We start from the raw sequence: 104,920 nt of genomic DNA on the forward strand, positions 1-104,920 counted from the left end.
TCGGAAGAGGAATGGGAGGGAAGAAAGGAGAGGAGAGAGGGAAGAGAGTAGAGGAGGGGGAAGTAAGTAGGAAGGTTGGAGGGAAAGAGGAGAAGGGAGAAACGGGAGGGGAGTGGTGAGGGAAAGAGGAGAGGAGAGGAAGAGGAGGGAAGTAGGAAAGAAAGGAGAAAGGGAGAAAGTAGAGAAGAGGGAAGAGAGAGAAGGATGGATACAGTGAAAGGGGAAATGGACAAGCAGCACCCAGACTTACGTGTATGTATTTATGTATGGCGATATATTTGTTGACTTGCTTGTGGAAGAAATGGGAAAATAAAATTGAATGTATGTATGTAAACTGAAACAACAAAAAGGAAATTTGTCTTAATATTTCCTGATCACTTTGATAGTAACTAATTCTTAAAACACTGCATTCTGGTCATATTTTGTCCGACTCTTCAAATGGGGGTGAGTCCAATCTGAGTAACGAGGATAATCAGGTAATTGAATAAGAAAGCTAACATGATGAAATTATGCTAAAATTGGAAAGTCCCTCAGCTATGGAAACTGCCTGGGTAATTCTGATCTCTGTCAGTATAGCCTGTCTCCCAGGATAAATAGAGCCAGTTTGGTCTAGTGCAGGGGTGTCAAACTCAATTTCATTGAGGGCCGCATCAGCATTGCAGTTGCCCTCAGGGGTCCGGGTGGGTGTGGCCTACTGGGTGGGCGTGGCCAGAGTGCGTATGGCCTACTGGGTGGGCGTGGCCAGCTCTACATCATTCGCATCAAGGGTTCCTATCGGGGCCTGGGCAGGAGTGGGACAGATCTGAGGGTCTCTGGCAGAAGGAGGGTCTCTGGGCCAGGGCCAAGGCAGCGGGGGCTGTTCCCTCACTGTTTCCAGGATGGCTTCGCGGGCCACACGAAACCACTTCGCGGGCCGGATCCGGCCCCCGGGCCTTGTGTTTGACATGTCTGGTCTAGTGGTTAAGGCAGCAGGCTAGAAAGTGGGAGGTTATGAGTTCAAATACCATTGTAGTCATTAAAGCCAGCTGGATAACTTTAGGCCAGTTACTCTCAGTCCAATGCATCTCACAGGGGTGTAGTGGTAAAAATAGGAGGAAGATGAGGATGTGCTGAATATGTTTGCCAACTTGATATTTTTACTATAATAAATACTTATTTTTACAATAAAAGATATTTATTGTAAAAATAAAGGCAGAATATTTTCAATGAATGTTTCTTAAGAATAGTTTAATATTGGAATCAACAACAATTGATTTAAAGGGTGGTAACTGTCTATATGAATAATTAAATGTATTTATTTTTATTAATTTTTATGTCATCCATTTCACTATACAAAGTGACTCTAGGTGGCATATATCCATCTAGAGTTTATGAGTGTGATAAAGATTTCAAATGATGTTTATTACAGTAGCTAACATCTTAGCTGTCAGTGAGATATGTTAGTGGAATTAAACAGATAGAAGTTGGCTTGGCTCCACATCTCTTATAATGGAAATGCAAGTATTATTTCCTTCTTTTATGGTGCTTTCCTTCATCTCTGAAATAAAATGAAAGCCAGTATTATGTTAGAGCTTATCCCTCTATTAATTTTTTTAAAAAAATCATATTTTCATGAAACTAGGGTTTATCCTTATGCTCATGCATACTGAAATGAAATTGAAATACATACTACTGCATTTGCTGATATTTATCTTTTGATACCTTTTTCATCAGCTACTTAGAATATAGAATCTTTGAAGGAATATATTTCCTCCTTAATCTTAAATTTAACTCGACTGCACAAAATGAATCAATTTTAGATCACAGAAATGTGAATTATAAAGGCTAATTTACAGTATTTCTTCCCTCTCCTGTTTTCAGTGTCTCCCTTCTGAGACTGTTCTTTCCTCCAATGGAGGGAAATACATTATTTTTCGCCAATATGCAAAAAAGGAGATAGAGACAAAAAACCTCCATCCTTACTCTTGCAGTCAAAATACACATGGTGAATATGCTCTTACAGCACAAACTAAGTTACTTAAACATAGTTTACTAAATGAACTCTCCAGATTCACAAAATATGTTAATCCACAAAGCGTGATTTATAACACAAGTAGTCCTCACTTAACAACCACAATTGGGAATGGAGTCTTGGTTATTGAGTGAAGTGGTTGTTAAGCAAAAGGGCTCATGTGACTGCTTCACTCTGACCATGATCCAGCAATCTTCATTGTGGTCATTAAATGATCTCATGGGTTATTAAGTGAACAGAGACTATGGCTGTGGAGGGATTTAGGGCTTTGTCCATGCTTGAATTTCAGCTGCCAAGGTACAAGCAGGCATGGAGTTGAACATCCTTTCCATCTTTGCAGGAGTGAGAAAGAGGGATTATGATTGAATCCATGCATGACTGAATTTTGGTTGCTCTTTCATACAGCCCGCAAAGATGACAGGGAATCCTCTTGGTAGGCTTCAGCAGCTCACAAACGTCCCTGCCAGCTTCCCCATTGATTTTCTGGGGACGCCAGCAGGAAATATTGCAAGTGGCAATCACATGATGATGGGGCATTTAATAGTTTGATCGTGTGAACACAACCTATATAATACTGCTGCTGTAAGAGCAAATGACGATTATTTAAAATATGATAATGTGTAAGTAATATCTTACTCTGTGCACTATGTATATTATTAAGAACATTATTAAGAAAGCTACTTGATTCAATTATCAGAAATTTATCCCCACAGTATCAGAATATACCCAATCTCCATATTCATAGAACTGTTGCTTATATATTGCACACTTCATTATTTTTTTTAAATAGCATAGTAATGTATCTAAGTAGATTAAATTACCCAGGCCACAGAACAGGTTTGAGCAGACTAGTAAAGAACTCATTTTTAAAAACTTCCTGCTATTTAAGACTTAACCCTACCCTGAATAAAACAAGTTCCTATTAAAAGCTGCATTTATTCACCTTGGTTTTATGGGGGGGGGGAAGTTACTTTGCTTATAAATCCTGAAGGAAATACTTCTATAAAATCACAAATCATAATATTTTCATCTTTCTGTCAAAACAGAACGTAATGCTAAGCCTTCAATTTGATTTACTCCCACTTCATAATCCATGTATTCCCAACAGCCAATTTTTATATAAAAAGTTCACTGCCTATGTTATATGCCAATTGAAGTAAGAAGACAGGAATAAATTCATGCAATAGTAGTTTAACTTGGTCAACTTAGGAAACCAATGGCCATTTTAAATTTTTTTTATTTTTAATTATTTTATTGCAGGATTTTCAAGTACTCTCTTTGAAATAGGAGAAATAATGATATATAGAATTCCACATTGTTATTTCTTTTAGATTATGCTGGTTATTATGAAATCAACTTTTGTTTTTAAAAAAGTATATGGTTGAGTGTATTGATTCTGGTATCTTTACTAATTTGATACATCTTTTGATTTAATATCTTGGGCAAGTATAGGAAGACTTAAAGCCAATAGCTGGATGAAAATTACTGTTAAATTTTCTCCTACAAATTAACACTGAATGTAAACAAGTTTTTAGCATGTTCTACAATCCCAGCCTGTGATGTATTATCACCCCAGTTCAACAAAAGTCAGAAACTAAAGACACTACTTACCTATCTCTTTTCCTTCTGGAATCTCTCTCTCTTTCTCGACTTCTTTTCCGTCTGCCTGGACTTCGGCTGGAATTCCTCCTATGTCGAGAATAATCAATTTCTTTTGAACTTCCACAAGACTGTGTTGAATCAGCTGATGCAGATCTTCGTTCTTCTTTACTAAAGAAAATACAGTAATTAGGCCATAGCAGTGATCTTGGTCATTAATGTTGGGAGTGGAAATGAATGCTTATTTCTCTCAGTGAAGAATGCCATTGATGTCAAAACAATTAGCTGCACAGAAATCATGTGAGAGGGGACTGAACTTTAAAACATAGCCCTGAAATTATTGCATCCTCATTGTTGTCAGATCTCAGCTGCACCAGAATTAAGGGGAAATAGAGGGACTGTACTGTTTGCTCCATAGTTTCATTTGAATGTTATATTTCCATTTAAAGATGCCAGTGTTTAGGAAGGTAGACAGTGAACTAAGTTGTGTTTCTAATAAAATTTGAATTATGAACAATCTTTCTGTAAAATACTGCAAGTAGGAAGGCATTATTTTTAATGACTGTGATATTTGACCCTGCTTTCTGAATGCCATTGTGCTTTGCAAAGACAACCTGCTTTTGCCACTTGCCATGACACAATATTTAAACAAAGCTCTGCTTCTCACAAATGCATCCTTGACTTCTCTGATTATTTCACAATTGTCAAACGACAATTTATCTGTTGTCAATAACTGGCCAACAATCCAATTCTAAGCAACAAAGTCAGAAAGAATAGATGTTCTAAAACTTTTACAAAATATAAAATCAATAACATCACTAAAGGAGATAGGGACTGGAAAGACTGAAAGTAAACTAAACCAGATAGTGGATATAGCACGATACCATGATACGCAGTCCTAATCTGCAAGTCATTAATTACAGTTTCAATTCAATTAACAGAGAAACAAAAAGTACAATTTCTTAAGTTACTGCCAACTTAGAAAAGAGCAAAGATTTGGCAGTGAAAATTATACCTTCCTGAAGACTTTGCTGAAAAAGAGGATTTTTCATCTTCATGAACCTCAGTATTTCTGTTCTCCTCCTGCCAATGAGTGTTAAGTTCTTCCATGTGTACACCAATCACATCTCTGATTACCTGAGTAAAATCAGAAATACTGAAATTAGACAAAATATTAAGATATGCCAGAACATACTAAATAATACTCAGATGGGAAACCACCTTATGCATAATGTCGCTAACATGATGGTCTATGGCAGGGGTAGGCAACCTTGGTTCTTTTATGACTTGTGGACTTCAACTCCCAGAATTCCTGAGCCAGCATGGCTCAGCTTGGAAACCTCTCCCTTTCCCCTTAGCATGGCTGGCTCAAGAATTCTGGGAGTTGAAGTCCACGAGTCATAAAAGAGCCAAGGTTGCCTACCCCTGGTCTATGGGTAGTTTGCTTACATTCATTCCTTACAACCCATTGCTTTCCCCCCTCCCTCTCTTTTTGGTTACTAATGTTTTCCAATTGTTACAAGATTATGTAAAATAATTGGCCCAATGTAAAACATAAAGGAAAAAAGCATATGGCAAGGTAATGTAGCTTAATATTGTTAATGCATTAGAATCATCTTAAGCAATTAAAATACATAAATTGAAATGAAAGTAAACATCTGCGAATGAAGAGCTAAATATAACAACTAGCTTATAAAACAAGTGTTTGAGATAAGGTCACTAGGCCATTTATCCACCAAAATATTTTTCCTATTTTTTGCCATGTGCTAGTTATAGCTAAAGGGGACGCAGTGGCTCAGTGGGTTAGGACGCTGAGCTTGTCAATCAGAAGGTCAGCAGTTTGGCGGGTCGAATCCCAAGTGCCGCATAACAGAGTGAGCGCCTGTTACTCATCCCAGCTTCTGCCAACCTAGCAGTTTGAAAGCATGTAAAAATGCAAGTAGAAAAATAGGGACCACTACGGTGGGAAGGTAACAGTGTTCCATGCACCTTTGGCGTCTAGTCATGCCGGCCACATGACCATGGAGACATCCTCAGACAAGCGCTGGCCCTTCGGCTTTGAAACGGAGATGAGCACCGGCACCTAGAGTCGGAAACGACTTAGCACACATGTGTGGGGGAACCTTTACCTTTTACCTAGTTATAGCTAGCCATCCCAATGGACTGGCAATAGTACAAATATGAACTACAGTTAAATCTTCAATAACTGACACCAAGTATTCAAGGGTTGTAAACTTACTGCAATATATCAGTACAATGACAGAATGTACACACAGCCTCAACTCAACAGTATTTTTGGAAAACTGGTGAATTTAAATATTCCTACTTAAGGTATTTTACACATAGATGTTTTTAAATTAGAAGAAAATATTTTGAGATAAAATGACTCCCAAATCATATAAACCTCTGTGTAAGATTTCTTTGTTATGTGAACATTCTTTGCTCTGTACGATTGCCGCCGCCTTTTATAATCCCGCATCTCTGCAAGAATTTCAAGATGAGATTTTGGACCTTTCTGGCCATCATCTAAAAGTGAAAAAAGTATGCTGTGTTATAAACAATAATTCCAGTGGATTACTTAGTAATATAAGTACAAAAAAGAGGACTACACATGATAAATAACTTCAGCAAATGTCTGTAATCTAGACCATTTTTACTAGGTGTTTTTTCAAGATAACAAGTGAAGCAAATTAATGTCACTAATGTGACAGCAATCTGGAGTAAAGGGGCTAATCATCTGTTGCTGATGACAGGCAATAGCTACTGGGTGCAATTCAGGACAATCTGTGTCCCATTAATTTTAATTCAAGTTCATTAATCTAGGAATGCCAGTGTTACAGTATAAGAAAATGGGGTGGTGATTAACAGCCCACTTAAACAGAAAAAAGGACCCCTCAGCAAGAGACATTTTACATGTTTTGTAATTTTTAGATATACAAAGCATAGCTGTAAAATTTTCTTCCAGACCTTGGTTGACTTTTGCTGCCAAATCTACAAACAAATCACTGTCATTTTCTGTCAGTTGAGATCTTGACCTCTGGTTCTTTGTCTCTGCAAGGACGTAATCGTAAATTGCCAGGCGGTCAGCTTGGGTCAGATCACAGATGTAACGCTTGTGGTTTTGTGGAACTTCCACAGGTTGAGATGAATAAGTTCCTAAAATGTGAGAACAGGTTGAATCTATCAATCAAAACCAACACAAATAGCAATGTTCTGAAGTTTTATGTGGCAATTGGCCTGATGCAGACTGATAGCAATTTGTGGCGTTTCCACTGAAGCTACTGACTACATTTGACTAAAAATGTATTCTTGTGTTTTTAGTAAGCCTCCTTTTTCCAAAATTTGTATTTCAGCAGCAGTTTTTGGAGGACTGGGGACTACACCCAGTTTCTACGAAATATATGGGTATATGCATAATTCTGTATTTATTTATTTTTGTCATATTTATGTAGTAATATATCAGAGGTGGTGACCCTTTGGGAGCTGTATGCAATGAAAATTTATTTTAACACATGCCGATTAGTATACATTCAAAGTGACAATAAAGTTATTCTATTCTATTCTATTCTATTCTATTCTATTCTATTCTATTCTATTCTATTCTATTCTATTCTATTCTATTCTATTCTATTCTAAACATAGTTTTCTTGTCCTATTGTATATATAAAACTGGGCTTCTCACTGTTTTTATACTACATCTACTTGTCTCAGCAGGGCTAATATATTTGAAATCATAGTCCCCACTTTGCATTTGCCAATGAGAATGATTTCCCTGTTAGGAATTAGGCTGCATGTAGGCAAAACAGAACGACTGAGCCTCATAAAAACAAATGTTTTAGTAAGTTTAGTAAGGAGATATGCAATAAGAGGAACTGTTTATATCAGATCATTTATTCAGCATATGCAGCAAGGCAAGTAAATAAAAATCAAATTTGTGTACATAATCTCAGTCAGTACCAGAGTTCTATATCAAGTGGATGTTTGTGGGATCCCCAGTGAAGAAGCTTAGTTTTCACTTACCTGGGCAATAATTTCCACTCTCTTTGGCCGTGGCTTTTTTAATAATGTCAAACTGTAAATCTTTGTCTGCAGCAAAATAAGAGAACATAGGAATGTTAAAAATACTTTTGTAATCATTAAATGTAATACCTGAAAAATAGAGGCTACAGTTGTACGGTACTGAGCAATGTTAACAATATACTCAGACATTTGTAACATTGGAAATCATGTATTTCTTTTCCTATAGTCATTTCTAATATTCCAGACTCTTTGAATCTTATAAAATCAAGAGAAACAAAACTTACAGATTTTGAAAACACAAATCTTAGGGTAGACAAACTAACATGGTTCATATATTGTACTAAGCCACGGTGTTTTTATCTATCTATTGGGGTGTTGGTTTTCACTTATTATGATGCAGCTAATTGTAACTTATTTAACTACGGTACCATTGTTAAGCAAGCATTATAAAAAATAATTGTCTCTTTTACAATACAACTAGCTCCTCTGTAGATGGTGATTCCAAGCCTTGAAAATAAAAGCATTTTAAAAATGCAATTTGATATGACCACACCTGAGTTTAGGACCCTTTTTGTGGCAACAGTTAAGTGAATCACATTTATTAAACAAATGCTGCACTCATTAAGCAAATTCATTGCCTGCAATGGGTGATTTTTTTTTGCTAAAAACTGGAAGTAAACAACAATTTACAGCAAAACAAAAATGCAAATCATGGTCACATGCCTGTGGAATACTGCAAACAGCTATAAATGCAGGCCAGCCAAAACCACCACCTGTAGATACCTCTTAAACATATATCCATACTGATACTTTAGTATTTACATTTATTATAACATTCATACTCACCCATTTGAACTTTAGGAATTTTGCCTTTTTCATAGAAAAAAGTAGAATCATACATTTCAGCCTAGGAGGCAAAATACATGTCAAATAATAGTAGCAAATGGAAATGTAATTGATCAGCCACCTCTGAAATTAATAGAAAATTCAAAGAGATAAAATAACAGATAAACAAGCCCCGGTATTGGACTTCCCTGATGAAATATTCATTTTCCTAATTCAGTCTCATAAATCATCTTGCAGATCTTTAAAACTGACACCTAAGCTCCAAAACTGTAGTAGACTCATGTCCAGTTCGCATTCCCCTTATAATTTTTCACTGTATTGGTGTACAGTACAACTCTCCAGATCCAGGCAACCCTAAACCTACCATCTTACTTGGAGTTTGAGTTCAAACTTGTTCTTCCCAATCCAGACCCCACAGCTTCCAGGGCTGACCAGAGGTGGAAATAAACAGCTGAATGTTATCATATTGAAGATACCTCATATTGTACCAACACATGAACTCCACCCAGTGGCTTCATGCAGATGTTAAACATTAGTGGGGAGACAGTTGTAGCACCCCACACAAGAGGGGCTATGGGGCAGACCTCTATCTCCTACTGTAATCAACCCTGAAAGAAGAGAACCACCACAACACCATGCCCCCAACGTCTAACTTGCAGAGCCAGAAGAGTATCAAATTTGATGGTATTAAAAACCACTGAGGAATCAAGCAGAGCTAGAACAGTCACACTACCACCTTCTCAATCCTCCTTAAAATGAGAAGATTGGAAACAAGAAAAAAGGTGTCCAAAACAGATCTATGGATGGCTTTGCCAACGTGTGGTCTTTATGGAACCAAGAAATTCTTACCAGTAGACTGTGTTAGAAACTCCTTTTACTGATCTTTATTTAAAAAAACAAAACAGGTGATATCAGATCCATGGGCACTAAGATAGTATAATGGTATCCACAGAAATCACGGTGTTTCCCCCTTATCTAAGATTGCAATAACCTTATCAATAGAACTGTGGAAAGTATTTAAAGTAAAACTTTATCTTTAAAAAAAGTAACTGAAAACACTTGCTGAAACTAGCAGATGTGTTAGAATGAGGTAAAAGAACTGTGAGAGAGTAAATCAAAGGGAATGACAAAACAAAACACTGCCTATAATCCAGCCATGTATGTGTCTGGATGTAAAAAATTAAAACCTGGTTCATGGAAGCAAGTTTCTGGGACTACTGAAAGTCTTTTCTAAAACTTATCATTAGCAGCTATCAAACTCTCTCCCCCATCAGCTGGGCATTAGAAGATAGTGAACAGGGTGGGGAAGTCTCAAGGAGCTGTGGGGTAGAATAGCCTTCAAATTGCTTATCCATAGCTTTCATTTTAGTATCTGTGTTAATTTGCTAACGGAGATCTAACAGATATTTTGCAGTAATAAATTTAGAGAAAATAAATTGTCTTGTGTCCATCTAGATGGGTGTCCACCAGCCTTGTTTTCAAAAGAGAAAAGGTTTTCTTTCCATCTCCAAATACGAATAACTTTTTTAAAAGGGGGGAAAAAACAGCAAAGCATTACCTCTTCCTCTTTAGAATATTCGAGTTTCCTCAATCTACAGGATATCATATGTTTCTCCAAAGAAGATTTAGGCATTTGATGATTAGCATCATAGGGACAGGTCACTTTCTCACTCTACAGAAAAAGAGAATAGGTTGTAGCATGAAGCACAGTGACAAGTCTTTAGTAGACGCGTTTGACAAAACGTGATTTTCAATTTTTCATTTTCCCCATGCCTCATTTGATGAAGTTATTAAGGTGCTATGGGAAGAATCCAGAGAAAGAAATATTTTGGGGAATATTAAAAGGGCAGAATATACAGTTGTAAGAAAAAGTATGTGAACCCTTTGGGATTACGTGGAGTTTTGCATGAATTGGCCATAAAATGCGCTCTAAACGTAAGTCACAACAATAGAAAAACACAGTCTGCTTAAAATAATACTACACAAACATTAGCTGTTGTCATGTTTTAATTGAACATAACATGTAAACATTCACAGTGCAGGGTGGAAAAAGTATGTGAACCCCTAGCCTAATGACTTCTCCAAGAGCTAATTGGAGCCAGGAGTGAGCCAACCTTGACTCCATTTTATGGCCAATTCATGCAAAACTCCACGTAATCCCAAAGGGTTCACATACTTTTTCTTGCAACTGTATTTCCCCAAAGGAATAATGGGGAAGATCTTTAAAAAGGCAGAAACCAACCCCTCCCCCTAGTCTCTCTGCCCCAAACAGAAACCAGGTCTGCAGAAATGCAGATGTGATAATCTTGTCAGAAAGACTGGAGTCAGGAAGCTGGGATTAGAAAGAAAGATCCATAGAATCAACAATCCCTCACACCAAAAAAAATCCAACAGTCATCAGCCATAGCCCCCCAAAAAGAAGGATATGACCTTTGGGACATAATACGATTAACCCACCACCATCAGAATACCAGAAAGGCACACTCAGACTCAGGTCAAAGTTCATGCCACAGGACCAACTCCAAATAAAAGCCCAAGAAGGTATAAAAACCCACTCCTTACTACATGTGGTCAGTTTTTCTCAGAGCCATTTTTCTGTCTGGCTCTCCTCTTCAATAAACTGCAACCTTCTTTCTAAAGCAGTCTCCATTTTGTTCATTCCCAGCTTGGACTGGACCCTGATGAAGATTTTTCCTTCAACAGTACTGAACTAAAACCATGAGACTGCAAGCTCTAATTATCCTTTAGGGATGAAAGCTATGAGCCAATCATTCTCTTGGTCCAACTTGCTCTATGATGATGATAACTTTATTGTCACTTTGAATGTACACCAATCGGCATACATCAAAATGAAATTTCGTTGCATACAGCTCTCAAAGGGTCACCACCTCCGATATATACTTCTTGTTCGTGGCCCGCTCAAATTTCACATTGTCCATTTTAGTCTCTAGGGAGTGAACAATGGCACACAGGACAGATGGAAATGGGGCTCCATGTTGGTTAGCCCTCAAATTCGCTTGTATTCTGACAACCTTGCCTTCTTTCCTTTTTCTGATCCTGACTCTTCTACCTTTTCCTTAAAGAGGCCTTGCTTCTTTTCGCCCCTGGAGCACGCTGCTGCTGCCACCAACTCCTCCAAAAGCCCCACTCCCTTCCTCTGGGCCTGCCGACAGCCTCATCCAGTTCCTTCACTCCATAAGCTCCAGGTCCTCTCCTCCTCTGCCTCCTCTGGAAACAGCCCTGATTTGCAATAGAATCCATCACTGGCCCAGCAGTCAGATCTTGCTGCTGGTAGAACAAATTCAAACAGCGCCAACGACTTTTAACGGTCTCACCAACAGTTCCAAAACCACTAGAAACTCGCCAGGCCAGCAAAGATTGTCGGTCGTATGTCGAATGTTACCTTAGTTCCACCATGTTGCTCAAACACATTAAAATCTTCCTGATCATGTGGCCTATAGCCCTTACTATCCCTCCCAAAACTATTTGCCTTCAAGAGCCAATGCAGCCGCAGCCATTCCAGGCGCCGCTATAAGGCTGCTGTTGTGGGGCAAACAGGAGCTAAGAATATTATTAGACACAAAGACTATTGGGTGACTTTGGGCCAGTCACTCTCAGCACTAAGAAGAAAATGGCAAGCCACTTCCAAAATCTTCCCAAGATATCTGCAGGAACTAGTCTAGGCATTTGCCAGGAGTCAACAACAATTTGCAGGCACAATCTCCATACCCTAAAAATAAATATTAAAGCTAGCAGAAAAATTGTCTTCCAGAAAACAAAGAAAGCAAGTTCCAGCTCTGCTAAGCATCTCCTTGCTCTCAGCCTCTTTTCCTCTCACTCAGCCTTCACCCGAAATGTTTTAAAAAATTATTCAAGAAGAGATTAAACTTTCTTGAAGTACAGCATTGCAGAGAATAGATAACAAACACTAATAGATAAACGTTCCTCCAAGATGAGCTGAACTCCTGATGAAAACAGAGGTAGTTTTCTTGCCAGCAGTACATAAGTGGTTTGCCAGTCCTTAATTCCAGGAATGTTTGTCTGTCTTCCATGTTTACTTTATATATATGCCCTTATGATTCCTGGTGTTGTCCCATCTCAGTAGTTCTACCAACGCCCTATCCTTAGTTTTCAGATCATCATCCACTTCTGGTTACATGCTGCCCTCTGTTGTTTGTTGTGTGTGTGGAAAGGGGAAGGTATGCCATTACCTCCTTTCTAGGACTGAGAGTGTGACTGTCCCAAAATCACCCAGCTGGCTTTGTGCCAAAAGCAGGACTAGAACTCCTGGTTTCTAGCCTTGTGTCTTAACCACTATGCCAAACTGACTGTCTGTTGCATATACCAACCTTAATTATTGCAAAATCACACAAGTGGGCCCAATATAGTAGAACTGCCTTATCTGAGCTGCAAAAACCCAGCTGATGGCAACCGAAGGATGCAGCAAATCCTAACTGTCTCAAAGTGAACCAGTTTTTTCCCCCCAAAAAGAGTTTTGTTGCACGCAACTGAATAAAAGCTCTTGCTGAAATGTCCATTCTTCCTCGCCCCTGAGCAGAGGGTTAATCCAGCTCCCCTGTGGACCCTGATCTACCGCCGTTCGAAGGGAACCTTACCGGGGTCCCAAACCACAAGGAAAACGAAAGAAGACTCTTCTCCACCGGGCTGTCTGTCTCGGCAGCCATTTTGGAACAGGGCACTCTCGCTTCAATTTCGCTCGAATTCAGAGGCGACACCATCTTCACTTCTGGCGAGGTAACGTCCTACTTTGAACCTTGATTCGCTGGATCAAGAAAATCATTCTTAACGAAGTTGTCTAGGAGACCATCGACCCTTGATTTTTTTTTAAAAAAGGCACTATTAAACTGATGGCAGCTTCAACAACTAAGAAACCTCGATCAAAGCTTCGGGTTACCTGCTCTAAAAACATTCCGCGGTGGAATCTCGCGATATTTCTTAGCTACGCCCCACTGTGAGAAAAGCGGAAGGTTGCCCTTTTAAGAACGCCCTCTGTTGGAGGACTAAATTAGTGCAAGTGAGACAAGCAATTGGTCATTGGCAAGTCAAGCATTTCTTCATTTCTTTTCTTTCTGAGATATAAACAGGTTGAGTTCCATTAGTTACGTAATAACAAGGTTAATGCTTGGTTTCTGTTTTCGTGTGATATGTTTAACTGTTGAGAAACATGCTAAAAAAATATATAATTTTTCTCTAGACTCGAGAATGAATGCAACCATTTTTACTTAACCAATGTCCATTCTTAATACGTTTTTTGCATTTTTTTTCTTATTGGACTATAAATCAAAGTCAATGGTCAGAAACTGTATTTTCAAAAAGATAATTAATGCATGTTGTATTGCTTCTCTTTAAATCGTATTTCTCTGCATCATTTATACAAGCCTCTGTTTATGCTCGGTGCCTAGATTCCCCTCCCCCCTCGATTTATAGAGCCAATGAATGTTTAACACATCCTGTTAAAATGCAATTTAGTTGCAAATTATATTCACTGAATTCTAGAGCATAGTTGTGGGTTGTGTATGTGTGCAAGGAGAGAGACTCAAAAATAGTTGCACAGCACATTATCATGACAAACAAGATATGAATTAATATATTATCATACCAATGTATAATCTAATATTAAGAGAGTTAGCATTTAAAGCACCAGGTTAGAAACCAAGAGATATCTATAGTCACAGTGCCAACCTATCTGGAGTGCACCAGATGGAGAATTATATTATTTTGATTATAGTATTTTTGACATGGGCAATATACTTGTGCCCAATCATCATATTCTCAGCGCACGTAGTAATTAGAGATGAGGAAATTGCACTTCTGCACAAAAAACCTGAAGAAGCGTAATAAGAAAAGAAAATGTCTTTAGGAAGTAATGGAAGCTGATTCCCATTGTGAGCTGTGAATAACTAATACAATGTGAATAACTACTAATATGGATTATTAATGTTCTGATAATGAAATCAATGGGAACTAAGCATGAACCTTATATCAGGCACAAAATGAATTTGAAAAGAAAACAAGCCCCAAAAGTACAAATGAATGGAATATATGACATCTCCTGCTGAAATACCTTCTAATTATCTACAATATTTATTTATGTATTTTAAATGTTACACAATAGTCTCTTGGAGGATGGAAGTTGAAGTTCAGCTGAATGAATCAGGAAAAAAATCCCATGGGATACCTTATTAGTGCAGGGATGAACTTTTTTATTATCTTTAAATGTAAATATTAATTTATCATGTGATTTGTATTACCTAACAGCACCATGCACCATTCTTTGGCTCCCTCAAAGAGTGTGTTGTTATTAGTTTGGTCTTTAATTTTAGCTCTATTTTAGTCCCTTATTTTCACTGAGAATTTAATTGTCACGATTATTAAATTAGGACCATATACTTTAGCAGCATAACGTTACATCTTATTTTTAGAGCACAAAGACTTTCAAAAATAAATAACTCATATGCTAGAGTCATTCTTTAAATCAAGGAGTGTCTTTCTTTTCAATTACACAGGATTATTTTTTTTGCTGTACCCCAACCTCCATTAAACCAAAGAACTTCATAAGATTAAAAAATGCCGCGTTTTAGAAATATAATTAAACATCAAATTGAGATCTATAAATATTTCTTCCTAAAATTGTTAACTTACATATTAATCAAATTATATGTTGAAACATTTTTTTAACTTTGGCAACTTTAAGAAATGCAGACTTTAATTCCCAGAATTCCACACATCATAAAGTAGCTAAGATTGAGAAAATTAAAGCATCTTCATATTGCCAATGTCTAAAATCTGCTTTTCACCCATTTTGTTCATCTATTTTAGCACGCTTTTTGAGGGATATAATTGACCCAAAAGAATATTTCATTTTTAAATCATCTTATGTTTTTAATAAATGAATCAAATAATTTTCCAAAATTGGATATTTCATTTTTTCCTTTCACAGATCAAATATATAAATAAAATTAACTTTCATTTAACATTTTATAAAACTGGATTGCTGATTTTCATTCAAGTTCAGCATCTTTTAGAAAAGCTAAAATTGTAGGTACTTGGAGGCTGCCATGTTTCTACGTCATATGGTTTAGTTATTACTTGTTTCAATTGTGGTAAATTGTTAAGTAGATACTGAAGGCAAGTCAAACTACATAGGGAGTAATGATAGTCCTCATTTAGTAACCATTTGCAGTTATGACAGTGATGAAAAAGTAACTTTGTCACCAATCTTCATTTACAACTAATCAATTTTTGGTCACTGCTTTTCATAATATTGTTCAGCTCAAAAGGGAACTACATAACGGATAGGTATTTGCTTGTCTGTTTTATTCTGTTTTCAGAAGCTGTGCTAATAAAATGTTTAACAACCGGCTCCATTTCCACCATATGTCACAAGCTGCATAGTAGGCATCATGACTCAGCTCTGCTCTCAAGCAGCTCATGAAATTCCTGAAAAAATAACAATTGGCTTTCATAAGCCAGCTCCAGCATGCCACTGCTTCGGATCTAGTCCTGGGTATTTCATCTCAGGAGCAATAATTCCAGCCTTAATACTATTATTCTTATCCCAGGGATGATCATCCCAAGTCCTCTGTATTATTGGTCTCAACATCATTTCAGTCCATAATGAGATCATTTTAGTCCTGAACTATTTGCAACTCTAGCATCTTGGTCTAAAGTTTGTCTTTTATATGATTTATGTAGAATTGCCTTTTAAAAGCAAAGTTTTGCATTTCCAAATGAAATCTTTTAAGCCTGTTCAGAATTGTCTCTGAATCAATGTTATTTTTTACAGCATCGGCTGAGCCAATTTTTTGCTAGCTTGGCTAAGGCTCATTTGACATTGCAGTAAAACTGGGCGTGGGGAGTGGGGATTAGTTGAAATGATACAGCTCTGCAGAGCTTCTGAGCTTTTTTGACTTTGGAAATCTTCCCTCAGTGCAGTTCTTTCTGAACTGTTCTGTAGAGGTTTAGCTGCCATAGCATTATTCTGTCCTGTCAATGAAAGTGAAAATAATTGTGACTGGCTTCCAGCTAGTTTGAAGGATGAGGATGTGTAAATTCCCCTTGGTTGCCACAAAATTCTGCAACGTAGGATGACTGCCTTTTCTGAGAAAGTTTCTTCAATATTGTACACGCTACAGTACATTGATTTCTGTTTTATTTCTACAAACAATGCAGAGTTTCAAATGCTAAGTAGGTGTAGACCAACATTTACAGCAGTCTACCTTAATCCTCCTCAATTGTACTATCTAGTTAGATCCTTGACTAGAAGCTTGCTTTGTTTTTAATTTCTAGTGGAATTGTGATTTATTTTCAAATCCAATGTAATTAATTTCAATTGGTGAATATATAGATAGGTCTGACTGATGAATACTGTATCCCATCTATGAATGTTTAAGTGGGGATAATTAATTTGCATGCTGAAAGGCAATAGCATGTCAAAGAATTATATAAGTGGAAGAGAACTGAAGGGCGTGAATTCTAAATCCTATATAAGGAAATCTGCAGATTTACAATACAGTCTACACAAACATTAAAGTCTGCTGAGAATCATTTATTCAAACACATGAAATGCTACGTACACGTTCAAATAATGTTAATGCTTTTCATTATCTGAAAACTGGAAACAATTTGTAGTAAGAATAAAGCTAACTTTCTGCCTGGAAAGAAATTGTTAATTCTTTTTTCAGAACTAATTACTCATGAGGGTAATGTCAAGATCACGTCCTTCGTAGGATGAAAGCAGGAATGTCCAAGTAGGAACGTGTGACAAACAAAAGGCTTTATTCGGCTCAAAAGCACAAAAGCAAAGTCAGCGCTGGGATTGACCTGTTCCCAGTGCTTACATAGCCATCCGGAGATAGGACCCCGCCCCTAAGCTACAAACCAACATCCGCCCACAACCCTTTACAGTATAATCCTTCCGTCCCCTTTGCAATGTCATTTGCGAAACAGCTCACAATTCTCTGTACTGCCCACCACCCTCCGCGCATCCTACAAACCTTCCTCCACCGCTCAACAGTTCGCTGCAAGCCAGGTATGTAGTCCAGGCAAACACCACTCCAGACAAACCCCATCCCCAATTCGGAATGGGTGGCCTCTCTGCTGTCGGCTCCAGGGGGGAACGGTGCAGCTACAGCTGTCCCCAAACCTGCCATTGGCCCCCCCGAGGCAGTGGGGTAGGAGGCAGGGAGGGGGGGGTTGGCTCGGGACTCTTCCTCCCCCCACGCTGTATGTCGGGCCCATGGGGCTCGACAGGTAATTAATTTCTGTTTTTCTTTACTTGTTTTACAGTAGCCACTGAAAAATATATTAAAGATTCCCTGCTACTTCAGAATAATATTTATGCTTTTGTAATTTCCCAAATGGGGATGTAGCAGATGTAGCAAAACAGCTGATGATGAACAGAAATAGCCACATCTGGAAATGTTGCCCCCACATCTGTCAAGGGATTTGTTTTCTTAAAGCAAAACAGCAATCTGCATTGGAATTCCTCCTAGTAGCAATCCAAATGCAGATAAGTTCCAGACATTTAATAGATTGAATTAAAGAGGCTAAAGAGAACCCTGCAATTTGACCCACCTTAAGAAGTTCTCAAGATCTTCATTTAATAGAAGAGAACCAACAGCGATGACTTGAATCTTATGAAAAATACCAGTAATTATGTCATTATTGTTTTCCCAAAACCTGCTTTTGAAGGTTGGAGCTGCTTGAACCAATAAAATTTGTTTGATTTTCCTCCAAATAAAGATTGCCATGCTGTTGTTTAGACATCATAAATTCTTCCTAACTCCAGTGATTCTGAGATCAGATCTTTCTCATAATCATAATTGTAAAGTTGGAAGGGACCTTGGAGGTAATCTCGTCCAACTCCCTGCTCAGGCAGGAAACCCTATACGATTTCAGACAAATGCCTGTCCAGTCTCTTCCTAAAAACTTCCAGTGTTGGAGCATTTACAGCTTCTGGTGGCAGGTTGTTCCACTGGTTAATTGTTTTGTCAGGAAGTTTCTCCTTAGTTCTAGGTTGCTTCTCTCCTTGATTAGTTTCCATCCATTGCTTCTTGTCCTGCCTTCGGGCGCTTTGGAGAATAGCTTGACTCCCTCTTCTTTGTGGCAGCCCCTGAGATATTGGAACACTGCTATCATGTCACCCCTAGTCCTTCTCTTCATTAAACTAGAGCAGCAGCCGTTCCTTATATGTTTTAGCCTCCAGTCCCCTAATCATCTTACTTCTTTATTGGTCATGAAGGGGTAAAGTTGAGAAAAAAATAAAATAATTTATATAATGCAGCCTTCTAAGCCGAGCTTCATTTTAACAAACCCTGAAAGACTGGAAATCTGACTGGCAAAGCAATACATGCACCACTCTCAGGAAACCATAGGATTGTTATTTAATTAGTCTCAGAAGAAGAACAGTTCCCAAGAAATGAAATGAGAAAAGTAAATATTGACCCCAGTTTGATGTTATAACAAAATGTTTTACAGACAGAAATAAGAGAAACTGAAGTTTCTAATACAGTCAAAATAAATTACAAATTGAATATCAGCTCCCCTGGATTCCAAAGTGAAGCCCTCTAATGTTCCTTGGATTTGCTCTGGCTTTCCTGGGATAATTCCAAACATTTATCATAGTTGTTTGGGCGGGATGCAACTCCCAATTTCTTAATTCTGTGTTCCTGGACTTCCACTTTGTTTCTTTCAAGGACCCACATTTTATTTGTAGAAAAGAAGGAAGGACTGAGGAAGCCAGATGTGGGGGTAAGGGTTGGATGAGCGCATATTAAAGATTATATGTGAGAGAGATTGATCCACATGTTTGAACTGGCAGCTTGCAATTTGAAGGCATGTCAGACTAAACTGCAGCAGTGTATGTGGGAGTGTAAGCATGCATACTCACGCACTCTGAAGCCAAATCAAAGATCTACATTTCAACATAGATTTTGCGAAGCTGTGAATAGTTAGAACAGGGTGTAAAACTTCATTGAGGGCCACATCAGCATTGCGGTTGCCCTCAGGGGGCCGGATGGGTATGGCCAGGGTGGGCGTGGCCTACTGGGTGGGCGTGGCCAGCTCTACATCGTTCGCATCAAGGGTGCCTATGGGGGCCTGGGCAGGAGTGGGACAGATCTGAGGGTCTCTGGCAGAAGGAGGGTCTCTGGGCCAGGGCTAAGGCAGTGGGGGCCGTTCCCTCACTGTTTCCAGGATGGCTTCACGGGCCACATGAAACCACTTTGCGGGCCGGATCTGGCCTCCGGGCATTGTGTTTGACATGTCTGAGTTAGAATGATCATGCAATTCTTATTCAAGGAACAAAATAGTTTGCACAATCAATTGAATGTTGTCATTGACCTTAACAATTCTCCAATTGGGTTGCAATTCCGCTGGTTTTGTACTGCATTTACTGAGTTCACACAGCAAAGTTTTCAATGCATGATGTGATGGAGAGTCTGATACTGATTAGGGCTGATATGAAGTGATCGTCCCAAGGTCACCCAGCTTGATTTTGTCTCTAAGAGAAGAATAAAACCTAGGTCTCCCCATTTGTAGACCAGCCCAGGCCACTACACCATGCTGGCAATCTCACAATCTGTGGAATGCCTGGTATTTACTCTTAGAAGAAGTTTGCATGGGTTGGAAAAAGGATTACTATTAGTACAACAAAACTGCTTTGTGCATTGTGCCCTTATTTATTAAATCAATAGAGTGTAAGGGAATGTGCAGTTATTATATAAAATTTATATTCTGACCCTAATTAAAAAATATGGGTCTTTAGAAAAAAAAGCTGCCTATACTTAATTTAGAATAGGGGTATCAAACTTGCAACATGATGTGACGTGTCACGACGTAGTACAACTTTTTCTCCATTGCCAGTGGGGTGGTGGGGGTGGTGGTTTTGGCATGACACACCCAGCCCGTGGGCCAGCAGTTTGACACCCCTGATTTAGAATGATTTCCCCCACCCAGCCCTCTCCGCAGGGCTGTTATACTGAGAAGCAAATACAGCTTGTAGTCATCTGGGTGTTCATCAAATAAACATATTCTGCGGTAATTATTTTAATTGTTAGAAGTTGCCTTATTGCTGAGACTTTTTGAGGTATCAGATATCCTTGAAATTCTGCAGTAGTGTTGGAAGTTAAATCTGGTCCACATCTTATTCCAAGCCAGGAGAGAAATGCAGGGAAAAATAAGTTCGAGGCAGGCTACAGTTGGAAAGGAAGTTTCTGTTTATTGGCCCAGTAACAACAGTGACTGGGGGCAGCTGGCAAATTGGGGTTATGAGTTAGTGAGTTTTTATATGTTTCTGCTACTGGTGTGTTGGTATTTGTATGAAAAAGTGTTGCTTCTATCTTCTTTAGACTGGATACAGTATTTTAATTGTTGTTGCGAGATTTTCTATTGTGGCATGTGGGGTCATGACTGGCCTTAAGGGTAAAGGGCAAATGTAAATCCTTTTTGTTTTCCTGTTTTAATCTCGCTTGCATAGTCAGTTTCATATGGGCTAAAGTATTATATCTCTATTGTCAGCAGGAAACATTGCATGACTCTTAGATAAGAGTAAGCCTAGTAAATTGAGTCTATTCTTTCCTTATCTTACTCGGGGGGGGGGGGGAAACATTGGTACTTAGTATGACAGATTGCTGTTTAATATAATTTTATTAAAAGAACAATTTACACAAGATTTAAAAAAACCTACAGAAATACCGGTATAAAAGGAAAAGAAAAAATACTTAATATTTTTTTCTTTGCTCCCCTCCAGCTTATCTTTTTAATTTCCCAGAATGCCCAAATGTACTATTTATGTGGAGCATTGTGGGAAAGTAAAATGGCAGTTTCTGGCTATCTGGTTCTATTCTTGCTTGTCATCACGCTCAGAGAGGAGTTCCCTGCACCTTCTGATGGAAGAAAGGATCCATCGAGGAGCCTTTTGCCAGGAAGGCTTGTCTCACTTTATTAAACTTGTTGCCGGTCCTGCAAAGCGCTCTGACTCCTTGTAGCAACAAGGTGTTGGAGATATAGAAGCTTCCTTTTTATGGCAGTCTGCCTGGCTTATACGGTGTACCTGCCTGTCTTGCATACTTTAAGATTTAAACTAAGGCTTAAACGCTCAGCAATGACTTTTTCTTCTTTTTACCATCTCGATTTTAACAATCTGATACTAGAAATTCCCTCAAAACTCTTATCCTTCACTACAGGCCTGCTGTCCAATTATTTCCACCTCATTAAAAAATTCACATTTACATCTGAATTTTTTTACTTGATTTATGAGGGAGGGGAATATCACCTAATATCTCTGATATGAGTCTATTGAGAATCTAACATAGAAGACAACTCTTCTATGTTGTTGGACAAGAGCTTGCCATTAATTTTCTTCTCTTCTTCAGTTACAGCTCCAATATATCCTGTAATATGTTTTTCTGAACAGTATACAAATTCTCAAGAACAGATGTCACTAAAAATGCAAGGTTGAAACAAAGGAGGCAGAAAAATTAATTATTTTACTCACTAATTTAGCATCATTAAAAGACTCTCTGTATACCTAAAGTCTTACTTTGAACTCAATGGGAATTACTTGAGTAAATAAAGAATTGCACAGTGAAAGTGATCTATTACTTGAATATTTTATTATATATTTTATACAAGGGAATCTGATTTTTGAGAGCCATTTTGATGTAGTGGTTAAGGCATCAGCTAAAGCCTGGAGACTGTGAGTTCTAATAGCACAAAATCAGGTACCTTCTGCTAGTCACTCTCTCTCTGGGCCCTAAGAAGGAAGAAATGGCAAACCACTTCTGAAAAATCTACCAAAGAAAACTGCAGGGATTTGTCCAGGTAGCTGTGAGAAGTGGACACAGTTGAACAGAAGGAAGAAAAAAAACCATTTAGTCAATAAATGTAGTGGCAGACTTTAAAAAAAGACACATTTTACTTTAAAATCTTAAAAAAAAATATTAGAATGTGTGGGGCCTTTTTGATTAGGAAAACATGTAAATAACTAGAAAAGGTAAACATGGAATTGTCATGTTGATAGAAATAATTCTGTCAGTTAAAGATCTTTTGGGTTTCACCACGTGAAAATAAAGGACTACAAATCTAACAGCATAGTTGTAATTTTTAAATAATATATAGTAACTAAAACATGCTGCCTGAATAACCTGTATGTAAAGGTAAAGGTTCCCCACACATTCGTGCTAGTCGTTTCCAACTCTAGGGGCCGGTGCTCATCTCCGTTTCAAAGCCGAAGAGCCAGCGCTTGTCCAAGGACGTCTCCATGGTCATGTGGCCGGCATGACTAGACGCCAAAGGCGCATGGAACACTGTTACCTTCCCACCATAGTGGTCCCTATTTTTCTACTTGCATTTTTACGTGCTTTCGAACTGCTAGGTTGGCAGAAGCTGGGACAAGTAACAGGTGCTCACTCTGTTACGCGGCACTTGGGATTTGACCCGCCAGACTGCCAACCTTCTGATCGACAAGCTCAGCGTCCTAACCCACTGAGCCACCGCGTCCCTAACCTGTATATATATAATTTTAAATAAATAAATAAATAAATAAATAAATAAATAAATAAATAAATAAATAAATAAAGAATGGTTTCACAGCCCCATTTGCATACTATCAGATTTAGCTAGAACAAACTGCTTTGGATATATATATATATATATATATATATATGTAAAGGAATTTATAGAATTACATGGAACGAATAACTCTTCCATTCTGTTGGTGGACATGATTTGATTTACTTAAAGAAAAAATAGGAACAAGAAATTATCAAAACTCTTTAGCTAGGTAGTAATCTTTTTTGTGTGCCTTCGAGTTACTTATCACTCCTGGTAACAAGTCCAGGCAAACCTGCTGCATTCATGGATCATAAAATAATATTTTGGGAAATGTGATCATCCAACACACACACACACACACCGCCTACATTTAAAACTTTGTCAGCATCTGGATCTATGTTGCTTGGCAAGATGATTATTATATCTGCATTTATCTATAATTTCTCATAGTCTCCATGTTTAAAGGCCTTTTAATTAAAATCAGTACCAAAATATTAAATCCAAAATTTATTATTTTATGAACCCTTTACCAATTTTTAGAACAAATGTACTGGTCCAGCATAGCAAATATGTATTTGGAGTCAGTAAATGCATTTAAGGCTTAGGTTACAATTATCAATTTTCTGAATGTTAGTATTTACATGGCTATCTGTATTTACACATATATATTTCAGTGAACCCTCTGTTTGGCCACTGATCCTATTTATTAATTTATTTTGGGGATCAATTTACCTCCTCAAGCATTTTATACAATCCAATTACAGAGCAAAAACAACAGTGCTGCAAATATTAATTGATGCAATTTATGTAAACGCATTACTACACTGATGGTTCCATGCAGAATTAATCATCCAAAGCCCCCCTGGAAAAGCCAGGTTTTTCACAAGCTTCTGGAAATCCATGAGAATAGGAGCCACCCTCCTCACATAAGGCAAACTGTTTTGAAGTTGGAGAGTCTCTACAGAGAACACCCACCATTCAGACCTTAAGATTTTCAAGAAACAGGTAAGCAGGGAGAGGGCAGGACTCAAAATAGTGAGCAGGGTGTGGCTGGTTAACAGGCAGGGAACATGGGAGGCAACCATTGAGTTGTCAAGAGGGCCTGGCCAGCTGAACCAACAGTGGTGAACAGGAAGAGAAAGAAGGCTTAGGAGCAAGTAGGGCCAGTCTGCTAAATCTGAGAAGGTTGTTATTGACCCCTTAGTAGACGGCAGTTTGGCAATTGTTGGGCCGACATGTTGAATTTTAACCCAAATATTGATTTCCCCCCCACATTTCCTTTGAAATCAGTTATGATTATATCCCATTAAATATTTTCAAGGGGATACTTATTAAATGCCAATAACTGCCTGATCCAAGTTCAGCAGCTTCTTAAATAATAGTCATTAATATACAATATTGCTTTGTACATTAGTGGGAATTGTTTTGTCATTTCGGAGGAAGAGTAGAGAAAATAAGCATCTATGCCAGTTTGCAGGAAAAATCTACATACTGGATTATTGACAGACACTGTACTAAAGATAGATCATTCAAATGCAGCATGAGTAGAACAGATTACTGGAACCTAAAACTATAATCCTATTAAATAGCTGTGCTTGAAACAGCTATCTTGCAACAAAGCCATTTGTTCCTCTTAAGTTTTTAATCACAGGGTTGTCTTTCTGAAAAGTTGTATACACTTGTAGCTTCTTTATTGTTTTAATTTTTAAAAAATGCTACAAGGCACATGAATTCTATTCCAGCTTCTTTATCAGGCTTAATAAAGAATTAACCTTTCCATAATCAAAGCCATGGTTTAAACGCCTTTATTACTTCAGATGTGAATACATGTCACTTTCTGGGCAGAGTGATTGCTATTAGCAGGTGGATTTTCATTCCTTAGCTTCTTAAGGCACCTATTTTAAACATTAAAGTTGTATCCATAAATGTGCAGGCATTCGTATTTTGTCTCAGTTTAGCCATTTTCTCTGCAAGCTCCATGGGATCCTTTCAAAATTATTTTAAACAACTCGTTTAAACCTATTTTAAAACTTTCGTTGCTTGCTTTTATCACACTTGCTGTCCTGAGCGTGAGGCATTTCTAAGGACGGATGTAAAAGCCTGGGAATTGAAGGTGTTCTGAAGTCTTAAGACTGGCCTCTCGGTTACAATATTTTTTTACTTTCAGGCGTACAGTCTCAGTACTAATCTGGATTATCGTTGCAAAACTGTGCCTGATGTCAACATGCTAAACTCGAGTTTTCATCTTCTGCTAATCCGATTAGGAGTCAAAATTGCAGGACTTTTCTCAATGTGTCAGTCGCTCTGCCCTCCTTTGCACTCTTGTGCAATAGGATTCCCTAGTGCAACGTTGTGCAATAGGATGATAGATGGCTATATTGGTAATCGCTGCTTCTTTTTCACCCCCTTTATCGACCTTGAATGCCCAAAGGGGTTTACAAAACAATACAGGATTATTTGAAGGGAAGTGGCGGTATGGAAAAACTGCTCTCAGTTTTTGCGATCGCTTCAATAAAACTGTAATTCCAAGTAACTTTCTCTTGAGGATTGCTTCGGTAATACTTTATTCCCAGTGCCGCAAACCAGTCTTGTGTAGAAGAAACGCGAACCATTTGCAATTTCCTTCGGGCGGGAAAAACTTCTGCCTGCGAAGTGGTTGGTTGTTGTTGTTTTTTTTAAGTCGAGAGTGCCGAGAATTTATACAAGACATTATATGCATCCCTGGAATTCGGGGTTTGAAAGTGTATTGTTGTTATTTTGTTATAGATAGCATCTGTCGAGCTTCTGCCAATTCTCCACCCCCCCAAGTGAATAAGGATGGGAACGAGCAATTAAGCAAGCAAATAATTGCTGCCGCTGCTTGCCAGCAAATCACTTGCTTGGGTAGTTATTTTTTTTTTTAGCCTCTTTTCAAGAAACCGAGTCTGGAGTTTCCCCTGTTGGAAAAACTCTTGGCAGGCATCTCGTGACATCTTATTAACGTTGCCGAAAGCGTTAGCAGATAGGAAGCAGATGCAGCAAGCGTAACGCTTGAACGCTATCCGATGACTCGGACGAGAATCGGCTTCTCTCAAATTCTGGAAAGTCTTTAAGAGTTAAGACTGTGAGAAGAAATTCCCATTCCCGCTTTTTTACTTTTACAGAAGTTTAACTGCGAGGTCAGGGAAGGACTTGCATTTAAAGGACTTTTGCGTGGGGAAGACACTTCCGCGATCTACTGAGGGAGGACGGGTAGATTCCATCAGAATTTCCAGCCATCAAAGATTCCAGTAAAATGTACGGGGAAAAGTTTTCGGAAAATCATTGCGGCAGGACCGGGTCCTTTCTCCCCTCCCCCCGTTCCCATCGTTAAGATGGTTGTGCTGGGATGATACACGTGGTGGATTCTTCTCTCCCTTGAGCTGGGTTTTCTACTCCGTGTGTAAAGGAAAGGATCCTGTACACGGAAGGACCTACTTTTCTCCCAGGTCCAATTATTTACCGTGCGGTGAATTTAACATTGATCTGCTTCTCCTCACTCCGCCTTCTTTACGCACTTCTAGATAGGAGTTCCTCTTCCCCCCCCCCCCACCCCATAAGTGTGACTTGGCTGGGAATGGTCAGAGCTTATTCAGCTAAGCCTTAAGCTGCTGAGGTGCGAGGATGACTCTTACGTTGCCACCCAACCCTCATTCTTTCCTCCTGGACATTCCCGCTGGATCTCTTAACGTTTATTCGTAGAGATTTATGCAACTGGGCGGGAGGCGCGGGATTCTCCCGCGCGCCCTTTGACTTCGGGAGATAAACGCCACAAGGAGGCGAGAGCTAACGGGACCTCGCGCATCCCTTGGCGGGAAGCGACGATGGTGCTTCTCTCCGGGAGTAGGAAAGAGGGCCGAGAAAGCCGGAGCCTCAGCGCAGAGAAGCAGTTGCAAGGAGGGTCGCCCGGAGGGCCAGGAGCCGCGAAGGCGGAAAGGGGAGCGAGTCCCGGGGGTAGCGACGGCTCTAGCGTTGACCCAACCATCCCTGCAGAACGAGCGCGCAGAGAGGGCCAAGGCGAAAAGGAAGAGGAGGAGGACGAGGACGAGGAGTATGAAGACTTCTCGGATCTCCCGGACACGCGGAGCATCGCTTCAGACGACTCTTTCTACCCGCCCCAAGAGGCCGACGAGGACGAATCGGAACTTTCCGACAGCGAGCAGCAACTCAGTCTCTTCCGCGCCTGCGGTACCAACAACGCCGCCGTCGTGCGGGCGCTCATCCGGCAGGGCCCCCAGGAGGAGGACGTGAGGGAGACGGACCGCAACAAGCGGGTGAGGGCGCAGCCGGGCCTGGGCGAGGGAGGAAGAGGTGAAAATTGGGTGCGGTGCTCAGGACACCAGTTTCACTCCCATCCGTTGATCTCCTTATTGCCCTATAATCTTACTGTAATGTTCATTCCTTGTAAGCCTGTCTGAGTCTGTAAATTGGAGTCATCTGAGAAGAATTAGTTATTACTTTCTTCCCTCCTCCTCTTCATCCCTCTTTTCCTCCCTCTTCCCACCCCCCCTTTTTTTTTCCTCCCAGGGCAAGTGGTCCTAATACTGTGGCTACAATTAAAAACCATTACGCACTAGCAACTTTTTCCCCTAGAAATCCTTAACTCCCTGATCCCTCCCTGTAGTATATTTTTTAATTTTTTTTATTTTAATTCCATTTATATCCCGCCCTTCTCCGAAGACTCAGGGCGGCTTACAAGCTTAGCAGTAGCCTTCATTCTATGTATATGCCTGCTTGTTAGGGCTTTCACACACACCCCAAGAGGCATTATTACAAAGTCAGCTTAATTGCCCCAACAATCTGGGTCCTCATAAGTAGCCCTTGACTTACAACAGTTAATTTAGTGAGCATTCAAAGTTACAACAGCACTAAAAAATGACTTATGACCAGTTTTTCACACTTAATGACTGTTGCAGCATCCCTATGGGCACATGATAAAAATTCAGACACTTGGCAACTGGTTCATATTTATGACCTTTGCAGTGTCCAGGGTCACGTGGTCACCTTTGCGATCTTCTGACAAGCAAAGTCAATGAGGAAGCCAGATTCATTTAACAACCATTATTAACTGCAATAATTCACTTTGCAACTGGCAAGAATGGTCATAAAAAGGGGCAAAACTAACAACTCGGTTAGCAATGGAAATTTTGGGCTCAGTTGTGATCTTAAGTCAAGCACTACCTGTACAGCTCCCAAACTGCTTTTTCCAGAACATTTTTTTCATTGGTCCTCTTCTGAAATGCCTCTTTCATGTATTACAAGAACTGAAATGGATGAAATTGCAACCAATGGCCCATTCAACCCCCCATTTCCTGAATTGCATGCGGACAACTGCCTCTTCATATTTACAGATGAATATAGTATATGTAGAATTGCGAGTGAATTCATTCAGTTGGTGAGAAATAGATGAGTAATTCTGACTTGTGAAAACAGAGAACAGATGAAAAAGTAGTCCATCCAAAAGGAAGAAGGCCAAATTCTCCATTAAGTAGGGGAACACAAAAAATTAAAAGTGTGTTTGAACATTATAGTATAGATAAAAGTAGTCTATGTTTCATTGTACAATAGTTGCTGAAATTATTTTGGTGCTCTGTTTCAACTTTCTTCAATATAGGTAATCCTTGACTTACGAACACAATTGAGCCCAAAATTTATGCTATTAAACGAAACATTTGTTAAGTGAGTTTTGTCCCATTTTACGACCCTTCTTGCCACAATTGTTAAGTGAAGCATTGCAGTTGATAAGTTAGTAAACCAGTTAGTAAATCTGGCTTCCCCATTGACTTTGCTTGTCAGAAGGTCACAAAAGGGGATCACATGACCTTGGGACACAGCAGCGGTCATAAGTATGAACCAGTTGCCAAGCATCTGAATTTCGATCACATAACTGAAAAATGTTCATAAGTCACATTTTTTAATACAGTTGTAACTGAATGGTCACTAAATGAACTGTTGTATGTCGAGGACTATAGTAGTCTGTTTTTGGATTTTCTTACATGAGTTCATCTAAATCAGGAGTGTCAAACTGCTGGTCTGCGGGCCAGTTGCATCACACAGAGGCCATGCCCACCCCAGCTCCGGCAATGCAAAAAAAATCGTGATACGTTGTGACATGTCACATGACGCAGCGAGTTTGACACCTGTGATCTAAATGATTCATGTTCAGCCTCCAACAGAAGTCTTACAAAAATAGAAGTGAAGATATTCCTCTGTTTTCCTTAAGATATGGACATCCAAAGCAGGAACAACTTGTGATCCATCTCCTCTTAATGAAAACACCTATTTCTTTATTCCATCCTGTTCCATCCATTGACAACTTTTTAAGCACGCCCACTCATTCTCAGCATATTGGCAGAATAATACTCTTTATTCTCTAGTGCCTGTCAGTCAGAATAGCACAAGTTGATTGTTAGTGTTCTCCATGTTTCAAGTTAGACAAAAACAAACACTGATATTGTCCAGCTTTTTATTTTTTGTGAGGGACTTTAGATTTGGAACCCTACCATAATGTAATGTATTGGGCCTTTTACTTAAACTGTTTTCATGTGTGTTTGAATGCTGATTGAGATTGCTTAATTAGGGTGTCTGTGTAACGGTCGCTGGCTGCGCAGACATGCAGTCTCCAGGATGATCATTGGTTGGCTCTGGGGCGGGAATAGGTTCCTTCAAACCTATTGGCCACCACCTAGTGGCCAACCGTATAAGTAGCTGTGTGAAGCCTCTGTTCTCAGTTCTGTTCCTGTTACTATAATAAAGCAATGTTCCTGTTTGAACCCTCTCATCTCGCCTCCTGCTTCCAAGAAACCCACTACACAACCCTGGCAATGAGGGTGGGATCCTGCTTCTTCGGAAGAGCTGAAAGTCACTAGGGGGTAAGGCCAGCAAAGCACCTGGCAGGGAACGCGTTTCCCCCAATTCTCGGTCGGCCTAGCAAGCCACGCTAGCGACCACCTGCCCTGCGGACCAGTCCCAAGGCCTACAGAAGAAGCAGGACGAGGCAACGAGAGGCCCAAGCCGTGAAGACTTCCCGAAGATGGCGAAAGTCGTAAAGCTTGAAGAGTTTATTTTTATTTTATTTTTTTTAATTTTAATTCCATTTATATTCCGCCCTTCTCCGAAGACTCAGGGCGGCTTACAAGCTTAGCAGTAGCCTTCATTCTATGTATATGCCTGCTTATTAGGGCTTTCACACACACCCCCAAGCGGCATTATTACAAAGTCAGCTTAATTGCCCCCAACAATCTGGGTCCTCATTTTACCTACCTCGGAAGGATGGAAGGCTGAGTCAACCTTGAGCCTGGTGGGATGTGAACCTGCACTAATTGCAGGCAGCTGGTGTTACTTAGGGAGGCATTAGCCCACTGCGCCACCAAGGCCCAGAGAGTGAGTAACATCTCGAAGGTCAAAAACTACCTCCGTGCCAACCAAGTTGCCGAAGATGGCCTGAAGGCCGCAACACTCCTGTGGTCTGCAGGTCTGCAACCTTTGATATTGTGGAGAACTTGGTCGCACCGGCGCAGCTGGAGTCTGTTACTTACGTGGACCTGAAGAAACGGCTCGGCAACCATTTCCAGCCCAAAATGTCGGTGATAGCATGGAGGCATGCCTTTGAACAATTGAGTTCAACAACCCGGAGAGACGGCAACGGAATTCATCACGGCATTGAGACAAGCTTCACGCCTGTGCCAATTTTTGGACTTAGAAGAAAGGCTGCGAGACTGACTCGTCTGTGGACTTCGGAGCAGAGAGCTACAATAGAAACTCTTTACAAAAGAGACTCTTGCTCCAGGAAGCCTTAAAAGAAATCCTGGCGGATGAAGCCGCTGGCAGAGCCGTGAAGGCCATACGGCCCACCGAAAGCACTCAGCACAAGGAAGCCGTCCACCATGAGGATGCCGAACTTCCAGAAGATGTCGACTTCGACCATGAAGTTGACAAGATCCAGTCTTGTCAACTTCAGCTTTTCTTCTAAGTCCAAAAATTGGCACAAGGAACCGAAGACTCCTTACAAGGCAGTTCCTTTCCTGTCTGGGCTGTGGCAGCTGCCACCAATGAGTGGACTGCAGGTTCCAGACAGCCACGTGTCAGGCCTGCGGGAAGACTGGCCACATCGCATCAGTCTGTAGAGGTCGCCAGAAGTACCACCAATTGGACGTTCCAATCAGGAGAGGTACCGGGGCCCTGGGGCAGTATGGTGTAGGGTTTTGCTCCAGCCGTCAGAGCGTTTGCCGCACGGGAGCTCACCGCCCCCTTAAGCCCAAACTGCAACTTCAAGTGAAGCTGCAAGGCGTTCCTTGCAGGATGGAACTGGACACTGGTTCAGCTGTGTCCACCATTTCCCTCGAAACCTTCCGTTTCATCTGCAACCACAGCAAGAGGTGGGCCAAGCTTAGGCCATCTGACATCATCCTGACTGACTTCCAAAACTCCTGAGTTGCCGTCAAAGTCGAGGCCACCTTGGTCATCAAGTTCAAGGGGTCTGGGGGGCCTCTGGATGTGATTGTGGTGGAGGGCCAGAGAACAAGCTTAATAGGGCTTAATTGGTTTGATGCTCTGGGCATCCAAGTCACTGGAATCCATTGGACACAAGTGGCGAACATGGCGTCAGCATGCGAGGAGTTCGCAGACGTTTTTGACACTAGCCTGAGAGAGTAGAGTACAAGGGCCTTCCAATAGCCTTTAAACTTGATCGTGCCCTAATATCTATTAGGATCAAACCCCGCAGAGTGCCATTTGCACTTAAACATAAAATTGATGCAGAGCTGGACAAGCTAGTTAACCAGGGAGTACTACAGCCCGTAGATGGGGGTGAATGGGAAACCCCAATTGTCACGCCACTTAAGGCCAACAGGGAGGTCAGAATTTGTGCTGATTACAAGTGCATCATAAATAGGGCACTTAAGCAGTATGCGTACCCGGTGCCAGTCGTTAGCCACATCTTGGCATCGCTGCAAGGGGGTAATTTGCAAAATTCAATTTGGCACAGGCCTATCAGCAGTTGCCTGTGGACGAAAGCACAACAGCTGCACAAACCATTGTTACATGGGGGCTTTTAAAGCCAAACGTCTCCAATTCGGGGTTAGCGTAGCCCCTGGGATTTTTCAAGCAGTCATGGAGCGTACGCTCAAAGGCATTCCTATCAGCAGTTGCCTGTGGATGAGAGCACAACAGCTGCACAAACCATTGTTACATGGGGGCTTTTAAAGTCAAACGTCTCCAATTCGGGGTTAGCGTAGCCCCTGGGATTTTTCAAGCAGTCATGGAGCGTACGCTCAAAGGCATTCCGGGGTTTTCCCCTATTTTGATGATGTGCTCATCACCGGTGAGTCCACTGAGGTGCTTGCAAGGAGGCTCAAAGCTGTCCTTCAACGGTTCCATGAAGCAGGCCTTAAAAGAAATAAATGTAATATTGGGGTTCCTTCTACTGAGTTCGTGGGATTCCGTATTGATGCTGAAGGTATACACCCTTCAGAGTCCAAGCTGAAGGCCATTCAGCTGGCACCTAGCCCCAGGTCAAAAGGAGAGCTTCAGGCATTCCTGGGTTTCCTTAATTTTTACCATGCGTTCCTTCCTAACAAGGCCGCAGTGGCAGAGCCGTTACACCGGCTCTTAGACAAAAACACCCCATAGAAGTGGACCAAGGTTCACAAAAACAGCTTTAAGGCAGTAAAATCACTACTATCCTCCAATTCAGTGCTCACTCACTTTAAAGAGTCATTGCCTGTATGCATTGCGTGTGACGCATCCCCTTATGGGGTAGGGGCTGTCCTAAGCCATTCGTCAAGTGATGGGACTCAAGTCCCCATTGCCTATTATTCAAGGTCATTGTCCTCAGCTGAGCGCAATTACGCTCAGATTGACAAGGAGGCCTTGGCCATTGTGGCCGGGGTGAAGAAATTCCATGATTACTTGTATGGCAGGGAATTCACGGTCTTCACTGATCACAAGCCACTGTTGGGGTTATTTACTACTGATAGGCAGACGCCTCAAATTCTGTCCCCTAGGATGTTAAGATGGTCCATTTTTATGTCAGCCTACAGCTACAGGCTGATTCACAAACCTGGTGAAGACATGGGCCACGCAGACGGCCTTAGCAGGTTGCCATTGTCACAGATAGAGCCAGATCCGGCTCCAGCAGCTCGCATTTTGTCAATTCAGGATTTGCCTGAGTTTCCCCTCCATGCTGGGAATGTGGCTGCAGAAACTGCTGTATACAAGGTTTTAAGTAGAGTATTGTCTTGGATTCACACAGGGTGGCTTGAAAATAGTCCTGGACCTGAGTTCCAGAGCTACTTCACATGTAGACACGAGCTTTCAGCTCACAAGGGTTGTATTTTATGGGGGAGCAGGGTTATTGTCCCCAGTTCATTGAGGCACCGTGTACTTCAGTCTCTGCATGAGGGACATCCAGGCATAGTCCGAATGAAGGCATTGGCACGTAGCTACCTATGGTGGCCAGGGTTAGATAAGGCTATCGAGGCCCAGGTACACATGTGTTACATGTATCAACAGTCCAGACCAGAAGTGCCACATTCTCCTGTCCACAGATGGGAGGAAACTCACATGCCGTGGTCAAGAATTCACATTGACTTCGCGGGGCCCTTTCAGGGACAGCAATTTTTGATAGTGGTCGACAGCCACTCTAAATGGTTGGAAGTGATTCCTATTGCAAATATGACTACTGCTAGGACCATCCAGGTGCTTAGAAAGCTTTTCGCCACACACGGGCTACGGGACATCGTAGTCTCCGATAACGGGGCCCAGTTCACAGCAGCAGTTTCAAGCCGCCTTGAGGACTAACCTCATAAGGCATGCTACATTGGCTCCCTTTCACCCCTCAACTAACGGGCAGGCCGAACGTATGGTGGACACAACGAAGGAGTCACTCAAGCGCATAGTTACTGAAGATTGGCACTGGAGATTTATGTTCTGTTCCAGCCTACGACTGGCCCTGTTTGAATGTCAGGGACAACCCCTTTTTATAGTCAACAGGCTGGAAAAACTCAACCAAATTTATTTACAAAGAAATCAAAAGTTCAAACAAGAGTTAAACCAAAAGTTCAAACAAGAGTTAAACAGGAATAACAGACCAGGACTCTAGCAGATCTTCAAACGGTTGCCTTCTGCAACCAGCACCTCCCACACCTTCCCCTTTTATCAGCAGTCCCAAGGCGTGGCTTCTCATTGCCTTCTCTTCCTCTCACCGAGTTGCCTCATGGCCTTTCTCTGTTCTACTCTGCTGGAATGCCTCCTGCTCCTAGCATCCCTGAATAGATCCAGCTGTGAATCATCTACGTCCAATACCTCGTGCTCACACGGCTGACTGATGAGGAACATGATGGGAGGGGCCAGGCTGAGTGTCCTGCAGTGCATCAGAGCCTCCCTCTGACACCAAAGGCTCTCCAAACCCCTCCTCCTCCAGAATCATCAGACTCAGCTGCCGGTATCACAGGCTGACGCTGAATCACAACATTTGGCACCATAGGCTAGCTGATTTCTTGCTTTGCCAGCACTAGACCTTGCACAACAACAGGCAAGAGCCCAGTAGAGCTTCGCTGGGGAAGAAGGCTCATCACGAAACTGGACAGATTGCATCCAGACCGGGTGGCAGCAGACACCTCTTGCCCAAAGCCTCCAAGGGGGTTGCAAGTGGGTGATGGGGTGTGGGCCCGGTACTATGGGCATGGGTACTTGTGGGTGCCAGGTAAAATTGTCAAATCTCAGGCACTCTCTCGTATGAGGTAGCTCTGGATGGGGGGGTGAGTCGTTCACCGCCATATTGATCAGCTGTGGAAGCGGTTTGCAGAATGGCCACAAAGTGAGGACCTCATGACGAGTCCGCTCCTAGAGCCAGAAACTGGCAGCCAAGCAGGGCAGTTCACATGCTCTGAGGACTCCACTAGTCAGTACAACGGGGAGGTGGTCATAGATGGGCGAAGCCCGGGAGTGCAACATGGGTCCCCTGACAGGGAAAATCAACCTGATCAAGACAGCCGCTGTGCTATCTCTGCTTCTGCATTGGACTTTGGTCTGGGCCGACCTGGAATGGCCGGCCAAAGGGACTTGAGTCAATCCGACACTTGTGAACTCATGAGTCCTGGTCTACCCAGCCTGGCGGGCAAGCTGGTAGGCCAGGAGTTGCCTGGGTCCCCCAGGCGATCTGCAAGGTCGCACAGACCACCACCATATTTACAAGACTTTATTCTCAAATAATTTTAATAATGTTTCTACATTCTAGGAGGGAGGGGTGTAATGTATTGGGCCTTTTACTTAAATTGTTTTCACGTGTCTTTGAATGCTGCTTGAGATTGCTTAATTAGGGTGTCTGTGTAACGGTCGCTGGCTGCCCAGACATGCAGTCTCCAGGACGATCATTGGTTGGCTCTGGGCAGGAATAGGTTTCTTCAAACCTATTGGCCGCCGCCTAGTGGCCAACCATATATGTAGCTGTGTAGAAGCCTCTGTTCTCAGTTCTGTTCCTGTTACTACAATAAAGCAATGTTCCTGTTTGAACCCTCTCATCTCGCTGCCTGCTTCCAAGAAACCCACTACACATTAAACTCTTCTGTAGAAGAACCATGTATTTCATCTGCCCTCCAGTTCAGATTTCTCTTTGTTTCCCTGTTTACACTCCGTTTTTCTTCTTTGTCTTAGGGTTCTCTGTCTTTCCTGTACCTTCCCAATCTTTAGCTCTGTTCCATGTGGCTCTCCTTCTGATCTGATTGGTTGCACTTTTTTGCCTGTCTGCTGGAATGAAACCCATTCAGCTGCCTGAGCAAGTGAATTCTATTCTATCACATCAACTAAGCTAATCAATTTAAGAGGCTTTATTATAACAGCAATACAATATAAATACACAGGAAGCCTTGTGTAGTGATTTTTACTCTCATAATTTTCATGTATTCTGCTCATGCTGGTGAATTACCAGTTATCATCCAATGATGCTGTAACAGCTTCTGCTATGACAGTAATATATAGAGATGTTTTCCGATGTGTACATCCGCATCACAGAAGCCATCAATAAAATTGGTCGCTTTAAAGGCCTTTTTTTTTTACTAACTCTTCTTAGATTTTGAACAAATACTGCCTTCTCATTTTTGAAGGGTTGTATTGTGGGAGTCAATGCTTTAAATATATGAGAAGGCATCTTGTTCATTTAGAGGTATGCTTTTAAATGGAAAGGTGCTGAAGTTTATATTGCCTTCCTTTTTCTTGTATTTTGAAACCATGTCCTTTTTTTCCTTACAGCGAACTCTTTATAGCTTCTAATATATTAATACATTTTTAACGCTGATGTTAACATCCTTGCAATTTGGCAATGCTGTCTCCATTATGTGAAACATAACAGTCTGGCAGAACTAAGATATGATACAGAGGGTATTTCCCACATTTATTAATTGTTCAAAGTTACAGCTGATACCAAAAGCAAGTTAAGCCAGTCCCAAAATTACAGCTTCTACAGTGCCCCCCCCCATCATTCGCCCTTATGGCTGACCACAAATATACTACAGCGCCTGAAGTGGCTCACAAGGCAAGGACCACGTGGAGACAGCTGGCTCAGGTTGACATGTTTATTCAGAGGTACCGGACAGCTGACGGCGGTGGCTCCGCTCTTTTATACCCAGCCGGTGGCTGGCTGTCCAATCCGCGCGTTGTCTTCTTCCCGCCGGGAAGCTGGTCCAATCGGTGGCGGCTGGGTTTGACAGCTTGGAGTTCTCAGCTGCGGCTGCGCTTGCGCTGTAGGCGGCTGGGCTGACAGCTAAGAGCTGTCAGCTGCCGCGTGTGTGCAGTAGCCTGCGGCAGCTTTTGACAGCTGTCAAAACCCGCGTGTATTCCTGTCATCGGTTTTACCTCACAGATTATACATTTCTAACGTGTGTTTACCGAACATAACAGTATAACATTAATACATAACAGCGCCCCCTGCCTCTGTTTGCCCCAGGTTCCTGTAACCATTTCCTTCCCACATTGCTCCCTGATGGCCTTAGGCCTGGTTCCCACTCCACTAGGCCTCACACAGTCCTCATTTACCTCATTAAGGCAGCAAAATAGAGCAGTTTGTCTCACAGCAACCATTTTGCCACTGATCACAGATGAGTAGGGGCAAAATGGCAGCTGCTTTTGAGTTGCCACTGTGCAATCCTGGGACAAGCTGTTCCATTATGTTTAATAAGTGGAGAAATGCTGATGCAGATTAAGTTCCAAGTAGCAATCATTGCTTCTAGGATACATTGGAAATAAATCTTTTATCACACTAGGATCAATATTTCCATTCATATTTGAAAATATACAACTCTGTAATGACTTTAGTAACCCAAAAAATTAAAAACAAATTGGGCTTTAAGTAAATAGATGAGGTGCTTCATGCACATGTCTGGGATCATATATCAAATTGTTAAGTCTGGGCTCATATATTTAATTGTTGAAGTCATTTGTCTTGAGATTTTATTGTTTTTAAACTGGATTTTAGACTTCCTGACTGATAAGTAATAGAGAGAAGAAAATGTATAAAGAAATGTAGAAAACAAGCTACTATATTCCACTTTTTTTGGCAAGGATTCAGTCACAAAGAAGGCCACTATAATAGCTACCCAATCATTGCCATTGTATAGCAAATGGTTGGTGGGTGGGTGAGTGAGTGGATGGATGGAAATAGGGAAATAGGTCTGTTGCTACCCATGTTCTTTTATGTTACAGTTACAAAAGGATGGCAAGAAAATTTGATTATCTGTTTATTACGAATCTTTCCCAGAGGACCTGCTAAAACTGGTATCTTTCTGGTTAACAGTTAATCTCTTTAATTTTCTGTATCATTCAGACAGATTATTCTCTTCCTTCCTCAAGCAACTCCCTTTTCATTATTCTGCATTTTATTTGTGTTCTTCTGTATTAGCTTCTTGTATTAGTTTTTTACAGACCTGGCTGTACATTGCACATTTGTACAATGTTAATTATATATGTATTTCCTACAAAGTGTACCTTGCTGTATTTGATGCATAGGTATCTATAGGAAGACTCAAGGTGTAAATGATGAATATGTAAGCTACATGTGACTTGCATTTTTACAACAGGATGTAACTATAAAAAGGGGTTGCATTGTGACTTCATGAAGCATATTACATTTTTTTGCATCATTGCAGTTTATTTTGGATATCTTGGTTAATTTTCTCCAGGGTAACTACATACTGAATCATGGCAATTAATATTAATTCCCTTGTTAGTGGTAGAACAATGCATACTTCATGAGAGGTGATCCTGGAGAGTGATCCTGGCAAAAATGCAAATGTGACCATCCAGAAAAAAAAATGTGCCTGAGAGAGAAACACACATACGTACTGTGGAAGTATACGTATAGAGGCACGTTTGCCATTCTCCCACCAAAGTATTTAGTGCCAAATAATATTTTTAAATAAGATTAACCTAGTAAGAAATAAACCATTTCAACTCTTTGCAGTGCATATTGACTTAATAATATTTGGAGGAGATCATTTCCAATCAGCATATGTAAAATCAATAAATCTAGATTGTCTGAAGTCAATATTTAAATATTTTAAAGCTGTTTGTATTTCACAGGAAACTTAGTGCTAGAATACAGGTGCAATCCTTGCATATAGTTTTCATAAACACTTGTCTTTGATTGCAGCATTTTACTATAGTTTTATCAGTGAGAATAGAGTCTTATAAGAGCTGATCACTATAATGTTCTTTTTTCTTAATGTAGAAAGTTTCTTAAAGAAAAAAAGTGGTAAAACTGTTTCTCATCATGAAATATATTTTCATTTTCTCATTAATAACCCAAGGCTAAATGTAATCCTCTGAAGAATACACTAGAGAGGGAAACACAATGAAATCTCAGAGGTACAGATTGTTTTGCACTTTAGTAAGCAAACAAGAAATATAATTATAACCTGACGTTTTTACCAGTGGTGGAAAACTCAGTCTTTGAATCAAAATGCTGACAAAATAGGGTAGGATATTAAAATGGAATTAAAGTTATAAATTGGCTGTGTTGTACACAGACCTGACCAATTTCTATTTACAGATTTCTCTTCTCTTTTGAAGACTTAAATATTTTGTGTGTCTCAGCCACTGAATATCAGAAGCCCTAATAACATGGCATTCTGAAAGAACAAATAACACCAAAGTTTTCTTATTTTTTACTTACCCGTATTTTCCGGCATATAAGACGACTCGGCGTATAAGACGACCCCCCAACTTTTGAGGTGATTTTAAAGACTTTTCGTCTTATACGCCGGAAAATCGCAGGGCAGGCTGGCGGGAGCCGGCAGGGCAGTCCTGCGCACGCGCGCACTCCCCGGCTGCTCCTTAGCAGCTGGGGAGTGCGCGCGTGTGCAGGACTGCCCTGCCGGCTCCCGCCAGACGCCCTTCCCTCTTGAGGCAGCATCGCTCCCTGGCTCCTAAGGAGTCCTCGGGGATGCTGCCTCAAGAGGGAAAAGCGTCGGACAGTAGCCGGCAGGGAAGTCCTGCGAGGGTTTGCCAGACAACCAGCAGCTGCCGACCCGAATTATTTCCTGATGAAGACAGAACAAACCCCCGAAGCGGCAACAATGGGCGTTTCTCTTGAAACGACCATAATACAACGGCCAATACCAAGTATGCGCGGGGGGAGGAGAGGAGAGATAAAAAACGGAAGCCGAGCGTTTGTCTAGAGCTTAAAGCTTCTTAGGAAAAGAGGGGAGAGCCTCTCGCCGAGGACACGACGGCAGCGCCCTCTCACCTTCCAGCGTACAGGCATGACTCTTCGCCTGCCTGGAACTAGACGTGGACAGCGAAAACGTGCAAGTCTTCTAAGGGGAGAGAAAAGAAGGCGGTTGCGGTGGAAGCAGAGAAGGACACAACAACTGTAAACAGGCGTTTCCTTGACAAAAAGCCCCGCGGCCTACTTGGCTCCGGCCTTCGGGCGCCTGCGCGAGAAGTCACCAATCAGAGCCTGCACGCGCGTTTGCCTTCGACGCCCCTCTGACTCTTCCCTTTCCAACTGCCGGCGGGCTTACTTGACCAGGAGCGCTTTCTTTGCTAGCGGGGGAAGAGTAGTCGCGCGTCCGAGGGGAGAGGGAGGGAGGGGTTAATGTTGCTCTCTTCCCCCTTGGAGAGATCTCTATAATCGTTGTTGAATTCCTCCTTTGGGTGCTTGTAACTGCTGTAGGAATGTTAGAATTCTACTCACATTCAACCCCCCCCTGCCCCCACAATGGACTTCTTTGATCCATCTGGGGAGATGGTTCTGGGGAGATGGGCACAGCTCTTTCTCCCCACTCTTTCCTAAATTTTAGAGGCACACCACCCCCCCATGAAGGGAAAGGGAAAAAGCGCCTCTCCGCCGCGGCTCCGGGTCCGCGGGCGCGCAGAGGGCTCCGCTCCCTAGCCCCCGCCCCAGGCCAGGCTCCGGGAGAACCTTCAGCACAGGCACGCCCCTCTCGCCTTTGTCCGCCAGCCCGCCTCGCTCCCCGGCCTCTCCCAGCGCCTCTGCCGAGCCACCCGCGTGGGAAGCGCCGCTCGGCTTCATGCGGCCCACCCAGCAGTCCCTGGAGAGGCGCACACCACCACCACCCCATGAAGGGAAAGGGAAAAAGCGCCTCTCCGCCGCAGCTCCGGGTCCGCGGGCGTGCAGAGGGCGCCGCTCCCTAGCCCGCAAGTTACCTGCAAAGCTTCGCGTGGGGAGAGCCGCCCGAGACTCCCGCCCAGCCGTGTCCCGGAGCCGCGCCGGCTTTGCAAGAAAGTACGCTCGACTGATTTGTTTTTTTTCCCGGTGTATAAGACGACCCGGCGTATAAGACGACCCCCCAACTTTTGAGAAGATTTTCAGGGGTTCAAAAGTCATCTTATACGCCGGAAAATACGGTATTTGATAAACCAAGCCATTTAACATACATATTTTTGGTGTATACAAGAAGCATTAAATTCAGTATTGATGGCATCACTTTTAGCAATCAAAACCTTATAATTGGTGATAGTCTCTTGTGAAGCAATTTTGGCCCATTCCTCTAAGGAGTTCAAGGCAGTATACAGTACATACTACTTTATCTCCTACTTTAATGATCTGTAAAATAATTTAGACTAAGAGATAGTGATTGAATCAGAGTAATCCAGGTTTGAATAGCCAAGTGTGTACTTGAACTAAAATCTCTCAAGACTTAATTTAGGGCATTGTTCTACAACATTGTTTGATGATAGCTGGCAAAGATTTGTATTTACAGATTAAGCAGGCAAGATGACAATTGTATACTGTAGAATTTTTTTCATTGAATTCCATGTGATGTTTTTATTCAGAACCAGCAAAAAAGAACCAATACTATTATACATTAAGCACATCAACAAGCTGCTGTGATGTCTTTCTCTTTTGCTTCTTGGTATCTTGAACTATGTAATAACATCTCAGATACTTCATAGACAATCTCTTTTTCATCTTAAGAAGGGATTTTAGGAATTTTATTTTTCAGAATCCATGGCCCGGTTCTGCTATTTTATAGTGTTTCTGTTTTTACTTTGTTTTTTAAATGTATAGATACAGATTTCTTGACATAGAAGGTATTGATCTTTGAAAGCAAAGAGAATCTTATTGTTAAATATGAAATTTATTCATATTTAAAAGTCTGCATTGCACAACTGTAAGGAAATAGTTAATTATGCTAATTATTAAAGACATCTGGAAAAGGTTGAGCATTGCAATGTTTATTTTGTTTGTTGTCATGGGGAAGAACTCATGAAAAGTTCTGAGAAATTCAGATAAATACCAATTTTCTAAATATATGATTTGTTATTTCAATAAAACCACATATTTTGTATTGTTGTTGTTGTTAGTTGTGAAGTCGTGTCCGACCCATCGCGACCCTATGGACAATGTTCCTCCAGGCCTTCCTGTATTTTGTATAGGACAGCCAATAAATATTCTATAAATATTATATCTCCTGATACAAATACTTTTAAAGATTAATACCCAACTGAAATCAGAACTAGGAAAAAACTATGCAAGATTGTTCTTACACATGGTAACTGCAGCAAGATTACTATATGCACAAAGATGGAAAGATTCTAAAGTACTTAGAATGAAGGAATGCTTGGTGAAAATGACAGAATTTGCATAGATGGCAAAATAAACTTGCTTGAATAAGGAAAAGACTAACTATATTTTTGTGTCTGGATTTTATGGACTTTATAACTACTGTAAAGAAGATTGGAAGCCATTTTATATCTCGTTTTTCTTTCTTATTTATGAACATTATATCTCCTGGATAATTATATCCAATAATTAGGACTCTGGGATGATTGAGAAGCAGAAAGTTGTTGAATTTAGGAGAGTTGATTTTGATGTCTCTGTAAAAAGGGAAGAGGAATATGCAGCCCAGATGGTAATAGAACAGTGAATTAAGACAATTCCTGCCATCTCCTTTTTCTTCACAATGTAATTGTGTAAATTTGTGGAATCTTAACTGAATATAAACTCTAAATAAATTATGTAAATCTCTGGTTCCAAGGAAAATAATATGGAAAATAAAAAAACAGCTGCAGAAGGATTTATTTGGGAACTATAGAGTTGGCAGCAAACAAACAGTAGCACTCTATCTGGAGGTTGCTAAAGAGTGAAGAAGAAGAGGGATGTGAGGTCAAATGTCTTATGTGTAGCTGTGTATTACATCGTAGTATGAAGTGACACCAAGTGATGCTGTGGTTTGGGATATAAGGTTTCCAAATTCAAAATTGGAATAGGCCAGAGAGTCTCAGAGGCTTTCCTCCTGAGTAGACCAGTTTTTTTGAAGGAGCACTCTGACTTAATAAGAACCAAGGACTTACCGTAGTTCTTAAGAACTTTCAAGGACATGCTCCTATTAGTTGGTAATCTGTTCTAGTTTCTGTAAAGACAGTGTAGTAAATTCTCACTGTTCCTGATATTTTGATACCTTCCACACGGGAGTGCTTTAGGAGGCCAATTTTAGTGTTCTTGTAGTTCTGTTATGTTTAACTGGATCTTAGGAATGTTAACCGAGGTAATATTAATTTGGGTTCTGCCCTGGAAAAAATACAGCAATAACTGTATTGTAGTAGTTCTTTGGAACTGCAAGAGCAAGAATTCCTGCCTTGTTCTGCCACTCAGCTCTTGCAATTTCCCACTTTTTCTTGTAGTCAAACAGGGTAATATGCCAACATCTTTCTCATTCTTCTCTGTTGCTATGAAGAACAATTTGTAATTCCCCCAAATAGTATTTTATTTACCTTTCCATTAGGAGCATTGACTAACTTAGTGGGAGGATGCAGTTCAGCAGTAAGGACACTCACATAACAGTACATGTTTTGAGCAGTAAGATCTGTGACTGTGTAGAAGTGCCCTTTGTTTCATCTTTGGAGGGTAACACAATCATTGACGGACTGTAAATAGCACAAGGAAGAAGGGAAAAATGAAGCTAATTTGTTGTTGGGGAAGATGACAGCAGAGGCTGTAGGGTGAAGAATACAGGTGTTGTGGGACTTCCCTTATTATTATTATTTATCTAGAAAATACTTTTTATAAGCTTCCTGGCTTTTTACTGAAGATAAAATGTAGATTTTGGAGAATGGCAATTCAGATATCATAACTGGCTGCCTGTGCACATTGACACATGATCATATGCAGTGTTTCTTCCGTGCATGGTTATTGGTGCTTTTATGTTTTATGAAAAGTGGCACCTCTACATCAGGGTTGCTTCTTTATTAGTATCAGATCTTGTGAATCTCTCAGAGTCTTGTACTGGCCTGTATATTTTTCAGAGAATCTTTTCAGATGTGGTCTGTAGTATGAAAATTGCAACTAGATGTTTTATGTGTGCATAAAGTTAGAAAGGAATTTCTACATCCCTTCTGTTTGTTTTTTGAAGTAGTGATTTATAGTATTTATCTCTTTTCAGATTGGGCTCTTTTCTGTGCACAGGAGGGGAGAAGGTTGCTTTTTCTTGCCAAAGATTTCCGTGCAAAAGGGTGCCATCAACTTTACTTATTTATTCTTCTTATTTCCCAGTAAGGCTGAGAGAGCCCTGTTCAGAGCAAGGTTTCCTAATTTTTTTGCCATCACACCTCCCTTTAGTGTAATCTTAATAATAAAAAGGTAAAGGTTCCCCCGCACATGCGAGCTAGTCGTTTCCGACTCTAGGGGCCGGTGCTCATCTCTGTTTCAAAGCCGAAGAGCCAGCGCTTGTCCGAGGACGTCTCCGTGGTCATGTGGCTGGCATGACTAGACGCCAAAGGCACACGGAACGCTGTTACCTTAATAATACACCTCACCTAAACATACAGAACACTAAAGTGAACACAAATGAACAACGAAAACAGTACAGTGAAACTTTGGGGAAAGTGAATTGATTGTAACAGCGTACAATTAAAAGGTTCTTCACACTTCCCCTGCATTCCTACCTGCATCTTTCTGAGGTAGGGGCACTTCAGGGTTTGGGAAACTGTAGGTTAGAGGGAAAATTGCTAGGGTAAGACATGCAAGATAGTAATAATAATGCAATGGACCCTGTAGCACCCTCAAAGGCTGATAATTCAAAATACTGTACAACTTTGAACTGCCCAAACACTGCCTATTTCTCCTCTTGATAGACCAGGGATAGTTTTAACTAAGTTGTTCTCTTACTCTAGTTTGAGTGAAATGTACTGTTGGAATATATTGGGGGAGGGGAGGATCAAGAGACGAGATGCATGCTTCCATTCTCAAATGAAAAAAAGAAAAAGACCTCTTGTTTAGTATTGTATATTAAGTTTATATGAGGACAACTAAGACAGATATCTCCCTAATAGACATTTTATCTTTTCACAGCTATTACTCCATTAATGGAAAACAAAAACTTAAACTAACCACCAGGGGAAAAATCTACATTACATTAATATTATAACGTGAATGACATTTTGCTGTTCATGTACTGTTGCAGTTACAATTCCACGTTTTCTTATGCTTAGCAACTTGCTGGAGTTTTGATGAGAAGGGTAGATTTGAATTTATACTCCAGTACAAGTAATTGATGGCAGTGCTAGCTGTTGAGTGAATTAAGTATAATAGGCTAATCCCACAGGTTGATTATTAATGATGAATTGAGTCAAATTAATCTGTTTTACATATCAGAGAAAGTACTAACTGCAAACTTAATTTAAGTTTCGATACGCCTGAATCAAATGTATAAGTAAAAGCATTTGATCATATAGGGCAAATGAAACATAAATAATTTTTGGAAGGGCTAATTTGGCAGCTAATTTGGCGAAAAATAATATATGTTGTTTATCATCTGGGTACAACAGGAAGGGCCATAAATATAGAAAGTCAAGTTATAAATTCCTTCTGTTTATTAGATTTGGAAACTTCCAGAAAGGAATAGTATTGAAAGAAACTACACAGTATGGATGCTAGAATGATTACTTTCCTTCTGTGAATCTATTTCAAATAAGTAAATATTGGTAAAAATGTTTGATATATTTTTATGTTTTGAAAGAAAATATATTATCTGAGTTTTCTGAGAGGAAATCTAACTTTTCCACATGAATATCCATTGTATCTTTTGAAAAGTTTGGAAAATAAAATTTCTAAGCCTTTAACTAGAATTTTATTAAAGGGTTCATTTTGTGAATTTATTTATTTATTTATTTATTTATTTATTTATTTATTTATTTATTTATTTATTTATTTATTTATTATGGGACTTATATGCCGCCCTATCTCCCAGAGGACTCAGAGCGGCTAACAACAATAAAAAACCAACAGTACAAAAGTTAAGAAAAAATTAAATAACAGCCCCAAATATTAATTACACAGTTAAAAATTAAAACTTTTAAAAACCCATCATCAATCCAGGTCAGCCTGATGGAAAAGGAACGTTTTGAGGTCGCAGTGAAAGGACCGGAGGTCCGGGGCCATCCGAAGCTCAAGGGGGAGTTGATTCCAAAGGGCTGGCGCTCCCAAAGAGAAGGCCCTCCTCCTGGGGGTCGCCAGCTGACATTGTCTGGCTGACGGCACCCTGAGGAGGCCCTCTCTGTGTGAGCGCACTGGGCGATGGGAAGTCGTCCCCGGCAGCAGACGGTCCTGCAGATATCCCGGGCCTAAGCCATGTAGGGCTTTAAAGGTAAGTACCAGCACCTTAAATCTCGCCCGGAAGACAACCGGTAGCCAATGCAGCTCACGCAGGAGGGGTGTAATATGGGAGTATCGGGATGCTCCCGTCACTACCCGCGCGGCCGCATTCTGCACCAGCTGGAGCCTCCGGGTGGTCTTCAAGGGCAGCCCCATGTAGAGATCATTGCAGTAATCTATCCGAGAGGTAACGAGTGCATGAGTGACCGTACGTAGGGCATCTCGGTCCAGATAGGGTCGCAACTGGCACACCAGGCGAACCTGGGCGAATGCCCTCCTGGCCACGACTCCAATATGATCTTCAAAACTGAGTCATGAATCCAGGAGGACGCCTAAATTGCGCGCCCTATCAACGGGAGGCAACATTTAATTTAATTTAATTTAATAATATTTGTATACCGCCCTTCTCCCTGAGGACTCAGGGCGGTTCACAGGGCAGAATAAAATACTAAATACAAACGTTAAAAAGAGATTAAATAGTTGCCCATATTAAAACAGTTAAAATAGAATTCTAAAACACCAAGTTAAAAACTAAACCACCAAAAATAAAAAACCCCACCAATCCCCTTCAGGCTAGGCCGGCTTGTACAAACAGAAAGGTCTTGAGATCGCGACGAAAGGAGCGAAGATCGGGCGCCATCCGGAGCTCTACCGGTAGCTGGTTCCACAGCTCCGGAGCGCCCACAGAGAAGGATCTCCCCCTGGGGGCCACCAATCGACATTCTCTGATCGGTGGCACCGAGGAGGCCCTCTCTGTGGGAACGCACAGGGCGCAGGGAGCTTGATGCCGGCAGCAGATGTTCCCTAAGGTACTCCGGCCCCATGCCATGGAGTGCTTTGAACACCGTTACCAGTACCTTGAATCTCACCCGGAAGACAACTGGCAACCAATGCAGCTCACGGAGCAGCGGTGTAACGTGGGAGTATCGGGAGACTCCCAAGACAACTCTCGCGGCTGCATTCTGTACCAGTTGGAGCTTCCGGGTGGTCCTCAAGGGCAGCCCCATGTAGAGAGCGTTGCAGTAGTCCAGACGAGAGGACACGAGCGCATGAGTGACCGTGCACAAATCATCCCGGCTAAGATAGGGCCGCAACTGGCGCACCAGGCGAACCTGGGCGAAGGCCCCCCTAGTCACAGCTCCTACATGGTCTTCCAAGGTGAGCCGTGAATCTAGGAGGACTCCCAAGTTGCGAGCCCTATCTACGGGGGGTAATAGTTCACCCCCCATAGCCAGAGGTGGAATATCCGAATAAACCCGGGATGAAGGTATGCAAAGCCACTCAGTCTTGTCGGGGTTGAGTTGAAGTCTGTTCCTCCCCATCCAGACCCGAACCGCCTCCAGGCACCGGGACATCACGTTGAGGGCATCACTGGGGTGGTTTGGGGTCGAAAGGAAAAGTTGGGTATCATCAGCGTACTGATGATACCCAACTCCAAAGCCACGAATGATCTCACCCAGCGGTTTCATGTAGATGTTGAACAGGAGAGGCGAGAGGACCGACCCCTGAGGAACTCCACAAATGAGAGACCTCGCGGTCGACCTCTGCCCTCCTGCCAACACCGACTGCGAACGTCCCTGGAGATAGGAGGAGAACCACTGTAAAACTGTGCCTCCCACTCCCAGTCCCCTGAGACGCCGCAGCAAGATACCATGGTCGATGGTATCGAAAGCCGCCGAGAGGTCTAATAGGACTAGAACAGAGGAATATCCCCTGTCCCGAGCCCTCCAGAGATCATTCACCAGCGCGACCAATGCCGTCTCCGTGCTGTGCCCGGGCCTGAAACCCGATTGGTATGGGTCTAGATAATCCGCTTCATCCAGGACCAGAGGGAGCTGATGCGCCACCACACTCTCAACAACCTTCGCAAGAAAGCGAAGGTTGGAGACAGGACGAAAGTTGTTTAATACAGCTGGGTCCAAGGCAGGCTTCTTGAGGAGAGGCCTCACCACCGCCTCTTTCAAGACGGCGGGGAAGCTACCCTCACTCAGAGAAGCCGATATAACTGCCTGGAACCAGCTGCGTGTCCTCTCCCGGGCTGCATAGACCAGCCAGGAAGGGCACGGGTCCAATAAACATGTGGTGGTGCTCAGCCTCCCCATGATCCTGTCCACTTCCTCCAGAGTCACAGAATCAAACTCCTCCCAGGTGATATCGACAAGACCGCCCGTGTCCTGATCGTCAGACTCTGCCCAGTCAGAGTCCAGACCGGTCCGAATCCGAGCGATTTTGTCCGACAGATGTTGGACAAAACATCTCTCCCCCCATAACCAAAGATGGAACCTCTTGGACTAAACGAGATGCCGGTACGTAAAGCCACTCAGTCTTGGCCGGGTTGAGCTGGAGCCTGTTCTTCCCCATCCAAATCCGTACCACTTCCAGGCAATGGGACATCACATCGAGGGCATCATTGGCTTGGTTCGGGGTGGAGATAAAGAGCTGGGTATCATCGGCATATTGAAGATACCTCACCCCGAAACCACGGATGATCTCACCCAGCGGCTTCATATAGATGTTGAACAGGAGAGGCGAGAGTACCGACCCCTGAGGCACCCCACAACTAAGGGGCCTAGGGGCTGACCTCTGCCCTCCTGTCAACACCGTCTGCGAACGGCCCGAGGTAGGAGGAGAACCACCGTAAAATGGTGCCTCCCACTCCCAACCCCGCCAGACGTCACAGCAAGATACCATGGTCGATGGTATCAAAAGCCGCTGAGAGATCTAAAAGGACCAGGACAGAGGAATAACCCCTGTCTCGGGCCCGCCAGAGATCATCCACCAGTGCGACCAATGCTGTCTCCGTGCTGTACCCGGGCCTGAAACCCGATTGGTATGGATCCAGATACTCAGTTTCCTCCAGGACCAAAGGGAGCTGCCGTGCCACCACGCTCTCAACAATCTTCGCAAGAAAGCGAAGGTTGGAGAGAGGACGAAAGTTGTTTAGAATAGCTGGATCCAAGGCAGGTTTCTTGAGGAGGGGCCTCACCACCGCCTCCTTCAAGGCGGCAGGGAAGCACCCCTCACTCAAGGAAGCATTTATAACTGCCAGGAGCCAGCCTCGTGTAACCTCCCGGGCTGCATAAACCAGCCAGGAGGGACACGGGTCCAGCAAACATGTGGTGGCACTTAATTTCCCCATGATCCTGTCCACTTCATCCGGAGTCACAGGATCAAACTCTTCCCAAATATTATCGGCCAAACCCATCGTTTCCCCTTCGTCAGACACTTCTAACCTTCTAAATGAATCTTCTGAGTTAATAATATAATAGATTTCTGCATTTGACAAAAGAGAAATATATACTTCCTGCCTCCGAAAATGATTTAAAGACAGAATTGTTGTTAGTTGCGAAGTCGTGTCCGACCCATCACGACCCCATGGACAACGTTCCTCCAGGCCTTCCTGTCCTCTACCATCTTCTGAAGTCCATTTAGGCTCACGCCTACTGCTTCAGTGACTCCATCCAGCCACCTCATTCTCTGTCCTCCCCTTCTTCTCTTGCCCTCAACCTTTCCCAGCATTAGGCTCTTCTCCAGTGAGTCCTTCCTTCTCATTAGGTGGCCAAAGTATTTGAGTTTCAACTTCAGGATCTGACCTTCTAAAGAGCAGTCAGGGTTGATCTCCTCTAGGACTGACCAGTTTGATCGTCTTGCAGTCCAAGGGACTCGCAGGAGTCTTCTCTAGCACCATAGTTCAAAGGCCTCAATTCTTTGGCACTCAGCCTTTCTTATGGTCCAACTTTCACTGCCATACATTGCAACTGGGAAGACCATAGCCTTGACTATACACACTTTTGTTGGCAGGGTGATGTCTCTGCTTTTTAGTGTGCTGTCTAGATTTGCCATGGCTTTCCTCCCCAGGAGCAAGCATCTTTTAATTTCTTGGCTACAGTCCCCATCTGCAGTGATCTTGGAGCCCAGGAAAATAAAATCTGTCCCTACTTCCATTTCTTCACTCCACCTTCATTCTATTCTGGGATATTGGGCTGCCTCCCTCTTCTGAAGGAATATCAACAACCAGTGACAAATTCCTTCACTGAAATGTGAAACCCAGTGATTTGGGCAAGAGTTCTGTCAGCTGCCTATTTTCTTTCCGGACCCAATAACTGTGGGGGTTTTGTTTGTTTAAGTAGATGTGCCAGAATAGAATGTGTCAATAGGGGTTTCATATAAAAGATTTGTCAATGGAAATCACATATCTTCAAAAACCTGCCTACAGAAAGGAAATCACTTGGTACTGAGTAGCTGAGGAATCTATAATAAGCAATTGTTCTAGTTTGTAATAGGTATTTTTACTTTAGCTATGCCAGATGTATTCAGATATATCCAGAATCCTTGAATTGCATGGTCTTAAATGTCTTTAAGGCTTGTTGGGATATCTGGGACAGTATTCTGTCTTTCCTTTTGGAAAACCCCATGGACAGTACCTAGTTTTTTGTTGCCCAAGCCCAGAATGGACTTCTGGAAGCGGCATCCGCACAGAGAATCGGTTGTTCACATATTTGAATCCCACCACTGGATATATGACACAGCCAATTGAGGTAGGAGGCATTTTTCTACTAGGGAAATGAATTGTAGCAGGGAAGGTACGGAGGGCATGTAGCAGGAAAAGAAAGGCAGAGACTATTATCTTGATGGATTAGAGGTGCTGGATGTTTTTGGATATTCTTCACTTTGAGAAATAATTAGTTGCAATCAAGTCCTGCAGATCAGCCCTTAGTATTGCTGGTTAAATGTAAACTAAAGAAATATGCTAAATTTTCCATTTTAGGACATCAAACGTTTCAATTCAATTACTCTGGAAAGCCCACACTGTGGCCACTTGTAATTATGCTTAACTATTGTTAAAAATTTTTTAAAAAAAACATGCCTTATTCATCTTAGGAAAGTTACTTCCTAGCAAGAAAATCAAGGATAATCACAGGTTAGTTACAGAGATGTAATCAACTTAAGGGATGTGGTGGCTCAGTGGGTTAGGACGCTGAGCTTGTTGATCAGAAGGTTGACAGTTTGGCGGGTCGAATCCCGAGTGCCGCGTAACAGAGTGAGCGCCTGTTACTCGTTGCAGCTTCTGCCAGCCTAGCAGTTCGAAAGCACGTAAAAATGCAAGTAGAAAAATAGGGACCACTACGGTGGGAAGGTAACAGCGTTCCGTGCGCCTTTGGCGTCTAGTCATGCCGGCCACATGACCACGGAGACGTCCTCGGACAAGCGCTGGCTCTTTGGCTTTGAAACGGAGATGAGCACGGGCCCCTAGAGTTGGAAACGACTAGCACGCATGTGCAGGGGAACCTTTACCTTTACTTTAATGAACAGGATGAATACAGAAGAATGTCAAATGATACCTCTGCAGTACAAATTAAATCCATAGTATTCTCAAAAGTGTCTAGAAATAAGATTGACTACATGTGCAATCCTGTATTCAGAAATATCATATCTCCCACCTTAATTTGGGACAAAACATTATGCATTGCTACCTTTTTTCTTATGAATATTAATTAATTCAGTAATAGCTGTTGATACCCTGCAATCCTAGTTATATTATCAGTTTTGCTGATTACCTCAGAAATGATGAGACAAATGTATCTGTTAGCATGTATAGATAATATTTATTTAAAACTATCTGGGAAAAGACTTAGTTATTGTAAACTGATTGAAAAGGATTCAAGAGCTTTAAAAGAAAATTGGTAGAAATAATGCAGAAGAACAAAGGGGTCTGAGATACTTCACCATTGGATGAAGTATATGGATAAAGCACATAGTATACATCAACATTTCCAACAAATTTAGCTTTTCAGTTTGAAAAACATTACAGTAATTTTTTCCCAGACCTTAGGCAATTTTATTTCTTTTTTCTCTCCCCTATTACAAAGATCTTGACTTTAGAAAGATAAAGACTTTTTTAATTCAAAATGGGAAAAAAGGTTGTGCCAGTTAACAAATCAGGAGAAAAAAATCAGTATCTCTGGCTTTGAAACTGTGCTTATTCTCAGTATCCTAGTACCCACGAACTCCCAAGTCACTGGGGACGCTACTGACAACTCAGATTTGATTTTGGCCTATATAGCCACCCAGATTGTTGTGGAGTAGATGACCATAACAAATAAAATAAAATTATGCTTCTGCTAAAATCTCATACTTAATCCATTTAAATCTGATATACCATGATCTATGGAATACAATGCTGTGGCAATATCTATTGGAATGTTGTCTGGTTAATACCTGCATAGAGGTCTACCAGAAAATACCAGGATGACTGAGAAGTTGAATAAGAATATTCTTGAAGACCACCATTTAAAATTACTTTTGTATCCTTGCAGAAGAATTTATATGCCTGTGTCTCTGAACTCTCAACTTGAAGATTTTATGTTTTTCTTTACCTTAAAGGAAAATTGAATAAGAAAATGGTAAAAAAAAGTAAAGACAAGGGAAAAGAAAAGAAATATAGCTATATCTTGTTAATATCAAAACCTCTCTCTCTCTCCATACGATTTCATTTGTAAGAAAAACATACCCTTGTCTATAACATCTCTCTATACTGCTTCATGTTGCCTTTTATTTTTCATGTTGTTCTTTTATTGTTTAAATTTGTCATATATTTCTTTTTGAAGATGTAATGAACTCCAGCTAAATAATGTTCTGGTGTTCTCCTTCCTCTCAGCTCATTCACTCGTGGTGGTGGTGGTGATGATGATGATGTTGTTGATAATAATAATAATAATAATAATAATAATAATAATAATAATAATAATAATAATAATAATAATATAATAAAATAATAATAATAATCATCATCATCATCATCATCATCATCATCATCATCATCATCATCATACAACAATAGTAGTAGTAGTTGGGAGGGACCTTGGAGGTCATCTAATCCAACCCCCTGCTCAGGCAGGAAACCCTATACCATTTCAGACAAATGGCTGTCCAGTCTCTTCTTAAAAACTTCCAGTGTTGGAGCATTCACAGCTTCTGGTGGCAGATTGTTCCACTGATTGTTCTAACTGTTAGGAAATTTCTGCTTAGCTCTAGGTTGCTTCTCTCTTTGATTAGTTTCCTTCCATTGCTTCTTGTCCTGCCTAGTTCATATATTTGTTTTGTAATTTGATCCTATATGTTTTCTCTAGATCAGGGGTGTCAAACTCTCAATGTCACGTGACGTGTCGCGATGTATCGTGACTTTTTTTCCATTGCCGGCAATGGTGGGCGTGGTTTCGGCATGACGCATCCGGCCTACAGGCTGGCAATTTGACACCCCTGCTCTAGATGACCAAACCACCTTATCATACATCTTTATGGTTGCTCACTTTTGTATTTGTGTTCATTCAGCAGCCATTTACTCTTGTCTGTATGTTTACTTGTTTCACCACCCTTTTTAAAGTACCCTATCCCCAGTGCATTCAGTCTTCATATTATTCTTGCACATCCAATTCACATTTTGAAGAACAAAGTGGGCAAAAGCATGCTGTTATACACATCTTCTTTTGACAAACATTCTTTGCATAAGGCCAAGTATCTTTTTGCTAGCATGTTCATTCTTATCATTTCCATTCATTTCTTATTTTTAATAAGCATTCTAACAAGATACAGATATTATCTTCTTTATTTTTTCTATTTTCCTATAATTTGTTATTCACTCCATTTTTCCTGCAGTTGCAACTACGGTAATAATCTTTGTATTTAGCCATAAGTACATTAAACAAAGGACGCGGTGGCTCAGTGGGTTAGGACGCTGAGCTTGTCGATCAGAAGGTCGGCAGTTTGGCGGGTTGAATCCCGAGTGCCATGTAACAGAGTGAGCGCCTGTTACTTGTCCCAGCTTCTGCCAACCGAGCAATTAGAAAGCACGTAAAAATGCAAGTAGAAAAATAGGGACCACTACGGTGGGAAGGTAACAGCGTTCCGTGCGTCTTTGGCGTCTAGTCATGCCAGCCACATGACCACGGATACGTCTTCGGACAAGCGCTGGCTCTTCGGCTTTGAAACGGAGATGAGCACCGGCCCCTAGAGTTGGAAACAACTAGCACGCATGTGCAGGGGAACCTTTACCTTTACATTAAACAACCAAACTGCACTACATTTTCACACATGCTTATTTCTATCATATACAAAAAGTATTGATATGAAAATATAATATCAGTAAGTAGACAGAGAGGTGGAAAAGTTACACAATTAGTGCTCATGAGATGCATATTACTGATGAAGAATTAACCATAGAAATTAAAATACATTATTTTTAGTGGAAAAGAAAGGTATTATTAATGTCACAGCCAAATGTTATTACGTAAAGACAAATCATCTACCAAAGGGAAAAGAGAGAAGAAAACTACTAAAAATTTTGTGCCTGAATATTTAGTTTTTAACTTTATCCATGTCATACCCTTGTTGGCTGATATATAATATTCATAAATAAAAATTTCATGTAAACATCTATTATAAATATATGCTGTTAGTTTTTGCCATATATCATTCTTATCGCATTTGACAACTGATCTTTGCAAAATACTTTAGAATTCCATAACCCATACCATTATGCTGAGATCATGTTGTCCCTCTCTCTGTTATCATTTCAGAAGAGTTAAAGCAGTGATCTTCCACAGGGCCTGGCTGAAAGCAGCTGCTGAGAGGGCAGCTAAGTCTTTGGGCTGAGAGGATGTTAGGCCACTGTGAGTGTTTTTAATGTGTGTAAAATGTGTTTTGTGACATCACAGTCCAAGCTCACCCACCCACCCGCTATAAATTTACATGTGATATTGTGACATAAGCCTGAAAAGGTGGGGCCTGGGTCCTAATGATATGATACAGCTTCTGTGATTTTTAGAGGCATTGTATTTGAATGATTGCCATATTCAAAACCTCTTTCCCACTTTGCGTTCTTCAAAATTCAATGTTTCCTCTTAAATAATCACATCAGTGGTGGTTTTAAAATGTACATTCACTGTTTGACAGGTGTACTTAACAAGTAGACTTGAAGTATTTCTTTGAAACCAGTTTTTCTGCTCACCAAATGGTTCACAATTCTCATTTTTGAGTCCTTAAATGGCTCAACTTATTTTTCTACACTTATCTAGTTCCCATCCATCCATCTATCCATCCATGTCACCTAAAGAGTACTTTCCTTCTCAATCATATTCAACAAGCTGTGTAGTTTTCTAAAAAAAACCACTTTCTGTTTCTGGTTTTTTGATCACCATTCACTGGAGTATAATATTCAATTGTCACCAAGCAATGGATTCCTACTTTCATAAATACAGTACTGTACCTACAGGAGTTTAGTTGACACCAATATATACTTTTTGGCACACAGTACATGTATTCATCAAGTCCATTCTCGTTCACATCTTCATTTGCTTCTACAACAACATACTTCATCTTTCTTTTACTTTCACTGAGACTCCATCCCTCCCTTTCTTCCTCTCCCCCTGGGAACTTTGTACTTGGACGCTTTTTGAAGTTTAAACATTAGGACTGGATACTGTCAATGTCTCCCTCTTGTTACCCCGACTAAAGGCTAAAGTCTAGTTTACAAACAGTTATAAACCATAAGTGGATTTCCTGATTTATAACTTTCCTGATTTATTTTCTGTTGAAACTTACTTAGGTTGTGAAAGTTGGTGGATGAGTATGTCCACGAAACTAACAAGATGGCTACAACGTTGGTTCTAGTAAAATCAGTACCATTGTATATTGGATATCCTTCAAAATAAATAATATTTATTGTAGGCAAGAAAGAGGTTTTTCATCAACTAAAGATCAGGTTAGGGACTGTACACATAACTTCAAAGCGTACATTGGGTCATAAAGTTACAATAGTTATTATGGCTCTGTTTGGTAAAACAAAACAAGAGCAAACAGGTCAATAATCAGAGCATTAGAAGTTGTCAGCCTACAGTCTGTCGACTGCCTGTGGCCTCAGCCGTAAAGGGCATGAGAACTCTTTGGAAGTTTTGCCCATTTTTTGTCAGTTTGTTTCCCAGGATATTTATAGCATCCAGTTGGCTGCAGATACTAGATCAGAGGTCTCCAACCTTTTGGGCACCAGGGACCGGTTTCATGGAGAAACGGACCAGAGAGTGCGTGGTTTTGTGTGCTGCCTGCATCCCACGGATGGGGCTTTGCTTGTTTGTGCGGACTGGTTGCTGGTATGCTGCAGCCCAGTACCGGTCCATGGACCAGGGGTTGGGGACCCCTGTACTAGAGTGCTTGCCACTACAAGTCAACAGTCTTCAAGGGATGGGTAGATGAGAATACGTTGTTCACAGGAAAAAGTAATCTTGATTGGAGTCCCTAGAATACAGAATCATTTTCCACACTGGGAATCCAGCAATCTGTAAACAGATCACTGAGGGGGAAGTTTCTTTGGAACGATGGAAGGTTGTCCCAGTGTGTGTATACATATGCATGTGTGAGCAGGCTAGATTGTATGCAATCTGCATGTGGATCTGCAGATTGTATTGATTAAAACGAGCTCTTCGTGCAGCAAATATCCAAGATTTGAACTTTGTAGTTGGCAATTTTACTCCCAGGTTGAATGGGTCCATGACATCTTTTTTGAACTGCAGTAAAAATACATAGTATTTTTTAAAGTATTCCTATAAAAATACAACATAAATAAGTTAATATCTGCAATATCTCAACAAAACTGCAAATATTTAAAAACATAAATGATTTTTGGAAGAAACAGGAAAAAAACCTCTGCTTTTTAAAAGACAGGAATAAAATGAATTACAGAAAAAGTTATTGTTTTTGTTAATATGAAGACATTGATAGAGAAATTTACCTCTTTGTAAATTTATTTTCTATGATAACCCATAGACCGAGCACATTTGGAATTATATGTGCTATTTTTTAGTTTAAAATAATTTTATAGAGCATAAAAACAGTATTTTGCTGTATGACTATATGTTTACCTATGTTTTTTTTAAAAAAACATAGTTTAAGCCTGCAACTATTACTTTAAAGACACTTTACATTGATTGGAGAGAAAGTAAGTATACCAGTTCATTTCCACCTCCGTTTCATAAGTAGGAAAATAAATAAGGGGTTGACTTTGAAGAAGCCAGCTTTCACCTGTTTCCTTTCTGTTGCGTTTGAAGTTTCTCATTTTTGTTGCATGCCTGATTTTTATGAGTTTTCAATTTATATGGCTTGCCCCTACTGTTTACTTCAGGGATGCTTGTCTAAATAAAGTAACAAATATTGCTACTTTATTTAGATAAGCATCCCTGAAGTAAACATTTACCAATCTTCATTCTGGTATTTCTGGTACCAACTACCTTTGTTTTATGCTCTGTTTCTGGTATGTTATTTTACTTTAATTAATCATTTCTATTTGCTGGTTTATTATTGTTAATTTCCATGAAGTAGAAAAGCAGATTTGAAATAAAATATTCTCCGAAGAAAAGTAATTTATAATATTAATGTCTTCAAAGAACTTCAAATAAGTAGTACTTGAACTGTGCTCACTACACCTTAACCTCCACCTTTTTATTATTTATTTATAGACTGGCCTTATTGTTGCCTGTTACCATGGGTACGTGGATATTGTAATAGCCTTAGCACAGTGTCCTCATATTGATGTAAACTGGCAGGACAACGAAGGGAATACAGCTCTAATTACAGCTGCTCAGGCAGGTAAGGATATTTAATTTTTATGTTCAGTAGTGCACCTTTGCAATTGTGATCCTTGTGATGATCCAATGAATTTCAGGCTTCCTCATTTTTAAAGAGGGACAGTGTACACCAGGTAGTTATCACTCACTTAGATTGCTCAGCGTAATAAGTGAAATACATGCTATGCATTAGTACACAAAACAGATAGTTAAAAATTCTCAGTCATCCAGGTCATAGTTATCCCAAAGATGCTTTTTCACGAGGCAACTGGACTTTCTTGTTTTTCTTTGAAGATGTTTCGCTTTTCATCCAAGAAGCTTCTTCAGCAATGACTAGATGGTGGGGAAATGGAAGGATTTGTACTCCTTGCAGATAGCTGGTCATTTACGTTCCTTTAGAGCAGGGATGTCAAACTGGCAGCCCACGGGCTGGATGCGTCATGTGCAGGCCACGCCCACCCCAGCTTGGCAAAGGCAAAAAACACGACATATCAGACGACACAATTGAGTTTCATACCCGTGATTTAGAGCAGAGGTCCCCAGCCTATGGGCCGTGCGCACGCTCACCCCACTTGCGCCAGTGCTAGTTGAGCTGCAAGCCATGCATTGGTGCTAGCAGCCCCATTTGCAGAGCACACAGGCACACGCAGCCACATTTGCATGTGTGTGCATGCGTGCATAAAGGTGCCTGCCCCTCCCTTTCCCACTGGGCCTCCAATCCAGAAAGGTTGGAGATCCCTGCTTTAGAGAGTCGTCGATGCCACCTGGAGTTTTATCTGTGTCGTCAGGGTCACCTGAGTAGTGCAGATTTCCACATCCATTTGCAACACAGATAAACCTCAGGACTCAGGAATTGTGGGAGTTGAAGTCTATGAGTCATAAAAGAGCCGAGGTTGCCTACCCCTGCTCCAGGTGACCCCTCCCCAGAGAGAATCTCTAGGCTGCCATTATTGATAATGAAGGTTTTGATTTGACCCTCCTCAGCCCCCCAGCAGCATTGACAAAACCTCCTGATTGATTGATTGCTGGCTTCTGCAGCTAATTATAGTGTTACCCAAAGACGCTCTGTGGAGATTAACTGTGACTTCAATTACATTTAACAGCACCACTCCCCAGGTAATAGTTCCATTAAAGTGTTAAGGGAACCAATCAGTGCCTTTCCAAATTTGGATCTCACCCCATTCCCTCAAAAATCAGAGATTAATTTCCATGCTTATCTATGCCGATGATATAGATATTGTCTCCCACACCTAAATTGTAATCTTCGGGGTTTTGCTAACCATTGCCTAATTATAGGATTGAAAATAAACTATGCAAAAATAGTGGTGTTGCCTTTCACCAGCATGTATGGGAAATTAAGGGGGCGTGATGGCTCAGCAATTAAAGACACTGAGCTTGTCAGCTGGAAAGCTGACAGTCTGGCTTCTAGACACGAGTGCTGCAGGACAGAATGAGCTCAAGTTTCTTGCCCCAGCTCCTGCCCACTTAGCAGTTTGAAAGCATGCAAATGCAAGATAAATAGGTAGCACTTCAATGGGGAGGTAACAGTATTCTGTGTGCCTTGTCGTATAGTCGTGTTGGCCGCATGACCACAGAAGTGTCTTCAGACAACACTGGCTCCTTCAACCAAGAAACAGATGAGCACCACCCCCTAGAGTCAGACAAAACTGGACAGAGAAAAACTTAACCTTTATATGGGAAATTAATAACCATCCCTAGCAAATAAAGATGTTTAAATATCTAGACATCAATTTCCAAATATCCACATTAAGTGGAGTTAAAGAAATATCTTAGTATGATATGGGATAACACTCATTTAAAGCAGGGGTGCCAAACTCAATTTCATTGAGGGCCACATCAGCATTGTGGTTACCCTCAGGGGGCCAGGTGGGTGTTGCCTACGGGGTGGGTGTGGCCAACTCGACATCACTCGCTTCAGGGGTGCCTGGGCAGGACTGGGGCAGATCTGAGGGTCTCTGGCTGTGGAGAATGGGACTAGGGCGAGCACTGGGACATGGTCTCTCCCACCCTCCCTCTGTTCCTTCCTTCCTTTTTCCCTCCCTCCCTCCTGACGTTCCTTCCTTCCTTCCTCTGTTCCTTTTTCCCTGTTCCTTCCTTCCTCCCTCCCGTTTTCCCTCCCTCCTTCCCTCCTTCCCTTCCTTCATCCCCCGTTCCTTCCTTCCTCCCCCGTTCCTTTCTTCACCTTCTCATCTTTTTCCTTCCCCCACGCTCATAAAGTGGTGATGGGAGGGGGAGAGATTGCCAGCACTAATATGCTGCTGCCGGCCATTCCTATACCATGTGGGCGTGCGGGGGTGGTCCCGTTGAAAGGGATGCCTCGTGGCTGTGAGGCTGGAGGTGCTGGTGGGGTGGGTGGCACTGATCTATAACCTGGTTGCGTCCATCAAAGCCAGAACGCGTTCAGCCTAAGATCCACTGGAACCAGCAAGGAGCTGCCCCGCCACCTCTGTCCTGCCCTCCAGGTGTGCACACAGGACACGGCCAGTGCTGGCATCCTGGTGAAGTCAGCCTGCAGGGCAAGACAGCCAGCAGGGATGCCGGACTATACTTCTGCATGCACCCAGGCTGTCCCGTGGATTTAAGGCTCAGTGCATTCTGGCTTTGATGGACACAACCAGGTTGTAAATCAGCACCAACTCCCCTCCCCCAGCACCTCAAGCCTCACAGCCACAAGGCATCCTTTTTACTGGTATAGACCCCCTTCCCCACGTGGGATAGCAAGACCGGCAGCAACATGGCAGCGCTGGCAATCTCTCCCCCTCCCATCACCCCTTCCTGAGTGTGGAGGAAGGAAAGAGATGAGAAGGAAAGAAGAAAGCGTAGCAGAGAGGGGAATGGGGGGTGGAATCGTCGCTGGCTGGGATCATTGCTGTCTGGGAGGTTTTGCCAGAGCTCTGCGGATTCGGCAAAGAGGTTTGGACCTCCGGCAGCCTCCACGGTGGCTGGCGGCAGGGAAGGGAGAGCAAGGGAGAGCGAGGTAGGAAGTTGGTGAAAAGGCTTTTTATTCTTTCTCCAGCGAATAAACTTCCTACCTTGCTCTCCCTTCTTTTGGCTTGTCTCTCCGGAAAAGAGAAAATAAAATCTTCTTCCCCCAGTCAATCTCCTCTTCCCCTTTAAAAATCCCTCCCAAGAGCCCCGCCCCCACCGCCAGAGCTCCCAGCCAGCAACGATCCTCCCCACAATTCCCCTCTCTGCTACGCTTTCTTCTTCTCATCTCTTTCCTTCCTCCACACTCAGGAAGGGGTGATGGGAGGGGGAGAGATTGCCAGCGCTGCCATGTTAGTGCCGGTCTTGCTATCCTGCGTGGGGTGTGTGTGTCTGTGCCGATGAAAGGGATGCCTAGTGCCTGCGAGGCTGGAGGTGCTGGGGGGGGTTTGGCCCATCAAAGCCAGAATGCACTCAGCCTTAAATCCACTGGAACCAGCAAGGAGCTGCCTCACCACCTTCCCCCCACCCCCAGGTGTGCGCACAGGAGACGGCCAGCACCACCGTCCTGGGTGAAGTCAGCCTGCAGGACAAGACAGCCAGCAGGCTTTAAATAAGTAGCATTTAGATAATTCTGTGTCATAGCTTTATAAAAATAGAAGTAACTATATTATACCCCATTTGTACTGTAATAAGCTATCAATAAAAATGCTACCTCCCTATAGATCCACAAAAATAATCCTAAATAATCTAGGATTTAATTTATGACTTTTCCCTCATTGTTAATCTTTAGTAAACCAAGTAAAATAGTCCTGTGCAAAGCAATTTATATTTGCACAATGATTTCTTGTTCCCTAGAGGCAACGCCACTACGGGTAGTGTTCGCCCTATGACCACAACAGTCAAAAATTTCTGTTGTAAAGAAAGACATTTGTTAAATGAATTTTGCCTCATTTTATGACCATTCTTGCCACAGTTGTTAAGTGAATCACTGCAGTTGTTAACTTAGTTACATGACTATTAAGTGAATCTGGCTTCCCCATTGACATTGCTTGTCAGAATTTTGTAAATGGGGACCACGTGACCTGGGGACACTGCAACCTTATAAATATGAGTCAGTTGCCAAGTGTTTGAATTTTGATCACATGACCATGGTCAGGGGTAGGCAACCTTGGCTCTTTTATGACTCGTGGACTTCAAGTCCTAGAATTCCTGAGCCAGGAATATATTAACTCCTCATCAGAGGAAACTCAAGCAGTCTCAATGGAGCCCTTCAGTTGAATGCTTATGGAAGCAAAATCTCTCTTTGAAAATTTGCAGAGATCTGTGTGGACAGGACTTGCCTATTTGTAGTGAATTAATACAGAACATTTCTGTATGAACAAAAACATTTTAAAGTCGTAAAATATATTCAAAAAGTGAAGACCTTACTGACCTCTTGAGAGCTTGTCGTTATTTCTCCAGGTTGAATAAAAGCTCAGTTATAGGTCTTTATAAAAGTTCATGCAGAATACTGAATAATAATAATAAAAATAATAATAATAAAATAATAATAATAATAATAATAATAATAATAATAATAATAATAATAATAATAATAACAACAACAACAATAATAACAATAATAACAATAATAATAATATGATGATGATGATGATGATGATAAAAAGGAGAAGTATTCAAGCATAAATTTAATTCTAAAACCTGGTGTGACTGACTAAAATTCTGTGAAGAAATGGGAAGAGTAAGAGAAAGCTTTCTTGTTGCATCTTACAGATCCTTCATGGTCAGTCTTTGGTCTTGTCCACGCCAAGAATGAATGAGAATTAAATAATAGTAATAAATACATTTTGAAATCTAAAAAGAGAGAGATGTATGCAAAGTTATTTATTAGCAATTTATATAGGCCAGGGTTTGGCCAAGTGTGGGCCCTCAAGGGGAACATGAGAGAGCAGATCAAAACTTGAGCATTTTCCTTCTGCTTTCTAGGCTGGATTACCAGTTTCATGCAAGAGTCTACTGAATGCCAAACCAGGCAAGCTTTCTAAAACCCCATGTGAAGCCTGAATGTTCTTGGTCTTTTTTAACACTTACATGGAAACATAGACCTAGTGGTCCATCAAATCTGCCTTTTGAGTTTGTTTTTTGTTTTCTTTTTCATTTCTTTGCGTTAGTTTTTCAAAATTGGAGTGATCCTTCCTGAAGAGCATTTGCAAAGTATTGATCATCTGACCTGACACTGACTCTACAAAAGGAATTAGCTACTTCCCACTCAAAATATATTTTATATTATTAAATATAATAATAGAATATCTACAAATAACGGTTTTAGGTTGGGGGAGGTTATATTTCCAATGAAATAATCATTACATAATACTATCAGGTCTATCATTGTTTTAGTTGATACATTTATTTAACATTATTAAAAGTAAATGGAATATTTATTTTGTTAATTAATAATGGAAATCATAAGTTTTATTAATTGGGGGCAGGTAGTATTGTGCAAATCCATTTTATCATTTGTTGGGGATTTTAACGTTAGAACAAGGATTCAAGCTATTCTGGCATATTGCCATTGGATACAGGTTGGCCAGATTCCTATCACTTTACGTGATTTATGAGAGAAAGAGCATGTAAACCTAATGAATAAAAAACAAAAATAACATGTGGGATTCCTGTTTTTTAACCCTTTGTAACACTGGAGATGAGCCCATGGATGAGTATCCAGCAGCCAGTTTCTGAGACTAAAAATCTGATCTTTCAGATAAAAGCATTCAAAAGTCAAATGTTGCATTGCATCTGATAAAAAGCAGGTACTGAATACTAGAAGCAAATTTTGACCTCTCTTTTTACTTACTGAAACAGAACAGCTCACATAGCTCAGGATTAGGGATGATCAGATACATCATTTACATTAAAAGATAGCAAAGTATATCCTCCAGATTACTTTTCCATATGCAGTGGTGTGCTAGGGCTGGCTTGTACCAGCTTGTGGGAGCCGATTGTTAAATTTTCTGGAATTTAGCCAGCCTGTTGAAAGCAGAGCTGAGCCCTCTGCCTATTTCACAGTCAGCTGTTTAGCACCTAGTAGCATGCAGTGGCAATGGAGCTGCAGACCCAGTTATTAAATATTTATCAGTACAGTAGTACTCATATGTCTCCTGAGCACAATATTTACATAGTCAAGCATTTGAATGAACTGAATTTCCATCCCCCACAGGTAGATGAGAAGCTGTTGCCATTCATGCTATGTGCTACTGATGCAGTGAGTTTATCTCAATTCCCATTATTGCTTTGATAATTCCAATTTAGCTATCAAAGAAAATATTGTAGCATTTGCCAAGACACCTAAAATAAGCAGCTAACCAATTCAGGGTAATAATAGCAAAGAGATGAAGATGTGCTTTAAAGCTCTAGTTAGTTTTTCATTGATGGGCAAGAGAAAAATTGGGATTATGCATCCTATGTTGACAGTGCAGAAAAGTGCTGCAACAGTCTGAGAATTGTCCCTACTACGAAATTATGTGTGGCCCAGTGTTTAACACAACTCCTTGGCACATCTCAATTTGGCCTGTATTTCAACTATGCTGCTGTTTGCTTGATTCAGTTCAAATAAAAAATTTGAAAGCAGTGTTCCAGCTTCCCAGATGTATAATCAACGTATCCACGTGACTCAATTTGGACTCTAATCTAGGGTGAAATTTTGAACTTGGCTAGTGATATCTGGTTTCTGGACAAGCTCTTACCCAGAGGGCTCAGCTCCCTTTAACAATCCTTGTAAAATATCAGTTGGATTGGAAAAGAATCTTATGGGACCAATTGCTTGCTATTGCTCTAGCATTAGCATTCTTGTTATCCTGAAATATGAATAAGCTCAGAAGACTCTTGAATAGTTAAGTATGGAAATAGAATTGTAAATTGGTGTTAGTCTGCTACCTAAGCCAAATAATCCTTGAGTTTACTTACTAATATCAGTGATAATAAAGCTTAAATAGATACAGACATCCCGAAGTAAAAGGAATCATGCACAGTGTTTCTATCAGTAACTAACTTGTCACCTACTCTTCAAAGATAAATGGATCACTGCAGCACAAGATTCCCATTTGCTTCCCTTGGATTTTTCAGATTTTTATTTGTTAAATTTATTTGTCACCGATCTTGCTGTGGGGTTACTCTAAGTGGCATTTTAATAAATTCCATCTACTTAGAAACCCATGAGCAGAGTTTCTTTCCTAGTCCTTGCCCATTTCTTTTCTCTTGAATTTTTAAACGACAAACCTTTTCTATTAAAGATGGGAAGGATTTGGAAAGATCATTTTTGCTACATGTTAAGGTAATCACCTTTCCTGAGGAGGATCCTTTTTTATTATTAATATATTTCATTGATTTTTCCCCCCACTCAATAATTAGTGAACTGTGTTGTCTGGGTTACATTTGTAAAAGAATCATTAACAATTAATTTCTATAATTCATATTCCACATATTAATTTTAGTTGATTTCCTCTTTCCCCGAAATAACCTCTTTTGCAAGCATTGGGTTAATACAATTCTTATTATTTTGATAAATAACAATTAAATATGTAATTTTTCCCAATATTCCTAAAAATAATAATCATATTAATATAATATTTCTTTTCTATTCAATCATTTTGATTGCCTCATCATAAATCCTGTTACAATTCTTATTTTAGTTTATTTCTCCCACCAAATTCTAGATATTCTTGCTGGTGAAGATTTTCTCAAAAGTTAATTACATTTACATTTACAAATTTAACTCTATTTTTTCCATATAAGCCATCTCACACTTTTACATTTCTTAAGCAATAGATAAAACAATGAAAAGAGGGAAAAAGAGAAAGGAAAGAGAAAGGAAAACAAGAGTAAAGAAACATAAGAAATAACATACTAATTAAAATATCTATATATTTCTTTCCTAAATTTTTTATTCTTTTTAACCATAATTAAGAATACATTTAATCTTTAAACATTCCATTCAATACATCTAGTCATCTAGTCCTTTAACTCTTAAAACATTTTTTTAAAATTTTCTTAGATTCAGTCACATTTAAATATCTAAAACATTTCCTTTATTGTATCCTGTAGAATTTTCTTATTCACGAGTTGCAGAAATTCTTTGTCCTCTATCAACAAGGCCAAGTTATTATCATCTTTTTTTTTATTGAAAAGTTTTACAATACATTTTTAAAAAGAAAAACTCCCTCCCCCTCCCCTCCCCCTTACCCTCCCCTCCCCCCCCCCGACTTCCCAGAGCTGAATACAGGGTATAAACTTTACAAACTTAAGCTAAAATATGCTAACGAACTAAAAGAAAGCATTAAATTCTATCGCACTTTGTTGTTGTTGTTGTTAGTTGCGAAGTCGTGTCCGACCCATCGCGACCCTATGGACAATGTTCCTCCAGGCCTTCCTGTCCTCTACTATCTTCTGGAGTCCATTTAAGCTCACGCCTACTGCTTCAGTGACTCCATCCAGCCACCTCATTCTCTGTTGTCCCCTTCTTCTAGTGCCCTCAATCTTTCCCAGCATTAGGCTCTTCTCCAGTGAGTCCTTCCTTCTCATTAGGTGGCCAAAGTATGTGAGTTTTAGCTTCAGGATCTGGCCTTCTAAAGAGCAGTCAGGGTTGATCTCCTCTAGGACTGACCGGTTTGATCGCCTTGCAGTCCAAGGAACTCGCAGGAGTCTTCTCCAGCACCACAGTTCAAAGGCTTCAATTCTTTGGCGCTCAGCCTTTCTTATGGTCCAGCTTTCACTGCCATACATTGCAACTGGGAAGACCATAGCCTTGACTATACGCACTTTTGTTGACAGGGTGATGTCTCTGCTTTTTAGTGTGCTGTCTAGATTTGCCATGGCTTTCCTCCCGAGGAGCAAGCGTCTTTTAATTTCTTGGCTACAGTCCCCATCTGCAGTGATCTTGGAGCCCAGGAAAATAAAATCTGTCACTACCTCCATTTCTTCCCCATCTATTTGCCAGGAATTGAGAGGGCCAGATGCCATGATCTTGGTTTTCTTAATGTTTAATTTCAATCCAAGTTTTGCACTCTCCTTCTTCACCCGCAACAAGAGGCTCTTTAGTTCTTCTTCACTTTCTGCCATTAGAGTGGTATCATCTGCATATCTTAGGTTGTTGATGTTTCTTCCGGCAATCTTAATTCCAACTTTTGATTCATCTAGCCCTGCCTTTCTCATGATGTGCTCATGATGTGCTATCGCACTTTAACTCCCCTTAAACATAACTATATTACTAACAAATAATAAATAACTAATAATACATCATATAAAACTAATACTTATTCAAATGCTAAATGAAACTTTTTAATCCCATATTTATTCTGAATATATTCGATCCATCTTTTCCATTCCACAATATATCTCTGTTGCGATTGTTCTTTCAAATATGCTGAAATCTTTGCCATTTCCGCCAAGTTGGAAACTTTCAAAGTCCACTCTTCTATAGTAGGCAGTTCCTCCTTCTTCCAATATTGCGCTACTAAAAGTCTTGCTGCCGTAATTAGATTCAACATCAATTTAGTGTCTATGACAGTAGTATCTGTAATAATACCCAATAAAAACAACTGTGGAGAAAACCTTATCTTTTTCTTAAATATCTTCTGCATGTTCCACCAAATTTTAATCCAAAAAGCTTTGACTTTTTTACAAGTCCACCATATATGATAATACGTTGCATCCTCACAACCACACCTCCAACATTTAGGCTGGCAGTTCGGATATATACTTGCTAGTTTTTTAGGGTCTAAGTGCCATCTATAAAACATTTTATAAAAATTCTCTCTTAAATTTTGAGCCTGTGTGAATTTTACATTTCTGACCCAAATCTTTTCCCAAGTATCCATTGTTATAACCTCCTGAAAGTTCTGGGCGCACTTTATCATACAATCTTTAACAAGTTCCGTTTCTGAGTCAATTTCTATCAGTGCATTATATATCCTTCTTATATGTGCTTGACCTTGATCTCTAATTTGTTTTACCAAATTTCCATCAGTTATCGAGATACCAACTTTCTGATCTTCTTTCCATCTTGCTTGTAACTGCCCATACTGGAACCAAGTTTGTACAATCTTTTCTTCTTTTAAAATATTATATGGCTTTAATTGCCATACATTCCTTTTTATCCTTAAAATTTCTTTGTATGTAATCACATCATGTTTAAATCCCACATTTATATTTTCTATTGCATGTTTAGGTATTGCCCAAATTGGTATTTTATAATTTAACTTATGTCTATATTTTCTCCATACTCGCAGCAGAGCATACCTTAATATATGTATCTTAAATACATTATCCACCTTCTTATCATACAATAAATATGCATGCCAACCAAATAACAAATCATAACCCTCAAGATTTAATAATCTCCCTTGTGTTAAATTAAACCAATCACTAATTGATGATAAAGCAGCAGCCTCATAACATAATTTAAAATTAGGCATTTTAAGACCACCTCTTTCACGTATGTCTTGCATTATCTTAAATTTAACTCATGGTCTTTTCCCTGCCCAAACAAATTTATTAATACCTTTCTGCCATTCCTCCAAATTTGAATCCTTTTTAAGTATAGGTATCATTTGAAACAAAAAAAATTTTTTGGTAAAACATTCATTTTTACTGCTGTAATTCTTCCCAATAAGGATAATTGTATTTTTTTTTCCAACTATCTAACTCTTTTTGTATTTTTAACCATAACAATTCATAATTATTTTTGTATAATTTTACATTTGAAGCCGAAAGATATACCCCCAAATATTTAATCTTTTTAACTATTTCAAATCCCGTTAACTCTTCTAAAACAACCTTTTGTTCTATAGTCATATTTTAGACAGTATTTTAGTTTTTTGCGTGTTTATCTTAAATCCAGAAACTTTCCCATATGACGTTATTATCTCCATCAATTCTACAACTGAGTAAGTCGGTTGACTTACTGTAATAACCAAGTCATCCACAAACGCTCTCAATCTATAATCTTGATCTCTTATTTTAATTCCCTTAATTTTATTTGAATCTCGTATTTTAATCAATAATATTTCCAATGTTAAAACAAACAGCAAAGGTGACAACAGACACCCCTGTCTTGTACCCTTTGCAATATTACATGTTTCTGTCAAACTACCATTAACTATTATTTGAGCTGTTTTGCTTCTGATATATTGCCCTAATAGGTTGTAAAAAATTATCCCCAAACTCCATTTTCTCCAATGCCTTAAATAAAAATTGCCAGTCCAGATCAAAGGCTTTTTCAGCATCCAAAAAGATCAGCGCTGCTGAAACCTGGTTATTTCTATCCAAAAATTCCAATAAGTCTACAATATGTCTCACATTATTCTTCATTTGTCTACCACTTATAAATCCAGTTTGGTCACTATGAATCATTTGCTGCATTACCTTCATTAATCTATTTGCTAAAATTTTTGCAAATATCTTATAATCAGTGTTTAAAAGCGATATTGGCCTATAATTTTTGGCTTGGGTAATATCTTGATCTTCCTTCGTAATCAGCGATATAAAGGCTGTTTTCCACGATGGAGGCACTTCTCCCAATTGAATTGTTATTATCATCTTTGCTGGTCTGGAACACTGTCACTCCTAAAACGAGTTTAATTGTCGAAAGCGTGAAGTGTTCTTGGCATGGTTTCGAGTGGGATGCTCTCCCATTACTAAGAATGGAAGTTGCTAAGACATTCCCCTGGGTTGGAGCTTGCAGCCGATCGACACAGACTGTTCCTGAGATGACCCATCCAAGTTCTGTATTGAGAGCAATTGGGGAGCCTATTGGGCCTCTGACCATTCCATGGCAAGCAAAGGCCTCAGGGGTGTCTACTCCCAACAGAAGCAGGATTTTGGCTTCAAGGTCTAGGGCAGGAAAGTGATCAGCCATGTGCATCAGGTGAGGTATGGTGCTTGCTACTTCTGGTGTTGAAATCTGACTGCATTATCTGGTAAGGTGTCCCATTCTAGCAATGGCAATAGCATTCTAACAAAAGCAATAGCAGCTGTAGGATACATCAGAGTCTACAGCGGGGAGAGCAACATTCACGTTGGTTTCAGCATGGGAAAGGCGAAACTCCCGCCACAACAAGGTCACACCATACCAAGGTTGGAACTCTGCAGTGCCATCATGGCTGTAGAACTCCCAGACCTGATAACGAAAACGATAGACCTTGAGCTATAACCCACCACCTTCTATATGGACAGCAAGGTGGTGGGCTACATTCACAACCAAAGCAGATGCTTCTACGTCTATGTAAGCAATAGAGTGGAAAGGATCAGAAGATCTTCAAGTCCTGAGCAGTGGTGATATGTGCCAACAGATCAGAATCCAGCGGACCAGGCTATGCGGTCCATTCCTGCATCACAGTTGGCAGAATCGATCTGGCTAAAGGGTCCTGAGTTCTTGGCTACTCATAGCAACATAAAAGAGAAAAAAGTGTATTATGTTGTTTAGAGAATTCATCCCTCTTGAAATAATATATTCCAAAATTTTTCTATTTCTTTAACCATATTCAAACAGATCTTTCTTTTTTCTGATAGATCCCATTATCTATTTTCTTGGTTTTCATCTTAATCTTTTTCCTTTGCCCAATATCTTTCTTAATCAGTGTATTTTGTTTAATCAAAAGGTTTTTCTGTATTTTCATAAATGTTTCTGTAGAAGATATAAAAAGTAAGTCAGTGTCTTTGTTAGGCGCATTTGCCTACTTGTTTTTTATTCAGAATCTTTTTCCTTCTTTTTCTCTCTGCTTCTCTTGTCACTTTTTGTCTCTCTGGTTCTGGTGTTTTTCCTAATATTTCTGTAGAATGTTTTATCCAGTCTTTTTTCTTGTCCTCAAATTTATTTTGTAGCATTGAAAAATCTGGTATTTCTTGTAAATTTTTCCCCACTTGGATTACATCATACTCCTTTGTTTTGTAGAATTCCATCTTCAAGTCTCTATCCTCAAATTTATGTTCAGTCATCTGTTTTGTCTGTTCCTTCTCTGCTGTGTTTTCATGAGGATTTTTTTTTGGTATAAGCTTAAATTGAAGATGACTTATATTTTCAAAGTTATTCTGAGTTTCTTTGTGGTTTGAGATCATTGTTCTTTGAATTAGTTGCAGCTTTACATATGTCTCTTGTAAAATATTCGTTTTTTCTTGATAGGTATTTCCTCCAGAGGATTGGGTAAATCCCCCCTACCTCCAACCAGGTACCGATACATGCTTGGGAAGAATATTTTAGAGAGATATATGCAGACCCCGATTATGTAACTAAGGAGAGCCAAAGTAGTTTGGACCAAATCCCTTACTGGTCCCATTATACCAGAAGAGATAGCCCGGTTGATTGGAGCCCTCAAGGCTAATAAGGCACCTGGTGCTGACAATGTCCTGCCAGAAATAATAAAAAATAATGCCAGTTGGTTGGCTCCACTTTTAGCATCTCTGTTTACATTTATAGATAGAACGGGCCATATGGCAAGAGATTGGGGATTAGCAATTATCATACCAATTTATAAAAAAGGTAGTAGAAATGACCCAGGCAATTATAGGGAATCGGCAAGATATCTAAATGATCTGACCTTCCCAAAACAAAGAATAGCTTTCTTCAGATCCAGATTTAACATTCTCCCCTCAGCACTCCTCCAGGGCAGGTATAAGAGAACACCAATAGCAGAACAGGTATGTATATGTAGTAAAGGAGAAGTCAAAGATATCTCACATGTTTTATTGTACTGAGTTATACCGAGGCTATAGGTCAGCATACATTCTCCCCTTATTAGAGAGATTGCCAGGGAGGGCAGACAATTTTTATGTAGGCTTTCTCCAGGACTCAAACTCTTCTACTACGCATGCAGTGGCAAAATTCTGTGTTGCTGCAATGTCCACGAGAAAAAAATTGGTTACAGAATTATAGTTGTCAACTTGTGCCAATTTTTTGGAGATATCTCTAACAATTTTTGGAACATTATATTTACTCACAAACTTATTGGCTTCCCACTCACGTAAACTAGGGAGTGACCCTAACATTTTGAGAACATGTATTTTCTTAACAGGGATGTTATTATTTATTATTAATGTAAGTGCTATTTTTTAACATATTGTAAAGGGTATCATCTATTGCTGGTCTATGACCATAATAAAGTTATATTCTTTCTTGATAGGTATTTCCTATAAATCTCTGATTTTCCTTTTTTATATATAAGTTTTTTATTGATTTTCCAATGTTACAATAGTATCTTTGAAAAGCAACGTGGTGTCTGGGTTACAATAGTTCTATTTCATACAAATACATATTATTACAAATCTCCAATTTGTTGTAACCAGTATTTCCTCTCTTTTTTCCTTTAATACATATTATCTCTTATCGAAATTAACATACTTCTTATTGTTATCCATCAGTTATTTAGTAGTTTTCTTACATTTGTCAATACTTTTATATATTTTATATTTTAACATTCCATGTTTAACACATCAAACACCTTATATATTTTTCCAGTTTTAATTTTGCATTGATATTAAAGTTAAACGTTTGAAGTTTCTCATTTTTATATTTCTGGATGACCTCCCTTCCCTTTACACCAGGCATGTCAAACTCGCGACGTCATGTGACGTCGCGCGACAACTCGGAACTTTTTCCCATTGCCGAAAATGGGATGGGCGTGGTTTCTCCGTGACGCTCCGGCCCGCGGGCCGGCAGTTTGACACCCCTGCTTTACACAATTCTCTCCAATACCTAGTAATGTAAATACATTTCTTATCTATTTCATTTCCATATCAACAAGTTGGTAATACAATATAATATTCTTGTTTTTCATTATAATTTCCACATTGAAAGTTAGCCAAAATTTCTCCCATTTCAACATTTAATACATCCTTTCAAATCACTACATCCAAGTATATTAATTACATTATATCATTGTTAACATATGTACATCTTAAATCAATTTCATTTAAAGAGCTCAATATTTCAATTTAACTGTTAATATTCATACATCTGAGTTTTTTTAATTAACCAGTATTTTTATTTACTCATCAAAACAATCTCATTCTATTGCTAAGCACATTGACTCGTGCTTTAAATTGTAAGCCGCCCTGAGTCTTCGGAGAAGGGCGGGATATAAATGGGATTAAATAAATAAATAAATAAATAAATAAATAAATAAATAAATAAATAAATAAATAAATAAATAAATAAATAAATAAATAAATCCAAGTACAATCCTATCTATTTTAGTATTTTCTGTTTCAGGCCTCTTAAATATGTTCATTCTTCTTCAATCTTATTCTTGCTTTTTTCCTTTGCTATGTCATTTTTCGCTTCTTTGCTTCAGGGTCATCAAAGAATTCTTGTGTTATTGTATCATATTGAAGTGACCCTCCCATCTCCATTTCTGAAGGGTTGAGGGGGTCTAATAAAAGCACCAAATCTTCTCATTATTTTCACCTCTTGATATAATGTCCTGGACTGTATACCGGTATTTTTTCTTTCATCTGTTTCTCATTTTGATCTTCAAATGTCTGTGCTTGTTGAGTAGTTAATTCTTCTGTCAGTGTATTTGATTGTTCAATTTCTTCTGTTATGTTCTGTCCTGATAAATAATTAGTTATAGTCACAATTTGAGTTTGCTTCTCCAAGACGCTAATTTTTTTTCCAAAAGCTCTTATTTCATCACCAGCTGTAGAAAGGAACTGGTAAGTTTGGTAAGTTATTTTCATCATGGCATAGATTTGTCTTTGTATTTCTTCCATGGTGGAATCTCACATCTGATGTTCAAGGCTAGTCTTATCTTGTTTTTCCTAGGTATCAGCCAAGTCTCTTCTCTCTCTTTTTTTTTAAGAGTGTCAGATTGCAATTTCAGGTTTAGCCACTGGTGTCCCCCAAGTGCTTAGAAAATTCTCTTTTCAATTATTTCTTCTATTTTAGAGGAACAAAGCCAAATTTTCAAATAAGAGTAGGAAGTAAGGAGTAGGTAGTCAAAAGCTTTTAGTCCGCAAGTTATAAAGTTCTAGTTGAGGTCCAATTTGTTTTTTCTACATTTTCTTAAAACACCCCCAGAAGCTTCATTGCCGCTATTTTGAAGGGAGGGTTGAACTCCCACCTCCCTCTCCACAGGGGGGAAGGTACTTAGAACCTTATTTAGGTGAAAGGAAGAAGATTGAGTTATAAGAGAGGAATCTTACCCAGTCTCTTCCATGCTGCTTCAATGTTTCGTGGTGGTAAGTGTGATTTCGGCTATCTGCAGCCTAGTAACTGGCCATGTTGCTATGGCCGGTCTTTCATCCGCCGGTTCGAAGGGAATGCAGACACTCATGGGAGGGTTGCGGCTCCCCCATGTTTTTGCAAAAGCCCCTTCTTGCTGGTCGCCCCTCCAGAGCGACTCTTTGGCCCTTTTAGGACCCCCCAGCAATGCAAAACGTGATGTGGAGGACGAGAGCTGTCCTCCAGACATCCATAACGGCAGCGTTGGCAAACCGGAAGTCAAATCTCTGATTTTCCATGATGACCAAAAGTCCAGATTTTTTCCCCCTGCTTTGGAAATAGCTTTAGAGTCAGAATTGTTGTTGTTCTGTTTTTGTTCCCTCAGGTTTGCAAGTCTCACTTTATCTACACAGCTATACTTTGTTATAACTTTGAAGGTCACAGGCAAGATTAATTTTCCCCCCTGGTTTTACCTTGACTGTCATAATCCTCATCCACCAGTAGGTGTCATCACTGGTTCATTTTACAGATTTTATTCCTCCGTGAAAGGTTAAAATTCGCCGCTTCCAATAGCAAAAGGGTGGGGGCAGCCCCCTTTTTCTTCACTTTTGGAGGTTGTTTTTTTTTGTTTCTTGGGAGTTTCTCCCATTCAGGAAAGTAGGTAGGATAGAGAAAATCAGTATTGTTACCCAGATTCAAGCAGACTGTTTATGTTCAGCTTACATTAGTGCTTTTGACTTCCGTTGCTTGCAGCTGGGACTGGACTCTGAAGTTAAGCCAGCCTTTCTCCTATTGGTTTCTGGAAGGCTTCTCCTGGACTGATCTCCTAGGTCCATGGGACTTCCTTCCTTCATTGCCACCTCTCTGGGGCAGCTTCTGCCCCATTTAGGTCCCCTAACAGGAAGAAACTCAGCTGGAGACCTCGGAGTCCCGAGCCTCTCAACTGCTTCACTGCATGCAGAAACCGGAAGTCCTGAGGAGGATCCTGTTTGAGACAAAAATGGTGGTTATTGCAAATAACATGTTCAATATGATATGCAGCATTGTAAAGCTGGATTGGCTTTGCAATATGTACTTTTTGTATATTCTTATCTATTGTCCACCTTACGTTATCTGACCTCTGCCGTTTCTGAAATTTGCTTGATTGGCATTTTTTCCACTCTTATATCTTTAAAATATGTAATCAAAACTTTGTTGGGATGAGCAATTAGTTTACTAATTCTGTAATTTGAACATTCTCTTACATTTCCCTTCCTCAGTAAAAGTTTGCAGACTGATCTCTTCCAGTCTATAGGCTACACCACTTTGCCCCATATTTGTTGGCATGTTAACATCTCATTTTGCTGTTTTGAATTCTTTAATTGATATTTTTACTGCATCTGGTTCTTTCATATTTGACAGTCTACCCCCTTGTACTATATTTATAGTATGTAGTAGTCATACTACTTCTTAAATCTTTTTCCAGGGTGTGAGTCATCCCTGAGAATTTTCCTCACTCTTCCAAGGCAGCGAGCCCTGGCGATGTCATCCAGTGGTGTCAGGGGACAGCCCCCAATGTCTTGTGCTGTGCTCACCACCCTCTGTAATGCTTTCCTATCCGCGGCTGTCAGACCAGCATACCAAACCACAATACCATATGAGAGGACGCTCTCTATAGTAGACCGGTAAAAGAGGGTCATAAGCTGTTGTTCTACCCTTTTCTTCCACAAGACCCTGAGAAAGTGAAGACTCTGTTGGGCCTTTCTGGCCACCTGGGTTGTATTAACTTTCCAGGTAAGATCTTCACAGAGGTAGACTCCTAGAAAATGTTGCCAAGAAAACTACAGGAATCAAGATCTGTTTGGAAAACTATAATACGTGGCCAGTAAGACAACAATTAAATAAAAAGTAAACACATAAATAAATACTGATGCCTATATCCTTCTCATTATAACAAATCCCAAACTATCTCATTAGAAATATAAACCATTGATTTATTTACTTGCAGTATCTGTAAGACCATCCAACTCAGTAAAGAAAGAAAAATATAACAATAAACAAATGCAAAATAAAAACATAACATGGCAACCAGCACATAACAGAATAACCAAAAGGGGACTCTCATGCAAAATATAAAAGAGAATAAAAAATGGCATATGCCACTTAAAAGTGGGGGAAATACATATGTATCATGGTGATACAAGGAAAGCCTGGATAAACTTTAAAAGGCACTTCTTGTAACAGATATAATTGCAGCCAGTTCACAAATTTTAGGAGGGAGGGCCTTCCACAGTGAAGTACTACACTAAGAAAAGTCTGCCTAAGAATAACTGCAAGACAACCTCATGCAGTTCTTGACATACAAAGAGGCTAAAACTAAAGGGGAGACCTGTCTGGTTAAATATATATGTTCATTAGTAAAGTTTATCTTTTTGCCAGAGGACTTGATTTTGAACTTCAATTTAAATTGGGGGAAAAATCACCTTCTCAGCAATTGAATTATATTTTCTCCAGCAATGCCCTTCTGATGTTGGATTTCAAGAATGCAAAGAAAACACTCAAGTAACTGGTATTGGATACAGAAGATCAAATGGAATAGTCTTCCTTACTTAGAGAGTGTCTTTGGGAATCATCAGTTTGTGTTGACCAGGCCAATATTTTATCAAATCATCATTCCAAGATTCTGAAGGAGCTCAAAAGGGGTCTTTGAAGAAATGCCTATATGCAGATTAGCTTGCTTTTTGAAGCATAACCTTCATTGTCTTGTATTTATTAATACAGGGATATCAACTTTCATTTCATAACTCTTGAATAACAACATTCACAAGCCACTCAGATTTTGTTTAAATTATTTTCCATCAGAAGTATATCCATTTCATTAGGCAGCCCAACAGTTTGCTTATTTGGCAAGAATTATTGTGTTTCTGTTAAAATATATGCTATCTAATTGCTCTGTTGTCTGTTCTGCAACTGCGTGCTCCATTTTCTTATGCACTTTACAAAAAAAGGCTTTCCAGATTAATGTGAAAACTAACCTAGGTTTTTTGGAGCGTTGAATCAGTTACTTCCTGCTATCTGAGCAAATGTGATCCATGCATGTTAAACTGTAATTACTAGGTAATGGATATTAATGTAAAACAGCTTAGTACAGACATGTCAAACGCAAGGCCCAGGGGCCGGATCCGGCCCGCGAAGTGGTTTCATGCGGCCCGTGAAGCCATCCTGGAAACAGTGAGGGAACGGCCCCCACTGCCTTGGCCCTGGCCCAGAGACCCTCCTTCTGCCAGAGACCCTCAGATTTGTCCCACTCCTGCCCAGGCCCCCATAGGCACCCTTGATGTAGAGCTGGCCACGCCCACCCAGCAGGCCATATGCACTCTAGCCATGCCCACCCAGTAGGCCACGCCCACCCAGGCCATACCCACCCGGCCCCCTGAGGGCAACTGCAATGCTGATGCGGCCCTCAATGAAATTGAGTTTGACACCCCTGGCTTAGTATATAAGCATTCCTATTCCTAATAAACATCTGGAGATACTTCCAAGAATATAGAAGGTATATCTACAGAGGAATTCTTGATGGCTGCCACAGAAATTATTTCTGACCATGGATAAGATTCCCTGAAGTAACTTTAGTTAACGTTTAGTCTGAAGATGTTACTCCTTTTATAAGTTAGTTCTTGTTTGTTTACTATTGTGTTCCAGAAGGCTTATTATCAGACAATGTAAGGAAGTTCATGGGATACAAGCTTCTTCTTCCAGTCATCTGTAAGTCCCGCAAAACCTTGCCAAATAATTGGGCATATCTGCTAAGCCAGCAGTCCCTAATCTTTGTGGCATAAGGGACCAGTTTAATGGAAGACAATTTTTCCATGGAGTCGGGGAGGGGGGATGTTTTTGGTTTTGCTCACTTGCCCGCCACTCAATCTGTTCAGCCCAGTTCCTAATAAACCACGGACTAGTACCGATCCACGGCCTGAGGGTTGGGGACCTCTGTGCTAAGCAGTCTGGCAGGGAATTGTTAGGTATGTGGGAGGTGGCCCTGATGTGCTTTTCCTTAAGCTTCATTTACTTGAGAATCAAACATGAATTTAGGGAATTTTACTGTCCTTGAACTGCCCTTGTGTTCCCTTCAGCATTGTTCAAGGGCTACTAGCTCTGGAGGAGAAATTACTCTGAAGGGAAAAAAAAGTAGCTTCAGATAAGAGAAACAAGTGAGTTGAATCCATTCCTTGAACATCTTAGTGCCTGTGCCATAGCACTTTATGTTTCAGTTGGTATTTGAATACAAGACTTGTTAATGTGTGTGTATGTTTGTGTTTGTGTGTGTGTGAAAGAGAGAGAGAGAGAGAAAAGAATGGAAAATTTCCTTTCTACATTAGCATGTCATTATTTTAAAACTCCTATAAAACTTAATCAGGTAATATTTGTGCTGATTGTAAATATCTATAACTTTTGTTCTTTTGGTAGGACATATTAACATCACACAATATTTACTCAACTATTATTCTGGTCTTGATATTGAGAAAAGGAATGCATTTGGATTTACTGCACTCATGAAATCTGCCATGCAAGGCCGAAGTGAATGCGCCAGAGCCTTAATATTAGCAGGTATACCAAATTCTTTCTTTCATTGTTTTCTTTCTCACTGAATTGTTGAATATCCTCACTGAAAAACTCCAGATGCTGGCATTTACTTCCAGAGTACTTTTGGTTGCCTATTATTAAATGATATACAGTAAACGTAGGATTTGGTTCCAAAATCACATTCATTGAAACCAATCAGCACTATCAACTCTTTATTCGGTCATAGACCAGCATGTAGAATGCAGTACTTGCAGTTACTTAAATTGAAACCAATTGAATTTAAGTTAACCGTGACAATTTCCCAATGATACCAGTGGTTGTACTATTAAATCAATCCATTTTTCATCTTGCTGTTTTCTACCACTATATTTCTTTGAATAAATCTCAGTCAGAAGGCTAAATTATATAATATACTTGCTGTATATCATAAATTGTAAAAATAATAAAATAAGCATTCAACAGTATTCTGCATTCTATATGAAATTTTGCATTGAGTAGCTTATAAGCACTATGTGCTTAGAGCTCAAAGCATTGTTATAGACCCTGCACACCCACTTTGCGGTCTGTTTCTGTTGCTCCCCTCTGGGAGGAGGTTTCAAAGTATTTATAGCAGGACTACCCAATTCTGTAATAGCTTTGTTCTCTATGCCATCTGTCTGGTAAACTTGCAAGATTTGTTTTTCTCGCCGTGCACATGCATACAAAATCCGAACTAGACTGTGTTGTTTCTCTGTTCCATATAATATATGTGGGTATATGCATAATTCTGTATTTGTTTATTTTTGTCATATTTATGTAGTGTATATTGGAGGTGGTGATCCTATGAGAGCTGTATGCAATGAAATTTCATATTAATGTATGCCAATTAGTGTACATTCAAAGTGACAGTAAAGTTATTCTATTCTGTGAAAAAAAATCCCTATGCCAAATTTGGAGAGAGTTTTGTGCAAAACGAAAGCATATAATTCTAACCAAGAACAGCTTGAAAACCTCTGCAATAATTTCTGTTAAAAATGGCATATTTAATCTTGTCAACAAGAAAATGTAGCCTCCCGGAAAATGGAAGCTGTTAAAGCAGAGACGTTTAGCAAACACATAGAAGCAGGATGGGACTTTTATCTTCTAGTCATCCTGTCTTAGCATCAGAAACACAAATTTCTCTGAGCGTCTTTTCTGCAATTATTCTGTTCTCTACTACATGGCTTTGTAATAGTATTTAATATTATTAGTTACTTCTTTGGTTTTCTTTCTCTTCGTTTCTTTTGCTTTTTATGTACATGGAACATCACTCTTGTTTTTCTGCGATTCACTCAATTGTTCAGTTCATAGACACTAAGAGGCAGTTGCCTGCATATAACTCTATGCCTTTGGTCATCTGTGCTATCATACAAACTGTCCTCTTTCCTACCATTAACATACCCCAGTTACAGGTAATCCTCAACTTGCAGCCATTCATTTAACAACAGTGGAAAGTTATGACAGCCTTAGAAAAAAGTGACCTACAACCTGTCCTCAAAGTTTTAACTCTTGTAGTCACTTGATTGCAATTCAGGTGCTTTGCAAACGGCTGGCATCTTGCATTCAATGTGATCGTGATTCGTGACCTTCCTAACCAGTTTACAATAAGCAAAATCAGTTGGGGAAACTGGATTCACCGCATGATTCATTTAATGACCACATTATTCACTTAACAAGCATGGTGATTTCTTAACACAACTACGGTAAAAATGCTCATCAAATCCAATTAACATAATGACTCGCTTAACAACCGCATTGCTTAGTGACTGAATTTCCGGTCCAAATTGTGGTCAAGGACTATCTGCAATTGTAATATTCACAAAGCACTGCTGAAAAAAACTATAGGAAGGTAATGATTTATCTCAGTCCTCTTTGGATAAAGGAGGGGGCAGGAATGCCAACTTGTTTCACACTTTCTAAAATGTTTTATGCAATTGCAGAATCCAGTATAATGACTAGAGTCTAGACCAGGGGTGTCAAACTCAATTTCATTGAGGGCTGCATCAGCATTGCGGTTGCCCTCAGGGGGCCGGGTGGGTATGGCCAGGGTGGGCGTGGCCTACTGGGTGGGCGTGGCTAGAGTACATATGGCCTACTGGGTGGGCATGGCCAGCTCTACAACGTTTGCATGAAGGGTGCCTATGGGGGCCTGGGCAGGAGTGGGACAGATCTGAGGGTCTCTGGCAGAAGGAGGGTCTCTGGGCCAGGGCCAAGGCAGTGGGGGCTGTTCCCTCACTGCTTCCAGGATGGCTTCGTGGGCCACATGAAACCACTTCACGGGCCAGATCCGGCCCCCGGGCCTTGTGTTTGACATGTCTGGTCTAGACATTTCACTGCTGCTCTTATAGAACTTGAAGCAGTTCATTAGGAAATCAACCTCATTGACTTTTTTTAAAAAAAGAAATACAAAATAAAAAAAATTAGAAAACCTTTTCATCATATTTGAAAGTGCCACAATACTTGATATTATATTTTTATACAGTTATTTGATGACATCCATGAAGGCAAGAAACAGTGATGGAAAAGTCATTGCATAAACCAGTTGCTTCTCTGCTTTGGTGTAGCTTTAGATGTATCTTTTACTTGTTCTTATTATAGTCTGAGTCAGTCTTAAATGAATCTCTTAACCGTTCATGAGATTAACCTAAATTCATGGACTTTACCATCTGTTATAGCAAACATCCCTTCTGTTTGGTTATCTGTCTGGTATTATTAATGAATTTTGGTGGTTGTTGGGTTTGTTTTCTTTCCCACTGTATTGTACTTTGAAAGAAGAAAGATCACAAATTCTTTTTTTGTAAAATGAGATTCATTGTAGCTTTAACATTTTGGTCTGTAACGACAACGCAGAGTTTATATTGCAGGAATGTGTGTCCAAGCAGGGCTCCCAGTTGAGATTCATTTAAACACTATACTGTTTTTTTAAATGCTGTCCCTTCATTGCAAAATGTGTTTCCTCCTGACAATTTTTTACCAAAACAATTATAGTACTTTAGAATGAATTCAGAAACAGTGTGACACACTGTAAATAAATTTTTAGTTACATGGCAACAATTTTAACAAATGAAATATTTTAATGAGAGATTTTGAAGACATTAAAATAAATCCCTGAAGAAAACTCAAATTTTATTGTCAGCCACTGAAATATCTGCTTAAGTTAGAACTTGTTATTTTTAAAAAGCCCCTAGCATCTTCTAATAAAGAGATGAAATTGATTGGTACCTTGAGTATAATCATGTTAGCATTGAGTTCATGAAGACCAGGGTTGAAAAAATTGAAAAGAATCTGAAAAGAATCTATGTATAAGATAGTCCTCAGTTAATGATTGTCACGTTTAGCAACTATTCAAACTTAGAACGCTGCTGAAAAAGTCATTTTTCAAACAGTTTTCATACTTATAATGGTCATACTATCCCAGGATCATGTGATCATGATCGGGCAATTCATGACTGATGTGCATTTATGACAGCTGCAGTATCCCATGGTCATGTGATTACCATTTGTGATCTTCCTAGCATTGCTTGATCAACAAGCAAAGTCAATAGAGAAGCCAGCAGTAATTTGCAAGTTGTGATCATGTAATAATCAACCACATGAGTGTTTCACTTGATGACTGGGTCGCTTAGTGACAGAATTGACTGTCTCAATTGCAGTCATTAATTGACGGCTACCTATATTAGATTTCAGAAGAGCAGATTCTGATTAACTCAATGAGAAAGTAGATAGAATCCAATTGCTTAAAATTGTGAAGGAGAAAAGTATCCAGGGAGGATGGAAATTCCTATGAAAAGTGTTACCTGGAGCCTAGACTGCAAACAATTCCTTCAAGAAAGAAAAATGGGAGACATCTTAGGACATGAACATGGTGTCATGCAGTACCATAAAAATGCTATAGAGAAAAAGATATGTAAAGCAGAGGTCCCCAAACGCCCAGGCCCCAGCCCATTTGGAACCAGGGCATGCGAATATGTGCAGCTCCACTTGTGCGAGCGTTAGCCACGCGTGCAGATCCATTTGTGCAAGGGGCAGGCACACACACATGTGCACCTGCTGCTCACGCGCATGTCTGCCATTTACACAGAAACATCCCCCCTCCCCCCAATCCGTCCACCAAGCTGAAAAGGTTGGGGACCGCTGAGGTAAAGTGAATGGAAGGAGAGGTACCCTGAAACATCTCTGCTGACACATGCAAGCTCCAGGTCCATTTATAGAAAAAACGTGTGGTTTGGTCCAACCATGAACTGTCCAATACTGTCTAACCTGTACAGTATTCTGTGTGTGCAACATTTTGCCTATTTTTAGAGTTCTGTTGTAATCCGGAATCAACATTCTGAAAAATGCATTTTCTTTCATGCTTGGAATACTCAAAACATTTTGCACATCTCTATTTTTTTATATTGGAGTAACAAGCAAGAGAATGGCAAGGCAGCAAATCTATTTTTCTCTCTCGACCTTATATTGGGAGATTTTTTTTTACATTCACTGAGAGGACTGGAACAAGCTGGTGAAAAAAATGAGCGACGAGTGTAGGAACTGCTAGTGGAAAGCATGAATCCCTTTTCAGGTCAGCCTGGAATTATCCATTGATTAGGAGATGTTGTTTTCTTGATAGATTTAATTTTTTCTAATGCACAGAATTTCTATTTCTGTATCAGTGCCTGTATGGACTTGCATGTTTTTGGGTGTAAGAGAATGGTTGGTATATGCAGATGAGGTAATCAGTCAATGTTGTAATTTGAATTCCTTATTTAAGGAAATTAATTTTAATCAGTGATTGTTTCATTCTACTTTGATTATGCTGATTTTTGGAGGACTACAGTATTAATGCAATGTTATGCAGAACATTAGGTACAGCTGTACTTCAAACCTCTAAACAATTTAGCATAGCTCAAAACCTTACTATCGGACTGTCAACCATGATAGCTAAGAATAGCAATCAAGAACTACAACTTTTACAACTTTTCAGTTCAGAACACATACAGCATGACTTTAATTTCTTTCTTCCCCTTCCCTCTCCTCTCTCATTTCTTTGAAGGAGCAAATATTAATGCAACAGATCCAGGTCGTGGATTCACACCTCTAGAATGGGCATGTTTCACAGGAAGAATAGAATCTGCATATCTAATACAGAGACTTATGGATAAGCCATGCGCTGAGCAATTTTGTGATCAATATGTGCTTGAATGGCCAAAGTTGAAGGAACTTCTTGCCAAGGCTACAGATTCAAAAACTTGCTTGCAGAAGATCTCAGCAACTTTGAGATCCATTGTAGATTTCAGAACTGTCCATGGTCCTGAAGAAGATGGGGTCCTGGATCACATGGTTAGAATAACAACAAGTTTAAGAAGCTCCTTTGTTGCCATAGCTTGTAGGACTGTGTGCCCTGAAAGTCCTCCTGCTGTAGGAAAACGTAGGCCAGCTGTGCAAGAAATTCTTAGGAAACAAAGAGCTAAAGAACTTCAAATTCTGGAGAACAGGGAACATTTTAACAGCTATAGGAAGTTGTTTCAGAATTCCAGAATTACACTAGTGTCCGAAAGGAAGGAAAGGAGAGCCAGCCTGCAGCATTTTAATGTGCCCCAGGTCAACGTTGTGGTTCCAAGGAAAGCCAGTCTCTTACCACTGCACTTGTTGAGAAGAAGCAGTGTTCGACCTGGGCTTGTCATCCCCAGAGTCCGTATAAGTAAGGCACCTCGGCCTACATTCCAGCCAGAGAAAGTGCGACGGAAAAGTAATGCCAGTGATGGGACCTACTTGGAGATTCCCAAATGGAGATATAAGGAGCTGAAGGAACAAAGGAAGAAGGCTGAAGAAGAAGAAAAGAAAAGAGCCGAAGCTTTACAGAAAACCACATCACCATCTCTGCAGAGAAAAAGGACTTAAGCCAAATGGCTGTTGGTATCAATGGATAAGGTTGACATGGTATATTGTATAAATTTAAGAAAAGGAAGATCAAACTGAAGATCACCTTTGTTTTAAGAGACTTAAGAAATGCAAGGCATCTATATGAACAATGTTAACATACGGAAAAGATTATTTTTCTACAATTTTAACAATTACCCTCCCAGAAATAAAAGGTAATAGGATTAAACTCGAAATAGAGGGGCCATGTCCTCAAATTTACAGTTTACAGCAGTGCTGCAGTACCATGTCCTAAAATACCAGTCTTCTCCCTGGGGTGCAGGAGCGAATCCTCATCCTGCCCCAGCCCACGGGTGAAAGAGCAGTCTTAAGTTGTCACAAAGTGTATTCATACAAAGGTAGTCTTTCTCCCTTTGTTTCAAGGTACATAAAACTTGTGCTACTTTCTTATTTTGAGAAGGCGAAGTCAGATAACCTGTTGTGGGGGTGATCAGGGGGGCCTTTCTCAGAGCATTAAGAAGTAGGAGCGAGGCCTCTCTCCTCTTGCCAGCCTCTGATGCAGCAAATGCTCTCTTGAGGATTTGCACTTCTTATCAACAGTTCTGTTTAGAATTCTTTTCATATTCTTGTTTTTCCCCCTCTCTCTTTTTTGAAAACAACTTCTTTCCAAGCTTCCAACAAGGTAGAGAGAGACCAGATCTCTACTATTTTATCTGGGGAAAGTAAGGGGCTGTGCACAATGACATATTATTGTATTCTGAAGTAGCATTGAAGAGAATCTGATTTTTTTTTTTAGATGGAGGAGCTCTGCAGAGTTTACAAAATGGGAGATGCTAAATTAGCCTTCGTCCTGTTTCCCCCCCCCATGGATATCATATTGTCACACACACACAGCCTCCCCACTTTCACACCACAAATAAGAAAAGTGGTTGCTCAGCAGCTACTCACTTCCCGTTCTCTTCCACGCAACCTGGATGGTTGCATGTTCTTGGTAAGGTTTATCTACCTCCTTCCTCTCAGGCTGGTCCTGGTTTCTTATTTCAGTTTTACCTTTGAACATGGCCAATTGGGAAGTGAGAGAAAGGGCAGACGTATCAGTCTAGACCTCAAGCAGGATCATTCGAACAGATCCACCCTGTTCATGCTGCTGTGCTCTAATGGAAATAATCTCGCATGATTAGTATAGTACTAAAGCAGGGGTAGGCAACCTTGGCTTTTATGACTCATGGACTTCAACTCCCAGAATTCCTGAGTCAGCTATCCATGAGTCATAAAAGAGCCGAGGTTGCCTACCCCTGTACTAAAGGAAGAGCAAAGCCAGAAGAGGAAAACCAAAAATCTTGCCCAAAATGAATGGTGCAGTTTCAGATCAGAAAAAGACTATTTGGTAGCAGTGGGATATGCAATAGAAAGATTGGCAATACAACCAGCTTGTTTTATGCCTAGAAGGATAGTTAATTCAATAGTAGGGAAAGGCCCAAAGAGTTTAAGAAATATCCCTGATAAATAACCACAAAGCAATAATTAAGAAAAAGAGTAGGCTTTCAAAGGAGTATCTAGAGAATTAGAAAAGAAGGAATAATGACATAAATTTCTTACTTAGGATATGTGAGAGATTTAAATGTGCTTTAAGGTTTTTTCCCCTCCTACATATACAGAGCTTCAGCTTATTGCTTGCCTATAGAAAATATGCCAGTCAGAAACATTTTTAAAGTAAATAAAATCTCAGGGGAAATTGGCAAAACAAAAGTCCCATATATGATTTATGTTTTAATTTTGAGAACTAGAAATAAGGTAAGCAAGTGACACCTGATGTGTTGCCTACTGGTGAAAGATGTTTGATTGCTTTGTTGCTAATCTGAAAAACAAATCTGTTTTTAAAGTTAATATAAATTCAGCTTATTTTACAGTAACTTGTTCCATTTCTACAAAGCCCTCCCCAATTACTTTTCAGTATGACATTCAGTTTAAAATTTGATCAACTTCTATTATAAAACTGAGTCCAAAATAATTGTGATAATTGCATTTATTACTAAAGAGATGGAATAAAATGTATATTTTTCAGACTTTTTTTAACATGTATATTTTAACATCCTGCAGGATTTTACTTTCCAAGGATTTCTTGGTAGTTTCCATCGTAGTATTAGCCTGTTCAGATCACACAGCCCAGTGCTGTGTCACCTAGCTAGATGAAACAGTCCTGGAAGCTATTACAGTAATTGCACTGCACTTACATTTCCTAGGGTGTTGATCCTCAAAAGTAAGGAATTAGCTTTAAGAACTAGAATGATAAATACCTCATTCCTCAAACTGCACAAGCTGTACCAATCCTTTTTCCCAGTTAAAAAAATTTACTTTTCAGGTAAATACCCCTTAGGGTTAACGGCAAAAAATTAAGGGTAATATCTCTCAGAAGGGAGTTTTCATTGTGCATTGAACTAAAAATACTTTACATTGCAATCCAATCTGTCCTGGCTCAGAAATAAAATCCACTGGGTTCAGAGGGGATTATTTCTGACAGGATTACAGCCATAGTTAATACATGGTTGTTCCATGTATGCAAGGCTATCACAAAGTGCCTGCTTGCACTCCTTTGTCAATTCTGTGCTAGCTGAAGCTACGGCTCATATAACAAGCAAGCAACATATATTAATTTTTAAAGGCATGCTGTAGTAAAAGAGTCAAATACTTTGGCCACCTAATGAGAAGGAAGAACTCACTGGAGAGAGCCTAATGTTGAGAAAGATTGAGGGCAAGAGAAGAAGGGGACGACAGAGAATGAGGTGGCTGGATGGAGTCACTGAAGCAGTAGGCATGAGCCTAAATGGACTCCAGAAGATGGTAGAGGACAGGAAGGCCTAGAGGAATGTTGTCCATGGGGTCGCGATGGGTCGGACATGACTTTGCAGCTAACAACAACAACTATAGTAAAAGAGATGGATAATATTTTGAAATGGGGATTATTTTGTAATTGGTAGATGAAATTTTAGATGCCGGTAGCAAAATGGTTCTCAGATGAGTTCTTGACATAGAAAGTGTATTTTCTTCAGAGCCCATACAACATACTTCTATATAACACCACAGAGTCATCTTCCTCCAAATTAATCTACTCCAATAACCAGGTACATGAATTTGCAATTTAATTATTTTATAAAGGACAAATGTGCTTAAAATGTACTATTATATTCACTCAGGGATGAAGTTCAGTAGTAATATTGAAGGGTATAACCCATTTATGTCAGCATATTATGTATTGATAATAAATTATGCTTTCATTATGGAATATATTATTTCTTGAGTTTTGTTTGGGACTGTTATGTTAATTTGTCCTGATCTCTCAATTTCAGTTTAGCCCTAATCTCGGTTCTAATTTCTGTTGCATTTAGTGGAGCTGTTAAAGGCAGCCAATGGTAAGAGAGAACAGCTCAAAACGTGGAACACATGGAAGGAACTCATATCAGCTGTTTGGGACTCCCATTGAAGAATGTGGATTTTTTTTGTATTTCTGATCAGGCAGTTTATGGCATGCTGGGTCTTCTGGTATAGCACCTCTTTGCCTGATGACTAGATATTTCTCTATTTCTGAATTATTCTACCAATCTGAATTTCATTTTCTTACTTACTAAGACATATACGATGTTCCAATTCCATTCATCCCTGAGCAGCTTACCGTCTATACCCAATAACAAGATTAAAACAAAAAATAAGGCAAGGGACATAATCTCTGACAGCATCAAAGCACAGAACATTAATCACAGTCCTTCTCATGGCAGAGAGATCAGAGACAAATCACTCCTACGACTATAGCTAGACCTTAATAGCTTTCCAAAAAACCTTGCAGAATTGGGATCAAGCTAATCTCAAGAGGAGAACTTTTCCAGAAAAGAGGGATATTAAAAGAGAAAACCGGTCACTGTGGTCCTGGCTCTGACAAAAAAAATCTAAAAAAAATTTGGCTGCATATTTTATTCAGATGTTTCTAAAATGCAAGTTGATCAGAATGATAAGTTACACATTTTTATTTAACAGTTGTAATGACATCTTTTCAAATGCAATCATCTTTATTGATCAGAATTTATATCAATGTTCTGCATCTATTATTAATATGGGTAGTTCTCGATTTATGATCACCACAGTCCAAAATTTCTGATGCTAAGCAAGACAGTTGTTAAGTGAATTTTGCCCCATTTTACAATATTGCCCCAGTTGTTGAGTGGATCACTGCAGTTAATAACATGGCTGTTAAGTGAATCTGGCTTCCCCATTGACTTTGCTTGTCAGAAGGTCACAAAAGGTGATCACATGAACCCAGGACACTGCAGCCGTCAGTTGCCAAATGTCTGAATTTTGATCACATGAGCATAGGGATGCTGCAGTGGTTTTTTTCACACAACCATTGTAGCATCCCTATGCTCGTGTGATTTTTTTCAGAGCCATTGTAACTTTGAATGTTCACTAAATGAACTGCTGTAAGTTGAGGACTACCTGTACAGCATGTATCTGTAAGCATTATTTAGACTACCTGCATTTTAACCACACTCAAAATAACAGGATGGATTTTAATTTTATCTTTGCCAAGATATATTTCTTTAATTCTTACTCATTTTTGTTCTTTTCTTTTTAATTTAGAACTCTGAATGTTATTAATTCATTTGAACAGGTGGAGATTACAGTAGAACCATCTGCTCATCATAGCCAGCTAGATAATTTTTTTCCTCAGCTATAAAATAGAATATGTTGATTTTTTGAAGCCCATTTGGTTGCAATCAGTTTGCGTAGATGAGCAGAATACACAGTAAAGATGAACTACTGTATGTACTCTGCAGTAAAGCTAACATTCTGTTCCCAATCTAGCTAAAAAAATTGAATTCTGCAAATCTATCCAAATTATGAAAATTAGATTAAATCATTAGTACATTTTAAAATTTCTCTAGTTGCAAATATATACACTGGTATTTAGTATCACTAATTCTAGTTATTTATCTAGGCAACCCAAGTTCTGACAGAGATGAAATACAGCAGTCTCTCCCTCAAACCATTGCAGCTCAAATAAAAGTGGATGGCATCTGCATGAAAAGGCATTGCAACTGGATTTAATTGGGAATCATAATAACTAGAAACATAAATGGCATTGGCAAACAAACTGTAGCTTCTCCATTCCAATTTCAAAAGAATGCTTTACATGTGTGTAAGAATCATTACCTGTAACTGTTTAGGCCACAGGTCGGCAACCTGCGGCTCCGGAGCCGCATGCGGCTCTTTGAGCCGTCTCTTGCGGCTCCCAGTCGCCCGGTGCGCGCGCACCTCTTCCAACGGGCAGTGGTGCGCACGCACCTCTCCAAATGGAGAGTGGCACCGCCCGTTTGGAGAGGTGCACGCGCACCTCCCCGAATGGGGGGAGGTGCGCGCGTACCTCCGCGCGAAGGGGCAGCGGTGCCGCTCTTTCAGGAAGCTGCCGCGGCCCGTCTCTGAAGCTGCCGAAAGCGGCAGCTTAGCAGACGGGCCGCGGCAGCTTCCTGAAAGAGCGGCGCCCCTGCCCATTCCGAGAGGTGCGCGCGCACCTCTCCGAACGACCGGAGTTGCGCGCGCACCTCCCCAAACCTTTGGGGAGGTGCGCGCGTACCTCCGCGCGAAGGGGCAGCGGTGCCGCTCTTTGAGGAAGCTGCCACGGCCCGTCTGCAAAGCTGCCGAAAGCGGCAGCTTTGCAGACGGGCCGTCGCCGTCGGGCAACCGGGAACCGGTTCCATCTCATTTTTTAAAAAATGGCAGCCGCGTGCGTCCGCGCATGCGCAAAAAACCTTTTTGCGCATGCGCGTGCATGGACACACGCACGCGGCTCCCTCTTTTTTTAATTTGTGATGGAACCGGTTCCCAGTGGCTCTTTTTCTTTTTTAGGTTGCCGACCCCTGGTTTAGGCTAAACACAGTGTATCCTCCACAGCAGGGCTTTTTTTGTCTTAGAATGCACCAGAACGGAGTGCCAGCACCTTTTTTCGATGGATTTTCCAGAGTTGCGTTCTTTTCCTATTGTTTCCTTTCCTATCCTCGTTTGTTTTTAAAAATGTCCCGCTGGCAGTACGGTGCAAGTGGGGCCCCCTCCAGCGCTGTCTGCCTCCTCTAGGAGGAGCCATGAGGCGCTGGAACACCACAGCCAGAACGTGGCTTGATTGGCTAGGTCGGACCATGTGTTGTGGAAACCGTTGGTGGCGGTGGGAGACACATAAACATGGAGGCCATCTTTCACGAGAGGGTGACCGAGCCTTTTGCCTTCCCTTACAGAAGGTGGGGTGTGAGGTTAAAAAGAGGCAAAGCGAGAGGAAAGAAAGACGGCTGGCGTGGAAGCTTGCCCAACAGCGAAACTTTGCTGTATCAGATCCTTGGGTAGCTCAAAGGCTGGGATGTCTATGAAAATCTCTTTTTAGTCTTTTATACTTTATATTGAAACTGCAGAGGGGAAGAATAAGAATAAAACCAATGTCTTGTGATTTGGAGGAATTATTAATAATAATACATATTAATTATGTATTGGTCAGATGTAAATGTAAACCTACAGTATGAGGTTTAATCACATCTATTAAAAATAATTCAATCTTTTACAAGCAACCAAATTTTGTATTATTGGGCCAATTTCATTCCACATAGAAAACTGACATTTCCACATTAAACTAAACGGGTATGCCAATGGTAAATGTCCCAAAAGATTAATAAAATGCCTTCTTGTAATTTAAAGCCCCACAGTGCATGGGAACATGAATAGTATTAACTTACCTGAACAAAATCCTAGTCTTTTAGATACACTAAAAATTGAAGGGGTTTTTTTTCAACTACAAAGGTAAATCTTGTAGAGAAGGCAAGGCGGGTTGTATGATGTGTGTGAGTTCCCGTCCCTTTTTTTTTTTTTTTAACAAAAAAAGCACTGCCCCACAGTAATTCTAAACAGGCAGAGCAGCCTATTAAATATTATTTGGGAGTTTAGGCAATTTTAAACAAATTTTCACGCCCTTAAACAAAAGATGATTTCTATACTCTGATGCTGTATAATGTTTGAACGTTTGCAAATTGCTGCTGTGCATATTTTATATATCTGCAATATTTGAAAAAAATCTGTCTCAATGGGAATATAGGTACCTACTTCTAACTAGTCAATATCTGGGCAGGAAACCAAGACTAGGAATCACTGCCTGGATGCCATAAAGTTCCTGTCTGAATACAGACAGGCAGTTTCTGTCCTTGGATCTTCAAAGCCAGCCTACTGACAATTTAAACACTGTTCATACTCTGCGCATTGGTGTACAGACATTTGAGTCCTTTATGACTGACCCTGTGTTTACTTGCTACATAACTTGTGTGGTGCCTAAGTTCCCCTATTTTCTTAGATTGCCGGGGACAGTGATGTTCTGTATCAATTAACTCACTGTCCCCGTTTATATTTATATTATATTATCAGTTTATATTTCCTATTTTTTTCTGTTAATATTTTTCACTTCTGACACTCTGGACACTTTTGCTTATGTGTCTCCAGATTATCTTGGTAGGCATATTTTCCTATTAAACAACTCGTCTCCATGCATTAATAAGAAAATTTAAGTTACCGTAGTTTCCGGCGTATAAGACTACTTTTTAACCCATGAAAATCTTCTCAAAAGTCAGGGGTCGTCTTATACGCCGGGTGCTGAAAATTTAGGGACAGGGCTGGCTGGAAAACCTGGAGCGGATCTCCCATTTAGTCTGCGCAGGGAAAGCGGGACCAATTGGAGAAGAAGCTGCAGTCTGTGATTTTTTACAGGCTGGGGTCTGGGCGTCTTTTCTTCTAAAGTTGAAGAGCAGCTGTAGTATATCCCAACTTGAAAGGCAGGTGGGGAAGACAGTAGCCAGAGCAGCGGCTTAGCTCTAAGGACACATTTGACTCAGGAACTGGGCGGGCTGGCTGGAAAACCTGGAGCGGATCTCCCATTTGGTCTTTTTTTTAAAAAAATCCCATTTATATCCTGCCCTTCTCCGAAGACTCAGGGTGGCTTACAATTTAAAGCACAAATCAATGTGCTTAGCAATAGCCTTCATTCTGTGTATATGCCTGCTTATTAGGGCTTTCGCCCCCCCCCAAGCGGCATTTTTACAAAGTCAGCTTATTGCCCCCAACAATCTGGGTCCTCATTTTACCTACCTTGGAAGGATGGAAAGCTGAGTCAACCTTGAGCCTGGTGGGATGCGAACCTGCACTAATTGCAGGCAGCTTGTGTTACTTAAGACTCTGCGCAGGGAAAGCTTTAGAGTGAATTAGGAAAAGTGAAAAAGTGAATTAGGAAAATAGGGAATGGTTGCTGGAATCAGGGGCTGCCACAAAGAAGAGGGAGTCAAGCTATTCTCCAAAGTACCTGAAGGCAAGACAAGAAGCAATGGATGGAAACTAGTCAAGGAGAGAAGCAACCTAGAACTAAGGAGAAACTTCCTGACAGTTAGAACAATTAACCAGTGGAACAACCTGCCTCCAGAAGTGGTGAATGCTCCAACACTGGAAGTTTTTAAGAAGAGACTGGACAGCCATTTGTCTGAAATGGTATAGGGTTTCCTGCCTTAGCAGGGGGTTGGACTAGATGACCTCCAAGGTCCCCTCCAACAACTTCTTCTTCTTATTATTATTATTATTATTATATTATTTAATCCACTTGCACTGTTTTATGTTTACATGTTTGATGACAAACAGCCTTATAAGTGACAGTTTTCCTACTAAGCACCTGCATGTCATAAGCATTTGAATTAAAATTACCATATTAAAATCAAATCTGATGTTTTTTAATTTTTATTTGGTGTGCGTTGGAAGAGGGGTAGTCTTATACGGCGAGTATAGCCCAAACCCTATAATTTAACAGGAAATGTAGGGGGTCGTCTTATACGCCGGAAAATACGCTATTCCAAATTTTGTAGTAATCTGACTGATCTTTATTTTTTATTTCCAAAGTTAACTTGTCCATTTCTGCACACACTAAAATTTTATTTATCACTTCTCTCTCGTCAGGTATTTCACTATTTTTCCATTTCTGGGCGAACTCATTCTCGCTGCTGTGATGATGTGAATCACTAAATAACTCTTCTTTAGTGTATTTCTCTGTTGTTATGCCAAATAGGAAAAATTCTGGTCTATAATCTACTCTCTGTCTTGATATTTCTTCTAACCTAACCATATCCATATCCTTTGCCAATACTTTTGCGTTTTATTACAGGACCACCAAACATGAAAATAAGTACCTAATTCTTTGGAACTTTTCCAACAGCTAGGGGATATTGTTTTGTACATTTTGGCTATTTGTGCTGGGGGGAGATGCCACCGGTAAAACATTTTATATAAATTTTCTTTATAAGCTGAGGCCAGCATTGTCTTTTTATTTCTATCCCAGAGAGTTTGCCATATATCAAGATCAATACCATGTCCCAAATTTTTAGCCCATATCAGCATTGGTTCTTTAACTTGTTCCTCAATCATTTTATACTCCAATAGCAAACTATACAATTTCCTTATTTGTTTCTCATCTGGCCCCAATAATATTTTATCCAATACAGTTTCTTGAATATTTATCCCCCACTCTTTCTTCTTTCCCATATTGTGTTTGTATCTGTAAGCCCACCATTCCAATTTTATCCCTTGTTGTTCTAGTTCCTGTCTGGATTTCAATTCTCCTACATCTTTCATAATATCTTTGTACGTGGTGCTGTTTTCCAAATTGAACAAATTTGGGTAGACTATCGCCTCTATAGGGTGGACAACCAGACTGGTACTTTAATGTAATTTTGTTTTCTAATTTTATTCCAAATTTTGAGTAGCGCTTGTCTAATCCGATGTTTTTGAAAATGTTGATATAGCCTGTTTCTCATTCCATAGGAATGCGTGCCAGCCTAACTGCAAATCATGGCCTTCTAAAATTAATAATCTTTTATTCTTTAAAATTATCCATTCTCTAATCCAGGTTACTGCTGCTGCATAATATGTTTCCCAGTTTGGTAGTCCAAACCCCCCATTTTCTTTAGCATCCTGCAGGAGTTTCATTTTAAACCTTGGTTTTTTTCCCCCTTGTCATATAAAATTTAGTGTCAGTTTGTTCAGGTTCCCAAATTTTTTTTGATCTAGTTGTATAGGAATATTTTGGAACAGGAATAGGATTTTGGGTAGTACATTCATTTTTACAACAGCAATTCTCCCTAACAGTGAAAGACTCAAGTTTCCCCATCTTTCCAGGTCTTCTTTTGTTTCACTATTTTGTCGTAATTGTCTTCTTTGATTGAAGTGCATCTGGCCGTAAAAGTAATTCCTAGATATTTTATCTTCTTAATTAATGCTAGCCAAATTTTCTTTCTGTTTATTCGTCATATTTTTAACAATCATTTTGGTTTTACCCTTATTTATTTTCAGCCTAGTGGCTTCCTCTATTGTTGAAGAGGCTTTTTGAAATAAACTTTTCATCTTCCTCAAATGAGGCTTCAATTAGCAATTTTATTTATTTATTTATTTATTTATTTATTTATTTATTTATTTATTTATTTATTTATTTATTTATTTATTTAGATTTATATACCGCCCTTTCCCGAAGGACTCAGGGCGGTTTACAGGATATTTAAAAGAAAATCTATACAAAAGTTAAAAACAAATTTAAAAAGATTAAATGAGACCCTGAGAAAAATAAAAACCCAGTTAAAATTAAAAAATTCTCAGCCTGGGCCAGAGAGCTCGAAGAGCCAGGTCTTCAGGTCCCGGCGGAATGAACGGAGGTCGGGGGCAGTCCTAAGCTCCGCGGGCAGCTGGTTCCAAAGGGCAGGCGCGCCCACTGAGAAGGCCCTACCCCTGGGTGTTACCCGCCGGCAATCTTTAACCGGCGGCACCCTGAGAAGACCCTCCCTGTGGGAGCGCACTGGACGAAGGGAGCTTGATGCTGGCAGCAGGTGTTCCCTCAAATATCCTGGACCCTCGCCATTTAGGGCTTTATAGGTCATCACCAGCACCTTGAATCTCACCCGAAGGGCAACCGGAAGCCAATGCAGCTCGCGGAGTAGAGGTGTTACATGGGAGTATCAGGAGGCCCCCATCACGACTCACGTGGCCACATTCTGCACCAGCTGAAGCCTCCAGATGGTCCTGAAGGGCAGCCCCATGTAGAGAGCGTTGCAGTAGTCTAAACGGGAGGTCACGAGCGCATGAGTGACTGTGCGTAGGGCATCTCAGTCCAGGTAGGGTCGCAACTGGCGCACCAGGCGAACCTGGGCAAAAGCCCCCCTGGTCACGGCTCCTATGTGATCTTCAAAATTGAGCCGCGAATCCAGGAGGACGCCCAAGTTGCAAGCCCTATCAACGGGGGGTAACACCTCAACCCCCATCGTTAGAGATGGAATAGTCTGGTTGACCCGAGATGCCGGTATGCACAGCCACTCAGTCTTGGCAGGATTGAGACGAAGCCTGTTTCTCCCCATCCAGACCCGGACCGTTTCCAGGCAACGGGACATCACGGCAAGGGCATCGCTGGGTTGGTTTGGGGTGGAGAAAAAAAAGTTGGGTATCATCAGCGTACTGATGATACCCCACCCCGAAACCACGAATGATCTCGCCCAGCGGCTTCATATAGATGTTGAACAGGAGGGGCGAGAGAACCGACCCCTGAGGAACTCCACAAACGAGAGGCCTCGGGGCGAACCTCTGCCCTCCCGTCACAGGAGGAGAACCACCGCAAAACAGTGCCTCCCACTCCCAACCCCCTGAGACGCCGCAGTAGGATACCATGGTCGATAGTATCGAAAGCCGCTGAGAGATCTAATAGGACTAGGACAGAGGAACAACCCCTGTCCCGAGCCCGCCAGAGATCATTCACCAGCACGACCAATGCCGTCTCCGTGCTGTGCCCAGGCCTGAAGTCCGATTGGTACGGGTCCAGATAATCAGTTTCATCCAGGAACAGAGGAAGCTGATGAGCCACCACACTCTCAACAACCTTTGCCAGAAAGCGGAGGTTGGAGACCGGACGATAGTTATTTAGAACAGCTGGTTCCAGGGCAGGCTTCTTGAGGAGGGGTCTCACCACTGCCTCCTTCAGGGAGGCGGGGAAGACACCCTCCTTCAAGGAAGCAGTTATTACTGCCTGGAACCAGCCTCGTGTCTCCTCCCGAGCCGCATAAACCAGCCAGGAGGGGCACGGGTCCAACAAACAGGTGGTGGAGCTCAGCCTCCTCCTCATCCTGTCCACATCATCAGGGGAAACAGGATCGAACTCAGGCCAGATAACGTGCTCAAGACCGTCCGATTCCTCCATGTCAGACTGCCCAGTCAGAGTCCAAACCGGCCCGGATCTGAGCGATTTTGTACGTCAGATGATGACTAAACTCCTCGGCCCGCCCCTGCAAGGGATCCTCCCTCACCTCCTGGTTAAGAAGGGAGCGAGTCACCCTAAACTGGGCGGCCGGGCGATTATCTGCAGACGCGATAAGGGCAGCGAAGTAATTAGCCTTCGCCATCCTCATCGCCGCAAGATAAGACCTTATAAAGGTTCTTAACTGCAATTGGTCAGGTTTGGATCGGGTGGATCTCCAACAGCTCTCTAGACCCCGTCTCCGACGCTTCATCTCCCGGAGCTCCACAGAAAACCATGGGGCCCAATGGGATCTGCGCCGGGTCAGGGGTCGCAAGGGTACAACACAGTCGAGTGCCTCAGCGGCTGCCCTATCCCAGGCATCAACCAAGGCATCAACTGGGCTGAGTGAGGGCGATGGGTATAGACCCAAGCACCATCTGGAACCGTTCCGGGTCCATTAGGCACCTGGGGCGGAACCACCTGGTCGGTTCCGCCGCCCAGCAGTGGGGGGTAGCATAACGGAAGACCAGCCGCAGGAGATAATGGTCGGACCATGACAGGGGAACAATAACTGGTGAACCCCCTCCTAGATCATCCAACCACTGTCCGGACAGGAACACCAGGTCGAGAGTGTGACCCCCCCGCATAAGTCGGGCCCTGAATTACTTGGGTCAGGCCCATGGCTGTCATGGAAACCATGAACTCCCGAGCCAACTCAGACGACCCTCCCAGAGAAGGCAGGTTGAGGTCACTCAGTATCATAAGCCTGGGGAACTCCACCGCCAACCCTGAGGGTGTTGAGCAGCTCGGGCAGGGCTGTTGCCACACAGCTGGGCGCCAGGTATGTAAGCAACAAGCCCATCTGAACCCGAGGGCCACATCTCAGGAGGAGGGTCTCACTCCCGCCAGTCTGGACAATGGTGGTCTCCCGTGGACATAAAGTCTCCCTGATAACCACCGCCACCCCTCCACCCCTGCCCTGAGCCCGCGGCCGGTGTAGCACACGGAAACCTGGGGGGCATAATTCAGTGGGAGGGACCCCTCCCTCCGAGCCCACCCAAGTTTCTGTAATGCACACCAGATCCGCGCATTCCTCCTCGATCAAGTCACGAACGAGGGGAGCCTTGTTAACAACGGATCTAGCGTTAAAATAAACCAGCCTAAGCTCAGGGACCTGATCACCCTCACCCCCGGGCAAGAGGGTGCTAACCGGAGTGTCGGAGCGCGCCACCGCTCGAAGACAGCGGGGGGGATCCCAGATGTTGATATGGCCCTCCGTGGAACCACCTGCCACCATTCCTTATTGTCGTGGGGATTTGCAGCCCTACTCCAGCACACGCAGAACCAGCAGTCTCCACCCCTGACCCTATCTCGCCGGGACCCTTCATAGGCCCAGACTGGGTACCAATTAAAAATTCCCTCCCCTCCCTACTGTCCCTCCCCATCCCTAACCCTTTAAAATACCTAGCTAAAAATATATCAGGGGCCTCTTAATGCGTTAAGCCCAGCCACCTCTCGGGGTCCCAACAATTGGGCCCGTCATCAAGGGAAATGTTAGAAAGGGAGGCTGGTCATATCCAATTTTGAAGGCTGATGAAGATTCTCTGATTGTGCAACTTGCCTAACTTTCTGTTTAAATATTGAGAATCTGCCAGAATGTTGAGCATGTAGATTACAAATCATATTATTTTTGTTAATGTGCAATTTGGTATTATAAAAGGGTGGCAAGCCTTGGATAATATTATATTGCGAACTTACATATTAAATATATATTCAGTAAAACTGGAATCAGGACTGTTAGTATCACTAGATGTAGAAAAGCCCTTTAAAATTATTTTTTAAACTCCAAGTACAAGGTTTAGAAAAAAGGAAGTTTTTATAAAGGTTCACAAATTAAGATAAAATTCCTTGTGTGTCCATTCACACTTGGCCAATAAAAATTTCTATTCTATTCTATTCTTAAAATTAACTAGAAGAGGATATATTAAAGAAATCAGGAGACTGAGTTCTAGTCATGCTTTAGGCACGAGAGCTGGCTAACTTTGGGCCAGTCACTCTCATACCAATTCACAGGGTGGTTGTTGTGGGGAAATAGGAGGAGGAAGGAGTATTAGATATGTTTGTTGAGTAATTTATATAAAAAAATAAAGGCGGGATAGAAAATAAAAATTAAAATGCTAAAGAAAGTCTAAAACTAATCAAAGCTACATTTCCTAATTGCATCTACACAAACATATATATGATACTAACATATGCCGGTAGGATATTGAATGCTAAACAGGTTACACAAGTTAACTATAACTGGAGGAAAATATAATATAAATGCAATTGATTGCATGGTTGTGGCCATCACCTTGATTTCTCTTTACTACTTTTGCAGTAAAGTAGTTCAGTTGCTGCCAAATAGCATATAAAGCAAATACTAATAGAAAGGCAAGGGTGTAAAACTAAATTACTAATTAGTTTTACTAACTAAAATACTATTTTCCAAAAGTGTTGGATGTCTGAACATTCTCAACAAATGTGCCACATAATCCTTAAGTATAGATTTTGACATTTTTATTGAAAATGTGATTTTTCCGGAAATGCATCTTTACAAGGTTTCTGTCTTCATAGAGCATTTTTATTTTATATGATATTTTTCACAAGTTTATTCCCATACATGGTTTAAACTCCAAATTTGCACTCCAGAAATCTTTATAAGATACTATTCATATTCATATTTATTTTTAGAAGCAGTTTGCATATTGTATCTTATGTAACCCTAAATTGTTAGAATGAATGAGTGAAAGTAATTATGCTTTTAAATCTGCATAGATTTGTCTCTTTCCAACTGTAAAGGAGCTTGGATATATATGGCTTTGAAGAATGAACTCAACAGCTGCTAGTTAAAAACCAGTGTAGTCCTGGAAAAAGCTCAAGATTGTTCCATCTTGATTTGCTTTGCTATAAAAGGAAGGAGGAATCAGTCAGGCTTTCAAGATTCTGTTATTATGTCGTTTCAATAAGATAGAGTTACAGTAGTGTCACAGTCAGATCGCCCTCACATCCTTCCAGTAGCGTATGTGGAGTCTGCTTCCTGACTTCACATATCTCAAAGGGCTGACACCACCTCTTAATTCACTGAGAAAGACTGGTGTCCTCTTAGGAAAGGACATGATGCTAATTTTGGGCACCATTTTCATCTCATTTGAATAAAACACTTCAAAAAAGGATTTTGTATGTTCTCCTCCTGGCAGTTTAATATCATTTTCTCATTAAACAGGATTACACGCAGAACATAACTATGTAAATGTGATTATTGTATCCATTTTTAAATAGGACTTTCAACATAATAAAGGCAATATGTTTTAATTGAAAGGCTATGAAATGTAGTGTTATATTAAACTGCTCTTTTGAGGTACTACAATATAATTTTCAATTTATACATGACATTTCCTTGCTAAATACACATTTTATAAATTACAATTTCCTTTGTCAAGGAAACTGAGTCTAAAAGCTATGTAGTAATTTAGGAAGTTGAATCCTTTTTTATTGATGTAATTTTCTCCAATACAGTGGTACCTTGGTACTCATCATTAATTGGTTCCGGGAGGTGCAACTACTACTAAAAACAATGAGTACCAAACAAAGCATGTGACTTACCATGTGACCTTTTGTTTAGGCTGGGAAGGACTTCCTGTCTCTTTTCCTGTGTCAGCAACCTTTTCAGCATGGCCAACTTCCTGTTTGTCCTCTGTGGCAGTCCCTGTTCTTATCACAGCATGTTGAGTATCAAAGGACGGGTACCAGGATGACATTTTTGCATCAAAATGCGTTGAGTACCAAATTTGAGCTTTGAAGCAGTGGAATGCTAAGGCACCACTATATACGTTGGTTCAATAAGTGCCACGATTTTAGTTGTCTGTTTTTTTATTTATGAATTAGCAATTAGACCTTTTATATAATACTATAGACCAGTATTTCTCTTTTTTCTGGACCTAAAGAAGCTTTTTGGATGAGAAGCAAAATATTTTCAAAGGGAAAAAACCCAAGAAAGTCTAGTTGCCTTTTGGAAAAAGCAACGTTCTGTCAATGCAACTTTACAATAAAGTAGAATCACTCATCTGATTGTGATTCCTATCTGGTTTATTAAATTTATATGTTGCCCATTTCCCCGATAAGGGAGTTTAGTTTACTCAAGGCCGCTATCTGGACTGCCAAATCTCATCGAGTACATTGCCCATAAGCTGCACCAGATTGTGTGGAACTTTCTTGGGCTAGAAGCCTACAAGATCAGCCCCTATGTCACCAATTGCTACACAACTACCTAGAGACTGTTATTTTTTTTACTGAATATGAAGGGAAGGTCCTTCCAATGGGGTGTGTGTGTCCTTCAGTCAGTCTCCCTTGCCTTACTCACCTTGCAGCTTGATTACTGCAATGTACTTTATATAGGACCGCCCTTAAAAGAGCATCCAGAAGCTTCAACTGGTCCAGAATGCGAGCAGTAATGGATATGCTTTGATATACCCAGGTCACACTTCTGCTTCATGAATTTCACTGGTTATGGTTTGTTTCTGGACACGATTCGAAGAGTCGCCTCAATCACCTTGGGCTGAGTCTGTTTCTTCTAGCATTTGCTTCACTGATTTGAACTGCTGGTTTGGCACCATCCAATTTAAACAATGTTATCAATCAGAATTGAAAAAACCACACTTCTCTGTTAACAGTACCTGCCCTCTGGAATAAGGTACTGATAAACCCCATTTTGCTATTTTTCAGAGCTCGGAATGCTTGGCTCTTCACACAAATATTTGATGAGGAAGTGACACTTTGCTTCATTCCATTTGCCATCTATTATTTCTAATTATTGTATTGTAATTTCCTTTGAATTTTGTGGGCCACCAAGAATCAGGCTGTCAGAATCAGAATGTGACTGTTAGAGCAGCAAGTGACTACATATGAGATGAGACAGTAATCAAATATGTGTCTCCTTGACTCTTGAGTCCTATTTCTGGCATGGATTTCTCCTTAGCTTGTCCAGGGATGTCAACTTTACCCTAGAATAGTGTGAATGGCACATTAGTATATTTGGGAAGCCATGCTACAGAACTTTACATTCATAATTATTTGAATCAGAGAGGAGCCAGAAGATGGACTTACTCATATCTGGATCGACTCAGTAACACTTGCCAGCTGGTATGCTTCCTGTCTCCACCAACAAAGATTCTAACCAGAATCAGAATGTGACTGTTAGAGCAGCAAGTGACTACATATGAGATGAGACAGTAATCAAATATGTGTCTCCTTGACTCTTGAGTCCTATTTCTGGCATGGATTTCTCCTTAGCTTGTCCAGGGATGTCAACTTTACCCTAGAATAGTGTGAATGGCACATTAGTATATTTGGGAAGCCATGCTACAGAACTTTACATTCATAATTATTTGAATCAGAGAGGAGCCAGAAGATGGACTTACTCATATCTGGATCGACTCAGTAACACTTGCCAGCTGGTATGCTTCCTGTCTCCACCAACAAAGATTCTAACCAAGTGATTAATTTCCAGGTAGATTGAAAAATGCAGTAAGGCTTCAAAGTACTCTGAAAACTCCACGTCAACAGGACCCCAAAAGGTGCATAGCATGAAGTAGACACTGTTGCAAAGCAAGTCAAAAATGGTTCTATCTAGACTACTTTGGACTGATAAGTTGACCTGTGCCTATCAAAGTGTTTTCAGAATGTATGTAAAGTATCATATTGGTTTGCTGAGTTACTTGGCCCCTAATGTTTCAGGGGTACAATTAAGAAACTGAAATACTATCTTTATTCCTTGTTTGTTAACTATATGTAGAATACTGGCTCTCACTCCTCTGTTGGGCTGTAAATACTGGCATTTATAGAGCTCAATACAATATTTCTAATGGAATTTATAGTTGTTTTTTTAATTGGATACTGTGGCATTAACACTCCTATGCAATGAAGCAGATGCTCCTTTTTTTCAGTCAACACACTAGCAACTAGGCAGTGACTGTCACAACTTTCCCAATGTTAAAAAAAGATATCAGCCTGCTTGGGATGGAATGCTCAAGCCAAGAGAGCTAACTCACTGAAGAGTGTGCTAAGAGTAGATTTTTCTCCTATCTGCTAAATTCATTACCTCAAAGTACAGAGTTATCTGTTCTATAAGAGTTGTCTGGGAATTTTGTTTAATTGCCCTACCTGAAATTGGTTGGCTAATTTTTTTGAAGATTGGTTCACTGGCAGTAATCAAAATGGACAGCCACTCCAATACCCATTATGAACCTGTTTTTGTATTACAGGTGGTAACAGATTAAAAGGTTTTAAGTAATGATTACTGTAAAAGTTACATGTATTTTTAATTCTAACTGTTGCTACCTTACCTATTTGAATCAACTTACATTGGAGTTTTTTGCTTTTTCTTTTACAGGATATTGAAAAATCACAGTTCCTTGCAGCGGGGAGAAATTAATAGAATATCCATCTAACTTTCATTTTTTAATTTTTAAAGTAAAGTCCAAACGTTACTAAACAATTTATAATTTTGATGCAGTAATTGTATTATTGTGTTTTAAACCCCAAAAGCATTCAATATTCTCTAAAGAGAAGACTATTTATTCTTAACATAATATGGTTATGTCAATGATTACATTGCACAGGTTCTAATAGTTAACTGGGTAAATTAGGCATTTCTTGACAGTAATTCAATTGTAGTTCAGTTAGTTTAATGCCATCTTACATCCACTTATATGGAGGAAGACATTTAAGTAAATAGGACTGTTTCCAAGGAGAAATGTAAAGAATTGCACTGCCAGGCTTTTATAAATCCACACAACTTTGTTAACTTTCATTAGAATTGTGGGGAGTTGGGAGTAATTAAGCACTTCTGCAATCTTTAATTCATATGGAATTTACTAGCCATATAAATCTGGTTTAACTGCAGGCAAGCAGTTAAACCAGATTTATAAAATTCTCTAAAGAGCTATGCTACATGGCTGATAAACTACATTTGGCTAGGTGGAGTTTATAGTCTCTTTGATTGCAGACACACACAGTTGTGTATTTCTTGTACATCTATCATAATGTTTAAAAGGGCTATGTTTTGGAGGACTGATACAAAAAAGTCCCTCATGAGCCGAGATTCTGCCCCTGGGGACAACAGGTCATTGAAACTATAGTTTATGTCCAGATCTACTGTACCCTCTACAACAGACATGTCAAACTCGTGACATCACATGATAACTCACAACGTATCAGAGCCTTTTCGCCATTGCCGGCAATGGGGTGGGCGCAGCTTCTGGATGATGCATCCGGCCTGTGGGCCAGCAGTTTGACACCCCTGCTCTACAAGGATTTGCCTTATAACTCCTTATCTGATAAAATATCCAGGAAATGCTGATCTTTCTTATCTGCAGTTCTTGTTACCAGAGTAGTATGATTCAGTCTCTCTGACTATAGCTACATTTGGTTATATTATAAAATTAGGCAGACTTTGATTATCCATTAAATCCACTAAATATTTTATCTCATTTTATTTTTATTTTATAATATATTTTTGTTTGCAATTCTGGTCACTAACTATAATAAAAATACTCATTCATGAGTGAAAGAGGGATTTATATGGGATCCCTATCTGGTTAATGGCAAAGTGACAAGCATCTGAGGTGGAGAAACGAAGTAATGTATATGATACTTTGAGAACAATAAACTATTATTTTTGAAGTTTCTATGTGTAGTGTCTTACCTACTACTAATGATGTGGAAGAAAATCAAGATGATCCTGTATGATTTTCTATGTAGTTCAAAATAACTTAATTGCAGATTCTTATTTACCAACATTTTCAGAAAAGTTTATTATGAAAACTCCTTCTTCTTACCATTTTCTCATGTAGTCCTTAAAAGTAAATGGTTTTCCTAAGCCCAAGAGGAGTAAAAACACTTACAATAATGATACATTAACAGGTTACTTTTCTGAAAATCATTAAAATGGTTTGTTTGAAAATTGAAATGGCTTGTAGTGTACTTTAAACAATTAAAAAATAAAGTGCCTATAAAAAAGCAGGGGAAATTTGATGATATAGAACTGAATGATTTTAAAATTATGCAGCTGCAAAACAGTTGTGTATGCATGACCAGCTTTCACTAAGTGGCTTACATTGTTTACTTCTTTCTCCAATTCAGCAGTTATTTTCCA

General features: G+C 40.5%; 2 protein-coding genes across 3 annotated transcripts; one reads left to right on the forward strand and one right to left on the reverse strand.

Moving 5' to 3' along the window:
• Window positions 1-960: 960 nt before the first annotated feature.
• Window positions 961-13,359, reverse strand: SNRNP48 (small nuclear ribonucleoprotein U11/U12 subunit 48). 2 transcript variants are annotated; one of them, XR_014026146.1, is made up of 9 exons: window positions 13,093-13,359; window positions 10,035-10,148; window positions 8,477-8,537; window positions 7,631-7,696; window positions 6,578-6,766; window positions 6,015-6,136; window positions 4,626-4,747; window positions 3,623-3,776; window positions 961-1,537 (listed from the first exon to the last, which is right to left on the reverse strand). XR_014026146.1 is itself a non-coding variant. In XM_081325380.1 (9 exons), exons 1-9 carry the CDS (start codon window positions 13,213-13,215, stop codon window positions 1,504-1,506), a joined length of 990 nt encoding a protein of 329 aa, XP_081181506.1. In that variant the 5' UTR covers window positions 13,216-13,346; the 3' UTR covers window positions 961-1,503. The 2 variants fall into 2 exon arrangements, 1 of the variants encoding a protein (XP_081181506.1); XM_081325380.1 differs by having other exon boundaries at window positions 3,623-3,781; window positions 13,093-13,346.
• Window positions 13,360-26,895: 13,536 nt separating this feature from the next.
• On the forward strand, window positions 26,896-84,419 carry ANKRD33B (ankyrin repeat domain 33B; the record flags this gene model as incomplete). Its single annotated transcript, XM_081326108.1, has 4 exons — window positions 26,896-27,345; window positions 57,689-57,818; window positions 78,402-78,542; window positions 83,572-84,419. 4 exons carry the CDS (start codon window positions 26,896-26,898, stop codon window positions 84,417-84,419), a joined length of 1,569 nt encoding a protein of 522 aa, XP_081182234.1.
• Between the last annotated feature and the right edge of the window lie 20,501 nt (window positions 84,420-104,920).

The sequence above is a fragment of the Vipera berus genome (assembly GCF_964194415.1).
Source record: "Vipera berus genome assembly, chromosome: 3".
Classification (NCBI taxonomy): Eukaryota; Metazoa; Chordata; class Lepidosauria; order Squamata; family Viperidae; genus Vipera; species Vipera berus.

Coding starts and splice junctions, on each gene's coding strand:
- SNRNP48 (XM_081325380.1), bottom strand. CDS start 13,215: ATGGTGTCGCCTCTGAATTCGAGCGAAATTGAAGCGAGAGTGCCCTGT. Junction 6,137..6,577: donor GGCAGCAAAAGTCAACCAAG/GTCTGGAAGAAA, acceptor TTTCACTTTTAG/ATGATGGCCAGAAAGGTCCA. Junction 3,782..4,625: donor TCAGCAAAGTCTTCAGGAAG/GTATAATTTTCA, acceptor TATTTTCTTTAG/TAAAGAAGAACGAAGATCTG.